The sequence below is a fragment of the Pristiophorus japonicus genome, chromosome 9, assembly GCF_044704955.1.
Source record: "Pristiophorus japonicus isolate sPriJap1 chromosome 9, sPriJap1.hap1, whole genome shotgun sequence".
In the NCBI taxonomy this organism is placed as follows: Eukaryota; Metazoa; Chordata; class Chondrichthyes; family Pristiophoridae; genus Pristiophorus; species Pristiophorus japonicus.
In genome coordinates, this window is record NC_091985.1 from 57,456,188 (window position 1) to 57,580,861 (window position 124,674).

Here is a 124,674-nt window from a genome sequence, read left to right on the forward strand (position 1 = left end):
CTATCTTACAAATAATGTTCTCAGTCTCTAGTCTTTTGAGTTCTTGCTCAACTTTCTTCTCAAGTGCATATGGTACGGAACGTGGCTTGTAGTAAACCGATCTAGCGACCTGCTGTACCCTGCCTTGAAGCCTTGGATCGGACTGCCCGTTTCGCAGAACATCTTCGGATACTTCTTGATAACCTCATCCGTTGATGAGAATCTCGCTTCCACACAGAAAATCTTACTCCAATCCAGCTTCAGTGAGCTCAACCAATTTCTTCCTAGTAATGCAGGCTTGTCTCCTTTCACTACTATTAGAGGCAAGTTCTGAAATTGATCTTTATATTTTACCGGTACGGTGATACGACCTACCACAGGAATTTTCTCTCCCGAGTAGCCTCGCAGCTCTATCTTGGATTTCTCCAGTTGAAAATCACGCAATTTGTCGCGGTATAGTGACTCCGGTACTACACTCATGGATGCACCCGTGTCAATTTCCATTGGTATCTTGAATCCCGCAACATCTATGTGGATTTTGATGCTTTCCGAATCGCTGTCCGTTAACTTTGTGCTCCTGATGACATGTAACTCTAACATCTCCTCGTCCTGTTGTTGTTCTTCCATGCTATGCAGTCTCTTGGGATTTCTACTCATAGCTTTGAACGCTCGACTCATAGCTTTAAAAACTGGTTTACCCTTCAGTCGGCATGCCTTCGCAAGGTGCCCAGTCTTTCTGCAGAAGAAACACTCTGCCTTCACGTATGGACAACTTTGAGCAATAGCACAGCTTCGACGCTTTGTTAGAATTTCCAGTTTCTGAGACTTTGGGCCCCCACCGTCTTTTACTTTGAACCTGCAGGTGATTTACCTCGGTTGACTGATGACCGTAATCATTATTTAATTCTCGGGAATATTGTTCGGCCATGCCCATCGACCTTGCTGTCTGACAAGCAATCTCAAAAGTCAAGTCATCCGTCGTCAATAACTTCCTTCTGATTGCATCATTTTGATTGCATCATTTTTCACCCCACAAACAAAACGATCCCGTAATGCTCGGTTTTGAAAGTTTCCAAAATTACAGTGCATCAATAGTTTTTTTAATGCTACGATGTAATCACGGATACTTTCATCAGCCTTTTGATTCCGAATCCCGAAACGATAGAAATTGCTGAAAGCTAACGGTTTGGGATTATAGTGCTGCTCCAGCTTCATTAAAATCTCTTTAAGCGTTGTGTCCTTTGGCTCGTCAGGCACAAGCAGATTTACAAGTGTGTCATACAATGCCGGGCCTGCCTCCGATAAGAAGATCGCTCTGTTATGTTCCAACACTGCCCGGTTCTGGACTGCATTGTCTGGAACTTCGATTATGTTATTTGCAGTGAAATACATTTCTAGCCGATTCACATATGCTTTAAAATGTTCCCGGTCATGTCTATATTCCCCCAAATGTCCGATTACATCTGCCATTTTAATCTCTAGCTGTTCACACTGCGTGCTGTATTTTACCTCGGATTTTTGTAGCTTTTTCCAAAGACAGAAACTTCCAAAGTCACTCTGTCGGCTGGCTGAATCCTTCACCAACAAAATTTAAGCTTTAAATCATCCAAAACATCCCATCTCAATCGGCAAATGTGATATATTCACAGAGCACAGCACACACAGCTCCTAACATGGCAGGCAGCTCTCTCGGAAACCTCCGGAAATATGCCTGGTTCTGTTTATTATTAACCCTGCACTTGTAGTACACAATACGACCACATCCACAGTGTGGAGCTACAAACATTACAAGCTTACAGACATTACATAGTTGCATAAGATGGAGATTTGTTTGCCGGAGGTACCATCAACAAGGTTCACACTGTATACACTATGCTGGTACCACCAGAGGGTGCAACTGGTGGAGGCCTAGGGGTCACCTGTACACCACAGGTACCCAGGTATAAAAGAGAGTCCACCATGTGGTATCCTCACTCTGGAATTATATTAAATGGACTAAGTTCACAACAGTTCAAATACAATACTTTGCCTCGTGGAGTCATTGTCAGAGCATATAAAGACATAACACTTCTATAGGCATATTAACAGTAAAAGGTTTGTCAGAGGAGCGGTGGAGCTAATTGGAGACCAAAATAGAGATCTATTGGTGGAAGCAGAAGGCATGGCTGAGCTACTAAATTACCTGCATCCGTGTACCCAAAAAAAGGAAAGAAAGGAAAGATAGATTACGAAGGTAAACTTGCGCAAAACATAAACAGATAGTAAAAGCTTTTACAGATATATAAAACGGAAAAGAGTGACTAAAGTAAATGTTGGTCCCTTAGAAGATGAGAAGGGGGATTTAATAATGGGAAATGTGGAAATGGCTGAGACCGTAAACAATTATTTTGCTTCGGTCTTCACAGTGGAAGACACAAAAACCATGCCAAAAATTGCTGGTCATGGGAATGTGGGAAAGGAAGACCTTGAGACAATCACTATCACTAGGGGGGTAGTGCTGGACAGGCTAATGGGACTCAAGGTAGACAAGTCCCCTGGTCCTGATGAAATGCATCCCAGGGTGTTAAAAGAGATGGCGGAAGTTATAGCAGATGCATTCGTTATAATCTACCAAAATTCTCTGGACTCTGGGGAGGTACCAGCGGATTGGAAAGCAGCTAATGTAACGCCTCTGTTTAAAAAAGGGGGCAGACAAAAGGCAGGTAACTATAGGCCGGTTAGTTTAACATCTGTAGTGGGGAAAATGCTTGAAGCTATCATTAAGGAAGAAATAGCGGGACATCTAGATAGGAATAGTGCAATCAAGCAGGCGCAACATGGATTCATGAAGGGGAAATTGTGTTTAACTAATTTACTGGAATTCTTTGAGGATATAACGAGCATGATGGATAGAGGTGTAGCGATGGATGTGGTGTATTTAGATATTTAGATTTCCAAAAGGCATTCGATAAGGTGCCACACAAAAGGTTACTGCAGAAGATAAAGGTACGCGGAGTCAGAGGAAATGTATTAGCATAGATAGAGAATTGGCTGGCTAACAGAAAGCAGAGAGTCGGGATAAATGGGTCCTTTTCGGGTTGGAAATTGGTGGTTAGTGGTGTGCCACAGGGATTGGTGCTGGGACCAAAACTGTTTACAATATACATAGATGACCTGGAAGAGGGGACAGAGTATAGTGTAACAAAATTTGCAGATGACACAAAGATTAGTGGGAAAGCGGGTTGTGTAGAGGACACAGAGAGGCTGCAAAGAGATTTAGATAGGTTAAGCGAATGGGCTAAGGTTTGGCAGATGGAATACAATGTCGGAAAGTGTGAGGTCATCCACCTTGGGAAAAAAAACAGTAAAAGGGAATATTATTTGAATGGTGAGAAATTACAACATGCTGCGGTGCAGAGGGACCTGGGGTCCTTGTGCATGAATCCCAAAAAGTTAGTTTGCAGGTGCAGCAGGTAATCAGGAAGGCGAATGGAATGTTGGCCTTCATTGCGAGAGGAATGGAGTACAAAAGCAGGGAGGTCCTGCTGCAACTGTATAGGGTATTGGTGAGGCCGCACCTGGAGTACTGCGTACAGTTTTGGTCACCTTACTTAAGGAAGGATATACTAGCTTTGGAGGGGGTACAGAGACGATTCACTAGGCTGATTCCGGAGATGAGAGGGTTACCTTATGATGATAGATTGAGTAGACTGGGTCTTTACTCGTTGGAGTTCAGAAGGATGAGGGGTGATCTTATAGAAACATTTAAAATAATGAAAGGGATAGACAGATAGAGGCAGAGAGGTTGTTTCCACTGGTCGGGAAGACTAGAACTAGGGGGCACAGCCTCAAAATACGGGGGAGCCAATTTAAAACCGAGTTGAGAAGGAATTTCTTCTCCCAGAGGGTTGTGAATCTGTGGAATTTTCTGCCCAAGGAAGCAGTTGAGGCTAGCTCATTGAATGTATTCAAGTCACAGATAGATAGATTTTTAACCAATAAGGGAATTAAGGGTTACGAGGAGCGGGCGGGTAAGTGGAGCTGAGTCAACGCCAGATCAGCCATGATCTTGTTAAATGGCGGAGCAGGCTCAAGGGGCTAGATGGCCTACTCCTGTTCCTAATTCTTATGTTCTTATGTTCTTATTAAGGGCTTTGCCAAAGCTATGGTAAAGGAGGACGTTGCTGGGATACTGGGTGAGATAAAAATAGAAAAAGAGTTACTCCAACGTTTGGTGGTACTTAGTGGATAAGTTACTCGGTTCGGATGGGATGCACCCTAGGTTGCTGAGGGAAATAATGGTAAAAATTGTGGAGGTGCTGGCCACAATTTTCCAATCCTCCTTTGATATAGGGGTGGTACTATCAACAAGAAGGCATTGACGACGAGATCCAACACCGCCTCCAGTGCGCCAGTGCAGCCTTTGGCCGCCTGAGGAAAAGAGTGTTTGAAGACCAGGCCCTCAAAACTGTCACCAAGCTCATGGTCTACAGGGCTGTAGTAATACCTGCCCTCCTATACTGCTCAGAAACATGGACCATGTACAGTAGCCACCTCAAGTCGCTGGAGAAATACCACCAACGATGTCTCCGCAAGATCCTATAAATCCCCTGGGAGGACAGACGCATCAACGTTAGTGTCCTCGACCAGGGCAACATCTCGAGCATTGAAGCACTGACCACACTTGATCAACTCCGCTGGGCAGGCCACATAGTTCGCATGCCAGACACGAGACTCCCAAAGCAAGCGCTCTACTTGGAACTCCTTCACAGCAAACGAGCCAAAGGTGGGCAGCGGAAACGTTACAAGGACTCTCTCAAAGCCTCCCTGATAAAGTGCAACATCCTCACCGACACCTGGGAGTCCCCGCCCTAAGTGGAGGAAGTGCATCCGGGAGGCCACTGAGCTCCTCGAGTCTCATCACCGACACCAAGCAGAAATTAAGTGCAGACAGCGGAAAGAGCATGCGACAAACCAGTCCCACCCACCCCTTCCCTCAACGACTATCTGTCCCACCTGTGACAGAGACTGTGGTTCTCATATTGGACTGTTCAGCCACCTAAGAACTCATGTTAAGAGTGGAAGCAAGTCTTTCTCGATTCCGAGGGACTGTCTATGATGATGATGATGATGATGAGGTGCCAGAGGACTGCAAATGTTACACCCTTGATCAAAATAGGGGAGAAGGATAAACCTGGCAATTACAGGCCAGTCAATTTAACATCAGTGGTAGGGAAGCTTTTATTGTCAATAATCTGAGAGAAAATTCACAGCCACTTGGAGAAACATGGACCAATAAAAGGAGAGCCAGCATGGATTTGTTAAGGGCCAATCATGTTTGACAAACTTGATTGCGATAAGATGAGATAACAAAGAGGGTGGATGAGGGCAGTGCAGTTGATGTTGTTCTTTTCCCCCTCTCTCCAACTCTCTGTAGCAGTAGTAATGATGATGTATTCTGCTCTCCTCCTCTCCCGCTGGATGAATTAATGTAGTAGCAAGCCCCTTCCTCCTCTTCTGGGCTGTTGTACAGGGTTTCTCCAGGCCTCAGGCAGGAGCTAAAGCAGGGAGCTCCTTCCCTCACTGCACCAAGCTCCAAATGATTAGGCCACGCCTCGAACAGCTCTACAACTCTTTTGGAGTTAACAATAAACATTAAATCATAAACATTAAATCGTGCCCCCCGATCTAGGGGACACTCCAAACATTTCCCAAGGCCCTTTTTTGTTTTTTTTGTTGTTTTTTTTTTGTATTTTTGTAGTTTTTTTATGTGTTTTTTTTTGGGGCTCTAAAACCATAATTTACAAGTGCCCCCTATAAAAGAGGAGGGGGACATTAAAAACCCGGCAATTAAAACAAATTAAACTTTAAAACATATAAAATCAAATTAAAATTTGGTTGCCGGGGGTAGCGCAGTTGATGTTGTGTATATGGACTTTGAACAGGTGTTTGATAAAGTACCACACATTAGGCTTGTTAGCAAAGTTGAAACCCATGGGATAAAAGGGGCAGTAGCAGCATGGACACAAAATTGGCTATGGGATAGAACACAGAGAGTTGTGGTGAGTGGTTGTTTTTCAGACTGGAGGGAGGTATACAGTGGAGTTCCCCAAGGTTCAGTACTAGAACCACTGGTGTTTTTGATATACATTAATGACTTGGATTTGGGGGTACATGGCACAATTTTGAAATTTGCAGATGACATGGAACTTGGTAGTGTAGTAAACAGTAAGGAAGATAGTAATAGTCTTCAAGAGGACATATATGGACTGGTGCAATGGGCAAACACATGGCAGATAAAATTCAATGCAGAAAAGTGTGAGGTGACACATTTTGGTAGGAAGAGTGAGCGACAATGAATCCTAAATGGTACAATTTTAATAGTGGTGCAAGAACAGAGAGACCTGGGGATGTTTGTACACAAATCTTTGAAGGTGGCAGGACAGGTTAATAAAGCAGTTATTAAACCACATGGGATCCTGGGCTTTATAAATAGAGGCATCAAACCTTTCGAAAACACTTTCATTCCCAGCTGGAGTATTGTGCCCAGTTCTGGGCATCATTCTTTCGGAAGGTGACTTTGGAGAGAGTATGCTGATTGGTAATGCCATTCAACGTCAAGGGGAGGTGGTTAGGGTTTCTCGTTGGAGATGTTCTTGCCTGGCACTTGTGTGGTACGAATGTTATTTGCCACTTATCAGGATGTTGCCCAGGTCTTGCTGCTTGTGGATATAGTCTGCTTCATTACCTGAGGAATTGCGAATAGGGCTGAAGAACTCAATCATCAGCAAACAGCCCCATTTCTGATCTTACGATGGAGGGCAAGTCATTGATGAAATAGCTGAAGATCGTTGGGCCTAGAACCTTACACATTGTGCACAGAAGAAATCTTCTCCCATGGCTTATTACTCTTTGGGGTCTGTTAGATCTCTCTTTTTTTCATAGTTTGCTTTGGCAGGATTTAAAGACAGGACATTATTTAGAAAGCACTAAACTGTTTCCGTCTGCATTTCAAAACCCAGGCATTCCACAAATGAGTTAACGGCCATCTGATGTTTAAGGGATGGATGTAGTAATCATTCTTCACATGCTTCCAGCATGAACTTTCTGGGTACGTTGTGAATTCTTTTCCCATTTTTATCTATTGGATTCTGTTATTTTGTGCATGGTGACTATTTCTGGCTTTTTTTCTTTTTAAATTCATCGTTGTAGCAGCAGACTTTTTGGAGCCAGTGAGATTGAAAGTTCTGTTACTTTATCTTGTGGGCGCACCACATGTTTCTGTTTCTTTTGCATTTGTTTCTCTTGCATTTTATGGGGGATTTTTTTGTATAGTTTATTGAAAGATCTGCCGCAAACATCTTAATTCAGCTTGAAAATAAACCGTAGCTTATTAGTTGTGGTTTGCTTTTATTTCTTAGCATTCTTGCAAAGCAGTTTGTTTGACTCGCAAAGCTGAATGTTAAGTCAGCCCTTCCTTCTGCCCCCATCCCAGAAGATTCTGTCCTGATTCAACAGGGAGTTAGTGACTCTGGTGAACCTGGGACATCAGGAAAAGAAAAGAAATTCAAGCCAGCGGTGTGCTTGGTCCTTTTTAAATGGCAGTGCAAGCTAAGTGGACGGAACTACCTTTGCAATCCCTACCTTCTTACTGTAATTCTGCATAAATTTTAAACGTTGTTAAAAGTTTCATTTGGTGGACTTTCATTTGATAAAAGCAAAGCAAATCAAATGTCAATATCCAAGTCAGATCTCCAGGCCAAAGCTTCCGGTGTAACACGTGGATATCTTGTAGGCTGCCTGCACATTTCCTTTGAGAGCAGAGCTCAATGATGTGCTCCAGGGTCTGATCAGGAGCTCCGCAGTCACATTATGGGGGATATTTTAATCTTCTATGTATGGAGAAGGTGGCAGCATCTATCATGACCAGTTCTGAGGCGGTTGATGGTTGGCCACTGTTTGTGAGGAAGGTTTGATCTTTCAGATTGCACTGTGGGGTCCTCTATAAGGAATCTGTTCCGTTATGTCGCAGTTCTTCCAAGCATTTTACCATCGATCACCAAGGCTGAGGGGAGATCGCTGAAGGGCTTTGGTGACCGTCCAAAATGGCCTTTTAGATTTGAGACGACTTGGTGGTAGATTGTTCAAGTCGGCCTGGATCGGCATGTCTTTGCTGGTGTAATGGTTGTATTCTCTGGAGACTGTATATTCATGGTGTTTGTGTGATGTTAGCAAGTACGGGCAGCCAAGGTGGTGGTTGGTGGTGAGGGGTTTTGATCCCCTTGCTATTGACATGTCTTTGTAAAGTGTTTTAAAATTATATTTGGTCACTCCTAGTGGTTCGTGGATAAATGCGCATGATGATATGATATACCCAGCCATATGAACTGGGAAGATTCCAGCTTCAATTCCTGGACTCTGGTGAGCTAGCTCATTTCAGCCAGGCTGCAAAAGACATATGACAATTGGCCCTAAGGCCCTGGGTTCAGGAAACCAGATTTCCTTCCCCTGATTACTTTTCATTGATATCTGCTGAAATGTGCATGTTTGTGGGCATCAAGTGAGGGCATTGGGCACAACTGCCATGCCAGCCAATAGCCCATTGACACTCACTGCCTAGGTTCCGACATGGCCCTGGAGGAAGGTAAAACCATAACTCAGATCAAGTCACCATCTTCAAGTGATGTAGAAAAAAAGTTTTATGAAAAAAATCTTACTTAACCCTACCTCTCCCCTAAGATGCTCTCCTACTGCCACACCCACTGTACTTTCTAATGTCCAATGGGTAACATCGCAACCCAGAGCAAAGGTATCTTGGCAGATGCAACTGATGCTGTTCCTCTGTTAAGTCAGTAAGAATTGGGCATTAGCAGTGTGGGAAGGAATCCCGGTTTGGCTAATTCATCTTTCTCCTCTTCACTTCCATCGAAGGCAGGGGTGTCAAACTCATTTTATATGGTGGTCCTGATAAGAACATAAGAACTAGGAGCAGGAGTAGGCCATTCGGCCCCTCGAGCCTGCTCTGCCATTAAATAAGATCATGGCTGATCTTCTACCTCAACTCCACTTTCCTGCACTATCCCCATATCCCTTGATTCCCTTAATGTTCAAAAATCTATCGATCTCAATGACCGAGCATCCACAGCCCGTTGGGGTAGAGAATTCCAAAGATTCATAACCCTCTGAATGAAGAAATTCCTCCTCATCTCAGTCCTAAATGGCCGACCCCTTATTCTGAGATTGTGACCCCTGGTTCTAGACTCACCAGCTAGGGGAAACATCCTCCCTGCATCTACCCTGTCGAGCCCTGTAAGAATTTTATAAGTTTCAATGATATCACCTCTCATCCTTCTAAACGCTAGAGAATATAAGCCTAGACTACACAATATCTCCTCATTGGACAATCCCCCAATCCCAGGAATCAGTGGCACTCCCTCTATGGCAAATATATTCGTCCTGAGGTAAGGAGACTAAATCTGTACACAATACTCCAAGTTTGTTCTCACCAGAGCCCTATATAATTGCAATAAGACATCTTGGGCAAGAAATTAGTATTTTGGTGATAGCGAATTTTTTCCGGCATTTTTCGCCAAAAATACCGCTATTTTTAAAGGGATAAAGTTGTCAACAAAATGCGCTGGACGGTAAAAATCGGTGTTGCACGAGGATTCGCAGTGGAAACCGCGGTCGTCTCCAACTTTATCCCGAGGCTGATTACCGCTAAAAAGACAGGCCCTGGGAGGAGGGAAACACACACAAAAAAATTGCAAAAAACAAAAAAATCACTAAACATTTACAAGACCCTTAACTAAGTAATCGCTGCAAAAGCTTTAAATAATAAAAACTTTAACTTACCTTTTTTGAAGGTCTTCGTATTTACCGCTGTTTCTGGGGCTGCAATGCAGCTTTTTATCTGGTGTTTTCTTTCTTTCTAACTATGAATGTGCCGACCGGCCAATTTTAAGAGGTTGCACTTTTTTGGATGTTGCATGACGGCGCTCCGCTTTTCAACGGTATTTCAAAACCGCCGGCGCACAACTTTGGCCAATTTAGGTGAGTATCTTTTAACGTCAAAAAAGGCAAAATATCGTCGAAAAACGGGCACAGGGCTGGTCAGTTTCTAGTTCCTTTAATCTTATACTCAAATCCTCTTCTAATAAAGTCCAACATATCATTTGCTTTCTTAATTGCCTGCTGTACCTCCATATTAACTTTCAGTGATTCCTTTACAAGGACACACAGGTCCCTCTGAACACCAACATTTCCCACTCTCTCACCATTTTAAAAAGTACTCTGCTTTTCTATTTTTCCTACCAAAGTAGATAACTTCACATTTCTCCACAGGGCCCAAGTTTCGGCCTCAGTTGCTCCTGATTTTTTGGAGCAACTGGTGTAGAACGGAGTATCTTAGAAATTCAAATTCTCGGCATTTAGTTTGCTCCAGTTCTAGTCAGTTAGAACAGTTTCACTTTGGAACAGAATTTTTTTTTCAAAAGGGGGCGTGTCCGGCCACTTACGCCTGTTTTCAAAGTTTCAGCAGTGAAAACTTACTCCAAACTAACTTAGAATGGAATAAGTGAAGATTTTTGTACGTTCGAAAAAATCTTGTCTACACTTTAAAAAATCAGGCGTAGGTTACAAATCAGGCGTAGGGAATGGGGGGGGGGGGTTTAAAGGGAAGTTTACAAACATTAAACACTTCAGTTTTACAAATAAAGAGCCATCATCAATAATAAATGATAAAAACATCAATAAATCAATCAAAAAAATTTAATAAGAAAAATTAAAATTTTTTTAAAAAAATCAATAAATAAAACATTTTCTACTTACCGACTGCAGCACCAGGAGTCCTCCAACAGCGTGCTGGGATGCCCCCCCCCACCCCCCGCCGCCCCCCCAGTGTGTCTCTGTCAGTGTCTCTATCTCTCTGTTTGTCTGTCTGTCTGTGTCTCTCACTCTGTCTGTCAGTGTTTCTGACAGCGAGGGGAGGGGGAGGGGGAGGAGAAGGGGAAGGGGGGGGAGAAGGGGAAGGGGGGGGAGAAGGGGAAGGGGGGAGGAGAAGGGGAAGGGGGAGGAGGAGGAGAAGGGGAGGGGGGAGAGAAGGAGAAGGGGAAGGGGGGAGGAGCAGGGGAAGGGAGGAGGAGAAGAAGGAGGGGAGGAGGAGAAGGGGGGGAGGAGAAGGGGGAAGGGGTGGGGGGAGGAGGAGGAGGAGGGGAAGGGGAAGGGGGGGAGCAGGGAGAGGGGCAGGGAGGAGGAGAAGGGGGGAGGGGAAAGGGGGGAGGGAGAGGGAAAGGGGGAGGGAGAGGAGAAGGGGGAAGGAGAGGAGAAGGGGAATGAGAGGGGGGGGGAAGAAGAAGGGAGGGGAAGGAGAAGGGGGGGAGAGGGGGAGAGAAGGGGGGGGGAAAGGAGAAGACGGGGAGGGGGAGGCTGAACCGGCCGGGCCCAAGACTTCAGGCAGGGCCCATCCCCAGCACCAGATTTACAGGTAGGTGGCGTTGGGTCGGGTCGGGTCCGGGGTCGGGAGCGCGGGTCGGGTCGGGGGGAGCATGGGTCAGGGTCGGGAGCGGGAGCACGGGTCAGGTCTGGTCCGGTCCGGGAGAGGCGGAGGGAGGGTCGGGTCGGGGGGGCGGGGGGAGGAGGGAGGTCGGGTAGGTTCGGGTCGGGAGGGAGGGAGGAGGGAGGAGGGAGGTCGGGTTGGTTCGGGTGGGGGGTGGGGGGAGGGAGGGAGCGCGGGTTGGGTCGGTTCGGCTCGGGTCGGGGGGGGTGGGGGGGGAACGCGGGTCGGGTCCAGTCCGGGGGGTCTGGTCCGGGGGCGGGGGGGGGGGGAAGCGGGAGTCGGGTCGGGTCGGGAGGAAGCGGGAGCTCGGCGTGGGAGTCGGCCTTATGCACGCAGCCCCAGTGAGGCCATTCGGGCCCCTCCCACACAGTTTTGGGGGCCTGGCGCTACTGCACATGTGCGCCCACTGTAGAGCGCATGTGCAGAGGTCCTGGCACTATTTTCAGCGCAGGGACCTAGCTCCGCCCCCTACAGCTCGTGCTGCGCCGTGCCGAGGATCAGAGGACCAGCAGGGAGCCGGAGAATCTGTAATTTTTTTTTAGGCGCAGTTTGTGGCACAAAAAACGGGCGTCCAGGTCCGAGCTGCGCCGTTCTAGGCGCGGCCCAAAACTTGGGCCCTATATTCCATTTGCCATGTTCTTGCCCACTCACTTAGCCTGCCTATATCCCCTTGAAGTCTCTTTGTATCCTCCTCACAACTTACATTCCCACCTAGTTTTGTATCATCAGCAAACTTGGATATATTACGTTTGGTCCCCTCATCCAAATCATTGATATAGATTGTGAATAGCTGAGTCCCAAGGTACCCCACCAGTTGCAGCCTGCCAACTTAATGCAATAACCTGGCACTTGGCATGAGCTACATTCAGCAAACATTATTAAAATAGAAATAGATAAAGATAAACCATAATGCTCTTTATTTACATTTGGATTTTTTTTTTGGAAACATTTGCAGAATACCTGTAGGTTTTTAAATGACTTTCTGCAACTTAATTTTCTTCTTCTCTTGATTATTCCGTATTGATGCCAACATAGTAATATATTCAATTAATGTCTATGGCTGATTAAAAACAGTTGAATCATGGATACTTGCAAAAAGTAAATGTGCTTACTGTTTTGGTGATAGTTTGGTAGACAACTATTCACACAAGTGCAGGTATTGGAATGTAACCTTCACATTGCTCTGCTGCTAGACAAATCCAACAACATTTATGCTTATGTTAGAAAAAAGGTTTAACTCCTTTATTGAATAGTTAAGCGTTTATATAAGTTGAAGTTAAACTTGTATGACATTAGCTTCAGTGTAATAGGAGCGGTGTTTGTCTTGCGGGGAGACCGAATGGAAACATTGGTCCAATCTGTTGCGACAGATCTTTGGCCGGTTCTTGAGATTCCGGTGGGCCAATGATGAGCAGCCCAAAACTCTAATATATGTCATTGCTAGTCCTTCAGAAGCCGGGCTGCACTTTTCCATATGTCTAGGTGTGATCCTGTGGTCAGTCTGAAGTGTCTGGGAATCTGGGTGTTACAGCAACTCCATCTCCCATAATGCGGGTGTCCTAGACCCAGCTGCTGTCGTTTTCTGCGCACCCAAAGCGGGCCGAGGAAATCTATGGCTCTTTCTAAAGCTGCAACCTTATTGGCTGCCTGCGTTTGCGCTCGAAGTCTGGCCCAGGGGTCAGCATGAGCGATTTTGCTTCAAGCTAGCTGTTGTGGTTCTCTGCGCAGCGTGATTGGCAACTGGTCAGGCAATATCAGCTCTGCTGCTTTACAACTGGTTGATGTAATCTCCAGTCACCAGGTTAGGATACGCCCTCAGTGCTTCATGCCTTATTCAGAATGAAGTCACACAGCCGGCTCAGAACCCCTGACTTCAATGGAAATAAAAATCGGGAGAGATGTAATACAGGCTGCCGACTCACTAACTACTGGCACCGTTCGTTCCTCGCTGACTGTAAAATCCGTCCCATTATCCAATACGAGCCGTTGTTTTGCCTTGCTGATTAAAATTGCTAGTTAGTGCTGTATTTGGGATGGCTTTGTGCTGTCCGATCATACCTATAGGAACTGAGTTGAGACTGCAGAACCAATGGGCAGAAACTTTCATCCAATCAGTAACCAACAATAACAACTTGTATTTATATAGCGCCTTTAATGTAGTGAAACGTCCCAATGCGCTTCACAGGAGTATTATAAGACAAAAAAATTGATAGGTGAAAGAATAAGGCGTTGTATTTGTTATAGTGCCTTTCACAACCTCGGGGCATTTCAAAGTGCTATACAGCCAACGAAGTACTTTTGGCATGTAGTCACTGTTTATAATGTAGGAAACATGACAGCCAATTTGTACACAGCAAGCACCCACAAACAGCAATAAGATAAATATTGGCCAGGACACTGGGAATAACTCCCCTGCTCTTCTTTAAAATATTGCCATGGGATCTTTTATGTCCACCTGAGAGAGCAAACGGGGCCTCGGTTTAACTTCTCATCCGAAAGACGGCACCTCCGACAGTGCAGCACTCCCTCAGCATTGCACTGGAGTGTCAGCCGAGATTTTTGTGTGTAAGTCCCTGGAGTGGGACTTGAACCCACCACCTTGACTCCGAGGCGATTGTGCTACTATTGAGCCAGCTATCCTCCAGTACGAATTGCGTTTCTCAATCTAAGGAGTGATGGGCATAGGAGTTGTAAATGATTCTGCCAGACATGAGCTATTGGGATTGACAGTTCACTCAATGAGTGAGAGTGTTATGTAGCACTTTCTCCTGAGTGCAATGTTTTCTGTGTTCTGTTTTGAATGTACAAAATAAAGTGCACCAATTTGGTATCAATAGTTTCCTCCTGGGAGCTATTATTAAGATGTTATGCAGAGAGAAGTGCCTTAATTCTTTCCACAAAGTCACGTGATGGCAGCCCATTGGCCACATGGTGTCTCTGCGGAACTCGAGCTGCGTCCAGCCATCAGGAATGAGAAGGGAAGTGAGGGAGTCTCGGGTTTGATAAAGAATGAGCAGCTTGCATCCTGTTTATAATTCAAATCCAGTCAGCTGACAATTTCAGACCTACAGTGTACGATTTAATAGGGACAAACAGAACCAAATGGCGCTCCAGTGTACTGTACCACAGAATGCTAGCACATCGATTCCTGCTTCTGATTCATCATCCAGAGAGCTCCTGATCAGTGCCATTGTGCAGAGGAGCAGAGCAAAGAGAAGTCATCATGGGTCATTCCAATGTACATTCTAGCAGCCGGTTGTATAGTGCTGTTGGCTGAGGCCTGAGAGCAGGCCTTCAGCATAACCTCTTGAGGTTATGAGTGGGTATGAGTTGTCAAGAGGAACATCTGGGGAGTCTGGAGAGGTCCTACTGGATTGGAAAACCGCAAATGTAATGCCCCTATTTAAAAATGGAGGGAAACAGAAAATGGGAAATTACAGTCCAACTAGCCTAACATCTGTTGTTAGGAAAATGTTGGTGTCCATAATTAGGGAGGCAGTAGTGGGACATTTGGAAAAGCATAATACAGTCAAGCAGAGTCAGCATTGTTTTATGAAAGGGAACTCATGTTTGACAAACTTGCTGGAGTTCTTTGAGGATGTAACGAGCGTGGATAAAGGGGAACCAGTGAATGTGGTGTATTTGGATTTCCAGAAGGCATTCGATAAGGTGCCACATAAAAGGTTACTGCACAAGATAAGAGCTCTCGATGTTGGGGGTAATATATCAGCATGGATAGAGAATTGGCTAACTAACAGATAAGAGAGTCAAGATAAATGGGTCATTTTCTGGTTGGCAACCAGTAACTAGTGGGGTACCACAGGGATCGGTGCTGGGGTCTCAACTATTTACAATCTATATTAATGACTTGGCTGAAGGGACTGAGTGTAATGTAGCCAGGTTTGCTGATGATACAAAGATGGGTGGGCAAGCAAATTGTGAGGAGGACACAAAGAATCTGCAAAGGGATATAGACAGGCTAAGTGAGTGGGCAAACATTTGGCAGATGGAATATAATGTGGGAAAGTGTGAGGTTATCCACTTTGGCAGAAAAAAATAAAAAAACAAATTATTATTTAAATGGAGAGAGATTTAAAAATTCTGAGGTGCAGGGGGACCTGGGGGTCCTTGTGCATGAAATAGTATGCAGGTACAACAAGTAACCAGGAAGGCAAATGGAATGTTGGCCTTTATTGCAAGGGGGATGGAGTATAAAAGCAGAGAAATCCTACATCTGTACAGTGTATTGGTGAGACCACACCTAGAGTACTGCGTACAGTTTTGGTCTCCTTCTCTAAGAAGGGATATACTTGCATTGGAGGCTGTTCAGAGAAGATTCACTAGGTTGATTCCTGAGATGAGGGGTTGACTTATGAAGAAAGGTTGGGCCTATACTCATTGGAGTTTAGAAGAATGAGAGGTGATATTGAAATATATAAGATACTGAGGGGGCTTGACAAGGTAGATGCACAGAGGATGTTTCCACTCATGGGGGAATCTAGAACGAGGGGGCACAGTTTAAGAATAAGGGGTCACCCATTTATAACTGAGATGAGGAGGAATTTCTTCTCTCAGAGGGTCATAATTCTGTGGATTTCTCTGCCCCAGGGAGCTGTGGAGGCTGGGTCATTGAATATATTTAAGGTGGAGATAAGCAGATTTTTGAACGATCAGGGAGTCAAGGGTTATGGGGAGCGGGCAGGGAAGTGGATCTGAGCCCAAGATCAGATCAGCCATGATATTGAATGGCGGAGCAGGCTCGAGAGGCTGAATGGTCTACTCCTGTTCCTATTTCTTATGGTCTTATCAAGAATATAAGCGATGAGGGAACAGATGCAGATACAATGGATAGAATAGCCTTTTTCTGTGCTTTTTTTGTAATTGCTACAATTGTATGGAAGGTTCCGTGCAACTTTGTTTGGAAAAGGAGAGACTTTGCAATGATTACGTTTTCAAGATTACAAAGAGGAAATTGACTTAAACTAGGCAAATTATTCTTTATGGTAAAAGGTTCGAATATCAAAGGATACAAGTTAAATATTGGGACATTGGTGGTACAAGGGAATTATAGAACTTTTTGCAACAAAGGTAATAGTATTGTAGAATGCTCTCTGTACTTTCCCACATTACAACAGTGACTACACTCCAAAAGTACTTACTTCATTCATTCAGTGCTTTGAGATGTACGGTGGTCATGAAAGGCGCTATATAAATGCAAGTCTTTCTTTACTTGGGGAGGCCATGGAATCAGACTGGATTGGATCCCTAAACAAAGGTGATCTCTTTTATTTAAAAAAAACTATTTCAATTATTTTTTTCTGCTTATGAAGGTAAAAGATGTTGGTATGGGGGAAATGAAACACAGTTACATCCAGACAAGGGTTAAATAAAGAGGCAAACTCCCTCTACGCTGCTCCAACTTCAAATGAACAACACACACTGCACAAGCACAAGTATGAAATGTTTCCATTTCCTGTAACCAACATCATATGACCTCTCTGAGTGAGGTTGTCTGTCAGTGCTAAATTAGGAGCAGTTGGGCCCATTCCAACTATACTGAGACTAGCCAACTTCATTACATATAGTATACCCTTACAGCTGGTGGAGAGAGAGGAGACCTTCACCCTATGAATCTGAACTGGATTTGAAGGGAGGGCCCAGAGGTGAAAGGTCAATGTATTAACTTACTGCATCACTTAATTCCCCCTGGTTTTTTCATCTTATTGTGCAAGTAAAATGTTTGCACTTCATATCTTCACAAAAATCAATGTGCCCTGGAATATGTCACATTTTATGGTGACATTTCAAAGAGAATTTTATGAAGGCCAAGATGAACAGTTTGGCTTTTTTTAAGTTGTTGTTGCTTCAAGTAATTGAATGTCTGGGTTAAATGGTTGATTGTGTTTGAATATAAACTGACTAAAATACAAATCATTTTATACTTCCCATGTGGCCTATCATGAAAGAAAGAGCTTAAATTGTATGTATTGTGCTGTAATCTAATATTCCAGAAATGTTTCTCTGATCACAGGAAAGAGCTGTACAGCGCTCAGCAGGGGTGGTTGGGGTTAGCTTTTCCAGAATGCCATATTCCTTGAAGTAGAGAGCAACATAGCATGAATCTGCAGCAGGCTATTCCAGGCCAAAAAAAAACATTATTTCTTCCTCTTGGGACATGTTTGCCTTTCAACCGCACCAGTAGGGTTTTACACCTTTTGCCAAGTTTAAAACTGGACCATAGCTTGAATTCTGAGCTCTCCTTTTCTGATTCTTCGAGAGTTGTGAAAAATGATTTTTAAATTTATTTTTAAAAGCTGAGACTTTTGAGCGTTGATTTAATGATTCCACAATCCTGGTGTGGACCTGTGCTTTCAGGGTGCAGCATTATAGCCTCCATCACTATAAGTGTGGTTCCCCAAAGGGAATGAGGAATTAGCCCTTTTACGTCTGGCATGCATCTTAGAAATCTTTGCACAGTCTGGCCCAAGTCTGTTCAAGCGGCTTCCTTATGCTGGGGTAGAAGGAGCAAGAGAGAAACAAAATATTCAATCACGATGGAGACCTTTAATTGGTACATACCTTGTTTTAGTTGTGAATAGAATTCCTTGTCCACTTCACACACTTAATTGCTATTACTCCACACATCTGTTGGCTCTCTTCAATGGAAGCAATGAAATTTAGCTGCTGCATGACACCCTCTTAATAACCTGTAAATGAAACAGATGCAGCCCAATAAAAAAGTAACAACATTTGAAAGCAATTATCAGTTAAATAACCACAAGAAGTGGAAAACAAAATGCTTTGGATTAAACTTACTGAACCAGTTAAAGGGGCATCTGCATCTCTTAATACACGTCAGCAGGTCTGCAAACCTGAAAAAGGCTCACGTAAGCATTGGATAACCAGGTCTTTGTCTTCTTCCAGATGCAACTGCAAACACGGTTATGTATATGCAACCCAGTGTATTTCATAAAAACCTGTAACAGTGATACAAGTCAGCAAATACAGCAACATTGTACATTCTGCCCTCCTCGCCACAGAAACCTGTGTGTTTTACTGTATATACCCAACTTCCCCCTCCCATTCCCCAGGGACGGGAGGTGCCACATATTCACCTACCCACAGCCTAGTTCCTAGGTCATTAAAATAGCATGCTGCAATTATATCATCATGCTACTGATCACAAATTGGCCGCAAATGCCTACTAATAAACAATGAATATTTGCATTGCATACTATGGCCTGTATGCTATATCCATTTCATAAGCCAGGGCAATCTAGCCTGCAAAGCCCAGATAGACCTGTTCTAATTTTGCTTAGGCTCTTCTTTGAAGGAAGAAAAGGATAATTGGCAAATATGTCCCACCCAAACCAAACTTAGGGTGTGGTGTGACCTGCTAAGAATGGCCTAAGTAGAAGTCTGAGGAGCAGGTCACCTAACCTGCCCATCAGAAGGGGACAGGTGAGCCACATTTCCTGCTTCTGTTCCTGTGCCCGGGGCTATCGGCCTCCACCCAATCCTCTGGGTACAGTAAATAGAGGAAATATGGGTAGGGTGGATGGCATACACGTGAAGGAGCCCATCTAATTAAAATGGATGGAAAATTAGCCAGGCGCTCCTCCCCTCCACCATCCTCCACCCCCTCATTTACATTCATTCGTTATGCTTAGGTGATTCAATAGCTCCAGGTACAGATACAGAACAGTCTGCCTCAGCAAGTGCTGGAGGAGATCTAAGAAAGTAAAGATAAGTTATTGCAAAAGTTGGAGACTGCGAAGTGAGCTAGTACACTGGTTTCTCACCTCTGGCCCTGCCTTTAAATCTCGCCCAGGATGATGGGATGGAAGTCGCTTCTGTTTGTTGGCTATCATCCTCTGCTCAGTACTATCCTAAATCAACATTACCAAAAATGGTACCAAAAAGAAAACATTTTTAACAATAATCAAACAATTTTTTTTTTAAATCGTTAAAATTTATCTCTAGATTTGTCCACCATGTCCTATTCACAAACTTACTACAGAGACAGATTCAATGTTGGCAGAGGCTTAAAAGCAGATTATCAGTCTCTCAATCTGGCCAATGACAGGCCTGCGACATAGGGATAAGGGTGAGGAGGGTGGAACATTAAAAATCGCGAGAAATTGAAAGGGTACTGGAAAGAATAAACATCAGTTCAAGTCTCGCTCCATTCAGTCTGCAGTCTCAACTATATTAAGCAAAAGTTACTGAGTGGAAGCTCTTGTATCGCCCATTGGTAGGAGAAAAATGAGAATACAGAATGATACCTGAGTGATCCCAAGCACATCCTTGCAGCAGGTGATGGAAGGCGTTGGTTGTGGGCTGAAAGCCTCCAGTGTGTCAGTGCAGCCTTCGGTCGCCTGAGGAAGAGAGTGTTTGAAGACCAGGACCTCAAATCTGGCACCAAGCTTATGGTCTACAGGCAATAGTAATACCTGCCCTCCTATTTGTCTCAGACATGGACCATATACAGTAGACACCTCAAAATGCTGGAGAAGTACCACCAGCGCTGGCTCCACAAGATCCTGCAAATCCACTGGGAGGATAGACGCACCAACGTCAGTATTCTCGATCAGGCCAACATCCCCAGCATTGAAGCACTGACCACACTTAACCAGCTCCGTTGGGTAGGCCACGTCGTCTGCATGCCCGACATGAGACTCCCAAAGCAAGCGCCCAACTCAGAACTCCTACACAGCAAGCGAGCCCCAGGTGGGCAGAGGAAACGTTTCAAGGACACCCTCAAAGCCTCCTTGATTAAGTACAACATTCCCACCGGCACCTGGGAATTCCTGACCCAAGACCGCCCTAAATGGAGGAAGAGCATCCGGGAGGGCACTGAGCACCTCGAGTCTCGTCGCCGAGAGCATGCAGAAAACAATCGCAGACAGCGGAAGGAGCGTGCGGCAAACCAGACTCCCCACCCACCCTTTCCTTCAACGACTGTCTGTCCCACCTGTGATAGAGACTGTAATTCCCATATTGGACTGTAGAGTCACCTGAGAACTCACATTTAGAGTGGGAGCAAGTCTTCCTCGATTTTGAGGGACTGCCTATGATGATGATGACAGTTCTCCAGCACTTTGCTCATGATCTCAAGCAAGCAGATGAATAAAAATACAAAAGTATATGGTGAAGCTCACCCAATACTCCCTGGAAAATAAGATAAAGTAAAATAAAAGGGTTGCACAAACTTTTTTATGTTTTGGAAGGAAGATGATATGTATGCATTATTTTCATTATGATATCATCACACTTTTTTGCAAATATTATTGTCTCATTGATGGACACACACTCTACCTACCATCTTGAATTATGGACTAACCCAGTGGGATATGATGCTGGGTATCTCCTTATGCAGTATTATGGCTGTGCACAACACATTCTGGGGAGGTCCCAGCAGATTGGAAAACTGCAAATGTAACGCCCCTATTTAAAAAAAAAGGCAGACAAAAAGCAGGAAACTACAGACCAGTTAGCCTAACATCTGTGGTTTGGAAAATGTTGGAGCCCATTAGTAAAGAAGCAGTAGCAGGACATTTAGAAAAGCAAAATTCGGTCAGGCAGAGTCAGCATGAATTTATGAAGAGGAAGTCATGTTTGACAAATTTGCTGGAGTTCTTTGAGGATGTAACAAACAGGGTGGATAAAGGGGAACCAGTGGATGTGGTGTATTTGGACTTCCAGAAGGCATTTGACAAGGTGCCACATAAAAGGTTACTGCACAAGATAAAAGTTCGTGGGGTTGGGAGTAATATATTAGCATGGATAGAGGATTGGCTAACTAACAGAGAACAGAGAATCGGGATAAATGGTTCATTCTCTGGTTGGCAACCAGTAACTAGTGGGGTGCTGCAGGGATCAGTGCTGGGACCCCAACTATTTACAATCTATATTAACGACTTGGAAGAAGGAACTGAGTGTACCGTAGCCAAGTTTGCTGACGATACAAAGATGGGAGGAAAAGCAATGTGTGAGGAGGACACACAAAATTTGCAAAAGGACATAAACAGGCTAAGTGAATGGGCAAAAATTTGGCAGATGGAGTATAATGTTGGAAAGTGTGAGGTCATGCACTTTGGCAGAAAAAAATCAAAGACCAAGTTATTATTTAAATGGAGACAGATTGCAAAGTGCTGCAGTACAGCAGGACCTGGGGATACTTGTGCATAAAACACAAAAGGACAGTATGCAGGTACTGCAAATGATCAGGAAGGCCAATGGTATCTTGGCCTTTATTGCAAAGGGGATGGAGTGTAAAAGCAGGGAAGTCTTGCTACAGCTATACAGGGTATTGGTGAAGCCACAACTGGAATACTGCGTGCAGTTTTGGCTTCCATATTTATGAAAGGATATACTTGCTTTGGAGGCAGTTCATAGAAGGTTCACAAGGTTGATTCCGGGGATGAGGGGGTTGACTTATGAGGAAAGGTTGAGTAGGTTGGGCCTCTACTCATTGGAATTCAGAGGAATGAGAGTGATCTTATCGAAATGTATAAGATTATGAGGGGGCTTGATAAGGTGGATGCAGAGAGGATGTTTCCACTGGTGTGGGAGAATAGAACTAAGGGGCATAATCTTAAAATAAGGGGCCGCCCATTTAAAACTGAGATGAGGAGGAATTTCTTCTCTGAGGGTTGTAAATCTGTGGAATTCGCTGCCTCAGAGAGCTGTGGAAGCTGGGACATTGAATAAATTTCAGACAGAAATAAACAGCTTCTTAAACGATAAGGGAATAAGGGGTTATGGGGAGCAGGCGGATAAGTGGAGCTGAGTCTGTGATCAGATCAGCCACGATCTTATTGAATGGCGGAGCAGGCTCGAGGGGCCGTATGGCCTACTCCTGTTCCTATTTCTTATGTTCTTATGAGGAAATCTTGAAGGTATTCATTGGAAGATGCAGTTGGCTTTTGCTGCAACTGTTGAGTCATATTGGTACTGTTCCATACAGCTATGATACTGGCTTCCACCCAACAATATGGAAAATTGCCCAACTGTGTCCTATTCACAAAATAACAAGACAAATCTAAGTTGGTCAATTACTGCCCGATCAGCCTCCAACCAATCATTTGCAATGTATTGGATGGAATTAGCAATAGTGCTATTAAATGACATCCATTCACCAATAACTTGCCCACTGACACTTTGTTCAGAGTTTCCCACAACCACTCAGCTCTAGACCTCATCATAGTATTCATCAGACATGGACAAAGGAACTGAATGCCAGAGGATAGGTGAGAGTAACTGCTCTGAATATCAAGGCAGTATTTGACCGAGTATGCTACGTAGGAGCCTGAGTGAAATTCAGATCCATGAGGAAAAGGAGAAAACTTTGGTGGCTGGAATCATGCCTGACATAAGATGAAGATGATGATAATAGTTGCCAAAAGCCAGTCATCACAGTACCAGGACATTGCTTCAAGTGTTCCTCAAGGTAATGTTCTCAGCCCAACCATCTTCAGCTATTTCATCAGTGTCAACTGTGGCTCAGTGAATAGCATACTCGCCCCAGAGTCAGAAGGTTGTGGGTTTGAGTCCCCCTCCAGTAACTGGAGCACATAAATGTAGGCTGACACTCCAGTGTAGTACTGAGGGAGTGCTGCACTGTCAGAGGTGCCACCTTTTGGATGAGATGTTAAACCGAGCCCCGTCTGTTCCAACTTAACCTAATGTCACTGACTACTCTGGAGACAGCCTCATGGTGTGCAGGCCTCTTTGGAAAACCCCTCACATGAGATTCTGGATGAATCAGTTGGTGATGAGTAAGATGGGTGCGCATGAGTAAGAGGTACTTGTACCCCTAAAATGTCAAGGTGGCTGGTACAACAAAAGCTTCCCTGCGTAAGTCCTTTCACTATTCTGACGGCAGGATTCCTGTCATATAACTGATGAGAGAACTTTTGAGTTTTGGGATGGCTGTTGCTGGAAGGCATTCATATTCCTTTATCTTGGACTTGGTGCCTAATGTTTTAACTTCATAGAGGTTTCTTTAATCAATCAGTCACCCAAAGGAGTTTTAAAAATTCAGCTACAGTCAGCTTAATCAATACAAAAGTTTAATTTAGCTGTTAGCAAAGCTTAAGGGAGCAGCCAAGCTACTTTTGAACAAACGCAGACTAAGATCTGCTACATTATGTATATAGCAGCCAGTTAACTTTGAATGAGGTCAACGGGTATTCAAATTCAGGAAGTCCCAGTAACTATGCTTATTTGTTCTTGGATTGGGGGTGATGCTGGCAAAATTATATTTATAACCGATCTCTAGTCACCCTGAGAAGGTGTTAATGGACCTTCTCCTTGAATCACTGCAGTGGATGATGTGGAATCTGTATGGGTAGAGCTGCGAAATACCAAAGGGCAGAAAACGTTAGTGGGAGTTGTGTGCAGACCACCAAACAGTAGTAGTGAGGTTGGGGATGGCATCAAACAGGAAATTAGGGACATGTGCCATAAGGGTATAGCAGTTTCATGGGTGACTTTAATCTAGTGACTTTAATCTACATATTGATTGGGTTAACCAAACTGGTAGCAATACTGTGGAGGAGGATTTCCTGGAGTGTATAAGAGATGGTTTTCTAGACCAATATGTCAAGGAACCAACTAGAGAGCAGGCCATCCTAGACTGGGTCTTGTGTAATGAGAGAGGATTAATTAGCAATCTGGTCGTGCGAGGCCCCTTGGGGAAGAGTGACCATAATATGGTAGAATTCTTCATTAAGATGGAGAGTGACACAGTTAATTCAGAGACTAGGGTCCTGAACTTAAAGAAAGGAAACTTCGACGGTATGAGACGTGAATTGGCTAGGATAGACTGGAGAATGATACTTAAAGGGTTGACGGTGGATAGGCAATGGCAGACATTTAAAGATCACATGGATGAACTACAACATCCCTGTGTGGCATAAAAATAAAAAAAGGAAGGTGGCACAGCCGTGGCTAACAAGGGAAATTAGGGAACGTGTTAATCCAAGGAAGAGACATATAAATTGGCCAGAAAAAGCAGCAAACCTGAGGACTGGCAGAAATTTCGAATTCAGCAGAGGAGGACTAGGGGTTTAATTAGGAAGGGGAAAATAGAGTATGAGAGTAAGCTTGCAGGGAACATAAAAACTAACTGCAAAAGCTTCTATAGATATGTGAAGAGAAAAATATTAGTGAAGACTAATGTAGGTCCCTTGCAGTCAGAGCCAGGTGAATTCATAATGGGGAACAAGGAAATGGCAGACCAATTGAACATATACTTTGGTTCTGTCTTCACTAAGGAAGGCACGAATAACCTCCGGAAAATACAAGAGGACCGAGGGTCTAGCGAGAAGGGGGAACTGAGGGAAATCCTTATTAGTCAGGAAATGGTATTGGGGAAATTGAAGGGACTGAAGACCGATAAATCCCCAGGGGCTGATAGTCTACATTCCAGAGTACTTAAGGAAGTGGCCCTAGAAATAGTTGATGCATTGGTGGCCATTTTCCAATATTCCATGGACTCCGGATCAGTTCCTGTGGATTGGAGGGTAGCGAATGTAACCCCACTTTTTTTAAAAAAGGAGGGAGAGAGAAAACAGGGAATTATAGACCGATTAGCCTGACATCGGTGGTGGGAAAATGCTGGAATCAATTATTAAAGATGTAATATCAGCGCATTTGGAAAGCAGTGACAGGATTGGTCCAAGTCAGCATGGATTTATGAAAGGGAAATCATGCTTGACAAATCTTATAGAATTTTTTGAGGATGTAACTAGTAGAATGGATAAGGGAGAACCAGTGGATATGGTGTATTTGGACTTTCAAAAGGCTTTTGACAAGGTCCCACACAAGAGATTAGTGTGCAAAACTAAGGCACATGGTATTGGGGGTAATGTATTGACGTGGATAGAGAACTGGTTAGTCGACAGGAAGCAAAGAGTGGGAATAAACGGGTCCCTTTCAGAATGGCAGGCAGTGACTAGTGGGGTGCCGCAGGGTTCTGTGCTGGGACCCCAGCTATTTACAATATACATTAATGATTTAGACGAAGGAATTGAATGTAATATCTCCAAGTTTTCAGATCACACCAAGCTGGGTGGTAGTGTGAGCTGTGAGGAGGATGCTAAGAGGCTGCAGGTGTACTTGGACAGGTTAAGTGAATGGACAAATGCATGGCAGATGCAGTATAATGTGGATAAATGTGAGGCAAAAACAGGAAGACAGATTATTATCTGAATGCTGACCGATTAGTAAAAGGGGAGGTGCAATGAGACCTAGGTATCATGGTACATCAGTCATTGAAGGTAGGCATGCAAGTACAGCAGGCAGTAAAAAAAGCAAATGGCATGCTGGCCTTCATAGCAAGGGGATTTAAATATAGGAGCAGGGAGGTCTTGCTGCAGTTGTACAGGGCCTTGGTGAGACTACACCTTGAGTATTGTGTGCAGCTTTGGTCTCATCATCTGAGGAGGACGTGCTTGCTATTGAGGGAGTGCACCAGGAAGGTTCACCAGACTGACTCCCGGGATGGCAGGACTGACAGATGAGGAAAGACTGGATCGGCTAGGCTTATACTCACTGGAATTTAGAAGAATGACGGGACTGGACAGGTTAGGTGCAGGAAGAATGTTCCCAATGTTGGGGAAGTCCAGAACCAGGGGACACATTTTAAGGATAAGGGGTAAGCCATATAGGACCGAGATGAGGAGAAACTTTTTCACCTAGAGAGTTGTGAACCTGTGGAATTCTCTGCCACAGAAAGTTGTGGAGTCCAGTTCATTAGACATATTCAAAAGGGAATTAGATGTGGCCCTTGCGGCTAAAGGGATCAGGGGGTATGGAGAAAAGGCAGGGATGGGGTACTTTGGTTGCACGATCAGCCATGATCATATTGAATGGCAGTGCAGGCTCGAAGGGCCGAGTGGCCTACTCCTGCTCCTATTTTCTATGTTTGTATGTTTCTATGTCCTTGTGGTGATGGTGCTCCCAAATCCAGGTTATTAACCCAGCAACCATGAAGGAACAGTGATGCACCTATGTATATACAAATCAAGATGCTATGTGACTTGGAGGGGAACTTGGAAGTAATGATATATAATATGGAACTTGGAAGTAATGGTGTTCCCCCAACATTGTCGAAGTGCTGTCAAAGTAACCTTGGTGAGCTGCTGTAATGCATCCTATACATAGTGTGGCCACTGTCATCATCATAGGCAGTCCCTTGAAATGAGGATGACTTCCATGCCGAAAAGGAATGAGTTCACAGGTGTTTCAATGAAGGACCTAATATTCCAGATCTCGAACTACATCTTGAAGGGTGGAAGATGCCTGTGTGTTGATTTTTTTAACGTGTGGTGGCCATTGCACACCAGCCACCACACGGGCTCGACAGAGCTAGGTCTTGGTCCAGTGGTAAGGATTAACCAAGACGATTGCAGACCAGCTCTGCTGCATGGACCTAGTGCGCACACATATCACAGTGTGGGCTGTCCGTGCTGCCCCTGGGCCCTCGCCTCTTCTGGACCCCGAACTCTCACCTCTCCTGGGCCCCGATCACATCCCTCTCGAACTCTTGCCACTCTTTCGCCCCGACCTCGCCACCCCTGCTGTACCTGCCCGCATTGCAGTCAGCCGTCTCCCCCCTGCAGCAGCACACGCTGCTCCCTGCAGTGGTATGTCGCCGCACGTTGCTCCCTCTAATGACCCCGGTCTGCTGGTGTGCGGCCACTGTGTGTTGGTGATAGAGGCGATGGATATCGAGTCCAGCCCAGCGGCGTTGATTAAACAAACTTCTCTATCTTAGATGGTGTCAAGTTTCTTAAGTGCTATTGTAGCTGCACCCATCCAGTCGAGTGGTGTGTATTCCATCACACTCCTGTCTTGAGCCTTGCAGATAACAGAAGAGGGGTCGGGAGGTGAACCACTCATCGCCATGTATCTAGCCTCTGCCCTGTTTTTGTAGCCATGGTGTTGATATGGCTGGTTCAGTTAAGCTCTGGTCATTGGTGACTCCCAAGATGTTGATGTCAGGAACTTGGCCATGGTGGTGCCATTGAAGGTTGGGGAGATAAGTTTGCTTTATCTTGTTCAAGATAGTTGTTACCTTAACTTTAAATGGTGCGATTATTACCTGCCACTTGTTAGCTCAGGCTTTGATGTTATCAAGGCCCTACTGCAGTTTTAAGGGCTATTTAAGGAGCTGTAGCTGTTTAAATCTGATAGTGTTTGCAAACTCCAGAAGATATAGTTCAGCCGAGCACCGCTCCCACAGAGGTAAGGAATACAAGAAAAGAAACACTGCATATATAAAATGTACTTACAAAAGAATAGTTTAGCACCTAAATTGTGACCTTTCATTGTTTTCCTTTTAAGGAGCTAGATAACTGGATTGCTGCTATCTCTCTCTTTGTCTCTGTTTATCTCTCTATGTATATTTACATATGTGTGTGTGTGCATGTGATACATGTGTATATATTAGTGTGTAGGCTCTGTGGGCTAGAAACTGGACTTCATGGCACCCGTAAAATAGTTGCCGTGGAGCCGGATGGAGCAGGACTGCTCCCCACCAACTCCCCGCACTCCAGAGATTTAACTGAAGACTGGTGAGTCAGGCGGCCCGCAATTGGAATGCCGAGAATTGACAAGTCGCCTCTGGAGACACGACAGGCATCAGTAGCTCGCCCAGATTATTGAAATGAGACCCAAGACTCAAATTTGGGTGAGCCTCAGGCCTTCGGTTATGTGTGTCGTTGGTTATGCAACCGAAAAGGGGCTCTAACCAATTTGTACCTCTGTAGCAGGCAAACAGAATATAGAATTCTTAGTAGCTTAGTTCGAAGACTCTTAAAACTGGTGATGGATTACTGCATGGGACAGATTTCCATGTGACCTAAAAAGAAGTCACCTTGCACAAATTTTCTGACCTATATTGGCTCCCGGTTAAGCAATGCCTCCATTTCAAAATTCTCATCCTTGTTTACAAATCACTTCATGGCCTCGCCCCTCCCTACCTCTAATTTTTTTCAGCCTCACAACCCCACAAAGAGCCTCCGCTCCTCAAATTCTGCCCTCTTGAGCATCCTTGATTATAACTGCTCAACCATTGGTGGCCGTGCTTTCAGCTGTTTGGGTCCTAAGCTCTGGCACTCTACCTCTCTTTACTCCTTTTAAGACGCTCCTTAAAACCTACCTCTTTAATCAAGCTTTTGGTCATCTGCCTTAATTTCTTCCTTTGTGGCTTGGTGTCAAATTTATCTGTTTTGTCTTGTAACACTGTTGTGAAGCACCTTGGGATGTTTTAATACGTTAAAGTATCAATAAAAGTTATTATTATTAATAATAACACCATGATTTGTTTGAGAGGTTTACATCATTGCATCATGTGTTTGTAACAGGCAAGAAAAGGGTTATGAATCTCTTTGTTTCATGAAGTTTCATGAAGTTGTTTCAAGAAGTCTCTCAATTAAATTTCAAAAGCAAACACTGTTCAATATATAATGGTACTAAGATCCCAGCATGTAATTGCTAATGAACAGCTATCGTGATACTCATTTCAACCCCATATGACTTGAAACCACCCAAAAAGAACTTCCAGTTAGAAACATAACTTCCAAAAATAATTCATTAGAGGTGCAATTTACTGATCATTATTGTTCTAAATAAATTACTTTTTATTTTTGCTTTTCTTTTCTCCATTTGTCTTTCCTTCCTCCCCCTTCCCCTGACAATGTTCTTTTTGGCAATGTAATAAACACCCTCCAGGACCTTGCCCAATTGGCTATTGATCAGGGTGTGCAGGTGATTCAGTTTGTGGAGGACATCACAGCCAAGCTCCACCTGTCCTCACTCGGAGTCCATCCATGTCTCCTGCTCAGGAGCAGCTACTTTGGTCAATATTCCTTTGCTTAACCCAGGTAACCAATTATAGTGCCTACTAGTGCTGACTCGGCTGAGATCAGTTAACAGCAGAGATCCTGGGGATTTCCTGGTATGTATGGCTCAGCAACAGTGACTTTACCTCCTAAGATATCAGCAGAACTGAGTTACCTTTCTGCATCAGAGCATGCTTTATTTACACGTACTCCTCTTGCGTGGTAACCCCTGGCAAGTGTTCGGTGGGAAATTAGTCACACGTTAACAGGAGTGTGCTTTATCATAAAATGAGTTGCAACTAAGCTCCTTTCAAATCTGGTGACTAAATTGTCAATGGCAGTTTGAGGACAGAAAGCCCTGCACCTTCTGCTGTACATAATAGACGTGAAATGTCAACTCTCTGAGCTATTGTTGGTTTAAAGGGGAACTTATTCACTGACATGTTGTAATGAAATAGTTGCCAATTTGATTACAATGTTTTACAACTGAATATTCAAAATTGATTGATACAGTTGAGGATATAAGGCTGCATCAATTAGTTTGCCTCCACGGTGTGCCAGTGGCAACCGACAGTTTGCCGATGCAGTTTGAGCCTGAGGCACTGTTTCTTAAATGCTTCAAAGGACCAGAAAAGTAAGGTAGTGACTCAAACAGTAGCAGAACCTGTGATTGAATAGTAAGTGTAAAGAAAGAAATGCATTTATATAGCACCTTAGGATGACCCAAAGCACTTTATAACCAATAGATTACTTTTGAAGTGCCTTCACTGCTGTTAGGTTGGAAAACACAATTTGCTCACAGTAAGGTCCCACAAACAGCAAATGAATGGAATCTATTTTTGCCGTTGTGTGCTGAGGGAGGAATATTGACCAGGATAATAATCAGAACATCTTCAAACAGCACCATGGGATTTTTTACATCCACCTGAGTAGGTAGACAGGGCCTCAGTTTATTGCCTTAATTTGAAGGACAGCACCTCCAACATTGCAGCACTTCCTCAGTCCAGCATTGAAATGTCAACCCAATGTACTCAAATATATTCTTTTTTTTTTTAAAGTGCATGGAGCGGCTTGAAGCCCTGAGCTTCTGGCTCCGAGGCATGAGTACAACTGGGCTAAACAGACACATAGCAGGGATTTAGAATAGAAGGCAAATTGAATGGCTTGTTCTTACAGTCAATCTGATTAATCATATTAAAGGGATAGTCCAGGGGATGACATAGGGAGAAATTTTAAACATCTGCCTGTGGTGGATAGGACAATCACAAAGCCTGCCCAATACTAGTAGTGTGAGGCCTGAACGTTTCTTCAACTTTGGGCCTCATTGCGTCAACGAGCTGTCAATGAGTGCTGAAGGACAACGTCCTCATCTCAGGGGTGGGAAATCCAATGGCTGTATAGTGGCCAGAAGTAGACTCTAAAATGGTGGGGAAGGAGGCACTCTAAATGGGCCCAATGATTGACCAACAACAGCTGACTGTTTCTGTGGGCCCAGGAGGAGCGATTTAAAAAAATATATATTTCAGCTACAGGTCACCTAATTTTCCAGTATAAACGGGGTGGGCAGCTGTTGAAAATTTCTCACATAATGGTCTTAATTTAGTTTTTTTTAAAAATTCGTTCACAGGATGTGGGCGTCACTGGCAAGGCCGGCATTTATTGCCCATCCCTAATTTCCCTGTGAGAAGGTGGTGGGGAGCCGCCTTCTTGAACCGCTGCAGTCCTTGTGGTGAAGGTACTCCCACAGTGCTGACTTTGTTGTAGCAGTTTGGTACAACTGGCTGGCTCGCTAGGCCATTTCAAAGGGTAGTTAAGAGTCAACCACATTGCTGTGGGTCTGGAGTCACATATAGGCCAGACCAGGTAAGGACGGCAGATTTTCTTCCCTAAAGGACATTAGTGAACCAGTTTGGTTTTTACGACAATCCGGTAGTTTCATGGTCACCATTACTAACACTAGCTTTTTAAAAAATTCCAAATTTGTTTAACTAACTGAATTTAAGTTCTCCAGCTGCCACAGTGGGATTTGAACTCATGTCTCCGGATCATTAGTCCAGGGCTCTGGATTACTAGACCAGTAACATAACCACTATGCTACTTTACCCATCTAAGTATACATTAGATCCAATATACATCCAAAAAAGGGGGGACTGATAATGTGGTAAATTAATACACTGACTCTTTGCCTCTGGGAACATGGGGTACAAGTCCAGTCCAGACTGATAGTGCAGGCCTTCACTATCTGCTGGTTGTAAGGCTCCCACAAGAAATTAACCTGAACTCCTAATGGGCATGAGCCCACAGTGCAAAATTCAGAAGGCCATAGGATGAGGTCAGGGGTGCTCTTCTGACGTTGGGGTTAAGTCAAATCAATGGGCAGAAATGGGCAAGTATTCCATTTCTTAGCACTAACATCTATAATCTTTGTAAGCGTAAAATTGATTAAAAAGAATAAGACAAAGATATCTCTCTCTCGTTTTCAAAGAAACTTATTGTACAGTGACTGGCCTTCCCTTTGGGGCCACTTTCAGCTGTCGAAGGTGAATGGCTTGGCAAGACCCAAATCGGTAGAATATGATGCAGAACACTTGGCAGAGCTTTGGTGCTTGGGAGTCCATTGTGGAAACTTACTATTTCAAAACAAATAAATATTTGGCAGTTGCCTAACAAAGCAACTTAGTAATTAAATGAATGTGATGCAGGATTGCGTTCAGTTAGCAGCTGAGAAACATTCGCAAATGGGCTGAGGTACCTTTCCAGTCACCATTGTCCCATGTGAAAAAGAGGACAAGTAGTGACTGTTTCCAAATTATTCACTACACAATCCCACCAAAGCATCCCCTGCCCACGCTGCACAGCTGTGATGACAGCACCATATATGGCTGGGGTTGCAGCACATTACATTTTTTTAATAATAATGCCAAGTATTAATGGGTTCATTCATTAACCCGTCACAATCACGCAGTTAGTCCAGGAGCGGTGAGGTCAATTGTAGTGCCCCTACTGCTGCCTAGGGGAGATCAGCGAACTGAGCACTGACGAGAGGTCAAACTTGGGACTTTCCGGTTCTGTATGGTTCAGTATATTGCCTATGTACCACGCTTCCCTAGTAAACTGTCGAGGGAACTGACGGTGTTTAATCCTAAGGCAGATTTTTGTCCCTTTCTCCTTGTGTATAATGATCATATAAAATACAAGGGATTAGGGAAAGATATACTGAGATATCTACTGCAGGAAGCAAAGTAAGGAACGCATTATTTAAAAAGGCAATACGTAAGTTGAGAAATACCTTTTCTCTGATTTTTAACTGAAAGGCCTCATTTTGCATCCAGCCAATCAGCTGCTCGGCCATTGCCAGTGCAAAGAGGCAGCTGGCTGATGGGAGAGGATGAAGATCGGAAGCCTGCTGGCAGCAAGATATGTCTGAGGGGGGAGGTATTCCAAGGATCTCGCGGCTGGTTGCCCCGTTCAGGATAGAGTTAAAGTACCTTGGGGTACCATGTATTATTAATGAGGCTCTTGGCACTCCATTCTAATGGCTCCGACTCTCATTCCCACAGAGCTGGCAGGGAAGGTTAAAATGATCGTGGCAGTGTCCCTGCACGGAGGGACAGGGGAATTCATACCAAGTGTGCTGAATTATTTTAACACTTCTTTCACTACCCTTTGAAATATCTCTCTTTAACATGAACATGCACATGGACACACACATGTCCCAGAGCTATGCTTTCATGCCCATAAAATAGATAGCACTGCAGCACAGCTGACATTCACAGATGAGGGGGAGCTGGGCAGCAAGTAATCCCTAGGACATATTGTGACTACAACAACAACGAAACAACTTGTGTTTATATAGCACTTTTAACGTAGTGAACTGTCGCAAGGTGCTCTATAAAAAAATTGACACCAAGCCGCTTAAGGAGAAATTAGAGCAGGTGACCAAAAGCTTGATCAAAGCGGTAAGTTCTAAGGAGCGTCTTGAAGGAGGTAGAGAGGCAGATTGGTTTAGGCAGGGAATTCCAGAGCTTAGGGCCTAGGCAGCTGAAGGCACGGCCACCAATGGTTGAATGATTATAATCAGGGAAGCGCAAGAGGGCAGAATTAGAGGAACGTAGACATCTCAGGAGGTTGTGGGGCTGGAGAAGATTACAGAGATAGGGAGGGGCGAGGCCATGGACGGATTTGAAAACATGGATGAGAATTTTGAAGTCGAGGCGTTGCTTAACCGGGAGAAATGTAGGTCAGCGAGCACAGGGGTGATGGGTGAGTGGGACTTGGACTTGGGACTATCACAATGATTGTCTCGCTCTCATCATCCCATTTTAATTTAAGTTTTTAATACTTTTTTTATTGATGTCTTACATTGTGCAAATTGTTGAGGAACATACCAATAAGCAGATACTATGGTAGTATAATATAACAAGCAGGTATAACAGAGTGAACAAGGGACGATATGTGAGCCACAGGCTTTTGAGAGCTCTATATCTGCAATATGGGTGCAGATTTAAGAAATTGCTTAAAATGTCAAAATGACCAAGACAAGGTGGTATATTCTTAAGAAATCTTTAAAGGCAATTAAGGTCAATCATAAAGGCAATTAAGGTCAATCAGGAATGACTCTTACAAAAGCAAAATACTGCAGATGCTGGAATCTGAAATAAAAACAGAAACTGCTGGAAATCTCTGCGGATCAGGCAGCATCTGTGGAGAGACCCTTCGTGACTCAGAGCCTGGGAGGATAAAAGGTCGGGAAATAATTCTGTTGGGAGTGGCTGGAGATGAAGGAGCAAAGAGTGAGAATGTGCATGCTGGAAAATAGTCCCTGTTACTGTTTGTGTCATCTCTGCACTTAAAGACACAACTACCAAGGGTGACTTAAACCTCACTTGTTTTGAACATTAAGCTCCAGTGTGCTTGTCTAATTGCCCACTGGGTCCTAGGCCTGCTTCAGCCTATTACACAGACGACAGAGCCACTAATGTCATTTTCCTACTCATGCACTTGATCAGTCAGACTTACTTCCTACTCAAAAAGTCCCACTTCCTGTTGTACCTTTGTACCCCACCCAACATCACAATTTCAAATTCTTACAGGTTCTTCGTTAACCAGGCATCGCTATAAGACTGGCCCATCCCTGCTAAATGTAGCAAAGAAAGAACTTTCATTTATATAGTGCCTAATCACATCCTCAGGACGGCCCAAAGCACTTAATAACCAATTAATTAGTTTTGAATGTGGTCATTACGTAAGCAAACAAGGCAGCAGATTTGCACACTGCAGCACTTCACAAATAGTAAATGAGATGAATCACAGATAAACTATTTTTAGTGTTTTTTGTTGGGGGAAGAATATAAGTCAGGACAATGGGAAAACTTCTTACTTTTTTCCAAAGCAATGTCATGAGATTTTTTATGTCCACCTGAATAGGCACACTTTGGCTTAATATTTCATCTGAAATGTACCAAAACTTCAGACAGTAGAGTCCTTTATTCCTGACTTGTGTATAATAGTTTCATTGCAGCTTTTTAACTGTTGTGCTGATTGTGAGTCCAGTGGATGGTGGTGGGAGAAATTATATTTGTCATGTTCAAAGTTTTTAAAGCTTTTGTAACTGGTTCCCTTGCTGGCTCACTGAGCGAAAGCACTATGTGGTGTGGTACTGAGCTGTACAGATCACGCATTCCTAGTTTTGATCTCTGGTTCATGCTGGGTTAAACCACCAGTGTGACTAAGGGGTTTCTACAAGCAGCTTCAATTTCCTTAGGCTGCCATTGTGAATAATAACCAGGGTTCCCCTAGTGATTGATATCACGTTTGGCTTAAGTGGGAACAGAATCTGATGCCCGATAATTGAATAGCCTGCTGATACTCACTGTCTTGGCTCATTCGTGTTGAGTGGTTACTTGCAGAAGACACAGTCGGGCTGCTGTGCCCCAACACGGGTCAGTGCCTTCAGGAGAGATAGGGAGAATATTGAGAATGGAATGCAAAAGGTTTTTGTGGCTAATACAGGTTTATTAACACTCCGTTTCTGTACTCATGTCTCATTGATTTATAATATTGACTAATACGAGTGATTGTAAAACAGCCTTTATTCCACACTGATGACAAGAAATGGTTTCAAATCCCTGTTCACAGGTACATCACCGAGTGGAGATCTGGCTGAAGGGAGGAAGGGAAAAGCAGCAAAGATGGGTAGCTGGGGGAGGTCCAATTCAGGTCACACTTTACCCACTCCCAACTGTGACATACAGCCACTCCAGAGCAGTACAGTGTGCACTTGTGGCCATAATTCGCCATTTACAGTATGAGTTCCTGATCCCAGCTGGGCTGGCAGGAGTTGGCTCTTTACCAAAGGTCGAGTCAAGCTGTACCATTCTCGCACATGTTGTAAGTAGGATTTGTGACAGAGTGGCATTGGCAGGAGCTGTCAATTCCCTATCCTCTTACATGGAGATGGATACATGACAGGAAGTGAGAACCTAGAGAGAGAAAAGATTATTTGAAGAAAAATTGTCATTCCTTGTGTCTGTACACACTGATTCTGAATTAATTGGAATACCATTTATTCATTAATTGTAGTACTGGAGGTGAAAATGATGTATCATAGTTATTACCCAGAGTACATATCTATTCAAGGAGCTGGATGTGCTTTCTTTTAATTTTGTTATGACTTTGTGCCAATATTCTGAACCTGTTGTCCACCACAATCTATGTGGTGAAGGCAATGAAAACAGAATTCTGACACGATCTTGATCTTAATTCTTTGAAAAGCGCAGACTCCTGCTGTATATGTTCTAGGGGCATCAGCTACCCTCTGGTACCTTGTGTAAGGGGCCATTCTTAATGTTTAACCTAGACAGTGTGTGTTGGCATGGTGTTTGACCATTGTGCGCATCACAGCCGAGCCACACCCGGTCATCAATTAATGTTCACATGCATATATTTTCCAGTAATAGTCATCAGATAATCATCATGAGCAGAAACCCTGGCTGATTTTTCCTCCTCCCTAGATTAGGCACTGAAACCAATTTTAACTCTCCTGACATCCTTCTGGCTGAGATAAGTTTACTCAGCACAGATTAAGGATTGACTCTGGGATCTAACAATTGATTCATTGGGAAATCAGTCTTGCTTACTCCATTTTTGGTTTTGCATTCAAGTGTGAGATATGTGGAATCATGAATGTTTTCATTTGCTTCTGTTTGCAACTAGAAACAAATCAGTATTTATTGAGACCCGATTTACACTACCAGCCCATCCCAAATGCATTTTTAATCACATTCAACCTGTATCTGTCCACTGTTTTATACCTTAACTTCCTACCAAGCCACTTATCTACTCCGTGTGCTGTTTCCTACTGGTGCAGATACAGTAACCATAAACAAGGCATAACCAGCTGTTGGTTCCCAAGAGCGATAATATCCATGTGGAAAAAAATGAATAAAAATCTTGGGATTGCGCTACCAATAGCTCAGATGTAAAGTCTCCATCTATGTGCCATACAGATCGGGAAGGTCCAAGGTTTAATTCCCCCCAGTCTGTGATGAGTTAGCTGAGGGTGGGCAGTAGTAGGAGTATTACAATTGGCCACAGTACCTCTGGGTTATAGAAAGAAAATCAGCCACAATTCCTGCTCCTGATCACTGTACAGTGACTCCTACAAGGGATGTACGAGGAGAATCTGGGGAGGACACGATTGGGGTTGGCAGTGATGTCTGCCATTGCCAGTAAGCCTGCCGACCAGTACATTGTACTGGAGAATTGAAGAGGTGTCAAATGTACCAAGTGGAAATATACAGCGGAGATTGATGTAAAATATACAAGAAGTGTTTAGAAAATACACAGTCTAGGTACTGATACAAACATGCTCACTGTCAAGTATCACAAAAGAATAATGGCCACTAGGCCTAGGTGCGAATGGGTGCGGAACTTGCGTACATGAAGGACTACGAGATTAGGTGGCTCCAGAGCAGGCACCAGATGCCAAGTAAGTAAAACAAAATCACAGTAATAGTGTAAAACAGGTCTGAATTCTTCCTCCTCCATTTAGTGTGAAAGCATCAAATTGATTAAGTGCTTTTTTTTAGCAGGTTTTATTTTGTGCGTTTAATATTACTTGTAACGCTTGAAAGAAAATCTCAAAAGTGGGGGAATGGAGACTTCTCTTACCTTTAAACCATTCACGTACAAACATGAAAGTGGAAATATTTATTTAAAATAATTCGGTATGAAGAGTATCTGGTTAAGAGTAAAAAGTATTTTCCCCACTGAACACATACCAACCATGCGTTTTATGCTAACCATCAGCATTTCTTGAATTGTGTCCATTTGCTGACAAAAAGCAGCTCAGGATTCCCACACTGCCTGTTTGCTGTCCTGAGATTTCTCAGAATGCTGCAGAGATTGCTCTGTGCACACATGGCTGTGGAACTTGTACACTCACAGGGCAGCGCAATCAGTTGGCTCCCATGCTGGCTAGTGATGAAATGGCATCTGGCAGCATGTAAGTACTTCAAACCTTCAAGGGGAAATATACTACAGAGAGCCATGATCTAAATTGTACTGGAGAAATGAAGTGGTGTCAAATGTACCAAGTGGAAATATACAGCGGAGATTGATGTAAAATATTCTAAAAGTGTTAGAAAATGCACAGTCTAGGTAGTGATACAAACTTGCCAACAGCTGCTGGAAGTGAGAAGGGGTTGGGGGGTGGGGGTGTGGGGGGAAAAGTGGGTAGGAAGTAGCAAAACATGACCAGGAATGACCCACATGCCTTAGATGTGAGTCTAGTGAATTGGATTCTGTTTACAATATGCATAATCCAGTTCTTTGCTAGTCTACAGTTTTGCAACCACCGTAATAGAGCTGGATTTACCAGTGTAAGTGCAGGGAGCTAGCTGCCGAATGATGAACTAAACAAGCACCAGAGAAAAAGTGGCTTCACATGCCAAGTCTGAAGCAGTGAGCTGTGTCACACTTTCTAACTGGTAGTGGCTCTTCATAAAAGTTCTGTAGGTATTCTGACTAATAATGTTCAATACACATATAACAATAAAAATGTACACGGGGTTTTAAATGTGCTAGTGGCATCTTCAACCCAAGAAAGCATGGGGACCAAGTTTCCCCAGGAGTTGCTCTGTTTTTTTTTGGGAACAACTAGATTTTTTTGGAGTAACTTAAAAATCGCAATTCTCCCCATTTAAGTTGATCCAATGTAAGTGAGTTAGTTAGGTTTTTTTTTAGTTCCGTTTTTTTTTCAAAAGGGGGCGTCACCAGCCACTTGCGCCTGTTTTGGCCCTTTAAGCAAGTTTAGACAGCTAAAACTTACTCCAAACTAAGTTAGGCCAGAGTAAGTGGCCACTTTTGTGCGTTCTGAAAAATCCTGCGGTGATTTAAGAGATCAGCTCAGGTAACCGCCAAATGACAGTGTTATGATAGGAATGCTAGTTTTTAAAAAAAATCCCAAGCAGCAAGACTGGACAGGGTGTAGGTGCTATCAGCCTGATTAAACTGAGTATATTTTTAGTAAAGATAGCTAGATATTAAAGTACTGGAAAATCTTTGAAGATTCTTTTCTCTCCTCCCCTCCCCCAACAGATCAAAACTCTTCCCCCCCCCACCGCCGGATCAAAACACTTTTCCCCTCCGCCCCCCCGCCTCCCCCCCCCCCCCGCTGGATGAAAAATCTTCCCCTCCCCTGCCCATCAAAACTCTTCCCCCCCCACCCCCCACTCCCCGACCCACCAACCTGCCTCGTAGCCCTCGTGCGGCAGGCCGCTCGGCCCGGGATAGGGACAGCGAGCATTGGCCCCTCCCACTCAGCCTGCAGCGCACACTCTCAGATTCTGGGGACGAGGAGGTACTGCGCATCATCATCATCATCATCATCATCATCATAGACAGTCCCTCGGAATCGAGGAAGACTTGCTTCCACTCTTAGCACGAGTTCTTAGGTGGCTGTACAGTCCAATACGAGAACCACAGTCTCTGTCACAGGTGGGACAAATAGTTGTTGAGGGAAGGGGTGGGCAGGGAGCCTGGCTTGCCGCACGCCCCTTCCGCTGCCTGCGCTTGATTTCTGCATGCTCTCGGCGACGATATTCGAGGAGCTCAGCGCCCTCCCGAATGCACTTACTCCACTTAGTTCTACAAAAGCGATGCACATCTGGTGAGTGCGCCAGAAACCTGTACCGGCCAAATTTGGGCCCCATGAAACCAGAAAAAAGCCATTCAATCGATCAAAGCCAGTGTGCAATCTGCCCTATCATGGACTACATTATTTAGTCTCCAGTGAAGTTTCTAACTGTCAAACTTAATTCACACAAACCACCAGAACATCTGGCTAACTTTACATTTCACAATATGCACCCCTCACCATCTGTCTCCCTTGATGTGACATTTTCAAGAACTGGCTCAGAAAGCGAGTTCTGCACCACATTCTTTATTTTTGTTGTGAACAACATGATATCCCCCTCTCTCCAATGTACACACGTTCGCATACTATGAAGGAGCTACTTCCATAGACTTGTCATCGGCATAACCTTCCCGAAATACTAGGGGACCAAGGGTCTAGTGAGAAGGAGGAACTGAAGGAAATCCTTATTAGGCCAGAAATTGTGTTAGGAAAATTGATGGGATTGAAGGCCGATAAATCCCCGGTGCCTGATAGTCTGCATCCCACAGTACTTGAGGAAGTGGCCCTAGAAATAGTGGATGCATTGGTGATCATTTTCCAACAGTCTATCGACTCGGGATCAGTTCCTATGGACTGGAGGGTAGCTAATGTAACACCATTTTTTAAAAAGGGAGGGAGAGAGAAAATGGGGAATTATAGACCGGCTACCCTGACATCAGTGGTGGAGAAAATGTTGGAATCAATTATTACCTGTGGAATTCTCTACCACAGAAAGTTGTTGAAGCCAATTCACTAAATATATTCAAAAAGGAGTTAGATGTAGTCCTTACTACGAGGGGGATCAATGGGTATGGCGAGAAAACAGGAATGGGGTACCGAGGTTGCATGTTCAGCCATGAACTCATTGAATGGCGGTGCAGGCTCGAAGGGCCGAATGGCCTACTCCTGCACCTATTTTCTATGTTTCTATGTTTCTATTAAAGATGAAACAGCAGCGCATTTGGAAAGCAGTGACAGGATCGGTCCAAGTCATCATGGATTTATGAAAGGGAAATCATGCTTGACAAACCTTTTGGAATTTTTTGAGGAAGTAACTGGTAGAGTAGACAAGGGAGAACCAGTGGATGTGGTGTATTTGGACTTTCAAAAGGCTTTTGACAAGGTCCCACACAAGAGATTGGTGTGCAAAATTAAAGCACATGGTATTGGGGGTAATGTACTGATGTGGATAGAGAACTGGTTGGCAGACAGGAAGCAGAGTCGGGATAAACGGGTCCTTTTCAGAATGGCAGGCAATGACTAGTGGAGTGTTACAGGGCTCAGTGCTGGGACCCCAGCTCTTTACAATATACATCGATGATTTAGATGAAGGAATTGAGTGTAATATCTCCAAGTTTGCAGATGACACTAAACTGGGTGGCGATGTGAGCTATGAAGAGGATGCAAAGAGGCTGCTGGATGACTTGGACAGGTTAGCTGAGTGGACAAATGCATGGCAGATGCAGTATAATGTGGATAAATGTGAGGTTATCCACTTGGGTGGCAAAAACATGAAGGCAGATTATCTGAATGGCAGCAGATTAGGAAAAGGGGAGGTGCAACGAGACCTGGGTGTCATGGTACATCAGTCATTCAAAGTTGGCATACAGGTACAGCAGGCGGTGAAGGCGGCAAATGGTATGTTGGCCTTCATAGCTAGGGAATTTCAGTATAGGAGCAGGGAGGTCTTACTGCAACTGTACAAGGCCTTGGTGAGGCCTCACCTGGAATAGTGTGTTGAGTTTTGGTCTCCTAATCTGAGGAAGGATGTTCTTGCTATTGAGGGAGTGCAGCGAAGGTTCACCAGACTGATTCCTGGGATGGCAGGACTGACATATGAGGAGAGACTGGATCACTGGAGTTTAGAAGGATGAGAGGGGATCTCATAGAAACGTATAAAATTCTGACGGGACTGGACAGGTTAGATGTAGGAAGAAGGTTCCCGATGTTGGGGAAGTCCAGAACCAGGGGACACAGTCTAAGGATAAGGGGTAAGCTAATTAGGACTGAGATGAGGTAAGAAACTTCTTCACTCAGAGAGTTGTTAACCTGTGGAATTCCCTGCCGCAGAGAGTTGTTGATGCCAGTTCATTGGATATATTCAAGAGGGAGTTAAATATGGCCCTTACGGTTAAAGGAATCAAGGGGTATGGAGAGAAAGCAGGAAAGCGGTACTGAGGTGAAAGATCAGCCATGATCTTATTGAATGGTGGTGCAGGCTCGAAGGGCTCAATGGCTTACTCCTGCACCTATTTTCTATGTTTCTATACGACACTCCCAATGGCCTGCTCCTGAAGCTTTCAATAATAATCCAAATCTACAAGACTCTCAGGCTTATCAACACCCTAACGAGCAACCGTAAGTTCGGGATCTATCTTGGTGACAAGCCCAGCTGAACACGGACACTCAACAAGGACCTGCCACAGGGGTCGGTGCTCACACCCACCTTTTTCAATATCTATATGTCGGACATGCTGAGCACCAAATCCTGACATATCACTACTGATGCAGACAGCGACGCGAAAGGCAGCAAGTAGGATGCTCACAGGCGACCTGAACCTACTGGAATGCTACTTCCGGACCTGGCACCTCCGACCCAATCCAAAGAAGTCAGTTGTGTCAGTGTTTCATCTGAACAACAAGGCCGCCGGGAACAAACCCAACATTTCCTTCTGCGGAAGACAACTTACCCATGAACCCCATCTAAAATTGGCGGGCGTCACCCTGGACAGGAGTCTCACCTGTCGGCCTCATAAGAACATAAGAAATAGGAGCAGGAGTAGGCCATTTGGCCCCTCGAGCCTGTTCCGCCATTCAATAAGATCATGGCTGATCTTCTACCTCAACTCCCCCTTCCAGCACTATCCCCATATCTCTTGATTCCCTTAATATCCAAAAATCTAATGATCTTTGTCTTGAATATACTCAACAACTGAGCATCCGCAGCCCTCTGGGGTCGAGAATTTCAAAGATTCACAATCTTATAAGTGAAGACATTTCTCCTCATCTCAGACCTCTCATTCTTAGACTGTGACCACGAGTTCTAGACTCCCCAGCCAGGGCAAACATCCTCCCAGCATCTTAAGCCCCTGAAGAATTTTATATGTTTCAATTAGACCATCTCACCAACACCGGCCAAAAAATAAAAACCAGGGTGAAGCTGGTCCGGAAACTCACTGGAACGTCATGGGGGAGCACAGCCAGAACATGGCACCGCAACAGTGGCCCTAGTCTACTCTGCTGCAGAATACTGCTCTGCCTCTTGGTCCTGCAGCCGTCACACAAAGATCTTGGACATGTAGCTAAACGCCATCATGAAGATGGTATCACTCCAACTCCAACTGAGTGGCTCCCGGTGCTGTCACACATTGCCCCGCCTGCCCTTCGCTGCAGCTCCACCGTGCTCCGCGAGATTGAAAAATATCATGAGCAACATCAACCTTCCCCTTCACGAAGACATGGAAAACCCACCTCGAAAGCGCTTAAAATCGTGTCTGCCAGTCAGGAAAACAGCAGCCAATATTCATGCAACTGGTATCAACCCACTATCCAGATGGACAGAATTGTAGGATGCATGCAACATAAAGAATCAACACCTCATCACTGACCCAACAGCAGAGGTGCCTGGCTTCGACCTCCCTCGAAGACAGTGGATAGCACTCAACCGAATCCGCACAGGGCTTTAAAAACATTTGTTCAAGGGATGTGGGCATTACAAGCAAGGTCAACATTTATTGCCCATCCCTAATTGCCCTTGAGTGGCTTGCTAGTCCATTTCAGGGAGCAGTTAAGAGTCAACCCCATTGCTGTGCGTCTGGATTCAAATATAGGCCTGACTGGGTAAGGATTTCCTTCCCAAAACGACATCAGTGAACTAGATAGTTTTTTTCCAACAATTCTGTAGTTTCAAGTCGCCATTGCTGATACAGGTGCAACGTCCCGAATCTGGAACTCTGAAAAACTGAATTTTCTCAAAACCGGACATTTTGCGCATAACTGATGGAGTCGGCCGGAATCCGGAATTATTGTCTGAAAACCGGACATTTTTGGCAAAACCCAAAATCTGGCCCGGATTAGTTGAGGATTCTGGATTTCAGACAAGAAAATCAAGTCTGAAATCTGGAATCCTCGACTAAGTCCGTATCGGATTTTGGATTTTGCCAGATTTCAGACCTCGCTGCTCAACGTCCGGCATGGATTTTGGTCGAGAGTTCCGGATTTCAGACTCTTGATTTGCTTGTCTGAACTCCGGAAAACCCCCAAAACCGGAACGGACTCGGTCCCGAGGATTCAGAATTTCGCACGTTGTACCTGTACTAGCCTTTTATTTCAGATTTACTTAATTAACTGAATTTAAAATCCCTAGATGGTGGAATTTGAACTCATGTCTGTGGATCATTAGCCAGGCCCCTGGAGACTAGTCCAGTACTATTACCACTATGCAACCGATCCCTTGGCCGTTGCGGCCACGATGAGGGATGACCCAAAGTGCAACTGTGGCCATGAGTCTCAGATCATGGAACACATCACATCAATCTGCCCACTAAGATCTGTTGCGGGAGGCATCTCATTTCTGCATTCGGCATCTCAGGAGGCCATCGAATGGAGAACCAAACTAGACATCCCATTATAAGCTTTTCCCGTCATATATGAAAAAAGTAGTCGTAGTACTATTCATTACCTAATTAGAACGTTTGCTGCAATACTTCAATCATAAACCCTCCCCTTTCCTCTTTGCTCGGGAAAAGGGGAATACCAACTCTTTTAAATAATTTTAACAACAGGCTAAGTACTTTCATCTGGGATTCCCAGGTTACATAGGATTACATGGGATATACTGCACAGAAACAGGCCATTCGGCCCAACTGGTCCATGCCTCTAAACGAGTTGTATTTTACATGCAAAACATTCTTACAGATATTTAACTCCTGTCACTAATGACTTTTGATCATTGTACCTAACTTGGATATTGTTAGTGAGACCTACTTTTTCTGCTAGTTGATCTCAGAATATACTTTTGTTACCTTTAACCCATGTTTGTTCCTTTTTTCAGTATAATGTCACAAGAGTCTCCCTTCACTGTCAGCATGCTGTTCACCAACTGGTACAGGTACAGTTTCTACACCCATTTCAATCACTGTTCTTTAAAAAGGATTAAAGTCACAATGTTACGTGGATATTCCCATTATTATGATTTAACAAAGATACATCAATGCAAGTGTGCACAGGATGGATGTTACATAATAAGGACACAACATAAGGAAACATGGAGCCATTAAGTCCTTTTACAATAGTGTAGTTAAGTATCATTTCAAAATAGATGCAATCGGAAAGATAATTATAAAACAAATTGGTATTCCTTCCCTATTGTTCAGAATAGAGAGAAATTAATGTATTGCATAAAACATTATAATTGGGTAATAATGAACAAGAAGGTATGTGGATATGGGGCCGGGGAAGGAGAGTTATTATGTCATTGGCACCGGCTATCGTAACATCCATCACCCAATTTAATCTCCTTAGTAACGATTTTGCAAAGATTTTTTGTTGCCCTTCAAACATAAATCAAAGAATCTCCAAAATACCCCACATTATGACTGGATGCCAAATTCGATATTACATATTCAAGATGCTGGCAGAAAATCAGTCCTGCACCAGTCCTTTATGTTGAACTGCCAGTGGTGTGGTAACTGCCCCTCGTGATATACAGGCATTATCTAATTGTAATTTTTTTGTAATACTTTGACCACCTCCAAACAAAGGGTGAGCAACATCAACAAAATTGTCTTTTGAACTGCATCCTGTTTAAAATAGTCCTTAACTCCAGATGAAACATAAAAATGTGGAACTGCATTCTCATCTTTAAAAGGAAACTACAGACAGTGAGCAACTTGCATTTAATGCACAAAGCATTCTTCGAAGTTATGAATTCATTTTCATTATTTCCTCTACAAAACAAAAGCAAACTAACAGGGACACTGTGGCATGCATTGTTATGTTCTACGTTACGAAGAACATTAAGTAATAGGTTTGAATTCACTGTAAAAATTACTCTGTTCATATATTTAATGGAAAATAATGGGCTTCCTTTCGTTGAAGTGTTTATCAGTTCCTCTTTCAGAAGATAGCAGAAATGCATGTGGGGTAACATACAAGTTTACAGCATCCAGTTCACATAACAAGTGCTTTCCTTGTTCCCAGGTCAGGTTATCATATGACTAGATACTGGGCAGTGAAGGTAAACTTTTGATTGTAGTTACTGCGAGGCCTGCTTATGGGAGAGGTGACACTGAACCCAAGAGAATAAGCTAATGCAGGGAACGGGCCTGATGTGGGTAGAGAGAGGGAGGGCTGGGGGAGAGAAGGCCCAAAGATTCCTTACAGAGCCCGGAGGAGCATTCCTGCTCTGAGAGATACTTTAATGTCTTTGGTCCTACACTGTCAGCTTGGCTAGGTTGATAGCACTCCTGCCTTTGACTTAGATGGTTGTGGATTCAAGATCCAGGCCTCAAATCTGAGTACTTTATTCAGTGCAGTAATGAGGGCATGGTTTCTTGTCGGAGGTGGGTGGAAGAGAGCTGGTCACCAGAGATATATGTGACTGGGAGAAACCCCGGCACTCCGCTCACTGACATTTTGCCAACCTGGTTCAAGGAATCCGAGCGAAAGGGCTCGATCTGACTGAAGATCTTCAGTATGATGCAGCAGAAATGAGGCCTACTGCTGGATTTTACGCCGCGAAGGCGCTCCTAATGTTGAGTGCTGTCACCCTTTTATTTTCACCCTCAGTTGTACTTTAGATGCTGGGACCATTGGAGGGAGCAGTGTGCGGCGGCCCAGCAAGGAAATCGGCGTGGTCCCGGCCTGCAAGACCATCAACAGGCCGGGGCCATTGGAGGTAGCTGCGTGCGGCGGCATACCACTGCAAGGAACAGCGCGTGCTGCTGCAGGAGGGCGATGGCTGCGAAGCCAGGTCGCTGATTGCAGTGCGGGCAGGCACAGCAGGAGGTGCGAAGGAGCAGCACGAGTTTGCAGTGGGAAGTGACCGGGGCCCAGGAGAGGCGTAAGTTTGGGGCTCAGAAGATGCAAGGGCCAGGGGCAGCACGGGCCAGCCCACACTGCGATATGTGTGCAGGCTCGGTCCGTGCAGCAGAGCTGGTCTCCAGTCATCTTGGGTAATCCTTGCCACTGGACCTAGATTTAGTTCTGTCAAGCCCATGTGGTGGCTGGTGTGCAACGGCCACCACACGTTAAAAAAATCCACACACAGGCATTTTCCACCCTTCAAGATGTAGTTCAGGATCTGGAATATTAGGTCCTTCATTGAACCACCTGTGAACTCATCCCTTTTTGGCGTGGAAGCAAGTCATCCTCGCTTCCAGGGACTGCCTATGAGATGAGGGATCTTGTCGGAGGTACTGCCTTTCGGATGAGATATTAAACTGAAGCTATGTTGGCCTATTAAGGTGGATGTAAAAAATCTCTTGCCATTATTTGAAGGGAATTCTTTGGTTAATATTACTCTCCCAACAAATGCCTCCATAAAAACAGAGCCTCTGAATTTCCTGAAATGAACTGGAGATATTATTGGGGTAGCTGGGAGCTATGGTGGTGGAAATTGGCAGAAGACCCATATTTCCTCAGGCATATGATGTCAAAAAAAGAGCTGGGACTGGCAGGATGATCTCACCCATCAGAATACATTCTAGTCCCACCTCTGGTGTTCCCAATATATGGTACATTATTTTAACATGGCAAAAATGGTGCCCACCAAAGTGGGAAAAGTAGCTTCTGTTTCCTTACATCAGCCAGTTTCAAAGCATTTGGCTGCTGTAAGGATAGTGGCCTTTGTGGAAAAGGGCACATTTGTTGCTGCAATCATCAATCTTCAGCTGGACCCGCCAGAACTGGTCCCTAGTGGCTGACCAACGCTGCAATCCTACCCCTCCACCCAGCGGGTGCCCTGCTGCTGGGGCCACCTACCAACCATATTTAAAGTGCCTGACCTCAGGAATTCTGGCGGGGTCAGGCATGTAAGTGGCCAGTGGAGAAGACCCTCTGCCATTGCTACGGTGGTTAAGTAGGGTTGCGAACTTTTGGGCCTAGATCATTTGGTCATTCATCGCATTCTCTGTTTGTGGGATCTTATGAGACTGGCTGTAGTATTTTCCAAGATAATAACAGTGACTGCACTTTAAAAGGGAATTAATTGGCTGTAGAGTGTTTTGGAACATCCTGGGAACTTAATAAAGTGTTATATTAAAAAATTTTAAGTATGATAGATTGACCCAATAACATTGACATAATAACACCTCTCTTGGCTTTCCACCGCCTTGCTATCTATACATCTCTGTTAACATAACATTGTGGTTGGACTAAAAAATAGGCAACCTCAAACCACGTTAATCTAATGAAAGCTGATGTAATTAAATGCGACGAAACTTGTTTTGGAGTTCAAGCATATTTCCCGTCACAGACATATTTGGTGATATGGAAAATATTGTGCACGTGAAGAAATTTAGATTCCTCTTCTTACACCGATTATTCAGAAATAGCTTTTTTTTAATAATGTACAGCAGCACGCTTCCTCTTTCTGTGGTTGTGCAACTCGTGAGCAGTTGTAACTTTTTGAATAAGAGGCATGTTTTACGCATTATTTTTGTTCTCAAATAGTTATTCAAGAGTATCTTCCCTTCCTGGTCACCTGTCAATGAGGCCTTGTCTGTTTTACGTCAAAACTTGAGGATCGAGTGACAGCTTCAACACAAGAAGGCCTAAGTATCTGTCTTGCAAACCACATAATTATAACTTGTTTGTTTCCTTGTCTTCTTGTGATGGGAAAATCACATCTTATTTTTTTCTAAATCTATAAATACGTTTGTAGACATTCAGCGTTAAAATAAAAAAATCCACGGGTTCGAACTTTCAACTTCAGCAGGACTGTAGACAGACGGTAGTGGATCGGTATACATCCTGTCCGTGGGAAGGAGAAGCTAGCGGGGTGTAAAACAAAAACCGCCGATTGGCAGAAGTTAAATGTTCCACTCAAAATGTTTACAAAATGAAGTGATAATCAAGGAGGAATATTTGATTATTTCTATACTTGGAACTTTGTTTACATTTTTTTTAATGTGTATTCTAATTTTCTTCCTTTCTTTCCTGAAGGCACCACATTGGTGATGGGTCTTCATCTTTCCTTCCGAGTAGCCGTTCTTTGTAATGTGAGCCTGGATACTGAATGTCAGCACAGTGGCATCACAGCTGAGCCTGGTCCTGTCCTCCTCGACCATTGACACATACACTTTCCACCGGGATTCCCTGATTAGTGTTCAAGAGCCAGAGTTCCAGATGCTTTTTGTTCTCCTTAGGCCATGAGTGGCAATAATTGTAGCACCTCTATTACTTTCCAGGTGAAAACGAGAACTTTTAAACAAAATCGTATTTATTTCACATGAAGTAATGAAACATTGTGTCCGTCTCTTATGTCAGCTTTGGTCCGCAGCCAGTGATGTGGAATTAAACTTTGGGAAAACCGTGAGGACTAGCAGGGATCCCAACAGTCTAAACACAAGCTTGCTTTTCACCTGGAAGCAATTAAAGTGTTTTGAAAACTTATTGATTAGTTTAACAGGATCCCAAATGATTTCAGTTTGTTACTGCTGTAATTTCTGTCTAAATAAATCTCATATTTGCCCAATTTCATATTTAGTAAGTTTAGAATAGTGGCAGATTGACTTTCTTAATCACAAAGTTTATTTTGTTATTCTTGAAAACATACATCATACTGTTTATGTGGCCACAATTCATTGTTGATTTGAATAAAAGCTCAATTGTTTTTCTCAATTTTCCTCTATTCAAACTGGGGTACAGCTCTCTGGACGTCAGCAGTCCTCCACTAGCTAATCCAAGTAGCCATTCTTCACTCACTAGACTTTTAAAATATTTGTTCTTGGGGTGTGGGAGGCATGGTCATGGCCATATTTATTGCCCATCCCTAGTTGCCCTGAGAAGGAGTTGGTGGGCCCTCTTCTTAAACTGCTGCCGTTCTTGTGGAGATGGTGCACCCACAATAGCATTAGGAAGGGATTTCAAGGATTCTGACCCAGCATCACTAAAGGTATGTCCAAGTCAGAATGATATGTGACTTGGAGGGCAACAACATTGCTGCTCTTATTCTCCTTGGTGGTACAGATCACAGGCGGGGTAGGTGCTGTCGAAATAACCTTGATGAGCTGCCGCAGTGCAACCTATAGATTGTATATACTGCAGCCGTAGTACGCCAGTCATAGAGGTGGTGGAAATTGACCTTAGTGGCAGGGAACCAATCAAGCAAAATGCTCTGTCCTGGATGGTGTCAAGCTTCAGTTTTAAATAAGAATATAAGAAATAGGAGCAGGAGTAGGCCAGACGGCCCCTCGAGCCTGCTCCGCCATTTAATACGATCTTGGCTGATCCAATCATGGACTCAGGTCCACTTTCCTGCCCACGGTTCTCTGCATTGTTGCGGTGGGGTTCGTCATCTGTATCTCATCGGCAGTTGTTATGTCTTGAATAAAGAGTCAGACTAGATATTGCAAGCTCAAAGTAAGGTGTGACCGTAGTCCTTTATTACAGAACTCAGAGTGCCTCTCCAGCCTGTGAGGCCTCCTTATATACAGGTGCTCCCAAGGGATTGTGGGATTCTTTGGGACTCCAGGGGATGAGCTCTCTGGTGGTTAGACATGGTATTTACAGGGTTACATACATAACAGTCTCCACCACTGACTTGGCTGAAATCAGCTAACAGATCCGGGATCAATCTGAAGCTTTTTGGGGGTATATGTGGCTCTGCTCCCCACCATTGCCACACAATGCATTCATCCACTGAGGCACTGGATCCTTGCCTATTTTAAAAATGAATTCACCTGAACTTTCAACACGTCTGTGAGGAAAAAAATACATAATAGGGCTCCTGTTTGTTGCAAAATATTGAATTAGGCCTACAGAATTCATTTTTCCTCTCTGGGCTTATCCATATATACATGAGTGTGTGTGTGTGTGTACGCATAGAGAAATGTGTGTGTAAATATGTATCTATGAAGAGGTGTAACCAATATATTCAAAAAACATTCATCAGATCAAAGACAACTTTTTTTTAACTTAATTACTATTGTCAAGTCTTCATTTCAGAGAGACAGGAAATGAAAAAAAGGAATGTTCATTCAGATTAAAACAACTCAAATCTAGACATGAGTGCTGATGACAGACCACGACCTGAAACATTAACTTTGTTTTCCTCCCTACAGATGTTGCTTAAACCTGTCGAGCGATTCCAACATTTTCAATTTTATTTCAAATGTAGATTTGTTTTCCATAAACTGTACTCTGGTCACACAATGCTATCTCCGGGAATGACAATTCTACCACAAACAGTGACAGAGGGTGATATTTTGTACTGTTGCACATTTCATATCTAGTACAAAAACCAAACTACACAGCTGGATTGATTACATTACATCATCAGGACAGGCAGAGACCAGGTTCTATCTCAAGGTGTGATTTTATCAGTTTTGCCACATTCTTGGACCTTGTAGTTGGGGTTAGAATGGAAACTTTTTCTATTAGTTAATTTGATCTTATCTGTTTTTTGATTTTAAGTATATAGTTATATCTATCCTATGTTTGTGTATTGTAGGATCACTTTAACCAATCAAATTGCAGGCCCACAGTCATTTCATCTAATCATGATGTACTGAGCTCTGTCCACCAATAGCAGCAGGGAGAGTTAAGACAGCAATTCACACATATATATATATATAAGAAACGCCACAAGCATACAAAAAAAATGTAAAAATAGTTTACGTTATGGCAGTGGTGATAATAGAGGTGAAATTGATCTTTGACAATAACATGAAAGAGGTGTTAAAGGAAAAGCTGCACATTCTATTTACTTCAATGCAAAAGAGCATCAGATGGGGTGTACAACGAGCTGCTGATTCGCTATCGCCCGTTTTGTGCCACCACCGAAGACCAATTTCATCCCTGATCTATCAAAAATTTTGGCTGAATTCAGATAGCTTTGTTTCTTTGCAATGAGGGAATGCCATCTGTCACCGTGCATGTTTCTTTTTTAATGGAAAAGCCAAACCAGCACTAGATGGAGACCATTGAATAAACAAAGGATTTGAGAAAAGAGCTCAGGGACTTTTCAGGTTCTGAATGCTGTCTGCTCATTTGCCATAGCTTATTTGCAAAAATCTTGGTATCGGCCGTCCGAAGATATCTATTCTTAGTGATTGCTACTCTTATTTCTGTTTTGCAGAGGTTTAGGCTGTGGTTTGTGTTACCAAGAAGACTTCTGGGTTTTGTTGCCCATATAACTTCCGCTACTGACCTTTGTTCTGACTGTACTTGCCAGTACTTGAGAGACCATAAATCCAAGGTTCGTTTGTTGGGGGAAGAGAAAGGGGAAGGACAGGAAATTTAGCTCAATGGCAATATATTTAGTGTATACAGGCTGTGCTTTCCACCTTTATAAGATTAAGGAAACGGGTATTCTGTCACTTTTACATCACTGCAGGAGAGTTCCTATTTTGCAACGACACATAAGTGACAATATAAAGAAAAAAGAACTTACATTTACATGGGTCAGTTTCACGTCATTCAGAAATGTCACAGAATGTTTCACACGTTACTTTGAAGTACAGTCACTGTGTTTTGTAGGCAAATGTAGCAGCCAATTTGCGTACAGCAAATGACCAGTTATTTTATTTTTGGTTGAGGAAAGAGTTGTCCATGATACCAAATGCACTCCCCACATCCACCTGAACGACTGGAATGGGCAGATGGGTTCTCAATTTAATGCATCATCTGAAGGACAGCATCTATCACAATGCAGCATTCCCTCAGTACTGCGTAGAAGTCTTAGCCCAGATCAAGTCCTGGATTGTGACTTCAACCCTACATATATTGTGCTTCTGTTGATGGTTTCCTGAGGTCTGTGCCTTATGCAATCAGCTGTAAGTCGATGATTACACGTGGCTGTGCAAGACATATAACATTGGGAACCTAGTCACACTAACATGGGTCTCATACAACACAAAAGCATCTTTTGAGTCCAAAGGCAAGTTCTGATATGACTGGAATGGAACAGTGCTAGACCCTCTCGCAAGGCCAGTTCACACTACTTTGGATTTGGTGCTATCAGGAGTATAATTCCAACTGGTGCTAATCTGGGTTTTAAAAATAGTTGACACTCAAACATTAAAAAATCACCATCCACAGGCTAATCTCTGTGTATGTGTGCAGTGGAAGTGCCTTTTGCAGCATAACTTGGGCATATCTACATGTGAACTGCACTCTGGCAGTATAACCACAGCTTTAACGTGTCATGTCATGAGTGACGTGACTGCAATAACAAAGTCAAGAGTTGTAATTTTGGGGCCATTTCTATGTGTAAGCCTGGACATTGACGCTGTGCTATTTCAGTCATGGTAGAAATCACAGCCAGGCCCGATCCTGTTCTCACCCTACATGCACAAAAACATTCTTTCTATTAACGATAACTTGATAGTGATCAGGATTGGGAATCTTGGTTTAGTTTCCCCCCCACCCCCTAACCCAAATGGGACCAAATGTAACATTTCTATTGTTGCACAAAACAAAAGGGTCAAACCTGGAACTTTCCTTTTCTGAATCGTGCAGTACCACATCATGCATCATTTAGTCACTGAGACATCAGGGCAGACTAGGCAGCTTTTTACTTTAACTAAAAACAATGTGAAGTGAAGCAGTTGTGAGTGTGGAGGGTTAAAAGTCAGCCGCTCCCTCAGTGGCTCAGGTAATGAGAAGCTAAGGTAATGAGAAACTAAGCCAGATTCAGTTCCTGAGGCTTCCCTGATCTCAGCAGGGGTGGAGGTATAGTTGCTGTCAGCACTCCTGGTGTAAGGAGAAGAAAATTAGCCAGGATTTCTGCTCATATTCAATGACCTCTCTCCTGGAGCTCTGCATGTGGGGACCTCAGGTTAGGACAGGCTCAGGCTCACCTATGATAGCCTGTGATAAAATAACCTGCTGACACTTACTGTCTACACCCACACATTTAGGATTACCATTTGGGTGAGGTATTCGAAGAAACCTTTGAAATTGTACCCAACCAAAGGATCAATGTCTGCAGGAGGGGAAGGGAAGGGGGGGGGGAAATTAATGAAAAAGCAAACAAATATTTGGTTAAAATATACTATTAATGTGTTCACTAACTTCACCAAATTAAAAGATGTCTTTTTTATATCTTTGGAACAGTACACAAAATATGCCAAAAACATTGATTAATGCCAAACTGGGCCACATGGCTCCACATTTGATTCCTGCTCTTTGATTCCTGTTTTTTGCCTTAAGCTAGTGAGGGGAAAAGCAGTGAGGGGAAAAGCAGTGAGGGGAAAAACAGCCAGGGTTGCCACTCCTGATTCACTAGCCAGTGGCCCCTGGAAAGTGTGTGTGCACGGATGTTAGATGGGGAAAGGATTAGGTTTACCTGCGAGGTTCCCTGTGGTCACATCGACTGTTGACACTCACTGTTTAGACTGTGGTATTGGACAGTGCCTGGGGCCTTTTGAAATGTACTCCAGCATGAGTCGGTACATTTTAGAGAGAGGGGAGATTTTAAAAAACTTGCAATGCACACAACAATGATGTTTTGTATGTGATTTTTGTACCTGGCGACAGTCGGCTCTAGCGCACCACCACCTACCTTGACCCTTCCACTGTCTCTGATTTGTCACACTGCTTGGATAACAGAAATTTTCTCCAACTAAATATTGGGAAGACCAAAGCCATTGTCATTGCTCTCCGCCACAAACTCCGTTCCTTGAGCACAGTTTCCATCCCTCTCCCTGGCAACTGCCTGAAGCTGAGCCGGACCATTCGCGACCTTGGTGTTGTGTTTGACCCTGAGATGAGCTTCTGACCACATATCCGCTCCCTCACCATGTCTGCGTACTTTCACCTCCGTAACATTGCCCGACTCCGACCCGAACTCAGCTCATCTGCTGAAGCCCGCATCCATGACTTTGTTACCTATAGACTTGACTATTCCAATGTTCTCCTGACCATTCTCCCAGCTTCCACACTACATAAAGTTGTGCTCATCCAAATCTCTGTTGGCCGTATCTTGACTCGCACCAAGTTCCGTTCACCCATCACCCCTGTGCTCGCTGACCTACACTAGCTCCCGGTCCGACAATGTCTCAATTTTAAAAAACCTCATCCTTGTTTTCAAATCCCTCCATGGCCTTGTCCCTCCCGATCTCTGTAACCTCCTCCAGCTCTACACGTCTTTGAGATCTCTGCGCTCCTCCAATTCTGGTATCTTGCGCAGCCCCGATTTTAATCGCCCCACCATTGGCGGCCGTGCTTTCAGCTGCCTTGGTCCTAAGCTCTTGAATTCCGTCCCTAAACCTCTCTGCCTCTCTACCTCTCTCTTCTCCTTTAAGGAGCTCCTTGAAACCTACCTCGTTGATGAAGCCTTTGGTCATCTGTCCTGATATGTCCTTCTTTGGCTTAGTGTCAAATTTTTATTGATAATATTCTTGTTAAGCACCTTGGGACATTTTGCTATGCAAAAAGTGCTTTATTGTGCTTTAAAGGTGCAAGTTGTTGTTGTTGTTGATTAAATGTCCTTGAATCAAATTAGAAAAAAATAGTGCTGAAAATACTATTTTGAAATGAAGAAATGCAGACACTAAACTGAAGGAGGAACATAAAAGTCATCATCATAGGCGGTCCCTCGAAACGAGGATGACTTGCTTCTACGCCCAAAAAAAGGATGAGTTCACAGGTGGTTCGAAAGAAGAACCTGAACTACATCCTCAAGGGTGGAAGATGCCTGTGCATAGATTTTTTTAACATGTGGTGGCTGTTGCACACCAGTCACCACACGGGTTTGACAGTCCAGTGGCAAGGATTACCCAAGACAACTGAAGACCTGCTCTGCTGCATGGACTCAATGCGCACACATATCGCAGTGTGAGCTGGTCCGTGCTGCCCCTGGGGCCCTGGCCCCAAAATCATGCCTCCCCTGGGCCCCGATCACAGAACATAAAAGTAAGACTGACACAAACAATGTTACAAGCAGAAAGTGTTAAGAAAGAAAGAGTTTGTTATTTTCCCATTTATTAAGGGAATTCCCCTCATACAATTCAGTTATCAAGGTCTCGTGGCATCTTAGAGCTGTTTGAAAAATCATAGAATGTTTACAGCACAGAAGGAGGCCATTCGACCTGTCGAATCTGTGCTGGGTCTCTGCAAGAGCACTTCAGCTAGTCCCACTCCCCACCCTTTCCTCATAGCCCTGCAAATTTTTTCCTTCGAGTACTTATCCAACTCCCTTTTGAAAGCCATTATTGAATCTGCCTCTACCACTCTTTGAGGCAGTGCATTCCAGATCATAACCACTCACTGCGTAAAAATTGTTTTCCTCATGTGGCCTCTGGTTCTTCTGCCAATCACCTTAAATCCGTGTCCTTTGGTTCTCAAACCTTCCGCCAATGGGAACAGTTTCTCTCTTTTACAAAATATTTTATTTCCTCTACAAAAGTCCCATTTGGGACTTTGACAGACAAATGTCAAATTGTTGTCTGCTCAAAGGCCATTAGCACAAAGATCTGCTGCCCATGGTGATCTTATTTACTCTTGTATACACCTGGAGGATATCCCCTGACTTAGAACATGAACCACAGAGTAATAATGTAAGCATTCTTTTGTACTAAGTGCACAGTGTATGTGTTGTTAATGTTGCTGCTAACTGCAGATTAGTGTAATGTGACTTTACCTCATAAATAATAAAATGACTTATTTTTTGTAGCTGTATTATCTGAAGCATGATTAAAGGTTCGAGGAGGACTGAGACTAAATGAATAATGTGTAAGTGAACATTTAACAGGCTTTTTAACTTTAATGCCGAAGATTTGAAGGAACCTACTAGCATTGACGGGAAACAGATATTTAATCTTGAAAGGTGAAAGGTGAAAGGACTACAGTCCTATTTGGTTAAAACCAGCAGCCATCAGCAGGAGGAAATGTTTATGCTATAGTTGAGAATGTAATTCATATTTTATAAACACAACCAATATTGATACAATCTCAGCTGGTGTGAGGAAATTAATGTTAGTGCACCTAATGCATTTTTACTCGACCAACATAAACAGTGACAGCAAGTTGCGCTGACAGGATATTAGTGGTTAAATATATAAAACATTGTTATGCCAAACTCCCAAGGCTAGAGCCAGAGAGAATAATATCTGTCTGGGACTGTACAACAGCACTGTAACACAGATGAAGGGGCTTTTGCAGGATGTTAATATGTTGGACTGAACCCTGAGGCTCTATTTTAACTTTTGCTTTTATAGAACCTTTTTATATAACCTATCTTATTCCTTTGTAAACCTGAGTGAAATTCAAATTGAAAGCTCCCAATGGCTCAGTTGGGGACCGCAGTGTTTAGTGCAGAACTGAACCATAAAGACCAAGAGGGTCCCAGGTGTCCCTAGTCTGTGCTGAGTTGGCTGATCTCAGTTGAGGCATAGCAATTGGACTTTATGACCCAAAAGAGAACTGGGAATTCCCCTGGTATCCCGGCCAACATTCATCACTCAAACAAAACGGATCATTTATTTCAACTGTCATTTATGGGGCCTTAATGTACAACAACTAGTTTCATGGGCTACTTAGGAGAAAACGTCAGTCAGGATTGATGCTGCTGATTGCTAAATATTGACTCCTACCAAGTCAGGATTGGCATCAGCTGTAATGCCCCTCTTGATTGAGCAAGCTACTAACACTGATTGTCTGGATTCATGCATAAAGTATGATCACTTGATAGAGGTGACAGAATAACTGGTGCCATGGAACGGTACCTGACCACGAGACAGTGCTTTTAGGACAGAAGGGGCGAAATATTAAATCACATGCCATTGCCATGATGTAGCACTGAAAGATGAGTGACATGATATTGTAACATTGTAACATTGTAACATGAGTAACATTGTGGAAATTGTTGCTCAACTTTGTTACCAATTTCTGTCAAACAATAAATACATCTGTATTTATTTTTCATAAAGAATAACACCATCAAGCCACGTTATGGACATGAGCACATAATGTAGGCTGACACATCAGCGCAGTACTGAGGGAGTGCTCATTGTCAGTGCATGAGATGTTAATCAGAGGCCGTGTCTACTTGCTTAGGTGAATGTAAAAAATGCCTTTGCTATATTTGAAGAAGAACAGCAAATTTTCCTGGTGTCACGGCCAATATTCATCACTCAACCGAAACCGATTAACTGATCATTTCTCTCACTTGTTTTTTGTGGTGACATAATGTGCAACAAATTGGCTGCCATATTTACCTACATAAGTACAGTGACTGCGCTTCAAAAGTAGCTTATTTGCTGTAAAGCATTTTGGGACATCCTGAGGACCTGATGAGCTATAAAATTGCAAATTTTTGTTTTGCTTGTAAGCATATCATCATCATCATAGGCGGTCCCTTGAACGAGGATGACTTGCTTCCACGAGTTCACAGGTGTTTCAATGAAGGACCCGATGTTCCAGTCCTGAACTCCAATTGAGGGGGTGGAAGATGCCTGTGTGTGAATTTTTTTGATATGTGGTGACCGTTGCACATCAGCCACCACACAGGCTTGACAGAGCTAGGCTTTTATCCAGTGGCAAGGGTTAACCAGGATGACTGGAGACCTGCTCAGCATATGGGCAGACAGTGACACACCATGGTGTCAGATGACGTTAACAAACCACTCAAGCTTTGCCTAAAATGTTTGACATGCTACTGCTTTGTTTCACTTCTAGCTCTGTGTTATCCCAAGTGTAAAACAGTACATAAGGCAGCTATTTTATAATACAGTAAATGCAAACTTCTGCTTTTACCCCTTCGGGGTCATTTATTTCTCCTACTGTCGTCAGTTAATCCACTTCCCAGCATCCCAACCCCCAGCAGTTGGCAGAAGAAAAATAAATTACAGTACATTACCAGGATATTTGATATATCAAATTTCCTGTCATTGCAATATTTGAATTATTAGATAATATGATTACTATTAAATAACTTTAGTGGGAGATGTGTTTGTGAAGAAAATTTGAAATAGTGAGCTGGTGGATGGGAATTAAGTTCCTATAGAAAAACACGAGACCCCTAACCCAATGGGCCACCCGTGGTCTACTTTCTGGTCTGCCTGCCCTCTTATTGAATAGTCTTTGCTTGCTGCTAGCGATGCTGTGTAGAATGTGGCACAGTATTGGAGTGAAATGCATTGAAGAAAATGGAGAACTATGGTTACTAAAAGTTTCTCAATGGTATCAAGAGTTTTTGCTGATGAAATCTGATATCCTATTCAACGTTTCCATAGGAAAGAAGAGAGAGAAAAAAATTATGAACTGACATCTAAGCCTAAAAATTATCATTGGTGATATTAGAAGGCAAACACTAAATGCATTTGTAGCATATTCCTTTGTCTGATATTTTATTGGATGAATTATCCCATTTAAATGCGTTAACGGTTGTGTTAAAATTGTGGACAGAGGAATGTCGTACTAATATGGTGATTGTCCACATAGTCGTAATAGTATTTCTAGGTTTAAATCTTTACTGTTTAGTGGCTCGTGTTTACCCTTTCTGAGTAAGAAAAGCTGGTGCTTTGTGTTTGTTTTGCCAGCACTTGTCTAAATTTGGAACAAGAAAAAATGTGAAAGCTCATGGGGCAGAGCATCCCCACCATGAAAAGAAAAAACAAAACCAAGATAAATCAGGAAGTATTGTTTAGGAAATGTCAAGCTTAGATTTTAAAAAGTCTGAAGATATGTAGGAGGAAGAAAAGACTGAGGCAGTGAAGGAGTTCCACAGTATTGTGGTCCCAGAACAGAGTAAGTTAAAGCAGGAGATTGTGTGGTGAATATTAGCCCAGAATTTGCAGTTGTAATGACGGCAAAACTGTCAGCGTTTGCTGTTACTACTGTGTAAAACTGACAGCAACCTCTGGCATCTGCACATCCACAGTTAAACGCAGAAATCCGGACGTTGCTGTCAGGGATAGCCTGCTCCTCCACAGGGTGTACTGTTGCAGTCTTCGCAGATACAATCAACACGGAATCAGTGATTTGACGTGAACTTCACCTTTTTACGCACTCATCATCATGGGCAGTTATGCAAGGAAGTTATGCTAAACCTTTGGGCAGTGGAAATATTACAAGGACACCCTCAAAGCCTCCCTGATAAAGTGCGACATCCCCACTGACACCTGGGAGTCCCTGGCCAAAGACCACCCTAAGTGGAGAAAGTGCATCCAAGAGGGCGCTGAGCACCTCCAGTCTCAACGCCGAGAGCGTGCAGAAATCAAGCGCGGGCAGCGGAAAGAGCGTGCAGCAAACCAGTCCCACCCACCCCTTCCCTCAACAACTATCTGTCCCACCTGTGACAGAGTCTGTGGCTCTCATATTGGACTGTTCAGTCACCAAAGAACTCAGTTCAGGAGTGGAAGCAAGTCTTCCTCGATTCTGAGGGACTGCCTATGATGATGATGATGATGATAAAACTCTGGTTAGGCCTCAGCTAGAGTAATGTGTTGAATTCTCGGCACCCCACTTTAGGAAGGATGTCAACACCCTGGAGAGGGTGCAGAAGAGATTTACTAGAATGGTACCAGGGATGAGGGACTTCAGTTATGTAGAGAGAGTGGAGAAGCTGAAGTTATTCTGCTTAGAACAGAAGGTTAAGAGGAGATTTGATAGAGGTGTTCAAAATCATGAATGGTTTTGATAGAGTAAATAAGGAAAAACTGTTTCCAGTGGCAGAAGGGTTGATAACCAGAGGACACCGATTTAAGGTAATTGGCAAAAGAACCAAAGGTAGCTTTGGAAAAAAACTGATACAGCGAGTTGTTATTACTGGGATTGCACTGCCTGAAAGGGTGGTGCAAGCAGATTCATTAATAACTTTAAAAAGGGAATTGGACAAATACCTGAAGGGAAACATTAGTCTATGGGGAATGAGGAGGGAGTGGGACTAATTAAATCGTTCTTTAAAAGAGCCTGCACAGGCACGATGAGCAGAATGGCCTCCTTCTGTGCTGTATTATTTTATGATTCTATATTTGGAACATCGATGATACAAGAGCAGGAGATTCAGGGAAACAATGATACAGTAGTATTGATGAGATAAATGTTGGGACATATGGGCCCCAAGTTTCGTGCCGCGGCGAAAACGGCACACCTCCGAGCTGGGCGCCTGTTTTTCCGCGCCGAAAACTGCGCCCAAAAAAAAGTCCGATATTCTCGAGCTCCTTGGAGCGCGATGTCTGCTTGGCGCAGCGCGCTCATCGCAGCAGGGGGCGGAGCCTAACACTCGCGCCGATTTTCTAAGTAGCAGGGGGCGGGTACAATTTAAATTAGCCTCCGTGGTGCCGGCAACCCTGCGCGTGCGCGTAGGAGCGTGCGCGCACACGCAGTCTCACACAAACATTGGCACTCGGCCATTTTTAAAAATACTGCAGAAAAAGTGAAGATTTGTTTCTTGGACCCCTGCAAAGGCTTGTAATTTAATTTTTTTTTATATTTCTGTGTGTGAGAGAGTGCTTTTAGCAGCACTGCTGAATAAATCACCTGCTGAAATCAGTGAGTTCAGCTTTTCACTGCTAAACTTGCAGAACCGGTGCTGCATTGGTGCATGCAAAGTAAGGATGTGTGTTTGGAGAAATAAGAGTGCCAATTCAACTTTGCAATAATATGTTGACAATGCAGCACCCATTCTGCAAATTTAAATATAAAACTGTCGATGTGGCTGCCTCTCCCTGTCCAAATGGCCTCAGTCCCCCTCACAGCTCGAAGGCTGCTGCTGTATCTTCGGCTGCCGGCCAGCCACTGACGCCGCTGATATCCTATGGCCAAATGGCCTCACGTCCGTCCGCTGCTGATTCTTTGGCTGCCGGCCAGCCACTGACACCGCCCCTAAAGCGTGGCCGAATGGCCTCAAGAACCTTAATGAGCTGCGTGTGTCCTGCGTTGATTCTTTGGCTGCCGGCCAGCCACTGACGCCGCTGCTATCTCATGGCCGAATGGCCTCGGGTCCGTCCGGTGCTGCTTCTTCGCGGCCAGCCACGAAGAGAATGAAAGCCTGCCTCAAGCACTGCAGCTCAGCTCGAAGCTTGCTGCCGCTGCCATCGAGACACTGACGCCACACCGTTGCCTGTCTCCAACATGAAAGGCCTGCCTGAAGCACTTTCACACAGGTAGGAACATGGTTTATTTAATCTTTTATTTGCTTATAAATTTTTATTCAGGTTGGATTTATTTGTATAATATTTGTATAAGTATAACTAAGGATTGATTGTAGAATTTAATGACTTCTCTTCCCCCCCTCCCCCCCCCACCTTGTTCCCTATGCCTAATTTGTAATCTACGCCTGATTTTCTAAAGTGTAGACAAGGTTTTTTCGAGCGTACAAAAATCTTCACTTACTCCATTCTAAGTTAGTTTGGAGTAAGTTTTCACTCATGAAACTTTGAAATCAGGCGTAAGTGGCCGGACACGCCCCCTTTTGAAAAAAAAATTCTGTTCCAAAGTGAAACTGTTCTACCTGACTAGAACTGGAGCAAACTAAATGTGGAGAATTCCGATTTCTAAGATACTCCATTCTACAGCAGTTGCTCCAAAAAATCAGGAGCAAATCATGTGGAAACTTGGGGCCATGGAGAGAGATAGGTTGGAGGCCAGAGGTGAGAGAATGAGCACCTATCAGATGACGTTTTTTCTTATACCCGGCCCAGAAAAATGAGGGAGGTGTTTGAAAAGCCTCCCCAAATATGGGACCAATATTTAAAACTTGGATGAAAAAAGACCTATTGCTTTTACTGAACATGAGCTGATCATTAGTCTTTGCTGAGTACAGTTCGATCTGTTGTTTATAATGATAAGAATTGAGCATTACAATTATTAGAAGATCCCCTAATGGCCTAGTAACTAAAGGTATTGTCTGTTGTACTAAACCATATGCACCAGAAGACTCAGACCGATTCCCTGCCAAAGTGGAGTTACGGCTGCTACCAACCGGTCTCATCACCGTTGAGCTAGAGAAGGAAAGTTCAACGTGGCTCCACGCTGCATATCACTGTGCAGTGATTCCTGCTGGAAGGTACATGTGTACTTGCGTGTGGGCATCGTGTGAGGAGAGGATTGTGTCTGGCTCTGATGCCTGTCATGATTGCATAGCCCAACTTTCCTCAGAGGTACCATCAGACTCCTGCTGCAACTCAGCCATTTCTGGGATTTTCCAGCTGGCCTGGCAAGGGGAGGAGCCTCTGCCCACCTCTGACAAAGACGAGCAGCAAATCTAATCTCGGAAATGAGGAATGGTCACTTGGGTGAGGTGGTGAAGTAACTTGGCAACATTGCAACCACCCCCACCATGAGTCAATGTCTTTTGGGGGACAAAATTGGAAAAGTAGTTTACAAATCACTCAGTAACAGCTGGTATTTAGATTTTATCAAGCATAGACTCAAAGAAGTCAAAGCAAAACTAAGCTGTGAAGCTCTAAATATATGTTTAAATTGATATGTTTAAACAAGATGGTGCTGATCTTTTAAATAACTGTGCAGTAAAAATATTGATCCCTAACACTCTGATCTAGCCAACGGTCATAAGCAATTAACGTTATAGATTACAAGATACAGTATTGCAACGTGACACCCAAATAACAAAGGGGTCAATTTTAATGGGAGATTGGATCAGTGTGTGTGTGTGTGTGTGTGTGTGTGGGTGGTGGGGGTGGAGATTGGGTGAGCAGTAAGTTTGCATATCGGTGCTGTAGGAGACCTGGAAAGATCTTAGTTCCCTGGTTCATTTTCATATCGGGAGTTCTGCTCCTGCCTGAACCTGGCAGGGATCATTACTTGGCCAATGAGATTTTTGAGTAGCAGGTGGAAAGCCCTGGTGGGGACTGGACAAAATGGTCCCTGGCACTAAGGTAAATCGTTACTTGGGTCTGGGATTTGGGGTCCGGAGGGGATCGCAGTTCAGGTGAGGGGCGGGAAACCCGGGGCACGGGAGGCTCATGGTTTACTCGCAGGAGCTGGAGGAGCACTCATTAAAAAATGTAACTTACTTGGGCCTCTCTGGCCATGGCTTCTGTTCGCTGAAGATTTGGCTGGGCTGGAAAACTATGAGGACTTCGCCATGCAAGCCTGGGGTTAATATGCAGTCCGGCCTCGATGATGTCATTGGAGCCTGATCTGCAGATTTAAGGAATGACCCCACTGCCTTAAGGCGCATGTCCCTCTCACCTGCAAAAAAGAGTGGGTTATTATCGTGGCCCATGGGAGGCAGTGGGATTGAAGGGGGTAAGTTGCACGGGGCATTGTAACAGCCCGCCTGCTCAGTGTCTGCTGAGTGGAGAGCTTAAAACTTCCTCCAAATTCAATTAACAAGGTCTAACAAACATGAATTCCCGAAACACTGGACCAGAATCTAAAAATTGGTCCATATTTAATTTAAAGCGATATACTTTAATTCCTACTAGGAACTTTAATTCTAAGACCTTTAAAATTAAAATTATCACCGGATGTTTCGGGGCAAGTTAATAGCACCAATTGACCATGATTAAAACTGAGAACTGTTTCCTCTGGTTGCTATGTGTTAGCAACATTGTAAACATAACAATAAAATTTGTAAAAGAAATCTTGGTGTTCTCATGCAGGCCACAGGAAGACTGATACGAAATGGAGATATCACATTGGGGCAGTAAGGATACTCCTATAGTGCCAAAGTTTCCGCCCTCTGGAAAAACGGCGCACCTCCATAAGGTGCACTGACTTTCTGGAATAAAAAGGGCGCCGAAAACTGACCTTGTGATTCTCCGCTCTCCTCAGGACGTCTTCGTGCTCGACGTGGCGCAGCACAAGGGGTCGAGGGCGGAGCCAGGTCCCGGCGCTGAAAACAGTGCGAGACCTCTGCACATGCGTGCTAGAGTGTGCGCGCATGTGCAGTAGCTCCAGGCCCCCGAGGCTGCGTGGGAGGGGCCTGACACTAGCCCTGGCCGAATGGGCTCCCCGGGCGAAGATCGGGACTCGTACCTCCCTCCCGTTCAGCTCCCTCCCCCCCCCTCTCCCATTCAGCCTTCCCCCCCCCCCCACCCTCGCACACCCTTCTTCTCCCCCCACCCCCTCTCTTCTCCCCCCTCCCTCCCCGTCGGGAGCGAGGCCCAGCCCATTCAGCCTATCCTCCCCCCCATCCCGTTCAGCCTTCCCCCCTCTCCCTCTTCTCTCCCCTTCTCTCCCCCCTTCCCTCTTCTTCCCTCCCCTTTTCTTCCCCCCCTCCCTCCCTCTTCTCCTCCCACCCACCTCCCTGTCGTCGGTGAGGCCCGCCCGCCCGGCATCTTGCTGGGGATGGGCCCCGCCCAAAGTGGCGACGGCCCAGCCCAGCCCGTTCAACCTCTTCCCCCCTTCCCCCCTCCTCTCCCTCCCTCCCTCCATCTCCCTTCCTCCCCCCTCCTTCCTCCTCCACCTCTCCCCCTCCCGCTCCCCCCAAGCCCCCCTTCCTCCCCCTCTCCTCCCCCCTCCTCTCCCTCCCTCCCTGCTCCTCTCCTCCTCTCCCTCCCTCCCTCCCTTCCCCTCCTCTCCCCACCTCCCTCCCCCTCTCCCCTCCCCCTCCCCCCTCTCCTCTCCCCTTCTCCTCTCCCTCCTCTCCCTCCCCTACCCTCCCTCCTCACCCTTGCCCCTCCCCCCCTCTCTCCCCTCCCCCTCTCTCCCCCCCTCCCCCCTCTCTCCCCCCACCTCTCGCTGTCAGAAACACAGTCACTGACAGAGACAGAGAGAGAGATACTGGGGGGGGGGGGCATCCCAGCACGCTGTTGGAGGGCTCCCGGTGCTGCAGTAGGTGAGTAGAAACGTAATTTTTTATTGATTGATTGATTTTTTAATTTTTAAAAAATTTAAAAAAAATCTTTTTTGATTGATTTATTGGTTGATTTATTGATTTATTTATCATTTATTATTGATCATGGCTCGTTATTTGTAAAAATGAAATGTTTAATGTTTGTAAACCCCCCATCTTTCATTCCCTACGCCTGATTTATAAGTATAGGCAAGGTTTTTCTGGGCGTACAAAAATCTACACTTACTCCATTCTAAGTTAGTTTGGAGTAAATTTTCGCTGCCTAAACTTGCAAAATAGACGTAAGTGGCTGGACACGCCCCCTTTTGAAAATAAATCTGTTCTAAAATGAAACTATTCTAACTGACTAGAACTGGAGCAAACTAAATGCCAAGAATTGCAATTTCTAAGATGCTCCACTCTAAACTAGTTGCTCCAAAAAAATAGGAGCAACTCAGACCGAAACTTGAGCCCATAGAGGCTAGTTTAAAGCACTTTGTTGAGGTGATGCACAGAGAGATTTACCCTGTACTTGACCTGGAAATGACACTACACTGACACTTTAACCTACCCACCCGGCAGCAAAATGACAAGAGTGGATTGACCGTCCGTTTTGCCCCCCCCGCATGATTTTACGTTCCATTGACGCCATTGAGTGTCAAATGTTTGACAATGCATTCAGTATTAAAACAAGGGGGGAGGGGGGCCAATTTTTAAATGAAGAATCTGCTCAGGAATGACACAAAACTTGAAAGTACAGTGAACAGTGAGGAGGAGAGTGTTAGACTTCAAGAGGACATAGACAGGCTGGTGGACACGTGGTAGATGAAATTTAACGCAGAAAAGTGTGAAGTGATACATTTTGGTAGAAAGAACAAGGAGAGGCAATATAAACTAAATGGTACAATCATAAAGGGGGTGCATGAACAGGGAGACCAAGGGATACATGTGCACAAATTGTTGAAGGTGGCAGGGCAGGTTGAGAAAGCAATTAGAAAAGCTTATGGGATCCTGGGATCCCTGAATAGAGATATAGAGTACAAAAGGATGGGAATTATGATGAACCTGTAAAAAACACTGGTTTGGCCTCAACTGGAGTATTGTGTCCAATTTTGTGCACTTCACTTTAGGAAGGTAGTGAAGGCCTTAGAGAGGGTGCAGAAGAGATTTATGAGATTGATTCCAGGGATGATGGACTTCAGTTACGTGGATGGACTGGAGAAGCTGGGGTTGTTCTCCCTAGAGCAGAGAACATTGTGAGGAGATTTGATAAAGATGTTCAAAATCATGAGGAGTCTGGACAGAGTAGACAGAGAGAATCTGTTTCCTTAGGCGGAAGGGTCGAGAACCAGAGGACACAGATTTAAGGTGATTGGCAAAAGAATTAAAGGCGACATTACACAGCAAGTAGTTAGGATCTGGAATGCACTGCCTGAAAGGGTGATGGAGGCAGACTCAATCATGGCTTTCAAAAGAGAGTTGGATAAGTACCTGAAAGAAAAAGATTTGCAGGGCTATGGGGAAAGGGCGGGAGAATGGGACCAGCTGAAGTGCTTGCAGAGAGCCGGCACGGGCTCGACGGGCTGAATGGCCTTCTTGCATGCTGTAACCGTTCTATGATTCTATGATATAGACACTTAAAAAAAACTCCAAGAAGAAGTTATCTCTAAACCGGGAAAACATACTAGGTAATCTGACGGGATAACCAGACACTAATTGCTACTAGCCTAATTAGCAAATTCATTAGCTGACCCAGCTGTTCATCCTTGGCAATCATATTCACTCAGTCATCTGCTGCTGTGCCTGCACAGCCCCTGAGTACAAACATTCTGTGACTAATGCTCGCACTGCCCTGTTGATCACAGGCCTCCACACAGAAGTTCACTTCATGCCATGGAGACCATAGAAAAAAGTATTCCGACATCTTTGTTCCTCGTCACATTGACAACCATTCATACGCTAACACCATTTATACACTGACAATGCAGATATCACAGAAACAACATATTACGCTGAAAAAAAACCCTCCTGGAAATCATTCATTTAAATGGCATAACAAAGTTGAAGTGATGGCTGGAGGGGCGCTACATTAGATGTGCTCACTGCTAGGTAGGTCAAATGACTGATATGCTGCTTAACAGTTCTGTGAAACAGCACAGTGGCCTATTTGTATTGGGCTCATCTGACGGTCATGGTGATGTTAATAGCTGTAGTGTTCTTTCCATTCAGACTCCTAATATTGTCTTTGAGAACTTGCAGATCAAAGATGCACAAAAGCTTCTTTCACTGTCTTCAAATCTCATAATAAAGTTCAACATGTTGCATAGACATAAATAAAAACTGTGATTGATGCAAAATCTGAAATAAAACAGAAAATGCTGGAAACATACAACAGATCAGCATCTGAAAGAGAATGAACAATTAATATTTCGGGTATGCCCCTCAATCAGTACTGGCACAGTCGGACTGTAGAAGCTCCTTATATAGGAATACTAGGGGGCACTGAAGCTTTAATTATGCATGATATCCTTCTCAACATTTCCCCACTTTACTGTACCAAAACAATTCTTTACGCTTTCTGTGGAAGGTTTATTGAATGCACTTTTATATTGCAGTGTCTGCACTTCCAACAGCAACAGGTCTCAGCTTTTTATGGGTCTCGAGAAAAGAGACCGGAGGTGTGGAAGACAAGTGTCGCTTTTTATTGGCCTTCTAACAGGGACAAGCAACACTCAGATGTAGTAAAAGCACAAGAGGCTTGCTCGGAGGTCACAGGTTTTTCACTTGAATGCCGCTTTCCCAAGCCCAAATACCAAACAAAAATGCCTTGAGAGCAGCAGCTGGTGTGAAAAGTTTCTCTTTTCCATTGAGAGAGGTCCAAAAGCTATTATACTCCCATTTTTGGGAAGCATGTCTTTAGGACTTCTCTTGGCAGGACTGCAATTTGTGGTATCCGTGCAGTCTCCAGCGTGAATTTGTGATGTGATTTTTTTCTTCTCTCTCTCTCTCTTTCCCTCTCTCACACACACACACAGCCCGGAGCTTTTGTCAATCAGCACATTTAAAAGACAGTGCATTGGTTTTTGATGCTCATTTTCCAGCATCATTGCCTTTTAAAAGATCATATGACAGATAAGAATCTCCTGTTAGTAGTGAGTTAAAAAGCTAGGAAACACTAATGGCAACATTTGACATAGACATAGACATAGAGTTTGCTACGGTGCAGAGGCCATCACCGTAAGTTCAGCGTGGCAGGCAATGCCAACAGGCTCTGGCCTTTTCATTCTTTTTTGAATGTTTCCCTTCCTCTCCTGAAGACACTGACTTTTGTTGCTCTGGGGCTGACATCTCTCTACTATCTTATCCGACTAGTTATTCATCGCCCACATCAATACTAAATTTTGGTAAGCTATTCAACCCCAGAGAAGGGGCATCACAACTAAATCTAATCTGTCCTCACCTAATGTCAACACACACACGCAAGTGCATGCACAAACATGTGCGCGCACACACACAACTGCATGCACAAACATTTGCATGCACACACGCACATGTACACACACACACACCTGCACGCACACACAGCCACATTTTGGTATGGGTCATTGCATTGCAATCAGGATAGGAACTCTGATTTATTTTTCCTATCCCAATCCCAGGCTGAGGCCAATTTAAGCAATTCTGTTGAGATCAGCTAGCTCAACCTAGACCAGGAATCAATCCTACAACTTTTCTGGTCCGTACGAGATCTGACTATGACTATAGCAGCACAACTGAAGATTTCCTATTATATAGAAAAACATTGTAACACTTCAGGTGGCACAGTGTCACACTTGATAAATTGTATTAAAAAATCCAGACTGACCTCTACTGGACCTAATCATCTGCTCCTACCAATCAGCCTGAGCTGAGGAGGGTACCTCTAATTCACTTCCGTGGTCATATTTAAACAAAAAGTTTATATTAAAAAAAAAAGAGTCTGAACTCAGCCTTTAATTGACTTGGGTAAGCCACAACAGTTGCAGTTTGTGTGTCAGCCATGGCTCAGCGGATAGCACCCTTCCCTTTGAGTCAGAAGGTTGGGGGTTCAAATCCCACTCCAGAGACTTGAGCACAGAAATCTAGGTGGACTCTCCGGTGCAATACTGAGGGAGTGCTGTACTGTCGGAGGTGCCATCTTTCAAATGAGACGTTAAACTGAGGCCCTGTCTGCTCTCTCAGATGGATGTAAAAGATTTTGAAGAAGAGCAGGGGAGTTCTCCCCGGTGTCCTGACCGATATTTATCCCTCAATCAACATTATTTAAAAAACAGATTATCTGGTCATTATCACATTGCTCTTTGTGGGAACTTGCGGTGTGCAAATTGGCTGCTGCGTTTCCTACATTACCACAGTGATTACACTTCAAAAGTACTTCATTCCTTGTAAAGCGCTTTGGGACGTCCGGTGGTCATAAAAGACGCTATGTAAATGCAAGTCTTTCTTTAGTCCTTAAAGGGACATACCTTAGGAGTAGAGAAATACTTTTTGTATTACATGATATAATGTTCAAGTTAGGGTCACCAGCTCTGCTTGGATGTATTCATGGTGATTTTATTACGTGACATTTAACCATGTGATGTTTGATCATGTGCCATTCAATCACGTGACATCGATCGCATAAGATTTTGATTACATGACATTTGTGCGCTGCTTGCAAATGTTGTTGCATTTACCTTAGTTTGAGTGTCTCAGTATCACCAAGGGCCTAGTAAAGTATTTCAGACTTTTTGTTTGGTAGAATGTAAAGATTTCAGTGAGATGAATTACAACATAAATTATAAATCAAAGCAAGGCTGGGTGAGCCATTTCCTGCGCTATTTTACTAGCAGCAGTGCTCAGGAGAGCATCCCTTAATTCTGGGAGATACCAGGACAATCCGGGAGGATTGGCCACTCTTGTTCTTACAATACAGCAAATCCCCCACCCACCATGGCACATCTGTTAGTTCTATATCTTTTTTTGCTTCTCCAGCTATGAAGACAGGTTGGCCTCTGCAATTGCCTAACAGCAATATGTCTGATGAACACAAAGTAGAGCTTGCTCGTAACAAAATTTTTAGGATAGGTCTGCATGGTCTGGTGGGTGGACATCCTCATCACTTCTATTTAATTGGCAATGTTGCTTCACTTAACAAGGAGGCTGTTTATTATACACCATGCTCATTTTTACCCCACCCTAAGATAGATCACCTTGTTGTGTATCCATTTAAGCAGCTGGCTAGAAATCGCAGCCTCAACCATTTTGAATAGGTGAGCTTGCATATCGGCAAAGGCTAGGGCTTGAACTGGGTAAAAATGTATACATTTGTAGGGAGTTCTGTTACAGTGGGGTCCTGGGCAGGTAACAGGCGACACAGGTTGGCCGCTGATTTTCCTTTCCATTGAGTCTGCTGGTTGTAAAGGATCTGCATGAAATAAGTTTGAGTTATCTCAACCCAGTTCTTAATGCGAATGGGCACTCACCTGAAAGCTGCCCATGATTTGTCACTTGACCACTGAATTGGCAGTCCCAGGAACATAAGGTCCAGCACGCTGGACTGAATGGCCTTCTTCTATGCAGTAACCACTCTATTTCTATTCAATGAAGGTGGCTTGTGGGAAAATGGCAAACGTCATACTGATGCAGTATAGGTTGCACTTCAGAACAATTAGACCTGCCCAACGGAGCTGGTCGAGTGTGGTCAGTGCTTCGATGCTGGGGATGTTAGCCTGATCGAGGACACTAATGTTGGTGCGTCTGTCCTCCCAGGGGATTTGCTGGATCTTGTGGAGACAATGTTGGTGTTATTTCTCCAGCGATTTGAGGTGTCTACTGTATATGATCCACGTCTCTGAGCCAAACGAGCCCCAGGTGGACAGAGGAAATGTTTCAAGGGCACCCTCAAAGCCTCCTTGATAAAATGCAACATCCCCACCGACACCTGGGAGTTCCAGGCCAAAGACCGCCCTAAGTGGAGGAAGAACATCTGTGAAGGCGCTGAGCACCTTGAGTCTTGTCGCTGAGAGCATTCAGAAAGCAAGTGCAGGCAGCGGGAGGAGCGTGCAGCAAACCAGACTCCCCACCCACCCTTTCCTTCAATGACTGTCTGTCTGTGACAGAGATTGTAATTCCCGTATTGGACTATTCAGTCACCTGAGAACTCACTTTTAGAGTGGAAGCAATCTTCCTCGATTTTGAGGGACTGCCTATGATGATGATGGTTGCACTTGAGAGGTTGATTCTGAGGGACATAGTTTGGGGCACAGTAAAAGCTGTTTTTATACTGGCACTTTTTTTAGCTTTGATTCTGGGACACTGGAGCTCACGCCATTTACACGAGCAAATCTGTTTCTCTTTTCCCGACAACAGACTCATAGACCTAGATTTTCATGAGTTGACAATTCTACTATGGGGATAAGGGAGCAAGATTTATCAGTGTAATCACTGGAAGATGGCGCATAGACTCATATCCAAATGAAAATAGCGGCAATATAAAATCCACTTAACTGTGCCATAACTGGCCTGGGAGTGCTTCATACTGGCATTGGATGTCTGAAATAGGAAGTATTCCATTCCTCAGCGCTATTATCCCACACCTAGATGTGCACAACTTTTCTTTCAAAATGACTTGGGATTATTCCCAGCACTTCTGGAGAGTGTACAGTGCACATTAAATTAGAAGACCAGATCATACGATAACCAAAATGATAAATGTTTTGAAGCTTTTTACATACCATGGAAATGTTCAAATATTCAACAAGCTTTAAATATGGGGTGACTGGGATGCTAGACTTTTGCTTTGCATTATGTATGAATTTTTCAGTCAATCTTTATTTAGTTCAACGTTTACTCAACACTGTTACAGGCACAGTGATAGATAAACAAGACTGTCGGGGGTAGCTTGCCAGTGAGTTCTTTCAGAGCAACTACCATGAATAGAACAGAAAGTAAATATGACAAAAAATACAATAAAAAGCTGCAGCAATTCTTTCTGAATCCTTGGTTAAATTTTAAACAGAATTGCAGTGAAAGCTGTAACACCCTTGGAGCTAGAATATAAACCCAACCAATATTATTTTAAAAACCCAACTTGCTTTGTTGTAGGATAAACACCAGCACTACATTTACGTTGCCATGCTGCTCGGTCCATCGTACAAAATTAGTTTCCAAGAGGTCTGCGGAGGAATGATGCCGAGCGTGGGCATATTAAATGGCTACCTCTTGCCGTTTTGGACGCTGCTGGCTGCCATTTTTTTCAGTTCACTAAATGGGAAACTTGAAAGTGAAGAAAAGGGCTTTGGAGCATTTGTGCCGATTGTTTCAGTATTGTGAATGCTGTTCTGAATCTGCCCCACAGTGTCAGCAGGCAAATTAACAACACAGTAGCCTCATCACCTCAATCTGAGAATCAAGTAGAAGGTGCAAGTGCCATCAGACATGTGGGTCTTGCACACCCAGCGATGACCCTAGAGTAAATTTAACATCTTCGCTACCAAAGCTGGCTCTCTTTTGAGGCCAACGTAAAAGCTGCTGTGAAGTCAGGAGTAGACACACTTTAGCAAAAATGTGTTTTTACCTGATGTCAGATTTGCATATCTGTGGTTTTGAGTGTAATTAGTAAATTACTGTAATTATCCTAGCACCTCTAATTAACAGCAGAGTGAAGGTTATTGTTTAAAGACGTCTCCAAGGTCTTGCTTCCCCTCCCCCACCCTGTTCAGATTGCCTTAGGCTGCGGAATGCCACTCACAATGACTTTGCTTTTCAAATCTCTAGTGGCAGATTCCTGCAGAACCTTTATGCCTGGCAGTGCTGTCAGGGAAACTTGATGTCCCAGCACATTCCCAACTTGCAGATTGGTGCTGCTTGGAGCAAATCCCTCTTTTAGCTGCACGTTTGATCTCCAGAGAGGGTGTGGGCAGTAAAGAGTCTTATTCATAGACTATCCAGCCTGTTGCTTCAGATCAGATGGGTGCAGCTGCTTCAGCACAAATAGAAGCCATTGATGTCGTTGGAGCAGATTTAAAAAAAATAATTGTGCCGTTTTAGCCAAACTCAAGTGAGGTAGAGGAAGGGTGCTGTAATCAATCGCTGCAGCTTTACGTTAGGGTAAATGACCCAGGCGTTCTGCTTCAGATTGCTATCTAAGCACCTTGCATGTAGACATGGGCTAACGTGGACTTGTCCAGGCTAACATCCCCAGCATTGAAGCACTGACCACACTCCATCAGCTCCGCTGGGCAGGCCACATAGTCCGCATGCCAGACACGAGACTCCCAAAGCAAGTGCTCTACTCGGAACTCCTTCACGGCAAACGAGCCAAAGGTGGGCAGAGGAAACGTTACAAGAACACCCTCAAAGCCTCCCTGATAAAGTGCGACATCCCCACTGACACTTGGGGGTCCCTGGCCAAAGACCGCCCTAAGTGGAGGAAGTGCATCCGGGAGAGGGCTGAACACCTCGAGTCTCAACGGCGAGAGCATTCAGAAATCAGGCACAGGCAGCGGATAGAGCGTGCGGCAAACCTGTCCCACCCACCCCTTCCCTCAATGACTGTCCTACCTGTGACAAAGTCTGTGGCTCTCGTATTGGACTGTTCAGCCACCAAAGAACTCACTTCAGGAGTGGAAGCAAGTCTTCCTCGATTCCGAAGGACTGCCTATGACGATGAGACGTGGGATGCGGACAGGAGCGGGCATGGTTGTGATGACTCCACCCCTCCCCAATGGCTGACTAATGTTGCCCGGGATCAAACATGAAGAATGGTCACGTAGGTGAGGTAGCGGAGTTGTCTGCTGCCCCTTAGATCTATACTCTGGCAAGGAATCAATGCATTTAGGGGAGGAGAAAATTGGAAAAAAGGAGGGTAAAAGTTAAAAATACAGCTCTAATTTTGTGCCCCTTGCCTGCACCAGTGTCTTTTTTCACTTCTACAACAACAACTTGCATTTATATAGCACCTTTAATGTAAGTTCCAAGGCTCCTTTACAAAAGCTTACTTACATTCTGCATTACTTTGTCATCTGCTTCGGGCTCTTGCCAACACCACTCAATAATGACCACTAGGAAGACATGGAGATTTGACTATTTTTCAATGCCCTTGGCAATAGCTGCCCTAATTAATATTGTAGTTTTACCAGCTTTATTCTACCAAATTACAAACAATATATTAAAAAGTACCTAAGATTAATTATAAATGGACTTGTGTGCTTGCTGCCTCGGCCATGGAAACACTGGCCAATCCCTGATCCAAATAAACAAACGTTTAGGATCTTCTCGTCTGATGAATGATGACTTATGACCTCAGCAGAGTTAGAGAGCGGGGTAGAGCATGACAAAAATGATTTCCTCTTTCTCTAGAAAAAGGCCGAGTAGCAAATTTTATTGTTTTATTTAAAAAAAAATTTAACTGATTAGCGAGACAATGGTGTACATTTTCAACTTAACCGTCAAACTAGTGTTGCAGTTCAACCAGAATGGAAATGAAGTCAAATGGTTTCTATAGTAGCCAGCTGATCTGCAGCGCTAGTTTTACACCAGGATGGCAAGTTGAAAATCCAACCCAATACCTGTCTTGAAAGTTTATTCCCCCCTGCTGCCAATTTTCCTTCTGTTCTCCCTTGAAGGCGTTAACCTTGCTGGGGTATGGTAGTTTGGGTGCCAGCAGTCTTCTGGTACCTTACCCAAGTGGTCATTGTTCAGAACTGGACCATCAGTCATCTTCCTCACTCTACAGATACTGAGTGTTACCAGCATTTTCTGTTTTTATGCCAGATTTCCAGTAACTGCAATATTTTGCTTTTTGATCAATTTTCATTCTGGACGAGAAGCCCACAAATCAAATCCCACCACGTAAGTTGTGAAATTGAATTCAATAAATTTGGTAATTTGTGGGCTAACCCCAGGGGAAAAAAAACCATGAAAGCTGCTGGGTTGTTGTAAAAAAATACTAATTGGTTCACTAATGGCCATCAGGGAAGAGAACCAGATACCCCATTCTGGTCTAGCCTACATTTGAATGGTCCACACTACTGAATTGATTCAAAATGCCCACTGAAATGACCTAGCAAACCACTAAGTTGTAAAAACATTTTCTACAATTATGGCAACTAGAGATAGGCAACAAATGCAGCCATGCTTGCCTCATCCCTTGAACAAATGAAAGAAAAATGCCAACCTTGATGGTGAATGCCAGCAGACTGCTTACCCTAGAGGGCATCATAATTTTCCTGGTCTTCACCTGACACTAATATAAGCAAACTCCACACAGGGATCACTGGATAGTGATCAAGAGTGAGAACGCTAGTTAATTTTTCCCTCCCTAATCCAAGGGCACTGAGGCCAATGGTCATATCCCTACTGTTACTATAACTGAGAGCAGCTAAGACCAAGCCTGAATGCTCCAGAATGAATGCTCAGAAAAGCCCTTAGGCAGTTTAAGAATATGTGATCAACCTTCCCTGCTTGATATAGGTCTTCTGCAAGGGAAAGAACTCAAACCCATCAATGCTTGGTGGTATGCAACACAACAACAACAACGGGTATTTATATAGCACCTTTAATGTAGTAAAACGTCCCAAGGCTCTTCATAGGAGTGTTATAAGACAAAAATTTGACACCGAACCACATAATAAGAAATTAGGGCAGATGACCAAAAGCTTGGTCAGTGAGATAGATTTTAAGGAGCATCTTAAAGGAAGAAAGAGAGATAGAGAGGTGGAGAGATTTATGGGTGAAATTCCAGAGCTTAGGGACTAGGCAGCTGAAGGCACAGCCACTGATGGTTGAGCGATTATAATCAGGGATGCTCAAGAGGGCAGAATTTGAGGAGCGCAGATATCTCGGGGGGTTGTGAGGTTGAACAAATATAGAACTGTATAAGATCCTCACTGTATGTATTTGCAGGGGTCAATGCAATATATGAAATTACATTATGACAGTAAATTAAAGTTTGAATAATCCAATAAAAATGTTTTAATGCAAAGGTTGACACTTTGCTAAGCATGTTCAAACAATAATGCAATTTTATGAAAGTACCAGCACATGGCATTTCAGAGTAAATCTTATGTGTCTGCTTCATAAGATGTACAATGTGTTCCGAGCATGTTTGCAATGCAGTGCCTGCCTTTGTCAACAGTGTGTTTATAAAAAAGAGCAAGATAATTAGTGGCTAGTAAATATTTTATCCAGTGATAAAGCCAGTGGATAATAAACTTGACATCGGTTGCAATAAAAGCCCCGACAGCCTCACACATCACTCCTGGAGGAAAAGCAAGACAAGTATATTTAGTGGTACACTTCCACAGATAGATGTAATCTGAGATTACAGACGATATACTGATTTAATCAGTATTTCATCAGTGATTATCCAAACCAGCTCTACAGCAGTAGCTGTTAATTAATGTCTGTCTGAGATAAATATGTTGGGGGATTAACCAGCTTTTGGTAAATGGGAAAGTACTAGAGATAGTCTGTATCTTTAATACCCTGTTTAGTTTGTCAAACAAATGTTGGATTTGCATTCTAATTCTGCCAAATTAAATGTTCATTTGAACACTATGAATTCTGCCAGGATATTGAATTGGCCTTGTCTTATTTCACAGCCTGGTCTTTGGCTCTGCCTGATTTGGAAACCCATTCACTAAACAAGAAGATAGGCTCCATACCTGAATGTTATGGGGAAACACAGTAATGAGTAAAAACAGGGGCATTTCCCCCTTTATCTGCAAGTTTGGAAAAGTGACCCTAATAAAAATGAAATGGTATTTCAAGTTGTAGACATATGGATACACAAATTATACTACATGTGGTGTTTGATCACAAACAGTTAACACAGTATGAATGCCATGTTAGAAGTATGGCTTTAAATCCTATTCTTGACCGATGTTGGAACCTGGCTTTCCCAGTTTTGGCAGAATTTAGCCAGGCTTTTTTCCCTTTGTATATTGTATCTTGTCCTTTCAACCAGGAAGGTGCTTGTTGCAGGAAAACACAACAAGAAGAGAGAAGTTTAAAAAGGAGCCACACCCCCACCAAACAGAAAATGAGTGAACCTTTAGACATGATGAATGAACAAAGTGGCTTTGCAAAGATTGGTTGCAGCCGATAATAAACCCAGTTAAATGTTTTGCAAGACATTTTACCAAATTATGCTGACTCTTTAAAACACTGACATTCCCCAAGGAAAATTTATGACAGTGATATCTTAATAGCTGCTTAAAAACTAAACAAAGTTGAAGCAAAATGTTCACGTGCAAAATAACGCAGCTGGGAGGGGAGTACTTTTATTCCCACTACAAATGAACTTTAATGTTTACAATGGGATTACAGAGACAACATTTAAACAGCTCCACCGCCTGCTACAAAACATATTACTTTAATGGGTATCTGTGTTATGCTTACAAGGTGCTTTGAAATGCTGATTCCGGTACTTAATTACTGAGCTTTGGGTGATCTGGAGTCTTTGGGTGACATCTGTTAAACACAAACTGTCATCTGTCTGTTTGAAATATGTCAAGGGGATGGATATCAGAATGATCCTGTCAGAGTCTAGAAAGTTGACATGCATGGAAATGTGTCTCACGTGTGTGGACTGCATATCAATGGTTTATTTGAGATTGATTGTCTCTGAAAGCAGCACCTTTTGACTCTTAAGATCATGTAACAGTTCATATAAAATCACCACAACCATACCAGCGATTGTAGACATGCTTAAAAAAAAAAATTCTACTTTCTCTCCTGACGCCAGTGCTCTGGTTCCACGGTGCCGACAGCCCGCTGATGCCTCAGTCTGAGCCTCGGCAGTGAGTATCAGCGGGCTGAATTGTCAGCGGGGGTTTGCCAGCGGAATGTCCTTACCTGACATTCACATGTGCACCATCACTAGATAGTGTTCACCAGCGAGATCCCTGAGTGTTTTTTTTTGTTCTCTTCCGCAGTGCAGTGCCATTGAGGCCTACTGTAGGATCCCTCCTGTTACCTTGGTTGAGATCAGCTAGTTCAGCACAGACCAGTGTTCAAACCTAGGGCTCTCCTGGTCAGGACGATTCAGCTTCACACCAGACAAGACACCATCAGGCAATAATTTAAATTGTCCTCCCTCATACCAACATTTTTAATACCAGTTACACTTATGTAATTCTTGCTGCAGATTCCCATTTTGAAGGGTTTAAAAAACAATGAACATTGTTCCGTTATTTATTTTACTGCTCCTCGATTCTCACGTCAGCCAGCCCATCTCCTCGCTGATCTTGCCAGCCGTATGTGACCACATCACACTACATATGTATGAAGCTTTCCCATGGTAGTCCCCATGGAATAAAGTTGTTTTTGGTACCTCACTCTTCAAACAAATGATACAATGGGGTTTGGTGAGTTACAGAAAAAAATAAATGACCAATGAGTCAAGACTACATAGCCCACTGAATGGAGTCACCATACAGGGTTGTGATTTTGCAAGCAACTCACTGGACCAACTTTGATTTTCTGCTCAGCTTGGTGTGAGGCAAGTTAACAATTGCTGTTTGAAATGCCCATTGACTGGAGCATTGGGAGGATTCAATTGATCTGTGCAGGCTACTGGGCTGAGAATGTTCCGGCTTCTTTAGGACTCTGTCCCTTTGCCTGCTGTCGGGGATGGATTCCTGAAGAAGCATCCCTTGTCGGCACAACCTGGTATCACAATGTCATCTGGTGGTGGATTGAGCCAAAGACACTTGAAACTTATGGATCGTATATCATTTATTAACGCTGTCAGTATACAGTAGCTGAAGTAGTGAGGCGGAGGGAAAGAAACTGCTTTGTTGTTGTTGTTGTTGTTGCTGCTTTGTCTTGAAAGGAATTTTTAAGATGAGGTAACGGATAATGCCAGTAAATTATATGTGGCAGCTTCATTTTTAGAAAAAAAAATTCCCTCTTCCCATTTCTTTCTCTTCCTCTTTAGGCTCCTCCTTTTCACTCACCACATACTATATGCCAGACCAAATCAGGACAAATACTGTCTTAACAACAGGGTGAGTCAGGCAGACATGCGCAGGTGACATCAGGAGATCCCCAGGGAAATTACAATACCTAGAATAGACATGAAAACAAGTTGACATGACCTCATTGAGATGGATGTCTTAATGGCTCTATGAAGCTTTTTAGCTATGGAATTCATGGGCAAAATAAGAAAAAAGCAAATAATTATTTAAATGGGGAGAGATTACAAAATGCTGAGGTACAGATGGATCTGGGGGGTCCTTGTACATGAAACACAAAAAAGTTAGCATGCAGGTACAGCAAGTAATTCGGAAGGAAATGGAATGTTGGCCTTTATTGCAAGGGGGATAGAGTATAAAAGCAGAGAAGTCCTGCTACAATTGTACAGGGTATTGGTGAGACAACACCTGTACAGTTTTGTTCTCCTTATTTAAGGAAGGATATACTTGCATTGGAGGCAGTTCAGAGAAGGCAAGAGATGATCTTATTGAAACGTATAAGATTCTGAGGGGGCTTGCCAGGGTAGATGCAGAGAGAATGTTTCCCCTCGTGGGGGAATCTAGAATGAGGGGGCATAGTCTCAGAATAAAGAGTCGCCCATTTAAAACGGAAATGAGGAGGAATTTCTTCTCACAGAGGGTCGTGAATCTTTGGAATTCTCTACCTCAGAGAGCTGTGGAGGTTGGGTCATTGAATGTATTTAAGGTGGAGATACAGATTATTGAAAGATGAGGGAGTCAAGAGTTATGGGGAGTAGGCAGGGAAGTGGAGTTGAGGCCAAGATCAGATCAGCCAATGGTGGAGCAGGCTGGAGGGGGAAAGTGGCCGACTCCTGCTCCTATTTCTTATGTCCTTATGTTCTTATGTAAAATCTCCATCAGCATGCACATCACCATTCTCCCCAGGACAAACAGGAAATAAATCCCGAAGTGGTTAAAAGCAAGATGAGAGATATTATGATAAATGAAAGGAATTATTAATGAAGTTAGCACAGGGTGGATAAAGGGGAACTAGTGGATGTGATGTATTTGGACTTCCAGAAGGCATTTGACAAGGTGCCACATAAAAGGTTACTGCACAAGATAAAAGATCACGGGGTTGGGGGGTAATATATTAGCATGGATAGAGGATTGGCTAACTAACAGAGAACAGAGAGTCGGGATAAATAGTTCATTCTCGGGTTGGCAATCAGTAACCAGTGGGGTGCCGCAGGGATCAGTGCTGGGACCCTAACTATTTACAGTCTATATTAACGACTTACAGGAAAGGACTGAGTGTAATGTAGCCAAGTTTGCTGATGATACAAAGATGGGAGGAAAAGCAATGTATGAGGAGGACACAAAAAATATGCAAAAGGACATAGAAGTGAGTGGGCAAAAATTTGGCAGATGGAGTATAATGTTGGAAAGTGTGAGGTCATGCACTTTGGCAGAAAAAAATCAAAGAACAAGTTATTATTTAAATGGAGAAAGATTGCAAAGTGCTGCAATACAGCAGGACCTGGAGGTACTTGTGCATGAAACACAAAAGGTTAGTATGCAGGTACAGCAAGTGATCAGGGAGGCCAGTGGAATCTTGGCCTTTATTGCAAAGGGGATGGAGTATAAAAGTAGAGAAGTCTTGCTACAGTTGTACAGGGTATTGGTGAGGCCACACCTGGAATACTGCGTGCAGTTTTGGTTCCATATTTATGAAAGGATATACTTGCGTTGGAGACAGTTCAGAGAAGGTTCACTAGGTTGATCCCGGAGATGAGGGGGTTGACTTATGAGGAAAGGTTGAGTAGGTTGGACCTCTACTCATTGGAATTCAGAAGAATGAGAGGTGATTTTATCGAAACGTGCAAGATTATGAGGGTTTTGACAGGGTGGCTGCAGAGAGGATGTTTCCATTGATAAGGGAGACTAGAACTAGAGGGCATAATCTTAGAATAAGGGGCCATCCATTTAAAACTGAAATGAGGAGAAATTTTTTCTCTCAGAGGGTTGTGGATCTGTGGTATTCGCTGCCTCAGAGAGCTGTGGAAGCTGGGACATTGAATAAATTTAAGACAGAAATAGATAGTTTCTTAAATGATAAGGGAACAAGGGGTTATGGAAAGCGGGCAGGGAAGTAGACCTGAGTCCATGATCGGATCAGCCATGGTCGTATTAAATGGCGGAGCAGGCTCGAGGGGCCATGTTGCCTACTCCTGCTCTTATTTCTTATGTTCTTATGTTCTTATGAAAGTTAAAGGAGGACAAATTGCCAGGATCTGAAGGGTTACATCTGAGGATCCTAATGGAAATTGGGAAGGAATAGCAGAGGCCTGAGCAATATTATTTGCAAGTCATTTGAGAATGAATGTGTGCTGGAGGACTGTCGAGTGGCTAATACCCACTTTCAAAAAGGGAGATGGAGCTAACCTGGGTAATCACAGGGCAGTTCGGTTCACATCTGTAGTAGGGAAAATTTTGGTATCTTCAATTAAAGATGAAATTAGTAAATATCTTGATGAAGGAAAAGTAATTAGAAGCAGTCAACATGGATTTCAGAAAGGAAGATCGTGCTTGACAAACCTGATAAAGCTCTTTGGAGAGGTACATATATACTAGATGGGGAAAATCAGCAGATGTTCATGTATATGGACTTTCCAAATGCCTTTGACAATGCACCATGCAGGAGACTATTGGAGAAGATTAAGGATATGGAATTAGGGGAAAGGTGTCTAATTGAATTAAAAACTGGGTAGAATGGAGGAAACAGGGAGTAAGAATTACAGGCAGTTTCAGAGTGGTTGGAATTGGCTGGAGTGAGTGTCCCATGGAGAATTGGTTTGAACTGCTTCTGTTCACTGTATATATCAATGTTTGGGATATAGGGCTAGAGGGACAGGGATCCAAATTTGCAGATGATACTAAAATAGGAGGTATGGTAAATAATTCTGAGGAGCAAGATGAGCTGTAAGGGGATATTGATAAGATGGTGGAATGGGGGAAAGCTTGGTGATGTGGATGGGCGGAGGGATTTGTGGGTTCAGGTTTACAAGACATTAAAAGCAGCACATCAAGTGGATATACTGAGTTTTATAAAAACAAGATAGGATATATGAAAACCAAGACTTAATGGTGAATTCAAATAAAACCTTAGTAAGAGCACAGTTGCACTATTCTGTGCAGTTTTGGGCTCCATGTTACAGGAAGAAAGTTGAGGCAGTGGAGAGGGTGCAGTGCAGATTCACTGGGATGCTGCCTGGTATGAGGAAATACAAAGACAAAGAAAAACGTGTCAAGTGGGAGCTGTTTTCATTGGAATAAAGGAGATTATGGGGTGATTCGATAAAGATGGGACTGATTAGATAAATGATTGCGAGGTCCAGAACAAGAGGATTTGGATATAAATTAAATCAAAGAGATTTAGGACAGAGAGCAGGAGAAACCTTTTTTTACTGAGTCGGTTGTGGGGTCGTGGAATGCACTATCGGTGTTGGTGATTGAAGCAGAGACAATGTCACTGTTTAAGAATGAGTTGATAGGTGCTTGAAAGTAAAGGAAATAAAAAGATACGGAAACAGGCGGGCAAAAATCTACTGTGTGTTTCTATCATTTTGCATCTAACTTTGACACTGAAAGTACAAGTAGAGCAACACTGACTCTGTTTTTATACTGGTGCTTGTTTCAGTTGCATTCTGGGAGACGGCTGTCTCTGAGCTGTCTCCCATAATTTACATTACTAAATCCGGCTCCTTTATCTTGGCAGCACAATCTTAGAGCCATTTTTTTTGTGAGTCTACAATTCAGCCGCTGGGATAAGGGAGATAGATTTAGTAGCGTAAACGTCAAGAGCTGGGTCACTGACGTCAGTCTTCTGGAATCCAACCAGTATAAAAATATCTTAAGAGGCAGTCTCACCCATCTGGCAGCTGAAGAGCTATCAGCCATTAATTGAAATGTGTACACTTTTATTGTTTCCCGCCCCCCCCTCCTCCTGAAGGTACTGACTCCTTGTCCTGCTTTAAATCCATGCATGCTGGACATCCACTTGACACCCTGTCCACATGGCCATTATTCAATGTGCAAACCGGTGAATGAACCCTGGATGACTTTTCCCTCACTAACGAAGGGCCGCTGATGCCAATAGTTGGGTCCTTAAAGCTGTTGTATCAGTTAACTCAGCAAAGAAGTTTGGACCTTCCTGGTATCGATGAGTCAGTTACTCACTGCCTTAAACAGCTGAGCCATCTGGGCAATGCACTTTTACTGTTGAAAAAAATACTATTTATGTAGTTTTAAAAAAATCCCCTTTGTCTCCTTCCCTAGGTCATATGTTGCACTGTGCACTGAGAAGACAGATGGGTACTGTGGAATTCTCCAGAGTGTCTAGTCCACTAGTGTTATCCTGTGGTCAGCAGGGAGCATTTGAGGAAGGGTCACTTGGAATTTCTGCTGGCTTTTCACTGCCTTTTGTCTGCTAGGTACCTTGACTCTGCTCAGTGATGCACCTGGAGATCTAAGGGAGATCTATGGCCTGTTGTATATGTAAATCTACAGTATAAAGATCACTGAGGACATGATTTGAACTCTTGTAGTTTGGTCTACTGATCCGTGGCACGTTGGAACATTAACCTTCCACCCGATGCACACCTTTATTTCTTTCTGACTTTCATGGAGGGTGGCAGCAGCTCATTTAACGGTCTTCTTCTCCTTTCTTGGTTGATGCTGCACCATGAACCACCACCGACCTCTGTGAATGTTGTTCTGTTGGCTCTGAATGTGCAAGAGTGACCTGGGAGTGTCCTGCAGTTTTTATTTTTCCCTATGAGAAAGCAAGAATTGGGTTTAATGAATCACGCTGTACTTTAGTATCCTCGGGGAGAGAGGGAATATGTTTTTCTTTTTCTTATTAAATATTTGGTTTAACACATCAACATAATGACATAATCAGGGTATCTGTCTGGGAGAAGTTAATGGAGACAGTGAGAGGGAGCTGAAGAGAACATTCATGATATAACAAGAAGCACCTACTCAGATTAATAACTCTAGCTCTGCTCTGTCAGTCAGCAAACCAGTAACTGGTGCTTAGTCATCAAGACTTAACAGTTATTTTAAAATACTCTGTGAACAAAACAGATTCCCGATGGCGTGGTGGGCACTAATGGGGTAGTATTGAGCCACAGAATGAGAATATTCCAGTTTTGCTAAAAAGGGGGAAAAAACCGGCAAAATCTGGAAACCTGAAATAAAATAGAAAATGCTAAAAATAGTTTTGATCCCTGGTCTTTGCTAGTGCATCAAATCCCAGCTGAGATTACAGATGTTGTGCTACAATTAGCCTCAGCATCTATGTAGCGCCTTTCACAACCTCAGAATATCTCAAAGCACTTTGCAGGCAATGAAGCACTTTTGAAGTGTAGTCACTGTTGTAATGTGGAAGAGGTGCACATGGGATCCATAGGGATGTCCAGTCCTGTAGTTTGGCCTGCAACACCCCAGAAAAATAGAATGATAACATAGTGAAATCGGCCTTCATATGAAGGGGGCTGATTCCACCGAGTGTTAAAGCTTCTGCCAGTGGTGCCAACTTGCCAATTAGCCGGGCTAGAGAGAGGAAAATCACCCAGAGTTCCTACTTCTGATCATTATCCAGTGCGAATTGCACATGAGTGAATGTCAGGCACTGAATTTCCTCAGAGCCTGAGGCATAATTCCAGCCCGGTGAGCAGCAAGGAATTAAGTGGCACCTTGAACGACTGGCTCTATGCTCTGAATGGGTTATCCCGCTGGGGGCTAGGGTGTGTACAAGATCCGTCTGCCCGATGGATGGCCTGGTGTTGAAAAGGAATCTGGGCCGACGGGGTGGCACCACTCGCCAGAACCTCCGTTGCTCCTTCCTCCTATGCACCCAGCGACCTGGATGTTGCATAAGATACCAGTGTCCAGGTTGTCAATGGAGAAAAGAAAGAAAGACTTGCATCTATATAGCACCTTTCACGACCTCAGGACGTCTCAAGGCACTTTGCAGCCAATGAAGCACTTTTGAAGTATAGTCACTGTTGTAATGTGGGAGAGGTGCACATGGGATCCATAGGGATGTCCAGTCCTATAGTTTGGCCTGCAACACCCAAGATAAATTGAATGATAACATAGGGAAATTGGCCTTCATATGAAGGGGGCTGATTCCAACGAGTTTTAAAGATTCTGCCAGTGGTGCCAACTTACGTCCCAAGCAGCTGTGAAGTGTCGCATTTTACTAGTGGCAGCCAAGATGCAGTCATATTGGCATGATGCCCGCTGATGTTATTGACATTAGGTGACCCACCCTGACCCCGGATGCTCCAGTGGGGTCAGGAGCGCACGTCAGTGGTGGATCGTGATTCCCACTCTGCTGCTATGACAGCACCAGACCAGGTATTGCAGATTTACGACCCCTTAGTGTTTAGGCTCATGCATGAAGAATGGCACTCAAGTGAAATGCCAGGGGGCTAGCAGCATTCCTGGAACTGTACACCAACAAAAGTTAATGCCTTCAGGATAGGAGGAAGGGAAGGGAGAAAGCTACGGGAATAGAAGGAAAGAGACAGAAAAGAACGATCTGGGTTAATTATAATTCTTTTTAATGATCTATTTTTAAATGGGAGCGGGCACTAAGAGTGTGACTTGCTCTTTAAATATTGAGAACCTTAATACGCCTAAAGAGTAAAATAGCAAAGTAGATACAGCTTGTGCAAACATTCTGTACTGTTTTTACTTACGTTGCCACACCTTTGCTTTAAGCTGTAGTTATTCCCTAACACTCAGACTGGTGCGGTGTGTAATCTTGTTGCAACACTTCAAACTAAAGCAGCAATGCAAGATATAATTTAGGCAAATCAAGCCATTGTCAGCTGTTGAAAATTGTCTTGAGCAACCCTTCATGTATATCACAGATGGGTTAAGGACTAGGAAACTATTAATTAATTTGTTCTACAAAATGGCAGTTGTCAAATCGTCGGGACACTCGGCATGCTTTAACCCTTTCATTGATACAGCTTAAACAAAGCACACCATGAACAGCTTTAATATATAGAGGAAACGTGCCAGGACTGTGGGAGTATCCCAGCTGAGCCAAAGCCTGTTCTCACCTGTCATCCACACACATGCACCATCTATCAAGGCCACAAGATAGTAACCAGCAAGAACTCTGGCTGAATTTTCCCCTCCCTGACTCTGGGGCACTGAACCCACATGTGATGTCCGTCCCACTGCCCTGGCTGAGCTCAGCTAACTCAGCACTGATCAGGGAACAAACCTGAGATCTTCCTGGTCCCTGGCTCAGTTCTACACTAGTCATTATATCTATCCATTGGCCTATGTGAAAGCTTGTACTGGAGGGGGGATTTAGATGAGATCACAAAGAAGAAGGGGAGAAGCTATCTTCAAGGGTGAGCTTTAATCAAAAAAAGTATCCATGAGACAGTGATATAAAAAGCAGCTGTATCTGTAATTACATAGAGTCTGGAGACCAAGTTAAAATCTCATTCAGAAAGTCCATGAGGTTAATGCCTGAGATGGAGGGGTTGTCATCTGAGGAAAGGTTGAGCAGATTGGGCCTATATGCATTAGAGTTTAGAAGAATGAGAGGTGATCTTATTGAAACGTATAAGATTCTGAGGGGGCTTGACAGGGTAGATGCAGAGAGGATGTTTCCCCTCATGGGGGAATCTAGAACTAGGGGGCATAATTTCAGAATAAGGGATCGCCCATTTAAAACGGAAATGAGGAACAATTTCTTCTCTCAGAGGGTTGTGAATGTTTGGAATTCTCTTCCCCAGAGAGCTGTGGAGACTGAGTCATTGAATATATTTAAGGCGGAGATAGACAGATTTGTGAATGATAAGAGAGTCAAGGGTTATGGGGAGCGGGCAGGGAAGTGTAGTTGAGGCCAAGATCAGATCAGCCATGATCTAGTTGAATAGCGGAGCAGGCTCAAGGGGCCAAATGGCCTACTCCTGCTCCTATTTCTTATGTTCTTATGCATAAGCACACATGAGAGATAATATGAGGAAGTTAACTATAGAAGATGGTTTAGAACAACTAATTGATGTAATATGAATAGATATTGGAAACCCAAAAGCTGCAATGAGCGACTTTGGTGGATGGAAGATATGGAAGGGAGAGAAAAGGTTAAAAAAGGGTTAAAATAATGAGCTGTTAAGTTAGCTAGAAGTAAATTGGCAAAGTAAAGGATTTTTGAACTTTTACATAGTTTGCTGAATAATAATTTATTCAAAAATTGTGATTCATGGGAGTCATAGGGACATGGGTAACTAATTTGGAAAAAAATGGGCTGATTAATATTAAAATGAAGAGCAGCGGGAGCAGATATGATAGTGGTCATTATCTTTTATTAACATAATTCCTTTTGTTACATTATGGGTCCTTATCTAGACCCAATCCAGAATCCAACCATTAGGATAGACAACTGCCAATGTTCTCCGCTATCATGCCAACTCCTTATCCTACACCGCACACCCCCTGCCAACTGAAACCACAGCTCTGTTTCATCTCCACAAATAGGGCTGATGAACTATAACCGTTCAACCCAATCCACAGCACCATGAAACACACAATTCAACTGACAATGAATCGTGCACAAAACTCCTACAACGCCACCAAATGTAACAAAAGGATCACACACACAAACCAGCCTCACCCCCACTAATCAGCACATAGAAATCACAATTCTTCCACCGATGCCACTTTTAATTTTAAAAATATTAAAATCATTTAAGATCAACACTTTCCACCCTATAAACAAACCCGCAGCCCATTCTTCCCAGCCTTCATCTTGAACACTAACTTAAAGCCTGTTTTTTGAGTCATGGCCAGGAATGCAGCTATAGGGCTTTCCTCAGCTGCGAATTCAGGAGAAAAAGGCACAGGCTAGATTTTATAGGTCTCAGGCAGGTGGTGCTGATGAGAACAGTGGTACGGTGACATATGCCTTGATGATGGACCTAGGAGGACTCAATGGGAGCTAAGTATAAAAGATATATGTAAGTAAGTTTAAACATGACAGGCAGGCATGATGGAGGTAGTGGGTTATCAAAGTGTTACAGGAAGTAGGTGTGATACTTAAAGGAAGTGTGTGCCATATGAAATAATTTTAATATAATATAGATTTGACTCTTAAAGCCGCTAGAATGTTTTTTGATCCATCATATTTAAATTTAGCTTCACTATAGAGAGGCAGGCAGTCAGGCTGAATGACCCCCTCGACTGCCCGCTGCCTGCCTGGTTTCGAACCGGGGATCTTTCGTGTGTTAGGCGAACATGACAACCACTACACTATGAAAACGCTGTGGCTCAACAGCTCTACAACCCTGTGAGCATGCTCACAGGTGCATACATTATAGGCACCGTCGTGGCAACACTAAGCCCTAACTACCTGAAGTCCCAGGTTTGAATTCTTGTCTATGATGAGTTATCTAAAAATAGATTACTTATATAGACACCTATTAGACTCATCGCTAGCTACAATAGCAGTCGAAACATTAGAAGTCACCCCATTCCCCATGGACTATGGAATAAAGCCAGAATTCCCACTCTTGTTCATTATTCAGTAATTCCTAGAAAAACATACTTATGTGTGGACATTAGCTGAGAACAGGAGAGAGAGCGCAGCTGTGCAGCAGCTCCATGGGTGACTATGAAAAGTGGGCATTTGGGAATGGTCCCAGAGAGCTGCCAGCACCTGTGGAACCTTTGTCGAAAAAGCCAGTGCCATTGGAAAGAAAGGGTGGCAAAGGAGTGAAAAAAATTGACTAGGCCTTATAGTTTCTTTCCCTGCTTCCTTGTAGGAAAACTGACTGTGATGTAGTGCCAAGAACTACAAATGGCTCCTGAAAATATGGTGGAGGTGTATTTTATGGGTGTGTTTGATTTAAAAGGCCTGAAAGTTAGATGGAAGGTGAACATGACTAACTACTGCGACTACACTTCAAAATTACTAAATTGGCTGTAAAGCACTTTGGGATGTCCGGTGATTGTGAAAGGTGCTGTATAAATGCAAATCTTTCTTTTTACTGCTAAACTCCACTTTTTTAAAATTTCGCAGTTGTAAACTGAAGTGCTGCTTTAAGCAAATGATCAAGAATTAATGTCTGCCTTTTCCAGATGTTCAGAACACATCTGTCAAAAGAAGCAGATGTTGGCAGGAAATAGAAAAATCTTAACCACTTTTGTCAGTGTTTGAAATGCTCATTGATTTTCTTACATTTCATAATTTTTTTTGTAACAGTGGGCGGGTCAAGTAATGATACACAGCGGTCAAGCGAGGCAGATAGATGCAACAAAATCCGCTGAACAGTGTTATTTCTCAAGCTGACTGTCTCCTGTTTATTGCTGTTGCTGTTTTCCCCTCCCCCCACCCGGAGGCAAAGTACCACTTTGAGCTGTTCAGATTTCAACACGCAGCAGCTGTTTATCCTTGGGAACACCTGTGAACCACTTGTAGCCCATGGGCAGACAGCCTAATATTAACTGTCCGTCCAAGTGAACAAGACTCCCCTTGTGTGTCAGACACATTCATATCAGATTAGATGCAGGCTGTGCAGTTTACGCCGTATTTTAGTTTACCTCAGTTGGCCAGTATTTGTCAAAAAACCTTCCACTTTGATTCTTTTTTTAAAACCCATTTCCGCTGGAGAAACTTTTGCACCAGTGACACGGGGCGTTAACCTAGATATCTTTTCGGGGGCTTCATTTGTTTTGTTGTTGTTTATTTAAAGGGACGTATCAATGTCAGGAAAAATACTGATCAAAAACGATGCTGAGTGGCCATGTGGGCCACTTTAATCCAGTGACACTGCACCAATTGCTATAGCTGCTGCAGTGCAGATTCTTTTCAATGCCTTGAGAGGGGCATGGTCTTTTAGAGCCAAAGATGGGATGCGATGTTCTGGGATGGGTACTCTATTGAAGGGTTTGTATATTATGTGAAGGTGGGAGAGAATGAGTTAAGGGAGTGATGACAAGGGTAGACTGTGTTAAACAGATCAGAAGACTTCATTGATAAATTGAGTTCCGATACCCCTTGCAGCTGTGAGGGAGGAATCCTCCGAGTTATAGTTATCCTGATGCTCCACTCCATGCTTTACTGCCTTCAAAGCAGCCTGGGAGACTCCCTAGAAATCTCCATGTCAAGGCCTTTTGTGGATGGCAACATTGCACAGCAAGCTACAGCTGCGTGGGATACAGCCTTTGGAGTATATTGCAGAGCATCTCCTGATCTATCAAAGCAAAAAAGCACACCTTTAAGACCCATGTGGTTCTCTCTATGAAAGCTCAGACATGTGCCTCATTGTATTGCTCCTCAGCTGCCCCTTTTGCAACTCTCAGGAGGGGCATTGTTCATGGTAATGAGGTACATCTTGTCACACGCTATTTGTTCACCTAGCTATCCTTCTTGAAGAGCACAAGGAGGGCAGGATTACTGAGGATGAAGGCATCATGCCAACTTTCAGCAAATCTGGCACTGACATGCAGAATTCTTTGCATCTGTTCAGTGTGGAGACAGAGAGAAAGCCACAAGGGGAATGAAGATTGAGGGAGACCAAAGGGCCAATTTTAACTCGAGATGGGAATCGGTACCAGGATCCTTGCTGCGGCCAGCTTGGGTTGGAGACTGGGCAGGCCTCAGATGGGCCCATGGTTTAAATTGCGTTTGCAGTCCAATTACATAATTCAGACGTGACTCTGCCATTTAAATTAGGCCCCTGCTCCTCTGGGGAAGGCGACCATTCTGTGCCTGAATTTAGGCAACTAAAAGAGGTGGAGGTGGGGGATGGAAAATCGTCAGGAGCACGTTTCTATACCCAGTCATCTTAACACTCCATCCACACCAATTGCTTTACTTCTTGCGACAGCTGTTCAATGGCCTCAGCATTGAAGCAGCGTGCTCTTAAGTGACTAGATCCTTTTTACTGGCATTCTAATGGATTTCAGGGTATTCCCTGCTGCCATAAAATCTTGCTGCTTTGCACTGCCATTTTTAACTTATCTTCTGGCAAAAATCACTTCAGGGAAGCAATGCAGGCTATTTGTTTGAAGATTATAGGCTTCTACACTGCTCCCCCAGGCTCAGCCCTGTTTCCTCCTCAGGCTATCCCAAGACCCATGATGCTTCAGCTCCTTTCAACTGCCAGAGAGCATTAGGGCCTCAATTTCACACGCTCTCATGACTGACCCCAATAGGGAGGCCTTAACACCTGCCTAGAACATGCAAATTAGTTTGAAGAGGAAATCTGGGCAAAGTGAAGTGATGTCAGCGTACTGTCCACACGTAGCTCTCTGTTCAGTTGGCCCGTGGGTAAATTGGCCCCAGAGTGTCAGCAGTCTTTTTGACTATGGAGAAACGTGATGGTCAAATCTACTCATGATATCCACACAAGCACATTTGCAGGAGTCACTAGATAGCCAATGTGAAGTGAGAATGTCGGCTTCCTTAGTCCTGAGACCAACCGGATCAGCCCCATTGTTGGCCCACCTGAGATCAGCTAATTCAGCAAAAGCTGGGGATTTAATTCAAGACCCCGTGGTCTGTATGATTTAGTACCACACTGACTGATACACTTACCAACTGAACCATGGGAAGGAAACTCCTATCTTTTTCCTTTCAACACATGCCGCAGGGCTGCTCTCTGCTGGCCGCCCCCCCCCCCCCCCCCCCGCCCCCTTCACAACTTCCTGCCCCATGCCACCATATTTTTATCTGTTTATTATAAATAGCAGTTAGAGACTGTGTTACAAAGAAAAGGATAAAACCCAATTGCTTTATAAAAAGACTTACAAGACAGGCGCTGGCTTATTGGACTCAAGGCACGAGGACACTTCCCTCTCACCGAACAGCGACATAACACGTCCCTTTGATTAAACTATCCATATTCTGGTCTCTCAAAGGAAGCCATTTCACCTAGGGCCATTTATTCAGAGAAAGAATGCTTATAAGAATACAATGAGTAACAAACAAATGGATAAAGACTTTAAATTGAAAGTACCCCCTCCTACAGTTGACTTCCCCTTTAAGTAAATAATGAGCTGTACCGGACAAGGTCTGTAACAGTAAACACTGCAGTATTGGTACAAGGCCCCAGAAATAATAGAAGACTTGAAAGATGGTGTGTCCTAACATTATTTAAAGGGAGTAAGCATCCTGCATTTGTTTTCTTTTCTTTGATGTCTTGAAGGGAAATGAGCCATGGAAAGGATGAAAACAGTCAGCCATTGTTTATATGGAAGCGTAGCCTCGATGGTCTCCATCCTGTTCTCTCTTTCTACTTTTGGGTCATCTCTTCCTTAAAAGTAAAAAAGAAATGAAATATTTGCCAGCTGGAGCAAGCATCAACCATCAGCATAAGGATTCGGGAATGATTGTTGGCAATCTGTGTTAACTCCTTTCTGGAGGATAATAGCAGGCGTCTGGGGAAAGAAGTCCTTTAGACAGCGTCACTCATTGCAGATTACAAGTGAATGGGCCAAACCCCTGGGGGCATGACCTTTAACTTCTGGGTCATTTTTGCCTCATCTTTTGCCTATTATCTTAAGTAAGACTGAATGTTCAAGGATTAACTAGCTGACTTGTGCCCAAGATTTCTTGACAGCCAGAACAAGGAGTTGCTTAATCGGAATTTTATTTTAAAAGACGGTTAGGAATCACCAAAAGTAGGTGTATGAAAAGTTTAATAATGATCGATATTTTCAGTGTGGAAAGGCTTTTGGGCATGGTTATAATACATATGCTGATCTGAGGCTGATCTTAGTGATGAGGGACTCACAGAGGCATATTGTCTCTGGATCACTTTATGGCCATGGAGTTCTGATCAGCAGCTGCTTAAATTTTAATATCAGATCTCTGCTAATCGTAAAAAGATAAAAGATGAAATTTGGCAACTTTTAAATATTGCTGTGCACCACTTGCAGTTATATTGCAGTAGATATGAAGCTGATGCAGTTTGAGGCTATCATCTGGACGTATTCTCATAGCATTAGCTTAAATATGATCTGGTGCTTTCAAACCTGAGTTGTACTGCATAGCTTCACTTTGGCAAAAACTGTATGGCATAAATGTTAAAGACTTTAACTTCCTTTTATTATTTTACTGCCTTTTCCATTACCTTTCCTTTCCCCTCCAGGTTTTAAATCCTTTGGATCCACATTTTCCTCTTCAGTCCGAATGTCACCCAGCACTGCCCATGGATTTCCACGAACTTTGGTTAACGCCGTACTTTGCTGATCCATGAGGAGGCACATTTGATAGATGCTACCTGGTTCCCATCTTTCCCTACCTGCCCAGTTTTCCTTCATTCATATCCTGGGATTGCCTGAGAGAAAATAATGGCTACTCTCAAAGGATAGCCTAATTCTAGGATAGCCCAGTCGACACTGGGATTTAAAGCGAGGTCTCTATGAGTTAGAAGTCCATCACTCTGTCTATGTAACTTTTAGTCTATTCTTCATGTTTATCAATGCATAAAGCTGGTTCACGTGATATTTTCTTTACGTTTTACTGACCAGTTTAAAAATTGCCACTTTGGTTTTATTCTTTGCGGAGCAGGCTCGAGAGACCAAATAGCCTACTCCTGCTCCTGGTCCTATTTCTTATGTTCTTTCAGAAATGTGTTTCCTGCAGTTGTAATTTTTGGGGGGCAAATTGCAGAGCTGAGTATTTGCTCACTACCAGACAGCTAAAAACTCCAACTATTCTAAAGCAGTTAAAGGAGCAGTGCCTTGATTGTTGTGCAAGCAGAAAAGCCAGAACGAGACATGTCACATTGAAGTGGCAATGCATTGATGCATTTCATTGTAAAATATGTCACAGTATTACAGTGCTTGGCAAACGCAGAAAAGATTTTTGAACAAAAATGTTCCCTCTTTAAACTTGTGTTCATCCTGAAGGTATAAATATCAACTAGCAGCTTCTAGGCATTTGATTCTCTTTATAGATATGATCATATGGTCACTGGCCAACGCACTTTCTGTATGTTTTCCCTCTGTCAGTTATACATAACATATGGTTAAAAAAAAAGACAGTGGGGAAAGCACATGACCACTGCTTAGTGTGGGCTTTGCATGGAGAATATCACTTCCATTGTTTTCTGACACAAACAATGACCCCAGAGGATGCATGATGTCCTTCCAGGATTTCCTGACAATTCTTTTACCAAAAGGACAGATTTCAAAAGACATTAAAAAAAATTAAACTGACTGTGTTGTAAGCAGGCCACTGACTTGTGGGCAATGAAAAGTAACAAACCCGCTTCAAAGAAGCAAAACTTTTATTAGCTGTGTGGTCAGCATTTTCCTAATGGTAAATATTTATAACAGGCACTCTCTAACACCACTGCACAATTTTTGAAGGCAGCTCCAAACACCATGTGTGAATTTATAAAAAGTAACACAGAAAACGGAGACAGTTGAATACTGGACGGAAATATTTTCAATATTAGCTGCATTTCTCATTCATTTTTACGGCTATAACTAAAAGCAAAATTATTGGTTTACCAACTTTGCTATCCCTGACTCCAGAAGGCAGGATGTGTTCCATTGCCATCACTGTTGTGGTTTATTAAAGAATATGTTGTATTCTTTGGAGGCACTGTCATGATCTATATATTCCAGTTTTCTTATATAAACCTCCTAAATATCATAGTTTAAGACACCTGAGTCCCATGACTATCTAACAATAATATAGCGTCTTTGTACTTACTCTCCCATATAGGATGGTGCCATCTGTCACATGTGGAAGTCAGGCTGCTTTAGAGGGACAGAAATAAATTTGCCCACCGTGGATACATGTTTGATATAGAAATGTTCGTTTGTACACACAAACTGTAATGCATCATGGAAGCTGTGAAAATCAGCTGTAGCTCCATAGGAATTGCTGATGTGCTGTGGTACAATTGCACAGGTACTGGCACACTCTGATACTTTGTACAGGCAGCTGTTCTTCATTTATATGCCTATACAGTGAGCATTAGTATGTGATTCGATCATGGGGGTTGTGGGGGAAGGAGGGATCAGACTAGATGTTCATATTCTCTAGTGGCTGGATAGTGATTAGAGGTGGAAACTCAGGTTGATTTTTCACTCCCTTGCCCAGGGGCATTGAAGCCAATCGTAATGCTCTACCATCGTCCAACTAAGATCAGCAAACTCAGCAAAGACCAGGGATCGAACCTGATTCTTCCGGATTTGTGTGGCTTGGTTCCACATTGGCTGGTCTGACTGAGCCAAGATCTGTTCAAAATTTCTGATAAGGATCATGGCTCAGAAGGAATTCAGTAGCCGTGTGCACTGGGGCTTGATGGGGTGGGGGGGGGGGGCGGGGTTGCTGGGTGGTGATGGTGCATATCAGATTCATGAAGACATGATGAATGTCGAATGGATAAACAGGTAGAGGCTAGAATATACTAGCATCTGGTCAGAATAGACTCAGCTGGTTTTTATGCTATGCTTTGAGACCTGGGTTCTTGAAGGACCTCAGTTCATATGTCCCCAATCTCAGTACGATTTGCCAACGAGACCTAGAAGAGTAATACTAAGATTAATGTGTCACATTTACTATTCCTGTCCAGTTAAGTATTCAAATGTGGCAGTATAATAGGAAGGCTCTTTTCAAGTTGCATTAATTCCCTCATTTCTGTGGCTGAGTTCAGGTAAAACATTCCCCATTGAGATGTCCAGCACTTTGACCAGGTGCAACTGATTACTGATGTCACTGCATGCATGCTTCACTTTTGGGGCACTTGACGTTTTATTAAATACCTGTACCACTCCAGCCCTGTTTAATTTGACGTTTTGGTGAAGCAGACAGTTGAATTAAGAGCAGAATATTAATTGGTTTATCAGAAGATTTGAGTGAGCACTTAGTGTTGGTGATACAGGGGGAGAAAGATAAAACTCCTGTCACCAACTGCCAGGAGGACAGGCTGAGGCTGGCCAGCTGCTGGGTCTCTTTCAGGAATCTGATAAGGGCCTTTATCTCTTTGCCTGGTTGTTTTCATTCTACAATATATCTATCGGACACTGGTTTGATTGTTGATAATGTATCACTGTGGTCTGATGAGCTCTTATTTGCTTAACCTTAAATCACTTGTAAAAGCAAAGTTAAACTCTTTGAACTTTTTTTGCTTAATGACCATTTTGCAGCGGTTACATTTTATTGTGCTTAAGCAAGAGCTGTTAAAATCTGTTCTCAAACATTCAAATAGATGTTGAGCCATTTCAATGCGATGAGATCAAAGTGATATTAAGTGACCTAGGGCTAGAACCGCCACTTTTTTTGCCTGCTTAATGCCCACTTAATGCCCATTTTACCTCTGAAATGATGTCCAATGCCCAGATATCACCCATTTTGGCACAAAATGGAAACTGACAGGCTTAGGAGACTTATCGCCGAGCGTTATTTTCCCAATGTGCTTAACACCGAGAAAGAATATTACCGCCTGCCCTCTTCTTTTGGGTGGTTTCAGCAGAATGGGCGAATTCAACGCCCATATTATCGCCCAGCGTTACTTTCCTCATGGAAGTAATGCCAAAATTCAATATTAATGCCCGGCAACTATTTTTTGTCGTAAAGAGCATATTTACCCAAACTAGCAGCCATGGAGATCGCCCAACGCCAATTTCACCACCTCGCACATGTATCGCCCACACTATCGCTCGCTCAAAAAACCGCCCACAAAATGTGGAACTAATCGGAATGAATCACAGTGTTATGGACGCCATGTTGTAGATCACATGTCGCGTACTTTAAAAGGCTGCTGTGCTTCAACCTTGGCGGAGTTAGGATGTACTCTGCAGGTCGTTGGAGTTGATGTGAACATCTCTAAAAACATCTTGACCACACTGTGACCGATTGGAATTGAAGAGGTGTCTTCGTCGGGACATTCCTTGTTTGTGTGCAATCGGTGGCAGACAGAGAGCTACTGCAATGGGGCCTATCCTTTCTCATCCTCTCTTGAAGACCAATTACATGCTGCAGACTCGACATCATCGAAGGAACGCTACACTGTATTATATGCCCAATGAAAGATGTGATAGACAGATGAGGAGGACCAGACATTACACCCCCCGCAAGTACAAGGAGAAGCATTCTTACCTCGACTTGCCCGACACCACCTGCCTTCGGAGACTGCGCTTCCACAAAGAGATTATCACTGAGGTATGCCAGCTGATAAGGTCAGATCTGCAGCCTGCCAGCACCATCAGAACTGTACTGTCCGTCAAGGTCAAAGTCACTGCGGCACTGTCGTTCTATGCCTCGGGTTCTTTTCAGCCCACAGCTGGCGACATTTGCAGACTTTCTCAGTATGCCACACATCGCTGCATTAGACAGGTCACTGAAGCCCTGTACACATGCAGGACGGACTTGATCAGCTTCCCTATGACCAGGGAGGCACAGAGTGAGAGGGCGCTAGGTTTCTCCAGAATTGCAAACTTCCCCAAGGTGCAGGGAGCAATAGACTGTACGCACATCGCAATGTGGGCACCTTTTCAGGATGCTGAGGTTTTCAAGAACCGCAAGGAATTCCACTCCCTGAATGTCCAACTGGTTGTCAACTACCAGCAAATTATACTGACAGTGAATGCTCAATTTCCGGGCAGCATCCACGATGCTCACATCCTGCATGAGAGCATTGTATCTGACTTGTTTAACAACGAGCCACAAGATCAATGCTTGGGGACAAAGGATATGGCCTCGCCACCTGGCTGATGACCCCCTGCGTGATACCCACACCGAGGCCGAGAGACGATACAGTGAAAGCCACAAAGCAACTCACAATATCGTGGAGAAAACCATTGGAGTGCTGAAGCAGCACTTCAGATGCCTGGACCACTCAGGAGGCGAGCTCCAATACCACCCTGAGCAGGTAGCTCAATCCGTGGTGGTCTGCTCCATGCTACACAACTTGGCCACCAGGAGGGGACAAGAATTGCCTGATGAGTCTGACAGTCCACCTCACCAGAGAGAGGAAGAGGGGGATGAGGAGGCGGATGCTGACATCAGCCCAGACAATCAGGCTGATGCTGAAGCCATGCCCCCACCCCCCTGTAGACTGCATGAAAGGGCCCATGGTGGCATGATAGCTGCAAGAGCCTTACATCAGGAGCTCATCAATGATCGCTTTGCCTGAAAGAACATTGGTGTTATTTCCATGGCTGTCACACTGCTGGGTGTGCAGGTCATACATCAATGGTGGGTATCACCTTGGTGACAGTTAAAGTTTAAGTTGTTTGAAGTTAAGTGTGATTATACCCTTTGATGTAAGTGAATCACCAGCGTGTAACGGTGCAGCTATCTGAGCCAATGGACTACAAGGTTTTGTTACATAAAAAACATTTGAACCAAACATTAGTCTGAAATCTTCAGTATTTCTGTACAACTCCCCCCTCCCCCCGCCCCGGTTTTCCTACGCACCTCTACCCCTTCCCCTTCCCCTCCTGACTTCAAGCCGCCTGGCTGAGGAGATCCTCAGGCGATGCTTCATTGGGGGGTGGGGGGCGGGGATGATGGCCGAAACACTGCTTGGACAGATACAGGAGAGGTCCCGAGGTGGGAACATACTCTGAGCCAGAAGCAAGATGTTGCTGCTGGCTCTCATGTGTGGTTGGCAATGGGGGTGCAGCACCTTGGGGTGAAGTGCTGCGCTCTGGGACCACTGGGAGCTCTCTGCCACCAGTGTTCCTGGCTAACAGCTCCAGGGCCTCCTCCATCCCTTCCATGTTATATCTTATTTGTTGGACAAAAACTCGGTGCCAACTATGTTCTTGGTGCTTAGTAGGCTTTTTCCTACAGGATGAATCTCCGACATTCCTCCCACAACAGCCAAACAAGCACAAACCACAGCCACACACGCTTTCTGTGCATCTGAGCTCCCTCTCTCTTTGTCTCCTCTTTTAAGCATGTCATGATGACCCTTGACCTCCAGAATCGCGGGAATCGAGCGTTGCCATGCTGTTGCTAAGGATGGCCACACTTTACGGCAGAAGGTCAAAAAAATTTAATGCTACTGCTCATTTGATATCGCTCGCGGTAACACCCATTTTCAAAAATGTAAACTAGGTATTTTGAGAATGAGCGAGAAGGCGGCGATCTGAAAATCCTTTTTTAACACCCACACTGGAAACAGCACCCAGTTTTTGGGCGATAAGCACAAAGGTGGAGGTTCAAGCCCTTGGACTGTTCAAAACTTTGCACATCAGTCCCAGTTGGGTGATACAGGGCTCTTTAAACACCAGAATTCAGATTTATACAACAGCAAGGATTTCTGCATGGAACATTTGAATTTTAGGAAATAGCTTTCAATGATATTTCTAAAAAATGATCTCTTTTTCTCCGACATGTGCCGTTTTCTCTTCTCCTGGGAATGGCAGATGAATGGGTCACAGAAAAAAAAATCCCCATATGGCCTTTTGATGCACTGTCTACGAAATGAAAGGTCAAACAGCTACTTAATCTTGCCTTGACACAAAACTGTTTTATACAGTCACGCACAAACTTCAGTCATCCAGCTGCTCTCTAGTCTGTGGTCTTTAACACTCTACTTTAAAATGTTGCTTTTTAATGTATTGCCTGTTCTATATATGCTTCACCGCATCACACACTCACATGCAACTGGCGATGCAAAGAAGCCTCCTCAAGGGTCCTACCAGTGCTACTCAGTAATCCAGCTGACCAGGGAGGGTGGAACAGTTGTGATTAGCCATATGAGTTCTTACATGTTCATTGCTCCACCATTGGCGGCCGTGCCTTCAGCAGCCTAGGCCCTAAGCTCTGGGAATCCCTTCGTAAACCTCGCAGCCTCCTGACTTCTTTCTCCTCCTTTAAGTCACTCCTTAAAACCTATCTCTTTGACCAAGCTTTTGGTCCAATTAATATCTCCTTATGTGGCTCGGTGTCAAATTTTGTCTGATTATATACCTATCAAGCACCTTGGGATGTTTTTACAATGTTAAAGATGCTATAAAAATTCAAGTTGTTGTTGAGTTGGACCTGTTTTCTAAATTGGCTTCCATTCTATGTAGAAAGTACCATTTTCACCACTCTTCATTTGTTCCTGAACTCCCAGATCAGAGGGGGCATGAAGGCGATCCTGGGGGAGGGCCGCAGAGGCTTGGGCATCAAGGGGGTTGTATGTTGTGAAGCCAAGAGGATTCTGCTTCTCACACCACAAAAATCATTTTAAAAACTTTTTTGTTAACATTTTTTGAGGAGACTGTAGCAGTCCCTAAGAGGACCGCTGGTTAGGTTACCTAACAGCAATTATCAATGGGCAGTGCATGCGTGACACACAATCCACCAATTGATACCTCAAAAATTATATCACCGTCCTGTTGATTTATTAGGACCCCGATTTTAATGGGCTCTTGCGTGTTTATGGTCAGACCCTGGACCAACCATGAGCTTGGTGGTAGATTTGAGGGCCTGGTCTTCGAACACTCTTTTCCTCAGGCGGTGGAAGGCTGCACTGGCGCACTGGAGGCGGTGTTGAATCTCCGCATCAATGTCTGCTCTTGTTGATAAGAGGCTCCCGAGGTATGGGAAATGGTCCACCTTGTTGAGGGCCGCGCCGTGGATCTTGATGACTGGGGGTCGGTGCTGTGTGGCGACTACAGTCTGGTGGAGGTCCTTTGCCTTACAGATGTTTAGCATAAGGCCCATGCTTTCATATGCCTCAGTAAATAGGTCGACTATATCCTAGAGTTCAGCCTCAGAATGTGCGCAGATGCAGGCATTGTCCGCATACTGTAGCTCAACGACAGAGGTTGGGATGGTCTTAGACCTGGCCTGGAGACGGCGAAGGTTGAACAGCTTCCCACTGGTTTTGTAGTTTAGTTCCACTCCAGCTTGTTGACTGTGAGGTGGAGCGTGGCAGCGAGGAAATTTGAGAAGAGGGTTGGGGCGATGACACAGCCCTGTTTGACCCCGGTCCGGATGGGTCTGTAATGGATCCGTTGGTAAGGACTGCATGTCGTCGTGGAGCAGGCGAAGGATGTTGACAAACTTTTGGGGGCATCCGAAACGGAGGAGGACGCTCCATAGACGCTCGCAGTTCACAGTGTCAAAAGCCTTTGTAAGGTCGAAAAAGGCCATGTATAAGGTCTGGCCCTGCTCCTTGCATTGTTCCTGCAGCTGTCCCTCAAAATCCCTCAGATTTGAGCACTTCGAGTCTCAACGCCGAGAGCGTGCAGAAATCAAGCGCAGGCAGCGGAAAGAGCGTGCTGCAAACCAGTCCCAGCCACCCCTTCCTTCAACGACTATCTGTCCCACCTGTGACAGAATCTGTGGCTCTCGTATTGGACTGTTCAGCCACCAAAGAACTCACCTCAGGAGTGGAAGCAAGTCTTCCTCGATTCCGAGGGACTGCCTCTGACGATGATGATGAGGACCAACCATTTCAAGGTGTCAACCAAAATGGCGGAGACCCGGACATTGGCGGGAAAGGGGCAGTAAGTGCTGTGCTATTTTCATCGTGTTACCTCCTTGTATCTGTGTAGTGGGTGGGGGAGGGGGTATCAAAATTGTGCCCACTATATGGAGTATCTTGTATGGTAATCTAAAGGCTACCATTCTGATCACCGTAATCATGCTTTCTGAAGGAAGACAACATACAGATGGAACAGTATCAAAATAGGAATTGAACAAAAGTCGAGAAAGGAACAAAGGAAATAAGCACAGACTTTAGAGCCAACAATTTCCTTTGTCAGAGGTGTGCTTACACCAGCAGAACTCCCCTGCTCTTCTTTAAATAGTGTAATTGGATCTTTGACATCTACCTGAGTGGGCTGGAGGGGCCTTGATTTAACATCTCACCCAAGAAATAACATCTTCAGCAATACAGCACTTCCTCAGTACTATACTGAAGTATCAAGTCTAGATTGTCTCTAAGGTGGGTCTTGAGCTCACGACCTTCTGACCCTGAGGTGAGAGGGTTACTACTGAGCCAAGGTCGACACAATTGGACAATCGTGCACAGCATGTATTCAAATAAGGGAATAATCCTCTTTTGTGTAGAGCCTGTGAAAGGGCAATCATGTTTGTATGTTGGTCAAGGGTAGGGTTAAGGCTCAGCCCGTCCAATATTCTATTCACTTAAATTATCAGCGCTACCAGTTTACTCTATTGAAACGACTCTGTTTTAACCTTGAGTACTTTTATATTTTCCGCCCTTCCTCTCTTGTTTTATTTGGTTTCCCCATAGGGTTGTAATTTTTGCCAAGACCAAAACTAAACAGGAGACAGAATTACGGCACAACAGCAAGTATTGTCCTGAGTTCTTGGCTAAAGTTCTGATGTTTGCTTTACTGTTGATGAAAGCTCATAGAAAACCTCATTAATCGTAAAAATCATATTGTAAGTCACAAAGGCAAATGGGAAAAATTAACTTTCACTTTAATAAGCACACTTTTAGTCTGTAGTTTTCATTTTAGAAATTTCTGGATACATCACTTAAAAACTAACCTACCTACTCCAAAACCTGGCAACCTAGTACTAGGCCTCTGACAACAATAACAATAATTTGTATTTATATAGCGCCTTTAATGTAGTGAAACGTCCCAAGTCACTTCACAGGAGTAGTATGAGATAAAACAATTTGACACTGAGCCGCATAAGTAGAAATTAGCGCAGGTGACCACAAGCTTGGTCAAAGAGGTAGGTTTTAAGGAGCGTCTTGAAGGAGGAAAGAAAGGTAGAGAGGTGGAGAGGTTTAGGCAGGGAGTTCCAGAGCTTGGGACCTAGGCAACAGAAGGCACGGCCACCAATGGTTGAGTGATTATAATTAGGGATGCTCAGGAGGGCAGAATTTGAGGAGCGCAGACATCTCGGGGGGTTATGGGGCTGAAGGAGATTACAGAGATAGGGAGGGGCGAGGCCATGGAGGGATTTGAAAATGCGAATTTTGAAATCGAGGCATTGCTTCATCAGAAGCTAATGTAGGTTAGCGAGCACAGGGGTGATGGGTGAACGGAAATTGATGCGAGTCGGGACACAGGCAGCCCGAGTTTTGGATCACCTCTAGTTTACGTAGGGTAGAATGTGGGAGGCCAGCCAGGAGTGCGTTGGACTAGTCAAGTCTAGAGTTGTGCAACCAACCACTCGGAGGTGTGCATGATGACTCACCCTTTGGTTTCTTTCTCTAGCCGTGGGAAAAAACGTTGCCTCTGCCTGGCACCTCGCCCTAATGGCATGAGGTTAGGAACCTAATGTCGGGAATTGCCACCTTATTTTCAACGCCAATTTACTCGCAGGGAATAATGTGAGTAATCCTGGTACAGAGAAAGCTACAGTGATATGACATTAAAATTTGCCAGCACAAGCCTTGTTAGGTTCTCAGAATTTTTGGACGCAGTTCCTGGCTCTGTGTGAGACTCCATCATGCAACTTAAATCCTAACTGCACAATAATACCCACAGGTGCAAACAGAAATTATAATTTTATGCAACATTTATTTTGCGCCTACGGTTGTTGCTCCCATATTTCTAATTAATTTTTTTAATGCTGGATAATGATGTGGTCCATTGCAATATAAATTGCACAGCTGGGAATTGTACTATCTCTAATACCGTTTAATAAGTTATTATTACTTGACGTAACACATACTATTATGGTAAGAGTAGAGCATATTCCATTTTAACTGAGTTTCAATTTACTGGATGCATATCACTGTTTGTGCACACAGATAATCACAGTACAGTGTTGGTCGTTTAATGTTACAATAAGTACATGGTAGTGTGATATTGCATAGAACTGGAATAAAACAAAAGGTGGAGCCAGTTGCAGCAACCTACCACAGAAGCTTGAGAAGATTGTTATGTGAAAATGTAAAACTTTATATTCTTAAAGGGGTACTATGAGTAATTTTTGGCAAAGCTATTTTTGTGTTTGCCACGCCCTGATACAGTGATGCATTTCATGCACCAATGTTATATAAAAATGTCAGCACATTGTTTGTGCATGACATCATTGCAGCAAAAATGATATTGAGCTGTTTCTGTGTTTTCCCTTCCCAGGTATAAAGACACTTGGGGCTAAATTGGATAGCCCCCGAAAATGGGTCGTAGGGGTTGCGATGCATAATTAATGCGTGCCCGTTCAATGTAATGCAGGCAGCCACCACCCTTGTGTTGGCTGCTCATTATAATGATTGCTGCGTGCAGCCAGTGCTAACCATGCTATTGATTGGCTGCACGCATCAATAGGGGGCCGAATATTGTTACCTGCTAGCACTACTTAAAGCTAGCCTGCACTGCTTAAAGCTAGCATACACCTCTTAAAGGGAAGGTGCATTGTGGCTGCAGGAGGTGCTGACATCATTCGGAATTTTTTAATCTCATAATACACCTTGGGACGTTTCACTACATTAAAGGTGCTATATAAATACAGATTGTTGTTGTTGTTGGAAGCATGCGATGCAACAAAAAACAATGTGAGAGAGCCGGCACCAAGGTTTTCCGACACTACACTAGTGATCTTGTTGGAGGAGAAATGTACTGTATCCACAGGGGGGGCTAAAATTCCTCCAGACACACAATAAGAAGGCAGTGGGAATAGGTAATTACGGAGGTCAATGCCAGGAGTTTAGCCCCGAGGAACTGGATGCAGTGCCGCAAGAAGCTTAATGACCTCACATGAATGATCAAGGTCAGTGAATGCATCTTCAAATGCCGTATCCTACCAATTGCACCACTAGCCTCAGCCATTGCTCAATCTGCCACATCCCCATCACTCACCTACCAACAATCTCCATCAATTAGGACTCATACCTAACCCTCACAGTGTCAGTGTCATGGTAGCACTCTCGCCTCTGAGTCAGCAGGTTGTGGGTTCAAGTCCTGCTCCAGAGATCCAAAATCTAGGCTGACACTCCAGTGCAGTACTGGGTGAAGTTAAACCTCGTCTGCTCTCTTAGGTGGACATAAAAGATCCCATGGAACTGTTTCAAAGAAGAGCAAGGGTGATATGGCCATCATAGCAATCAACATCACTAAGAAAACAAATTATTTGGTCATTAACCATCCATGACCTCGTTCCTCCCTATCTCTGTAATCTCCTCCAGCCCCACAACCCCCCGAGATATCTGCGCTCCTCCAATTCTGCCTGCTTGAGCATCCCTGATTATAATCACTCAACCAGTGATGGCCATGCCTTCTGTTGCCTAAGCCATAAACTCTGGAATTCCCTCCCTAAACCTCTCCGCCTCTCGTATGCACATAAATCTAGGCTGACACTCCAGTGTAGTGCTGAGGGAGTGCTATACCGAGACATTAAACCGAGGTCCCGTCTACTCTCTCCCCGGAATGTAAAAGATCCTATGGTACTATTTTGAAGAAGAGCAGGGGAGTTATCCCCGGTGTCTTGGCCAATATTTATCCCTTAATCAACATAACAAAATAGATTGCCTGGTCATTATTAGATTGGTGTAGGTAGGAGCTTGCTGTGTGCAAATTGGCTGCCACGTTTCCCACATTACAACAGTGACTACACTCGAAAAGTACTTCATTGGCTGTAAATGAATACTGCGTGCAATTTTGGTTTCCATATTTACGAAAGGATATACTTGCTTTGGAGGCAGTTCAGAGAAGGTTCACTAGGTTGATTCTGGGGATGAGGGGGTTGATTTATGAGGAAAGGTTGAGTATGTTGTGTATGCATGCCTGTTTACTGTGTGATGTCTGTAATACTGTTATGCCACATTGAATGTACCCTTATACTGTACACGCCTTACCGGTACACCAGAGGGTGCTGCTGCTGGAGACCTAGGGGTTGCCTGCACACGGCAGGTAACCCAGTATAAAAGGGAACTCACAGCTTGTTGTCATCACTCAGGAGCTGCAAATAAAGGACTGCAGGTCTACACAGTTTAAGTGTCATACCCTGCCTCCTGGAATCATTACTAAAGGTGCCTACATACGCTACAACTGGCGACGGGAAGACGAGGTCACGAACCACACGCTCAGCATGTCGAATCTCAGCAGCTTTCAGCAATTTACCGATGGGGAAGATTGGGATGCTTTTGTAGAAAGATTGGAACACTTAAGGAGACCGGCTGCACCGTGCGACTTTGGCGACCACCTAAATGAAGCACGAAGGGACTCTAAACTGACGAGAGCAGTGCACCGCATTGATACTTCTGAGGGCAGAAACGCTGCCCCGAGTCCCGCAATCCTGAGTCCGCCACATGGGGTAAACCGGCTAGTCCTGTGCTGGCGCTGTGGAGGAAACCACAGGGCCCACCAGTGCCACTACAAAGACTATGCATCCAAAGAGAAAAGGCACATTCAAAGGATGTGCAGAAAAAGCTTTACTCACCGCGTCTCTGATGAGTTGGCTGATCACCGGGGCTCCGGCACAGAGGAAGGTGAAGTTGCTCAACCCCTGGAAGAAGAGTATGGAACTCATACCTGCTCCACCGAAAGTTCTCCGTGAACAATAAAAGTAGACATCGACGGAGTCCCAGTTTCTATGGAGAGCGACACAGGGGCGAGCCAGTCTGTGATGAGCCAAGCGACCTTTGAAGAACTTTGGATGAATCCCGCCAATCGACCACAACGGCATCCTGTCCAAGCGAAACTGCTCCCAGGCCTCTGCTCTCCGGCAATCGACCTCGAACATGGATCCATTGCTGCATCCGGAGGTTCCACTGTCCAGCTCGACTGCCGACAGCATCCCAGCGAAATCTCCGAGACCGAGGATCCAAAATCCACTTTCCAGGCCGAGGCAGCACTCCAAGAGGTAACGTCGATGAAAGAAATGGATTCTCAACATCCAGGATCAAACCTGTGGAAGAAAAGAGCACCACAGCCTACCTGCAGCAAGACCAGAAAATGGCTGCAGCATCACAAGCAGCAGAACCTGTAATCAAAGTGGCCTCCGCCATGCCACAAGTGAACATGTAGGAGCATCATGTGACATCGAGCAGCCAATCGGATTTGAAAGCTCCCTTAAAGGAGACCAGTAACCAAAAAAATTTAAAGTGGAAGTTTCAACTATTTGAGTACACGGACTTTAAAGCTAAAGATGCGATTAAAGGGTGCAAGTGTGAAAATGTATGCAATGTAACAATGAATTGTGATGCTGGTTTAACTAATGTGACTAATGATATGAATGCAGGTGTCAGTAAGGTTAAGAACAAGTTTATTATGCTTAACAGTAATGATAGAGATTGTGAAATGCCTAATGTAACCATCTCTGTTGAAACCAGGACACCCAAAAGTGATGCAAATGCTAGAATGTATAATGCAGGCTCGACTATGTGTGATCAGAGCCAAGGTGTCATGTATACTGGTAGGACACTGCTAAAGGACATTGGGTCCTACAGGGACCATGCTGATGCCAATGGAATCCCCCTGTGGGAGACCCCCAGGTCCAGCAGGCTACCTGACCATGTAGCCTGGACCTTTGGAACGAATGTGATGCCCCTTGCAGGACACACACACAGGCAGTGGGAGCAGACCCAATACAGGGACAGTGGTCAATGGGCAGCCCAGCCACCACCAATGGCAACCTGCACTAGACCAGCCCTATAGCCCCTGGCCACCAGGGCCAACACCAGGAGCATGAGGCCAATACCCTCCAGCTTCCCTGGCAAACCCTGGGATGACCTGACCCTCATCCCAATTGGTGGACAAGGAGCCCACCCAGTCTTGTGGCCCTGCCCACCACCCACAACTACCCACATCACAGTGTATACACAACACCCACTGCTGCCGTGGCTACCTCCCCGAGGGATCCCACAACAGTGACACCCACTTGGTTTGTGTGTGAGGGAGGGGAAATGTACGAGGCCAGCCTCAAGCACAGGGGTCACACCTGGCAAGCACACAACCCTCACCACAACCCCCCATAGCCCACCACTGATCACCTCCCCTGGTCATGAAATAAGGATATGAAAAATGCTCAGGGGGAAGTATTGTTGTGTATGCATGCCTGTTTACTGTATGATGTCTGTAATACTGGTATACCACATTGAATGTACCTTTATACTGTACACACCTTACTGGTACACCAGAGGGTGCTGCTGCTGGAGACCTAGGGGTTGCCTGCACACGGCAGGTAACCCAGTATAAAAGGGAACTCACAGCTTGTTGTCGTCACTCAGGAGCTGCAAATAAAGGACTACAGGTCTACACAGTTTAAGTATCATACCCTGCCTCGTGGAGTCATTACCAAAGGTGCCTACATACGCTACAGAGTAGGTTGGGCCTCTATTCATTGGAATTCAGAAGAATGAGAGGTGATCTTATCAAAACGTATAAGATTATGAGGGGGTTTGACAAGGTGGATGCAGCGAGGATGTTTCCACTGATAGGGGAGACTAGATCTAGAGGGCATGATCTTAGAATAAGGGCCGCCCATTTAAAACTGAGATAAGAAGAAATTTCTTTGAGAGGATTGTAAATCTGTGGAATTCGCTGCCTCAGAGAGCTGTGGAAGCTGGGACATTGAATAAATTTAAGATAGAAATAGACAGTTTCTTAAACGATAAAGGGATAAGTGGTTATGGGGAGTGGACAGGGAAGTAGAGCTGAGTCCATGATCAGATCAGCCATGATCTTATTGAATGGCGGAGCAGGCTCGAGGGGCCGTATGGCCTCCTCCTGTTCCTATTTCTTATGTTCTTATGTTCTTAAAGTGCTTTGAGACGTCCAGTGGTCATGAAAGGCGCTACATAAATGCAAGTCTTTCTTTACCTCTCTTTCCTCCTTTAAGACGCTCCTTAAAACCTACCTCTTTCACCAAGCTTTTGGTCAACTGCCCTAATTTCTCGTTATGTGGCTCGGTGTCAAATTTTTTGTGTTTTATAATACTCCTGTTAAGCATTTTGGGACGTTTTACTGCATTAAAGGCGCTATATAAATACAAGTTGTTGTTGTTGTTATGACATTGCTGTTTGTGGGAGCTTGCTGTGCACAAATTGGCTGCCCCGTTTCCCACATTACAGTGACTAAACTTCTGTTCTGATGACTCCACCTTCTATACTAGTGTCTTCCTTTTTCCTCAACTGAGGATTCCCCTCCATCCGTGTCCATTCTATTTCCCGCACTTCTGTTTTCATCCCTTCCCTTCCCTCCCAGAACCACGATAGGGTTCCCCTTGTCCTCACTTTTCACCCCACCAGTCTCCACGGTCAACGCATCATCCTTCGCCATTTCCACCACCTCCAGCATGATCCCACCACCAATCACATTTTCCCCTCAACACTGCCTATATATTTTCCCCTTTTTTTTTTACAAATTTCCCCCCCCTTTTTTTTCTCTTTCCCATGGCAGCGGATAATTATTCCATCATTCACACCCCATCTAGACTCATCTTTTGTTTCTTAGCTTGTACCATTACCATGTCATTTTTGCCCATCATCTCTTTTGTCTCTGAATCTCTTCTGCCTTCCATCCTATCATAAACCTTCTCTCTTGTTCTTTCCTCCCCTCCCCCTTTCACTACTCCTGCACTTCCTTAAGAATCTGTTATATCTCAAACTTTTCCAGTTCTGACGAAGGGTCACAGACCTGAAACGTTAACTCTTTTTCTCTCCACAGATTTCCAGCATTTTCTGTTTTTATTTCAAAAGTACTTAATTGGCTGTAAAGCACTTTAGGACATCCCAAGGTCATGAAAGACACTATATAAATGCAAGTCTTTCTTTCCACCCACTTAGCACTGTTGCAAGCCTCATATCCACATCTCACAGCTTTCATACACTGCCAGCTATTCAACGGTAACAGCCACATCACCCAAACACATTGCACAGCACGTACTGTCAAACTTCTCTCTCTCATGCAAGAGAAGGACAAGCCCCAGGGAGAAGACAGTGCTGAGCGTTATCGGAAGGGCCATTGCAGAGGCCATGCCCAGCGGCGGGACTGAATCCATTGGAGATGATGGAGCAGCCCATGCCTGCATGCAGCAAAACCTGGACACCATTTAGGCTTGGGCTGATAAGTGGCAAGTAAAATTCATGCCATACGAGTGCCATGCAATGACTATTGCCAACAATAGAGAGTCTAACCAACTCCCTTTGCTATTCAATGGCATTACCATCGCTGAATACCCCACCATCAACATCCTGGGGGTCACCATCAACCAGAAACTTAACTGAATCAGCCAGATTAATACTGTAGCTACAAGAGCAGGTCAGAGGCTGGGTATTCTGTGGTGAGTGACTCACCACTTGACTCCCCAAAGGCTTTACACGATCTACAAGGCACAAGTCACGAGTGTGATGCAATGCGCTCCACTTGCCTGGGTGAATCAAGCTCTAACAACACTCAAGAAGCTCGATACCATCCAGGACAAAGCAGCCTGCTTGATTGGCACCCCATCCACCACCTTAAACTTTCACTCCCTCCACCACTGCTGCACCGTGGCTGCAGTGTGTACCATCTACAAGATGCACTGCAGAAAATCGCCAAAGCTTCTTCGACAGCACGTCCAAAACTGCCACCTCTACCACCTAGAAGGAGAAGGGCAGAAAGTTCTAAGACTCTAGTTGCACAATCATAATATACAGAATTAGTCCATAAGAGGTTATGGACCTTTACCATCAAGAAGGATAAGGGCAGCAGGTGCATGGGAACACCATCACCTCCAAGTTCACCTCCAAGTCACACACCATCCTGACTTGGAAATATGTCGTCTGTTCCTTCATCGTCGCTGGTTCAAACTCCTGGAACTCCCTCCCTAACAGCATTGTGGGAGTACCTTCACCACAAGGACTGCAACGGTTCAAGTTCAAGAAGGTGGCTCACCAACACCTTTTCAAGGGCAATTAGGGATGGGTAATAAATGCTGGCCTTGCCAGCGACACCCACATCCCATGCCCACATCCCATGAATGAATTTAAAAAATGACGGTAGCCTCCTTCTCATATCCCACTTCCCCCTCATCCTACAATCTCTTCTGACTTATAAGCTGCAGATGGTGTAAGCATGAACATCTTATTTTCCTCTCGCTTCTCACCACAACCCTATCCTTGTCCCGTTTCCCTTTCAGATACCCAAGAACTGCAACCTGGCCAGGCAGTGGAGGAAGACCAAGAAGACAATAATGATGAAGACACACCATCACTTGATTTCACACACAGCCACCAGCTCGGACACTTACACTACGCGGATCTTAGAGGATTGCATAGAGGCGGAATCTGCATCTGGTGAGACACCAGGCACAAGTGTGCCATAGCCAGAGCAGGGGGCAAGTATAACACAGAAGCCAGCTCACCAGAGGGTGAGGTTGTACACGTGTTCTGCTGCAAAGGACTCAGATGAGGACTTCAATGGGCCAGGCTACAGAAGAAGGCCGATGGGGGTACACAATGAAATGTTTGGTGCATTGGGACGCCTGCCAGAAAACCTGCTTGCAATGTCAAGGAGTATGGAGGAGTCCAGCACCAACTTAAGAACATAATAATAAAAACATAAGAATTAGGAACAGGAGTAGGCCATCTAGCCCCTCGAGCCTGCTCCACCATTCAACAAGATTATGGCTGATCTGGCCGTGGTCTCAGCTCCACTTACCTGCCCGCTCTCCATAACCCTTAATTCCCTTATTGGTTAAAAATCTATCTATCTGTGATTTGAATACATTCAATGAGCTAGCCTCAACTGCTTCCTTGGGCAGAGAATTCCACAGATTTACATCCCTCTGGGAGAAGAAATTCCTTCTCAACTCGGTTTTAAATTGGCTCCCCCGTATTTTGAGGCTGTGCCCCCTAGTTCTAGTCTCCCTGACCAGTGGAAACAACCTCTCTGCCCCTATCTTGTCTATCCCTTTCATTATTTTAAATGTTTCTATAAGATCACCCCTCATCCTTCTGAACTCCAACGAGTAAAGACCCAGTCTACTCAATCTATCATCATAAGGTAACCCCCTCATCTCCGGAATCAGCCTAGTGAATCGTCTCTGTACCCCCTCCAAAGCTAGTATATCCTTCCTTAAGTAAGGTGACCAAAACTGTACGCAGTACTCCAGGTGCGGCCTCACCAATACCCTATACAATTGCAGCAGGACCTCCCTGCTTTTGTACTCCATCCCTCTCGCAATGAAGGCCAACATTCCATTCACCTTCCTGATTTCCTGCTGCACTTGCAAACTAACTTTTTGGGATTCATGCACAAGGACCCCCAGGTCCCTCTGCACCGCAGCATGTTGTAATTTCTCCCCATTCAAATAATATTCCCTTTTACTGTTTTTATTCCCAAGGTGGATGATGTCACACTTTCCGACATTGTATTCCATCTGCCAAACCTTAGCCCATTCGCTTAACCTATCTAAATCTCTTTGCAGCCTCTCTGTGTCCTCTACACAACCTGCTTTCCCACTAATCTTTGTGTCATCTGCAAATTTTGTTACACTACACTCTGTCCCCTCTTCCAGTTCATCTATGTATATTGCAAACAGTTGTGGTCCCAGCACCGATCCCTGTGGCACACCACCAACCACCGATTCCCAATCCGAAAAGGACCCATTTATCCCGACTCTCTGTTTTCTGTTAGCCAGCCAATTCTCTATCCATGCTAATACATTTCCTCTGACTCTGCGTGCCTCAGGGCTCAGGGCTTTGCTCAGAGCTTGGAGCCCATCCTTTCCAACATGGAACTGATGGCCAACACCACCATCACACTTGTGGAACCAACCATGATGCAGCATCTGATGGCCGATGTCTCAGTTTCCATTGGATCCTGATGAAGGGTCGTCGACCCGAAACTTTAACTCTGTTTTTCTCTCCACAAATGCTGCTCTGAGCCGCTGGGACTTCCAGCATTCTCTGTTTTTATTGCATCACATGCAGCTTCCACCAAAAGTCTGAGTGCTGCAGTGGAAGCTCAGACTGAAGTCATGTGAGGTCAGCTTGCTGGCATCATGGCTGTGGATACCAGTATTAAAAGGGGCTTGCAGAGTCCAGCAATCTGTTCTCCAACAGATTACTAGGATTGCTGAGGCGCCGCCCCGGGGGAGTGGCAGTGGCTCCGTGGAACACGCCCCTGCTGTCCTCGCTCAGGATGATAGCATTCGTCCTCCCACCCCTGCCACTTCGTCCTTGCTGTTACCTGTCAGCCAGCCATCCCAGACTGCTGCTGCCCATGCCAAGATGCTGCAGTCTGAAGCGGGGCCTTCAAGGCCCAAAGCTGCTCAAGGTCGTCCTCCAAGACCACCTGCAGTCTCTTCCACTGAAAGTCAGCAGTCTTCCACAAGCCATGCTGCAGCCACTGGGGAAGCATTGCATTGGAGCACGAGGACGAGCAAAGGCACTTGGAAGACAGGCACTAAGGGAATGCACATGGGTGATTCATTTTAGTTCGTATGCAATGTGGCATGATTTAATTTATAAATTTGGTATTTTTGTTAGCTTTTATCTTTGCATTGTGGCCAAGAGGACGATGTGATGGTCAGTGACAGAGGGAAGGTAAGGCGTGTGAGGCAGTTGGTGAATGGGGAATTGGGGTTGCGGTTACTGGTATCACACTCGAACGAGTTCTTCATGTATAGCCAGGCAGACAGGGGCTGTCTAGGTTGCTGCCTCCCTTCCTCTTCCTCTTCCTCTTCTTCCACCTCCTTCTTCTTCTCCTCCTCATCCTCTTTTTCCTCCTCCTCCTCCTCTCTTGCTCCTCAGCTTCTCACTTGATAGGCAGTGGCAAAGGCTGTTTTCTCATGATGGCAAGCTTGTGCAGTATGCAGCATACCACTACAAAGCTTGAGACCCACTCAGCCGAGTACTGCAGGGCTCCTCCAGAGCGGTCCAAGCAGCGGAATTGTTGTTTCAGCAAGCCAATGGTCTGTTCTATCTCATTTTTTGTGGTAGGAATGGCTCTCGTTGTATGCATGCTGCGCTCATGTGCGTGGGTTGTGAACCATGTCGTCAGCAGATAGCCCTTCTCGCCCAGTAGCCAGCCTTTGGTTTGTGGTGGTGGCTGAAATACGGCTGGCATAGCGGACTGCCGCAGAATGAACACATTATGACTGCTGTCAGGATAGTGGGCATTGATCTACATGATGCGCTGCCTATGATCACACACCAGCTGGATATTGAGGGACTGAAATCACTTTTGCTTCTGGTACATGGTGGAGTTGACATGAGGTGCACACAAAGCAATGTGCATGCTGTCAATGGCACCCTGCACCATGGGGAAACCTGGAAACCTAAGTGCTCATTCTGCTTGCTTCTCTTTGGCAACAGGGAATGAAGTGAAGTTATCTCTCTTTGAATAGAAAATCTCAGTGACCTCCCTTATGCAACAGTGGACTGAAAACTGCAATGTTGCTAATACCTCCAGCATCTGGAAGGAGCCTGACGAATAGAAGTTCACAGCCACTGGAAATGCGATCCTTGCCCTGCTCTAAGATTGTAGTTGTGGCTGCAACAATTGGCAGATTTCAGTGACGACCTCCTTAGTGAAGTGCAGACATCTCAAACATTGGTCGTCGCTGAGATTCAGCTTGGAAAATTGCTCCCTAAACACCTTGGGCGGATATGGACTCCTGCTGAGAGCCCTGCTCCACCTCCTCCTCTTCCCTCTTTCAGCAGCTTGTCCTGCTCTGCGTGGCCTCTCATTCTCCCAGTTGTGATGTATTCCAAGAGGAAGGCTTACTAGTACACCCATGTCTGGGAGTAACTGGTTTGTGCAGAAGCTTTGAAATCAGCCATTTTGAAACCCTGGGGGAACATGGCAGTGCCCAAAAAATGGGTGCTACCCAGCCCAATTTTTCCCTCTGTGTCTCTTTAAGTAAGTGTGTTAAATCAAGCCTTGTGTACATTTAACTGAGTAGAATAAATCGTTTCTTTCAACATAACCTGCAAATTAGGGTCAAGGTTTTATTTAAGCCTGTCTTGTTTCTGTTACAGCAGTGGGCTTATCAGAGGGTATTAAGTCTGGGTTTTATAGTTTAGATTTTAACTCAGGACTATTAATAGCAACTATTTCTAACTTTGAAGTTGAGTTTAACTCTGAGAGAATGATCTTGGCTGGTATGCAGTTGTGATAAGTTTCAGTGTGAGTTCTCTTAGTATGCAAATCTGAATTGCAAGTGTGCATAAAAAGTAGATTACGACAGTCAGAACAACAGTCTCTGCACTTCAGAAGTAACACAGTGTGTGAAATGCTTTGAAATGTGGTAAGGTGTTATATAAATGCAAGTATTAGTTATTATTTTCTATACATTTTAACCTTCTTACTGCCTACGGGCAAAGCCATTGAGCACACAGGTCAGTGCCCTCATGAATGTAATGATCATAGATAATGCATGAGCCTTTGCCCACAGAAGCACTGTTTCCCTGTGTTGTAACAGTTGCTGGCTGTTTGGACAGTTTAAACCTATGTCTTAATCTTGGGCAAACATTACATACGGTTTATTTGCAGAGCACAACACAAATAAACGATTATTTGATGACTGAAGGGAACATTCCCACAAGGTTGCCCATGGCCAGCCTTAGAGAAAGACATATCCCCTGGATTCTCACACCCCACCCCACACTAGTTAAGGATAATTCTCTCAGACAGCTTTACTGTGGAGGGTGGACAAATATTTGTTCAGTATTAATGCTTCACTAGTTAATTGGACCCATTGTCTAAATAGGCATAATAACGTTTTTAATGACAAACCACTCCATGGTTTCTCTGACGCTATAATGTTGACGTTGTAATCTTTCTGTTAGACAAATGTTTGATAGCTCTTTGATATATTAAAGCTTGTTTAAGTGCATAACATGTCGTAACTTGTACTGTAAAACACACAAACTATTTATAATTATTTATGCAGTATAAAATATGCTAATGTTTATGAAAATAACTATTATTGTATATGATCTTCCTGGCAATTTGGGTATAGTTGCTGCAACACGGTTACAAGTCAGGACGCCAATGCAGCTCCTGTTGGATTTTCAGGTCAGGCCGCCTGTTAGGACTCAGCTGTTAACAATGGTACTTTATTTTATCTGGCTCTCACTAATACTGTATCTCCTGTGCAGAATTTCACAATTCCTCTTGCCAAATATACAAGCGATGGGATGAGATTGAAGTCTGGACCACCTTTAGCCACCAGGAGTTTTTCCCCATAAAAGAGCTCTAACTATGACCGTGTTCAAAGATCTGGACACCATGGTGGAGTTCATTTCCCTCATCACATCCATAAGTACATCCAAGTACTAGCTGGTGCATTCCATGTGAAGGGCACGTGTTCTGATTGAAGTTACTGTAACTTTCAGAACTGGTATTTGAAATTTATTTGGCAGGTGGCCATATTGTGCATCGGTTACATCAGTGTGATGTTCTTCAAAATCCTATGATGTGCGCAGTTTTCCTTGGCTCGGGACTGTATGGGATATCAAGTTATTCCCTCATGTCCAAGTTGCTTCCTTCCTCATTAAGCTCCGTAGCTTCCCTTTCATTTTCCTTATCTTGGACCAATTCCTCTAGTTTGCCTCCAACTCCCTACCATTCTCACTGCTCTGGAAATGATGGTGTTCTCTGCTGTCATCTGGACTGGGACACTGGTAGTTCTTGCCTTATAAACAGGGTGATGGTTGTGATGACATTTCATGGTCAGATATGGTCAGGGCACCTATAAGAGAGAAACTGCATTCTTTCCAACAACTTGACAATTGATGATTGTTTACCACAAAGATATCAATGCACTTTATTCTCCTTATGAACACTCAAATGAAGATAAATGCATATCTCACTAAACATACAATTCCAAATTACCAACTTCCTAATCACTTCCATTGTTTAACATTCCTGACTGAGGCAAGAACTAAATACAAGTTCTTGTTCCATATATTTAAGATCAATTGTTAAGAAGCAGAGTCTTTGAGAAACATTGGCCTCAATTTTGGCCCAGCCCATTTTTCTGAAGTGCGGTGAAAAATTTTCTTCCCACTTTGGCCGTTGTCCGGCCTCTTCCCCCCTGTAGTTGCGCAGCGTGGCCAGTCAAGTCGCGGGTGGAGCCAGTGTTCTGCGCCAAAAACTGCCGGGACATCTGTACATGCGCAGTGGAGTGTCCGCGCATGCGCAGTAACTCCTCGCCCCCAGCCTCTCCGTGTGCTTGTGGCAGCTGCTCTGTGGGACCCGATGCCGGCCACTGGAATTGCTCCCGTCACTAGCCCAGGCCAAGTGGCCTCCCGGTGCGATTTCTAAGAGATCGATCACACCGGGAGGCCACTTGGTCAAGGCTAGGGGCGGGCAATGTTCCTGTCTGGAAGATTTCTATCAGTTCTCCTGCCCACCCGCCCCTAGCCCTGGCTGAGTGGCCTCCGATGTAGCTACCTACGCCGATTTCTTTAACTCTCCGCAAGGGTTTTCTGAAGCAGCCACATAAAATGGCCTAAGTAGGTTTGGAATAACTATTAGCTGGCCAAAGTTGTCTAAAAGGGCAGAACTGGCGTAGGTGGCTGGTAACGCCCCCTTTTGAGAAAAAAATTAAACTACAAAAATCGTAACTAACTCAGTTACACTGGTGCAAATTGATTGGGGAAAGTGGGGATTTTTAAGTTATGCCAGGAAAACCAAGTTACTCCAAAAGAAACGGAGCAACTCCTGACCAAAATTGAGCCCATTATGAGGTAAGTATTTAACTTATTTATACCAAAGTATCCCAACATACAGAGCAACATTCCATTTTTTACACAGATTGTTTTAATAGAAGCTATGTTTTTAAGTGGACTCCTTAAGATATTTGAATTCTTTTCTTCATATTTTCTGATTCCAAATAAACAAAAATATTTGGGTAGATTTTAACAGCCCCATGCTTCGTGGGAGTGGTGCAGCGGAGGGGTGTGAATGTTAAGATGGCAGCGTTGTGTTTCTGATTTCTCACATTACAACAGTGACTACACTCCAAAAGTACTTCATTGACTGTAAGGCGCTTTGAGACGTCCGGTGGTCGTGAAAGGCGCTATATATTTCCGAGTCTTTCTTTCTAAGTGTTCCCGCACCTTTCATATTAACTTGCCTGAAATTAGACAGGGGAAAGCCAATCCCAGAGGAATGGTGAAGCTACATTCCGATGATGTCATTGGGATGCACATATCATTTTAACTGCAGGCTCATCTAAGATCTTCATAGTCTCGAACCTGCCAGTGAAAACACATCATTCCTGGCCTAAGGAAGCCCAGATAAGTTCATTTTGCATTTATTTTTTATATAGGTTACTTGTGCTCCAGGAGGAGCAGGAGTGATCTTTGCCCCACAAGGATACCTTGGATTTAGCCCGCTCTAGGCTTCCTCCTCCCCCTCGCTTTTGATGGCAAACGTTACTGATCATGCACCCGCTTCCTCACTTACCTTGTCAGCGGCCACCCTCCCCGACAGCAGCTTGAGCCCTCCCACCCTGTGAATTTTGACTCGCGCCCGCCAGCTGTGACGTCATTCCTGCTGGCACTGGGTGGGAATTAGTGTTGGGGCATGTAAATGATGTCCGGGAATTAAAATCTCATGGGCCTCGTGGATTTCCACCCGCTTCAATTCCTGCAGTCCCAATTCCCAAATTCCCACCCAGTGTTAAAATCGGGGCCATTAATTTTGAAATACAGAACATATGCTCTGGATATCAGGACCTAGAAATTTGATCGCGACCAAAAGTGGGCACGCAGGGGCCAGGGAGCATACTGTATGCACCTGTTAGAGTTGTCTCAGGTAGGACGAAGTATTTGTGGGCCTGCTCATTATCATCACTCAGGTATGCAGCTAACGCTGCCCAAGCTAATCATATGCTGCACGCCTATATGGACTGGGGCTGCTGGGACGGATATTGGATCTCATTGGCACCACTTAAAGGAAACCAGCGCCTCTTAAAGGGGAGGTGCACGCTGACTGCAGAATAAAGGAAACACTGAGAGGGAGACAACTGGCTACAGCAAGCACTGAGATTCCTTGGAGGCCTTGGTGCAGGCAGTGGAGAGGAGGAGTGAGATTCTCTTCCCCTCAGAGGGCAGAAAGCCCTCCAGGCAACAACTCTGGCACCAGTAGGAAGAAGTGGCAGAGGAAGGGAATGCCAGGAGCTTTAGTGCTGGGTGCACTGGGCAGCCTGCCAGCGAGCCGGCGCACAATGTCGCAGAACATGGCGGTGTCCAGCTCCAACTTGCATCAAGGCTTCACGGAGAGTGCGGGACCTCCATGACACACTGCCTGTGGTCACAAGCCAGCTGCTCGTTGAGGGAGTGGAATCCCTCATGAGTGATAAAGATGTCAGGCTGGTGATGGGCAGCATGCAAGGCAATGTAGGTGTAGTCTGTGGCACCTCGCAACCTGAGGAATCCTGCAATGCAGGCGAAGCCGAATGCTCTCTCAGCTTGCTTCGTTCTGTCCATAGGGAAGGATATATAGGTGTTCCTCTTGGTGTAGAGAGCCTCGGTGGCCTCCCTGATACAGCAGTGGACTGCGAATTAGGATATGTTGCTTATGTCACCTGCTGTAGCCTGAAAGGAGCCCGTGGCATAAAAGTTATGGGCCACAATGTTCATGCAGTAATGTGAGGCTCAAGTTGAGGCTGCAGCAGGTGACATAGCTCGGTGACGGCCTCCTTTCTGAAGTGAAGATACCTCATACATTGCTCTTCAGTGAGGTTAATGTCAGAGAAGTGCTGTCTGAATACCCGCTGTGGGCATGGCCTCCTGTGAGAGTGTCCACCACCTCCCTCTAGTCCCAGCTGTTCCTGCTCTCTGCTGTCTTCCCTGCTGCTCCCCCGCCTCCTCCAGCCCAGAAGGCAGCACTATGAGCCAACCCCATGACTGCAGTCAATGTATTTATAAAGCAGCCAACAACAGTGCAACTCCATCAAACTCTTCTTCTCGAGCAGTCAAACGGAACTTTCCAGAGCCAGAAAACACACCAAAAAATGCCCAGAAATTAAGCAGCAGCCTTAAATGACAAACCAGCATCTAACCTGTAAGTAGCGCACTGTTCCTTTAAATAGTGCTGGTGAGGGGGTCTTCCAGCCGGTTAGCTCTGTGAGTTACTGGGCGAATTCAGCACGGTGCTTTCCCACAGTTCTGGCATGCGCTTCTGATGCCCAATGAGAAGTCTGATCCAATATGGCGGGTGGCGCAGTTCTAGCTGGAAGTCTACACTCGCTTTCTGCCTGACATTTTGGAGGCTTAGATGCCTGTTCAGCACATGAGAAACAGGTGCGATACCATCAAATTTCTTGGCCTAGATCTTTCAAAGTTGTGTATATTTTTAGGAGAGTTTAGTAAAAATGAAACAGAATTAATAATTTAGAATGATTATAGCTATATAACATCTTAATCTGCCTACAAATATCAAGAGGAGTGATTAAACATTTAACAATTTAAATTAGATGGATAATAATGAGGTCATTGATCACATCAGCCTTCCGCTGTCCGAACTGGATTATGAATTAGTCTTTAAATTATACTCTTGAGCTGTATCTCAGCATTCTCTGACATGGTAAGTTCACAGAAGACATATATAAGTTATCCAGATTTTCTTTTACCCAGTGTTTACATATCCTTCCTAAGAATTCTGTTCAGTCTGTCAAGCAGGATTTGCTTGGTCATCACTTACATTTTTAAATATTATATCAATGCAGTGCTTATTGCTTTAGTGTCTGATTTATTGTTGTTAAATGGTTTCCAGCTCTTAGTCAAGAAGCAAAGGCCTTCAAAATCTCTGTAGTGAGCTTCTGGGCTATGACTGAGTTGTCCTTAAGTTCTTGCTGCAGGAGTTACTAAGTTAATCTTCACTTTCTATCATAGGAATTATTGCATTTCTTATGCAGAATGGGCAGAGTCACCTTATGACCAGGGATTGAATTACTCTCACATTCCTAAATGTAAGTGATCAATTTATTTTCAGGCTTACATAGAAACATAGAAAATAGGGGCAGGAGCAGGCCATTCAGCCCTTCTAGCCTCCACCGCCATTCAATGAGTTCATGGCTGAACATGAAACTTCAGTTCATGTACATTTGTGTACATAACAACTTTAAAAGTCATTGGCTATGATGTCCTTTGGGGTGTCCTGAGGACGTGAAGGGTGATATAAAAGCACAAGCTATGTTTTTCTTTCAGTCTTGCTTTCAGCCTGACTTTTTGTCTGTCATTCTTTCTGATGGAAGAGTGACCAAGTGACTTTGCAGCTTCTGAGTAAGGAATGGTTGAGTTATCTCCAGGCTTCTGACCCAGTCGTGAATGAATGACTCTCATGTTTTTGGGCTACGAACCTTTTGGTTCAGGAATGACCCAAGATTGCTAGTGTGCAATGCAACTAATGATTTAAATTCTGTTTATAAAGATGCCTTCATTTGTTTTTCTGATTTACTATTGTCCTTGGTTCCTTTGAACTGCTTACATTTAGGAAATGTTCTTACGCACAAGGAAAGTTTCATTCAATAATTGCAACTTCCTTTCCTCAGCTGTCTTCAAGGAACACCAGCAGGAAGTAAGCATATTTCTTTCAAAACAGGAATGAGGACGATCAACAGTTTCGCTGGTGAAAGTTTTGCTGAGGCATGAAAATGCAGCAAAACAGTAAAAATAGAAGGAGTTGAACAAATATGTTACATATTAACCCTGATATTACTGACATCCAATTTACGCTTTAAAAGACTACAAGGGTGTCTGACTAAAAGGGTGGTAAGTTGCATTTAGGCTACTGGCCAAGGAGTGTTAAAGATGCCCTCAAGCTGCAGCCATTCTTAGAAGAGTGTAGATGTTAGAATATAATACTGATAATTTAGAGTTGATTTGGGGTACATAAATTCCTGGCAAGTACGAGTTGACTTATTTTCACAAGGCTAGTAATTTCAAAGTTTGTAAAACTGTTGACGTGTTTGAAACTAGTTAATGTTTAGATCGGTGATGATGGTGCCATGGTAACTATTTGAGCATTGCCGTGTTCTTCGTGCAATTTGTCAGCTGCTACAATAATCATCATTACCTACATTCCTGAGACTACTGTCGAGAGAAAGGATCCATTCATCTCATGGATTGTAATTCTGCCTGAAAGCCAGTTCAGAACTACCCTGACAATTGTTTTTTTTCACAACTAAGGTAGGCCATGATTCTATTCATTAGATCAAATTCTTGAAAGCTAACTTAAAATAAATGCATATCTCATCCAAATGTAGAATTCCGAACTGTCTAATTCGGCAAGTCATTCGATAAGGTTCCACTCAAGAGACTGTTAGCAAAAATGAAAGCGCATGGAATTGAAGGCAACTTATTGAGATGGGAAGGAGATTGGTTAGAAGGCAGGAGACAGAGAGTAGGGATAATGGATATGTACTCCAATTGGCAGGATGTGACTAGTGGTGACCACCAGGGATCTGTACTGGGGCCTCAACTTTTCACTATATTTCTATTTGTGTCACTGATCAAAATGTGGGAAGGCACTCCATAATCTCTGTACAGCGGAACAGACAACGATACCAAAGGCATTGCTTTTTTCACTGTTCGACCTGGTCTAAACTAAAAGACTATTGTCAAAGCTTGCATTACAGCACATATAGCCTGACAGCAATTCTCTGATTGCGGTTTCTGAATAGCTTGTTCACAAATGTCATGAAATGTCCAACAATAGCATCCCTTTAATGCCAAAGTTCATCATGCTCTAACACTGCGTTTTGGTTTCAAAAGATCTACATACATGCACAAATAAACTGAACCCTGGTTTGCATGAGTAACCAGTTTCTATCAGCTCATGACTGTGTTAAGGGTGGGGAGCTTGTTAGATTGAGATAACATGTCATGACAGTTGTTATTCTTTCAAAACCTAACATAAAAAAAAACTGTTGTAAAATTAATGTGACACTATTGCGAAACATGAATAAATTTGTTTTCATTTCTTCACCCATTCTTTTTTGTACTTCTGGTCTATACCCCTCCGTATGGCACCCTCTGTTCCCAGGTCATTGCCAATGGTAATTCCCTCAAGCAGACATGCTTAGCATTTTATTTTTGTCTCTCCTTTTCTTCTGCCGCAAAGAACCTAGTTACCACTTAACTGTTGAGCTGAGCCGAGGGCGGGGGAATCGGGAAATGGTCCCTTACTGAAACATTCGCAGTTTGTGCGCTAACGCACTCGGCATTACCAAAAATTACTTGGTTTTGAAAGAATCAAACTATTGCTTTAGTAGGGATCTCAAGTCATCTGTTACGAATTTTACAAAACAGAAATACTCTGTTCTATTTTCCCCTTGGTTTTTGACAAATAAATACCAGTGCAGCACAAAGGGATAATACACTGGACATTCTTGAATGACTTAGGTGCCTTGCCAAAGTAACCTGATATAGAGTAGGTAAAAGACAATGCCATAAAGTACTTAGTCTAGCTGAGGGCATCATTACCTCACCTGATAATGTGCAATTGGAACCCAAGTATTACTGAATTATATTAATTTAATTTACATATAGGTATTACATTAAAAAGGCCTGGAAGCAAAGTGTGAAATTGTAATCAACCATTAAAATAACAAGTCATTGTAAATGCTTAATGTAAATCATATATACAAAGTCTTTGGTTTTCAACAGTTTGTTCCAAATGATAAGTATTTGGATTTTATAAACTGTTGTATCACATCTGACCGCTTATGACCTGCAGGGTTAATGGAGCTGCTCGATATAGTATTGTTTGTTTGATTTCCCTTCTCTCCTAAGAGTTCTGCCTCATGCTGGATGTGGTTTCATGTCAGCCAGTGGCTCAGTGGATAGCACTCTTGCCTCTGAGTCAGAAAGTTGTGGGTTCAAGTCCCACTCCAGAGACTTGAGCACAAAAATACAGGCTGATGCACCAGCACAGTTCTGAGGGAGTGCTGCATTGTCAGAGGTGCCGTCTTTTGGTTGAGATGTTAAACTGAAGCCCCGTCTGCTCTCACAAGTGGACGTAAAAGATCCCATGACACTATTTTGAAGAGCAGGCGAGTTATCCCCGTTGTCCTGGCCAATCAACATAACAAAAACAGATTATCTGGTCATTATCACATTGCTGTTTGTGGGAGCTTGCTGTACACAAATTAGCTGCTGCATTTCCCACATTACAACAGTGACTACACTTCAAAAAGTTAATTGGCTGTAAATTGCTTTGGGACGTCCAGTGGTCGTGAAAGACGCTTTATGAATACAAGTCTTTCTTTCTTGGGCACTGGTTGCCTTCTTGCATCTGGCCCAAGTCAGTGCAAAGAGAGTTATTATAGAGTACAATCTAGTATGAATAAAAAAAATCAAATCGTTTTCAGTTACAGCTATTCA

The 124,674-nt window shown here is 44.1% G+C and overlaps 1 long non-coding RNA gene across 1 annotated transcript; it reads left to right on the forward strand.

The window, feature by feature from the left end:
* The first annotated feature begins 51,002 nt into the window (after positions 1 to 51,002).
* On the forward strand, positions 51,003 to 106,418 carry LOC139273063 (uncharacterized). The gene is made up of 3 exons (XR_011595004.1): positions 51,003 to 51,076; positions 56,385 to 56,443; positions 106,305 to 106,418. It is a non-coding gene; the product is annotated as an uncharacterized lncRNA (long non-coding RNA).
* Positions 106,419 to 124,674: the final 18,256 nt, after the last annotated feature.